This window comes from Macaca fascicularis, chromosome 16 (assembly GCF_037993035.2).
Source record: "Macaca fascicularis isolate 582-1 chromosome 16, T2T-MFA8v1.1".
Lineage (NCBI taxonomy): Eukaryota > Metazoa > Chordata > Mammalia > Primates > Cercopithecidae > Macaca > Macaca fascicularis.
The window spans coordinates 65,861,227-65,999,766 of record NC_088390.1 but is presented as its reverse complement, the minus strand read 5'-3'; the positions used below and the strand labels follow the sequence as shown (position 1 = coordinate 65,999,766).

Here is a 138,540-nt window from a genome sequence, read left to right as displayed (position 1 = left end):
TTCACGTTTGGGAGACAAGTTCCTGTGCCTCCTGTTCCTTTTGTAGGGTAGGGATGTAACAATTGTTATGAAAGTTAAACACCATTTGTAAAGCACTTAGCATAGTGTCTAATTCATAGTAAGCACTGAGTAAATGTTAGCTGTAATAATAATTATTTTTAGACTTTTGGATTCAGACTCTGCTCTTCTCTGGCCCTTATTTATTCATAGGACAAATTCAGCATCTGCTGCATGCTGGGCTGGGTGCCCAGGCACCTGGGGTACACAGACTATGTCAGAAGAAGGTCCTGCTCTTGGAGCTTAAGGACAAAAAAACAAGTGCATGAGGGTTGTGAAGGAGAGATGAAGGGGGCTACAGCATCACCTGTAAAACTAGGGCATCCAGGGGTTGGGCTTCTTCCCCTACCCCCTCACCCTTACTACCTTCTTCAGCTCCCAGTATCTGCAGGGAGATTCCCTCAAGTCCTCTGAAATTTTTCTCCAGGGACTTCTGAGGAGCATGGGCTCACTGGGCCTGTCTCTACTAGGGTGGGCAGAGCAGGCCATCCCCAAAACAACAGAATCTTGGTTTTCCAGCCCCAGCCTGGCAGAGCACTAGCCTCTGGGTTTTAATGAGCTGCCCTGGGTTAGAAACAGGACGTGACTGTGACTGGCTGAGAATCCTGAAGATCTTATTAAAGAATCATCTCCCTTGTACTTTGGGCTGAACTGCTCTTTCCAACCAAGGATCAAAGCAAACTTGACACACGTTCTCTCATTAATCTCCCCATCCCCTGGGGCGGGAGCAGCTCGGTAGCTGTTTTCTCTGGTTCTCAAAGGGGGAAGCTGACGCGACATTGACCTGGTGTGGTTTGTGGAAAGACCTCCACCTTGGTCAGATGCTGAACAGGGACCAGGACCCAGGCATCCTAGCAGCGGCTATGCCAAGTGTCATCCACACTTTGTGCCCATGCCCCCAGCACCATCTCAGCAAGAAGGAAAACATCTCATTAGGCAAACAGACTCAGCCACACTGGCCCTCAGGAGGCGGGAGGAGAGAACTGTAAAGGTTATGAGCACTCCTTTGCCAGTGCCCTTTTTAATTTCCTGCTTAGAATGTTAGGCTGCTCCGTGGCTCCTCCTCAGCTAAAGCCCTCCCCATGGGAAGCTGCGACTGCCAGGAAATGTGGACCCAGGCATCCTCTGCCTTCACTTCCCCGGGTGCCAAAGTGGGGTTTCCTGGGGGTAGGTCTGCAAGAGTAGGAGACAGCAACCCTCTCTGTTGAAAATTAGGTACAGCCGGGCGCAGTGGCTCACGACTGTAATCCCAACATTTTGGGAGGCCAAGGCAGGCGAATCACCTGAGGTCAGGAGTTCGAGACCAGCTGGCCAACATGGTGAAACCTCGTCTCTACTAAAAATCCAAAAATTACCTGGCTGTGCTGGTAGGCGCCTGTAATCCCAGCTACTCGGGAGGCTGAGGCAGGAGAATTGCTTGAACCCGGGAGGCAAAGGTTTTGCAGTGAGTTGAGATCACGCCATTGCACTCCAGTCTGGGCGACAGAGCGAGACTCTGTCTCAAAAATAATAAAATAAAAAGAAAGAAAAAGAAAATTAGGTACAGTCCATCTATTTGAAAGTGTTTATAGAATACAGAATGCTAATTCCATAAAAGGGATTATAATTATTATACAAACATAAGGGACTATTACAACAATGTGATCATTGTAGCATAATATGTAATATCACTGTAAGGCAGTATGGCCCGGTGTGTAGTCAGACTGCCTGGGTTGGAATCGGGCTCCATCACTCACTAGCATTGAGACCTTAGGCAAACTGCTTAACCCTCTTTGTCTCAATTTCTTCATTGAAAAATGAGTATAATAATAGTATCCATCTTGTGAGATTGCAATGGGGATAAAAGGAGATATGTGTAAGGTGCTTTGAACAGTTTCTGACACAGTGAGCACTTAGCTAATATGCTTACTATGGCAATCTGATTGCTGGGACAGGAATAGAATTACATACATGTAAAAGGATTATGGTTGGTTGATATCTTTCTCTTATTTTATATGGGGAAGAAGTTAAGAAGTTTAGGGGTGAGGGAACAGGAGTTTCAAATCAGCTCAGTTCTGTCTCATTCCCCAAGGAAAACCTTAGCTATTTGCTAAAGTGTCAGGTAGAAACCCCACTTTTCTTTGCTGAATGACCTTGGTATTTGCGACCCACCAGTGGAAGCTAGTCTTTACCTGGAAGGCATGCATCTATTCAGAATGCCCAGGAACAGCCCGTTCCTCACCTCTTGTCAATATATCCCTGGAGTTGGGCTGAACTTTTCCAGGATGCATTCCAAAATTCCATCCCTTCCCTTGGTACGCTGCATTCCAAGAATTCCATCCCTACCCTTGGTACACTGTTTCGAAAGAGAAATGAAAAACCAAGGAGAGAGTCTGGGGGAGATATAAGTAAGATATAAGATATAAGATATGAGTAAATATGTGTTTGGAATTATTACCCAGTCAACATTAGGAAATCTGTTGAGTCACACTCTACATTAATAGATTAAAGAAGAAATATGTGTGATCACTTCAGCAAGTGCCAAAAAGCATTTTATAAAATTCAACACCCATTCCTACCTTCCTAATGGGCAGTGGAGGTGGGGAACTAAATATAGAAGAGCTGGCTGGGCGCGGTGGCTCAAGCCTGTAATCCCAGCACTTTGGGAGGCCGAGACGGGCAGATCACGAGGTCAGGAGATCGAGACCATCCTGGCTAACCCGGTGAAACCCCGTCTCTACAAAAAAATACAAAAAACTAGCCGGGCGAGGTGGCGGGCGCCTGTAGTCCCAGCTACTCGGGAGGCTGAGGCAGGAGAATGGCGTAAACCCAGGAGGCAGAGCTTGCAGTGAGCTGAGATCCGGTCACTGCACTCCAGCCCAGGCGACAGAGCAAGACTCCGTCTCAAAAAAAAAAAAAAAAAAAAAGAAATAGAAGAGCTAAAAATAGAAAGTAACTGTCATTATTTGCAAACGATATAATCATTTAATTGAAAGACTTAAGAGAATCAATGACAATCTATTAGAACCAATAAGGGAGTTGAGCAATGTGGCCAGATACAAGATCTGCATGCAGAAATCAGTAGCTTTCCTATCTTCTGGAAGAAAGGAGTTTGAAAATGTAATTTTAAAAGGAGTGGGTGGGTGCAGTGGCTCACGCCTGTAATCCCAGCACTTTGGGAGGCCAAGGCGGATGGATCACTTGAGGTCAGGAGTTGGAGCCCCCACCTCTACTAAAAATACAAAAATTAGCTGGGCGTGGTGGTGCACACCCGTAGTCCCAGCTGCTCAGAAGGTTGAGGCAAGAGAACCTGGGAGGTGGAGGTTGCAGTGAGCCGAGATGGTGCCACTGCACTCCAGCCTGGGTGATAGCGAGACTCAGTCTCAAAAAAAATAAAAATAAAACAAGGATTCTATACATAATATAGCAAAGATCATGTAATAACTGGTAATAAGCCTATCAGGAAATATATAATACCCATGTGAGGAAAATTATAAAATTTTACTAAAGACTGTAAAGGTGTGAATAAATGGAAAGAGATATCGGTTCCTAGGTGGGAACACTTGATATTGTAAAGATGCCAATTTTCCTCATATTAATCTATAAGTTCAAAATAATCCAAATTAAAATCTTAGAAGGATTTTTCATAGAAGTTCATAAGCTGATTCTAAAACCATATGTAAGACAAGATGCCTAAAAATAGCCAAGAAAAAGAGCAATGAGGTGATATATGATAAAACCACAGTAATTACAAGAGTGAGGTACTGGAAAAGGAATGGACATAACGAAACAGAAGAGAAAGTCCAGAAACAAATTCATGTTTCTTTCTCTTTTTTTGAGATGGAGTCTGTCTCTGTCACCCAAGCTGGATTACAATGGCGTGGTCTCAGCTCACTGCAACCTCTGCCTCCCAAATTCAAGTGGTTCTCCTACCTCGGCCTCCTGAGTAGCTGGGATTACAGGCGCCTGCCACCATGCCCAACTAATTTTTGTATTTTTAGTAGAGACAGAGTTTCACCACATTGGCCAGGCTGGTCTCAAACTCCTGACCTCAAGTGATCTGCCAGCCTCAGCCTCCCAAAGTGCTAGGATTACAGGCATGAGCCACCGCACCTGGCACAAACTCATGTTCCTTTTTTTTTTTTTTTTTTTTGAAATGGAGTTTCACTCTTGTTGCCCAGGCTGGAGTGCAGTGGCATGATCTCAGCTTACCACAACCTCCACCTCCCAGGTTCAAGCGATTCTCCTGCCTCAGCCTCCTGAGTAGCTGGGACTACAGGTATGTGCCACCACACCCAGCTAATTTTGTATTTTTTGTAGAGAGGGGGTTCCTTCATGTTGGTCAAGCCAGTCTCGAACTTCCAACCTCAGGTGATCTGCCCACCTTAGCCTCCCAAAGTTCTAGGATTACAGGTGTGAGCTACCACACCCAGCTACAAATTCATGTTTCTATGAGACTTTAGTTATGTTAAATTTGGCATTTCAAATTGGTGGAGGAAGAATGCACTATTCAATAAATGACCTTGAGGATAATTGCTTACCAATTAGAAAGAAAATATATTTAGAAACCTCCTCACATAGTTCACACACACAAAAAATTCCATCTCCATGACGACCTCAATATGAGAAAGAAAAAGTATTAGACAGAAATATAAGAAGAGGGTTTATTACCTTGTAGAAGAAATGTCTTCTTAAGTATGGCATAAAAGCTATAAAATAAAAGATTGACATGTTTGACCATTTAAGTGTTAAAAACTTCACTATGGCCGGGGTAGGATTTTTTCCAGGAATGTATGGTTGGTTTGATACCAGGAATAATATCTAATAAATTAACATAACAACAAAATAAGGGGAAAAAAACACATAAACATATTGGGATGGCCGGGTGAGGTGGCTCACGCCTGTCATCCTAGCACTTTGGGAGGCCAAGGTGGGCAGATCACCTGAGGTCAGGAGTTCGAGACCAGCCTGGCCAACGTGGCAAAACACCATCTCTACTAAAAACACAAAAATTAGCCAGGCCTGCTGGCGGGCCCCTGTAATCCCAGCTATTGGGGAAGCTGAGGCAGGAGAATTGCTTGAACCTGGGAGGCGGAGGTTGCAGTGAGCTGAGATCATGCCACTGCACTCCAGCCTGGGCAACAAAGAGTGAAACTCTGTCTCAAAAAAAAAAAAAATACATATGTGTGTGTGTGTGTGTGTGTGTGTGTGTGTGTGTGTGTGTATATGGAAATACTAAAAGAGCATTGATAAAATTCTAGACTTTCCTAATAATAACCCCAAGTAAAACAAAAATAGAAGAAATTGCTAATGTGATAAAGACTACTTGTATAAAACTAATGTCTAAATAGGGAAACGCTAAAGCCATTTCCTTTAGAATCAGAAGCAAAACAGGAATGCACATTATCATAATTATTCAACATTGTTTTAGAAATTCTAGAGACTGCAATAGACAAGAAATGAAATATTGGGTATGAATATAGAGAAGAAAAGGTAAAAACTTTTTCCTCTTCTGATACATAATTGTATACTTGGAAAACTCAGTAAGTTCTAACAAAAATAAATGAAATTAATAAGAGAGTTTGGGGGTGGTAGATATAGCGTGAATATATAAAATTAGTTGTGTTCCTCCATACTAGTAATTATCAGCTGGAAATGTAAATGGGGAAAAGTGTTCCATCCACAGGAGCAATTAAGTACATAAAACACCTGAGAAATATATTAAAAGGACAATTACAGAACTAACTGAAGAGATAGAAAACTATAAAATCTTATTGAGGGACATAAAAAATATCTGAACAAAAAGAAAGGCAGTAGCCACAATCTTGCCTGAAAGCGTTTAATACACTTGGCTGCTAAAGGCTTATGTAAAGTAAAAAAATAAAAGGCTCAGTATAATAAATATGTAAATGTAATACAGTTCAAACTGTAGTCCCAATAGGGTTTTTGAGGGAGGAGAGGGCTCCAAGTTGGGGGTAGACTTGATAAAATTTTCTTAAAATCAAGTAGCATAATAAATGCCTGAAAATAGCCGAGAAAGCTATAGAAAAGAAAGAGTAATGAAGAGGTTCTCGCCTTACTAGCTGGAAAGCATACTGTAAAGTAATATCATGGAAACAGTGTGGCACTGGCCCAAGGATAGACAGAGCTACATGAGGGTTATGAAAAGTAAGGGGAAAAAAAAAGAATAGACAAATGGATTCATGGAACATAGTAGAAAGCCCAGTAAGAGGCCTCCAACAATATAGTCATTTGAGGCCTGGTGTGGTGGCTCACGCCTATAATCCCAACACTTTAGGAGGCCGGGGTGAGTGGATCACAAGGTCAGGATTTCGAGACCAGCCTGACCAACATGGTGAAACCCCATCTCTACTAAAAATACACACAAAAAATTAGCTGGGCATGGTGGCACGTGCCTGTAATCTCAGCTACTCAGGAGGCTGAGGCAGGGGAATCGCTTGAACCTGGGAGGCGGAGGTTGCAGTGAGCCGAGATCACGCCATTGCACTCCAGCCTGGGCGACAGAGCAAGAGTCCGTCTCAAAAAAATATATATATATAGTCATTTGAGTATGACAAAGATGGTATTTCAAGTGCGAAAGAGATATAATTGGTTTCGGCACCAATATTTTTACTCTCTTGAGGCATAAAACAGAGACCAGTCATTGGGAGTGGGTGGAGGGGGCCTTGGAGTGCTGAGGGGGCACCTGGTCAGGCCTGGGGTGGGATTGGTCCTCAGCTCCACCATGTCTCGGCCAGGTGTCACCACGGCGATGGCAGTGGAGGACAGCACGCTGCAAGTGGTGGTGCGGGTGCGGCCCCCCACCCCTCGGGAGCTGGACAGTCAGCGGCGGCCAGTGGTTCAGGTGGTGGACGAGCGGGTGCTGGTGTTTAACCCTGAGGAGCCCGATGGAGGGCTCCCTAGCCTGAAGTGGGGCGGCACCCATGATGGCCCCAAGAAGAAGGGCAAAGACCTGACGTTTGTCTTTGACCGGATCTTTGGCGAGGCAGCCACCCAACAGGACGTGTTCCAGCACACCACGCACAGCATCCTGGACAGCTTCCTTCAGGGCTACAACTGCTCAGGTGAGAACCTCAGCCCTGCCTGGCAGTGGCCTGGCCTCCCTCCCTCCTCCTAAGGGAAGGGTTTCATGTGTCTTCTGGCATGTGCCCGCCTCCCCCAGGCTGGGCACGATTTACTAAGGAGTTTTGTACAATGTCCCATCATGCTCTGTGGGACCCCCATTCATTCATTCAGTCTATGGGGGAGGCACTCTACTGGGCCCAGGGCTGCACCAGCAAATCAGACAGGACAGCTCCTGTCCACTCGGTGCTCACAGTCTAGAGGGGGGAAGACACCACTCACAGATCACACCCACAGTGTGTGGCGATAAACCAGGGTAAATGGTAAGACGGAGATAACTGTGGGCCTTCAACACCAAAAGCTGCCTCGCCTACAGAAGGAAGGCATAGCCGACACCCATAGTGGAGATCCGGTCATCCCAAATCCACTGGCCTATGGGGGAGCAGAACAAACACACAGAGAACTCCAAGCCTGCAGTGGGAACATGGAGGGTGCGATTAGTGGGAGCAGTGGACCAGGGAACACAGGAGGCAAAGGAAAGGTGCTTGAGGGACAAGGGAAGGTCTGAGCTGGGTGGCAAGGCACTGGGGTCCTCCTCCTTACTCTGTCCTCTGCAGTGTTTGCCTACGGGGCTACCGGGGCTGGGAAGACACACACCATGCTGGGAAGGGAGGGGGACCCCGGCATCATGTACCTGACCACCGTGGAACTGTACAGGCGCCTGGAGGCCCGCCAGCAGGAGAAGTGCTTCGAGGTGCTCATCAGCTACCAGGAGGTCGGCTGCCCCTGCCCTGGGCCTCGTTCTCACAACCACCTGGGGGGAAGTGAGCCCATGGGGTGGAGTGAGCTGGTGTGGGACAGGGTGGCAGGAAATGGAGAGCTGGGGCCCCTCAAGGAGATAGATACAGCTCAATGAGAGGCTGCACTGGAGACACCCACCTGTTCACCCTGCTGTGGTCATATAACACAGTCCTGGGAAGCACCACTCCTGTGGGTGTCTCAGATACACCCCGGCCTCAGCTCCCCTGTCCAGCCGCTAGGGAGAGGTTTCCTGATGGGCCGCTCTCCCTCAGGCCTCTTCCTTTCTTCCTTTCTCAGGTGTACAATGAGCAGATCCATGACCTCCTGGAACCCAAGGGGCCCCTTGCCATCCGCGAGGACCCCGACAAGGGGGTGGTGGTGCAAGGACTTTCTTTCCACCAGGTGTGGGATTGGGCTTGGGTAGGACGATCGGCCCCATGGGTCCTTGGGGTTCCCTCACAAAACTGTTTGGGGATGCCCTAGGTTCTGTGATGGTGGTGGCAGTGGTGGTGGTATCAAGGGGGTGATGTAGGTTCTGAAGAGCAGCCCTTCCTGTTAGGGGAAAAGTCCTGGTCGGGGAACCCACAGCCCCGTTCCTGGGCCTCTCCTCTGTAGCCAGCCTCAGCTGAGCAGCTGCTGGAGATGCTGACCAGGGGGAACCGTAACCGCACACAGCACCCCACTGATGCCAACGCGACTTCCTCCCGCTCCCATGCCATCTTCCAGGTGAGGTCATGGGTCAGAGCCTGAAACCAGGGCTCCTGATGCCTAGCTCCCCCTCACCCCTGCCATCTCCCTTCAGATCTTTGTGAAGCAGCAGGACAGGGTTCCAGGACTGACCCAGGCTGTCCAGATGGCCAAGATGAGCCTGATTGACCTAGCTGGCTCAGAGCGGGCATCCAGCACCCATGCGAAGGGGGAGCGGCTGCGGGAGGGGGCCAACATCAACCGATCTCTGCTGGCTCTCATCAACGTCCTCAACGCCTTGGCCGACGCAAAGGTAAAGCGGCGCAGGCCAGCGTTCCCCCTAGGATAGCAACTGAGCACCTGAACCCAGGGCCAAAGGCCACAGGGCCCCATCCTGGGTCAGTGCCATCAGCCTCCTCACCCCACACCTGCTCACTGCACCCCCCAGGGCCGCAAGACCCATGTGCCCTACCGGGACAGCAAACTGACCCGCCTGCTCAAAGACTCCCTCGGGGGCAACTGCCGCACAGTGATGATCGCTGCCATCAGCCCCTCCAGCCTGGCCTATGAGGACACATACAACACCCTCAAATATGCCGACCGGGCCAAGGAGATCAGGCTCTCGGTGCGTGCTTCCGCCGGGGAGCAGGGAAGGGTGGGACCCAAGCAGCTCCCACAGATCCCTGGGCCAAGTGTCCCCAAGGCAAAGGAAAGAAGTTCCTCTGGCCTGGGCATGGTGGCTCATTCCTGTAATCCCAGCACTTTGGGAGGCCGAGGGGGGGCAGATCACCAGAGGTCAGGAGTTCGAGACCAGCCTGGGCAGCACAGTGAAACCCCCGTCTCTACTAAAAATACAAAAATTTACGGGGCATGGTGGTGGGCGCCTGTAATCCCAGCTACTCCGGAGGCTGAGGCAGAAGAATCATTTGAACCTAAGAGGTGACGGTTGCAATGAGCTGGGATAATGCCACTGCACTCCAGCCTGGGCAACAGAGCTAGACTCTGTCTCAAAAAAAAAGAACTTCCTCTGTCTTCAGAGAGTCTTTGTGATAGAAGCGACACAGTCCTCATCCCTGGGTGGGAAGTCACCAGCTAAGAGGGACAAGATGGTCTCCAAAACCAAGGAAGACAGCAGGAGGGTGGCCTCTCATTGGCCAGTGGTCTAGTTCAGACTTGTTTTTAGCAGCAGGAGCATATTTTCAGCAAAGCATAAACACTGATACATGCTTTCTGCTACATCTGCTTGACCCCTATCTCCCTCCCTCCCTCCCCTAGGGAGCCCTGGCTCTCCTGGGACCACTGCAAGAACACCCTAACCCTGGCAAGAAGGTCTTATTCGTGGAGTCAGGGGTCTTCTGCCCCTCACTGTGGTCTTAGGCACGATACTGACCTTCTCTGCTGTGTCTCCCCACTTGCGAGGGTGGGTCATGGGGACATGGGTGAGACCTAGCGCAGTGCCTGGCTGTCGGAGGTAGCTGATAAAAGCTGCTTTGAATGAATAAATAAATCTCTCTCCTATTCCCCATCTCAGCTGAAGAGCAACGTGACCAGCCTGGACTGTCACATCAGCCAGTATGCTACCATCTGCCAACAGCTCCAGGCTGAGGTTAGGAGCCTGCCCTGGGGGCACAGAGCCAGAGGCAGGAGCTTGAGGGTGTGACCGGGGCTCTGTCTGCCCCTCCCCTCCTGTGCTTAGCCGGGGTTCTCTGGGGCTGGGCTGGGCTGCTTCTGTTCCAGGTAGCCGCTCTGAGGAAGAAGCTCCAAGTATATGAAGGGGGAGGCCAACCCCCAAAACAGTACCTCCCAAGATCCTCCAAGTCGGGACCACCACCACAACAGTGAGTTCCACTGCCCATTCCCGCCCCCACCCTGCAGCTCAGCCAGGATGGGGAGCCAGGCCCCCTTCTCCAGTTTCTGGAAGAATAGGACTCCTTGCTTCTGCTCCAATCCCTAGGGTTAAGGGTTCGCACCCAGTGCTGTGTCCAGTGAGTAAATGGCACCCCAGCCCATAAGAGCAGGGCCTACTATTTGAGAGAAGGTGAACTTAGGGGTGTTCGCAAACCAGAAAATCCCTGACCCCTCCTACCCTCAGCTACTGCCCATTTGTCACCTAAGCGTCTGTCCCTTATGGACTCTATATGACCTGGGTGCCACAGAAATCCCACCCGTTCCCTGCTCTCCCACCTGGCCCACATCCTGCCCCTCAAACCCTCCTTTCCCTCTTAGCCTTCCCAGCTCCCCCTTGCCACCCCACCCTCCCAGCCAGCCCTGCACCCCAGAGCTCCCTGCAGGGCCTAGAGCCCTTCAAGAGGAGAGTCTGGGGACAGAGGCCCAGGTGGAGAGGGCCATGGAAGGGAACTCTTCAGACCAGGAGCAGTCCCCAAAGGACCAGGGTGAAGGCCCAGCTGAGGAGGTAGGACTTGGGGGTGTGAGGCCTGGGTAACGGAAGGGCTTGGAGCTGGTGGGATATTGGAAAAAATGCCTCTCCCTGACTCAGAGTCCCTTCAGTCCCGTCTCTCTATGTGGATGTCTTGCACTTTCATCATTAGGAGGATTTCAGATTCTGGGCAGGAAAAAGAAATGATCCATCAGATCGTTGTGTGTTTGGAAGTGACCAAGACCTGGTCATTCTAGGAGCTGTCATTTCCACTCTTGTAGGAGGGAAGGATTTTAGAAACTGTTTATAAAGGTGGGGAGGCCATCCTGGCCCCTCTACTTGTGCCTTCTCCTTCCTCTTTAGGTTCCAACACAGATGCCAGAGCAGAACCCCACACATGCACTGCCAGAGTCCCCTGGCCTGACCCTGCAGCCCAACCCAGTTGTGGGCCACCTCTCAGCACAGGAACTGGAACGGGATCGTTCTAAACAGTAGGTATCTTCTTGCTGTATTCTGGAATCCAGGTGGGAGGTGACGGGTTCAGCCTCCCTGGGGGTGGGAATTGGTGTTAAGCACATCACAAAAGCTCTGTCTCTTCATCAGCACTGTCCTTTACTGGGTTTCACCTCTTTGGTGTTATCATCACCTACTCAATTAGCTTATCACCTCTACGTATTCCTCTACATAGCTGGCTGCCCAGCAGGAGAGGGAAGCAAAACGCCAGAGTCCATCCAGGCAGCCAGCAGGCCCTGGGTCAGAGCAGGGCAGCTGGGACTTGCGCTTTGCTTTCCAGTCTGAGGCCAGGCTGCCCATCTACAGCGAGGAGGGGGCAGCCAAGGGAAGCTGAACATCAGGCTGGGGAAAGGACAGCCTTCCTGAGCCAGTGTTTATCGCGTGTCTTCATCAACGGATTGACTGTGGCTATTTATTCTCAGAAGTAAATATCAACCACTACTCAAAGCCAAAGAAAAATGGATTTTGGACCATTCTTTCTATGCTTCATAGAAAGATGCTGCTAATATTTTTCTCCTTGGCCCCTAGTTCCTAAATCCCCTGCCACTTAGCTCTGTTACTGCCATCCCGCTCTTCCCTCCCCAGCACGCTTCACGCTAGGCAGTGTATTTAAAGCTTCTGGACAGAAGGGCCTGTTTAATTTTATTTCTTGTTGGGGAGTGTCTGTTCCCGACTCAGCAAAAATGCTGCAGTCTGAATAATCGGCAGCTCATTATCTGTCTCCTGCTATCAGGTCCTGCCCGGGGCCCTGGAGAGGAAATGATGCACTGCTGGGACGTCCCCCTCATCTCCCAGGGAACAACCATGAGCTCCTACCAATGACCCAGGGCCCATCTGCTAGGGATCCCCTGTTATGAGGAGAGAGGACACCAGGGTCCTTATTTCTGCCCTGGCTTTGTGGTCTCCAACAGATTGCTTCAACCTTGGCCTTGACTTGCGGATCATAGTCCCCAGTCTCCCTACTTCTCGGGGATGAAGTACTAATAAAATGTAACAAATCTCCATGCTGGAAACGTCCTAACACCAGATCATTGAAAATATTTCCCTTTGATTTTAGAATTTAGAATCTTGGATCACTAGAGCACTGAGTAGATCTTAGATTTTCCAATTCAGTGGTTTTTCAGATTTTTTTTTTTATTGTTTTTTGCTACAATGAAATCTAATGCATAGAACAGTCAAAACAGAGTTACTCTGTCTAATGGGTTTTTGAAACCTAATTTGAAAACCCCTGATTTAGACCAGCTCCCCATTTATCAGATGGGGCACTGGAGCCTTTGTTCAGGCTCACATAGCAAGAGGGACGGGGCCAGAGCCTGGATATTTCCCCCAAACGCCCACGCTTCACAATTGTCTAATCTTCCTTGTAATGTGTGGCTCGTGCAGATATAGAATGAGTTTCCACTGTGTCCATTTTAATTTATATCCTGCCTTTTTTCAAAAAGGCCTTGAGGCTGCATTATAAAATGAGTTTGTGTTCCCTGAGCACACCCTGACTGAGGGCAGTGGAGGGGGCTTCAGAGATGTCCAGGCTGGTAGAACTACCTGAGGATAAATCATTTTCCATGGATAATTCCCACTGAGATAATTGTGTTTATTCTTTTATCAAAGGTGTGCCTTACAGAAAGAAAATATGCTTTATTAGAATCTAAATTTACAACCTCAATAATCTCATTACCCTCGTCATTTCCTTTAAATAGCCCCCCAGTGCCTGTGAAATACACCTTGATTCACACATACTTTTTCAGGATCCCAATCATTAAATAGAAAGCATGGACTGAATGTATTTTTGAGGGTTTTCTTAGAATCACGATGAACATACCCTATCTTACATAATCTCCTCTTATCCTAACCAGCAAGATGGTATTATTTCCATTTTACAGGAAACAATAGTTAGCTAGACCTACAGTGCTTATTACATGCCAGGTATTCTTTAAACATTTTGTCTGTAAAGTAACTCATTCAGTCTTTCCAATAACCCTATGAGGTGGGTGCATTTGTTATCCCCATTCTCAGGTTGTGGAGACTGAGGTTAACCAGTGCATCCAAGATCACAAACCTGGGAGGTATTGGAGCCAGGATGTGAGCAGGAAACTGGCAGTCTAACTTGAGCTGGGCTCTTAACTGCTCCCTTGCACTGCCCTTAGGGTAGATGAACTCATGATTGCAGCACTAGTAAGTGGCAGAGCCAAGAGGAGACTCAGACCTTCTGAGTCCAGGGCCATCCAGTGCCCTTTCCTTATTTCTCAGATCACTGTCTTTGTCATGGGACGTGTTTAGTGGGCGACACCTCCCACCATTACCTGTGGCCATCCTGGCCAGCCTTGGCCTTCAGCAAAAGTATAGCAGAGCAGGAGCAGGAGCAGAGCAGGCTGGGAGGGTGGTGAGCCTGGCCAGCCCATCTGGAGCGAGGCAGGAGGGAACCAGGGGACCAGTTCAGGCTCCTCAGCCACAGCTGGAGTGATGAGGACAGGTGCATGGCATAGAGGCTCCTGGTCAGGCGGGGTCTGAGCAGGGCTGGGAATCCCCTTTCTTCTGTTCCAGGTTGGCCCTTAAGGTGCTGTGCCTGGCCCAGCGGCAGTACTCCCTGCTCCAAGCAGCCAACCTCCTGACCCCCGACATGATCACGGAGTTTGAGACCCTACAGCAGCTGGTGCAAGAGGAAAAAACTGAGCCTGGGGCAGAGGCCTCTAGCACTTCTGGCCTGGCCAGGGGGGCACCTCTGACTCAGGAGCTGTGTTCAGAGTCAAGTGAGTCTCATCCTGCTCTCCCTGCCTATGGGTGCTGTCTTCAAGGCCCCACTGGGGCTGAGGGGTGTCCAGGGGCCTCAGTTACTGGGTTTCGCTGCTGTAGGAGGCTGGGCCCCTGGGATCCTAGACTTCTGCACACAGAGTGGCCCCAGGAGACCTGAGGGGTTATGGGCTCCTTCATGTCTCCAGTGTCTGGCTCCCCAAGTTCTACAAATTCTCCTTCCTTCTGTGCAGTCCCTGTGCAGTCTCCTCTCCACCCAGAGCCTCTAGGATACACTGGCCCTGTGACCCGGACCATGGCGAGGCGACTGAGTGGCCCCCTGCACATGCTGGGGATCCCATCTGGACCTAACTACACACCAGCCCAGGAATCCCGATGGCCCATGGAGAAGAAGAAGAGGAGGAGACCAAGCCCCTTGGAGCCAGACAGTCCTATGGCCCCAAAGCGGGGCACCAAGCGCCAGCGCCAGTCCTTCCTGCCCTGCCTGAGGAGAGGGTCTCTGCCTGACGCCCAACCTTTACAGGGGCCCAGCACCCCCAAAGGAGAAAGGGCCTCCTCCCCCTGCCATTCCCCTCACTTTTGCCCAACCACAGTCATCAAAAGCCGGGTGCCCCTAGGCCCTTCCGCCATGCAGAACTGCTCCACCCCGCTGGCCCTGCCCACTCGAGACCTCAACGCCACCTTCGATCTCTCCGAGGAGCCTCCCTCAAAGCCCAGTTTCCATGAATGCATTGGCTGGGACAAAATCCCCCAGGAGCTGAGCAGGCTAGACCAGCCCTTCATCCCCAGGTGGGTCTCCCAGTCTCGCTCCACCCCTTCCGTCGGGGTCACTGGTCAGCAAGGGACTTCTTGGTGCTGCTGAGAAATATGGAGGACAGCCTGACTCGTGGAGCTGGGACGGTTCCTATCTGTTCCCCTTTGGTTGTGATCCGCTTTGCTCCCCAGGCCCAGGAGAGCCTATACAGCTATACAGCTGCCAAGGAGGCGTCACTTCCCTCGGGGCGCCTGCCTGGTCTGTCCATGCTGCAAAGCCACCCACTCTGTGCTGGTTTGTAGCATGCTCATGCGTAGCTAATGGAACCCCAACTTGGAAAGAGTCAGCAGGGAACAGGAATGTACTAGGGGAGCCCAACACTACTGTTCCTGTCTTTACTCGGGCTCTTTGACCTGGGCTGCATTCTATGTTCCACTAGGAAATACCTCTTTCTGCCACTTCTACTCCAGATTTTGGCCTCTGGCCCAGCATCTGGAACAGGAAAGGGGGTCCTTAGAAAACTCAGTTCAGTATTTTCCAGTGAGAAGATGAAGCTCTCACTCGCCCTTTCCACACACATGGCAGGGAAGGGGAACAGCAGCCCGCTCAGGACAGTCCAAGGCCAAGAACCAGTGGCAGACTGACCTGCACCTGTGGTGCAGAGGCTGGCAGGCTCTGCCTATCTGTGCCCTGCCCCCTTCCACAGCCCAAGAAGCAGCTCTTGGTAACAAGCGCAGAGCCAGGCAGGTGGAAGGGTGAAACTGTTTGAACTCCAGTTCCCTGGGTGCACCAGAAACTGACATCTGGATGTCCTCCCAGAGCAGGCCTGTCACTCAGCTGTCAGCCAGGCAGAGTGAGGCAGGGAGAGGAATCCACCTCTTTGTAGAAGAAACCTCAGAGGTCATCTTGTCCAACCACCCTCCCCCATGCCTGAGCTGGGGGCTGGAGGGAGGAAGCGGCTGGCCCTGCTTCTGGTTCCCTGCTGATCGGCCTCCTTCCCCTCTCTCCCTCCCTAGGGGATCCATGCCCCTATTCACCATGAAGGGTCCCAAGCCAACATCTTCCCTCCCTGGGACCTCTGCCTGCCAGAAGAAGCGCATTGCGAGGTGAGATTTTGGAGGGGTTGGTTGTCTGGGAGAAGGAGCTCGCTCTCAGCAGGACAGCAGACACCTGGGCCGACTCTGGGCCCCCAGTGTCTCTGTCTCTGGACCCCCCGAGCAAGCAGCTGAGGTCCTGTGAGCAGGGTGCGCATCTAGTTCTCCACCTGAGGTTTCCTTGGCCCTTGCTATCCCAGGATCACCCAGAGCTGATCCACGAGGGAGGCGCTCAGCACCCATTGGTCTGTGAGGGAGGTGCTGCACACTATTAATCCAGCAAAGGGACTCTCCATCCTCTCCGCTACTTCCCTCTCATATCCCCAACCCTAGACACTGCCTCTCCCGCCCTTAGATCCGGCTCTGGAAGCTCCTGCTGGCGCCCAGCATCCTTTGCTCTCAGAGCTTAGTGTTGAGTATTTACATGCCCCACTCAATGCACACCCATAGTCCAGAGACAGGGCCGTAACCGTCCACCTTCCCTCATTTCCTCCCTCAGTTCCTCAGTCTCCCGTGGCCGCAGCCGCATCGCCCGCCTCCCCAGCAGCACTTTGAAGAGGCCAGCTGGGCCCCTTGTACTCCCAGGTGACTGGCACTAGGGACAGGGATAGCCTGGGCCATGGAGGCCAATGAAGACAAGAAGCAGGAGGGCGCAGGGGGGTGCTGAGACCCAGAAGAAAGGAGGGCCTAGGGTACTGCCAAGCATCTCACGGACACTGCTGATGAGACAGGTGGGAAGTGGGCTGGAGGACGGGGACAGAGCCTCACTTTCCTTCCTCGCTGCACTCCCCGCCACCATCCAACTGGCCTGCAGAGCTGCCCTTGAGTCCCCTGTGCCCTAGCAACCAGAGGAGTGGAAAGGACCTCATCAGGGTGGGGAGAGCGCTGTCAGCGGGGAACGGCGTCACCAAGGTGTCCTGACTGCGAGAATGTCCTGATCACCAAGGTGTCCTAACCCACCGGCCCCTCTATGCTGGATAGACCTGGAGCCACCTGCACCAGGAGCTGGACCTGCCTTCCTTACCTGGGAGCAATTAGTGCCAACACACCTTCGCTGTATTAACATCCCTTCCCAGACACCATCCTGCTACTCACCCTCTGTTAATCTCCTGTTACACTCAGCTTCTTAGCATGTACATATTCATTTGTGAGTGTTAACGTGCTGCTATTTTTTGGTTTTGGTTTTGGTTTTGGTTTTGAGATGGAGTCTCACTCTGTCGCCCAGGCCGGAGTGCAGTGGTACGATCTCGGCTCACTGCAACCTCCGCCTCCTGGGTTCAAGTAATTCTCCTGCCTCAGCTTTCCAAGTAGCTGGGATTACAGGTGCCCGCCACCATGCCCAGCTAATTTTCATCTGTTTAATAGAGATGGGGTTTTGCCATGTTGGCCAGGCTAGTCTTGAACTCCTGACCTCAGGTGATCCGCTTGCCTCAGCTTCCCAAAGTGCTGAGATTATAGGCGTGAGCCACCGCGCCTGACCCATGTTGCTGTTTTAAAGGTGCTGCCATGTTCCCCCCTCATTTTTAATTTTTATTTTGCTTGAGACAGAATCTTGCTCTGTGACCCAGGCTGGAGTGCAGTTGCATGATCTCGGCTCACTGCAACCTCCGCCTCCCAGGTTACTCTCCTGCCTCAGCCTCCCTAGTAGCTGGGACTACAGGTCCCCCCGCCACCACACCCAGCTAATTTTTTTGTATTTTTAGTAGAGACAGGGTTTCACCGTGTTAGCCAGGCTAGTCTCAATCTCCTGACCTCGTGATCCACCTGCCTCAGCCTCCCAAAGTGCTGGGATTACAGGCATGAGCCACCGCGCCCGGCCTCCCCTCTCATTTATGATGCCCTCTGTGCAGGCAGACGGCTCTTGGGCTCTTTTCCCCACCTGTCTCTAACACAGGCCCCACAGTGTTGGCCATGGGCAGTGGAGGAGGAGTGAGGATGGGTTGGGGAGCGGGGAGTCGCAGCTTGGCTCTTCCTGGTTTCTGAGACGGACATCTTCATCCCTACTCCCCTCAGTCCCCAACCACAGTCCTGGTGAAGATGTGGATGATAATGGTGCCTTGATTTCCAAATGAAGACAGCTTTATTGTTTCACTCTATTGTAAATAGGATACACGTTCAGTGTAAAAGTGTAAAGAAAGGGGAATTCAGCCTTAATGCTGCACCCAGATACAAATGCTAATGATACTTGGGTTTATAGCCTTCTGATCCTTTATTTCTGCATATATATATATAGAGATATATACATATATTTTTGGTATAACAGTAAACCGTCTCCATCCTTGGTGTGTGTGTCTCTCTGTACACCTAGATAGGATAGCAACACCTTCCCTTTCTCACCTTCCTACTCTTAAGACCTCAGGAAACTTCTGAGTATATACAGAAAACAGTTCTCACTCTGCCTCCTCCTGGAGCCTGAGGTCTGAGCCCGGCTCTTCACTCCACAGCCCAATACACCTTGAAGGGCCTCCTCTTCTCCGTGGGTTTGGGGGTAATTGCACCTGGAGGTCTCTTCCACCCTTCTCCAGCCTTGGGGGTGGGTTGCTAGGAGTTCTGCCTTCTTAGTGGTCACTAGGTCTTAGGTGAGGCTCCAAGCTAAACCCCGCAGGCCTGAGTCCAGTGCAGTCTGCTATGCCGCCATGCCTCTACCTGGTTTGTGACTTCCATCTCCACTCCCTTGGATTGTGCGACAGTGCCACATAAGTTTCCCTCCATTCTCCCCATGAAGACATGGTTGGCTGAATGAATTAATAGTGTAAACAAAATTACAGGAGTCTGTGTTTAACCTGCTTCTGAAAACAAACATGTTAAAGGTATTTAGAGCATTGTAAGAAGCACGTAAATAAATGCGGCTAATTTCAACTGAGTCCTGGCTGTTCTGGGGGAGCAGCCTCTACCAGGTCAGCCCTGCAGCTCTGAGCCCTTTTTGTTTCTGTTTTGTTTTGTTTTAAGACAGAGTCTCACTGCAACTCCCAGGCTGTAGTGCAGTGGTGTGATCTCGCACCACTTATACTGCAAGCTCTGCTTCACTGGTTCAAACGATTCTCCTGCTTCAGTCTCCCGAAGTGCTGGGACTACAGGTGTGAGCTACCACACCTGGCTCACACCTCTATTTTTAGTAGAGACAGGGTTTCACCGTGTTGGCCAGGATGGTCTTGAACTCCTGACCTCAAGTGATCCACCCACCTCGGCTTCCCAAAGTGCTAGGACTACAGGCATGAGCCACCGTGCCCGGCCGCTGAGCCCTTTTTGGAGTAGAGAAAAGAATAGCCAGGAGCATCGAGCACCCACTGGCTGCCAGGCCCTTCACCGAGCTGCGTCATCTCATAAGGGAGATAATGATAGGCTCCGAAAGGGTCACAAAACTTGCCCAGAGTTAGACTCAAGCGTTCTGGATCTGAGGTCTGCTTCTCTGCCTCACACCGAGCTGCTCTCCTCCAGAAGTGAATAATGTCTGCTCACTTCTAGAGGGAAGTGAAAAGGACAGACATTTCATGTGCTTGGGGTTCCCTCCTTTCCAATTAGTCTTTTTTTTTTTTTTTTTTTTTTGAGACGGAGTCTCGCTCTGTCGCCCAGGCTGGAGTGCAGTGGCCGGATCTCGGCTCACTGCAAGCTCCGCCTCCCGGGTTCACGCCATTCTCCTGCCTCAGCCTCCCAAGTAGCTGGGACTACAGGCGCCCGCCACCTTGCCCGGCTAGTTTTTTGTATTTTTTAGTAGAGATGGGGTTTCACCGTGTTAGCCAGGATGGTCTCGATCTCCTGACCTCGTGATCCACCCGTCTCGGCCTCCCAAAGTGCTGGGATTACAGGCGTGAGCCACCACGCCCAGCCTCCAATTAGTCTTAATGAGGTTTCCCCCCACTCTGTACCATGATTTCCAGAGAAGCAGTCACAGACTCACATCATCATAGCCCCCAGCACCCTGGCATGGTGCCTTGACCTCAGGAGGCCTTGCTGAGTGTTGGTTGGATTCAAATTGAATAACATCCGCCATTTCCCGGGGCTTTCACATATATTATCTTATTTGATCATCACCATCACCCCTGCAAGTGCGGAGGCAGCAGGCACAGGGCAAGGCAGCTGGTAACGAGGGCCAGGAGGGCAACCTTCACCCAATAGGGTCCGTTGCACGGGGCAGAATTTTGCCTGGGCCGGGGGCAGCTCAAGTGGAAGAGGTCACTCTTGACAAGCGTGTTCTACAGCTGGTCATTCACTCGGCAAACATTTGTGGCTGTGTGGTGCAAACTGTGCTCCCAGGTGACCCATTAAATTCACAAAGACTCTGTGCTGATGGAGTCAAGCACGTGCGGCTCCTGCCCTCAATCACAGGAGGTCGGGCTGAGAGTGCTCGCTCGCAGTGTGGCGTCCCCCATGCCAGGAGGCAGCTTGGCTGGTCTGTGCTTTGAGCTTCGCAGGGAGCTGGCAGGGGCTCCAGGGTGCAGTAAGCTGACAGCCAGCTCCCAGCTGACCTCCGTGGGCGGCGATGAGACTCAGATTGGATTGTTCTTACGTAAAGAGTCATCCATGAGAAGCGGCAATCGATGGCTCCCCATCCGCTGAGGACCCAGCCTTGTCTAATGCCCCCCTCTCCCCGCCTCATCCTGCCTCTTCCACCCCGAAGGCCTGGCAGAGCCTCTCACTCCACCTCTATGAGTTTAGAAATCCTCATGCCCCAGGCCTTTTATGCCAACCTCCTTGCTTGACTCAGTTCCCACAGCTCACACTTGGGTCCCCACCCTGGGGTACAAATCCTGCCCAGTTCAGAGAACCAGGCTCAGTGCCACGGGCTGAAAACAGAACAAGACATGGTCCCTCCATGCACAAAATCAGGATGGCACCTGTTCCTATCACCTGAGTGTAAGCCAAAATCTCAATCAGTGTTGGTATCTGCCAAGGAGAAGGGGTTGGGTTTTCTCTCTGTGTCCCCCTTACACATGGCTCTCAGCTTGGCCCACAAAGGGGACTTCATCACCACCTGGGGAGCCTCTTTGAGGTACTAACTCAGGAGTGCTGCCTCCCAGACCCCCAGATTCCCCTAAGAATGTCCCCTTGGCTCTTGGTCATGTCTGGAGCATCCCAGCTCCCAGGCAGAATTTGGTTCATGGTCATCTTCCCTTCTTCCATGGTTCTTTGTGAAGAAGGATCCAGGAGGGCTTGAGATAAAGAATGTGGGGGCCGGCATGGTGGTTCACACCTGTAATCCCAGCACTTTGGGAGGCCGAGGTGGGAGGATCACTTGAGGTCAGGAGCTCAAGACCAGCCTGGCCAACATGGTGAAACCCCGTCTCCACTAAAAATACAAAAATTTAGCCGGGCATGGTGTAATCCCAGCTACTTGGGAGGCTGAGGCAGGAGAATCACTTGAACCTGAGAGGCAGAAGCTGCAGTGAGCCGAGAGATTGTGCCACTGCACTCCAACCTGGGCGACAGAGAAAGACTCCGCCTCAAAAAAAAAAAAAAATGTGGGGCAGGGGAATCACCACAGGGGCCCCACCAGAGATGGTGGCTGTGTTTTCCAGCTCACCCTGAGGGCTTCCCCCAGCTCGCATGCAGCCCTCCTGCCTCCGTTCTCCATTCTCCGGCTCATCCTGTCCATTTGGAGGACTGCTGGGTTGGCCACCCGCCAGCCGCTCCTCCCACCAGGGCCACATCTGGTCCCCGCCTTTCACCCTCCAGAGGGAGCCAATCAGGGAGGTTGAGGAGAGTGGGGAACAGAGCAGATCAGGGAAAGCAATTAAAAAGCTGCTCTCAGGGTTACAAGCTGGGAGGTTGGGGGCAGGCTGGAGCAGGCCCTGGCTGGGTGGGGAAAAGCAAGGAAGAATGGGCCTGAGCTTATCAACCCCAGCGCAGCAGCCTGGGGTCTGTGAAGGTGAGTGAGCCAATGCTGAGAAGGCCAGGGAAGAGCAAGGGGAAGGGACCCAGAGTTCAGCCAGGAACCATTCTGCAGCCACAGGAGTCGGTTCTAGACAGCAGAGCCTGGCTGGGCACAGGCTGAGGATGAGGGTAAGGAATGGGCCCTACCCTGAGGCAGCCCCCTCTCCAACAGAATGGAGCTCCTGCCCTCAAGGAGCTCCCATCTGACAATGAGCCATGGGTTCTAACCCGGGAGCCCCTATCCAAGGGAAGAGGATGACTCCTGTCCTGTGGGTGCTTTAGCCTGGGATTGGGAGAAACACTGTCCTTAGAGAGACCCCAGTTTGCTGGGAAGACATAGGTCCTAGCATCAGGAAGTCCCCATCTGTTGGGGGAAAGGCACGGGCCCTCTCCTTGTAAAGCTTCAGGCTGAGATGCAAATGAGACCCACACCCGAGAGAGAGTGACACACAGAGCTTTTCAAACTGGATGGAGTTGTGGGCTCAAGTCTAGGGATGGGGAGGGGTGAGGGTGGAGAAAACAGCACCCACTGGGGGAGTCAGAGAGCCAAGAGAGCAGGTGGGAAAGCAGTCTCTGCTCTGAGCCGGCAGAGAGAACTTGCTTGTGGAGACGAAGCCACCACCAGCTCGTGGTCTGGGGATAGACAGTGCTGGCTCTCCCCCGTGCCTCACCAGCTGCTGCCCTCTGTCCCGTCCACACTGCCAAGTAACTGCTCTTGGGGGAGGGATGTCCACTTACTCCCAAAGGAGTTAACAGGACACAGGAGCCCCTTCAGAGGCCCCAGCTCCCGCCCCTCCGCCAACCCCATCGAAGATCCCCTAACATGTCGATAGGTAAAGCCCCTGGGAGGTGTTATGAAATGGAAGCTCTAATTTGTCAAGCACCTGCTGTGTCCAGCTTTCACTGATTTTATTCTTACAACTGGGGAGCAGGCATGGCTGAATCCCCATTTTACAGACATAGAAATGAAGACTCTGGCAAGGTTCTTGAAGTCATCAAAGACTGCATAGCTATTGAGTGGCCAAGGCTTTGCTCCCTCTCCTTGAGGACAGTGCTATAGCAGTCAGAGTCAAGTCTAGAGAACAAAGGGGGTGATGCCTCTGGGTGAAACAAATCTGGGTTTTAGAAAACTCCACCTGCAGCTACCAGACAGGCTTTCTCCCTGTCTCTAAACTGAGGTGGCTGTGGCCGCTCACACCTGACCAGCTGAGCACCGCCATCTAGTGGCCACTAGGCTCAGTTCCCTTCCACAGGAACGGGTCATGGATGAACAGACTTGCTGGTCACCAAGGCTCAGCCAGAGACACTGTGTTCTCTTGACCCAACTTGCTGACCACCACGCCGTGCCAGGCACTGGGCCAGGGCCAAGGGCCCAAGCAGAACCAGTGGGCAGCAGTCACGTGGTAAAACTGCCGTTTGAATTAGAGGCTGGCCTATTTGCAAACACCAGGCACCTTGGGTGAGGGTTGATGCCACATACGGGGTTGGTCTGTCCCAGGAGGCATCTGGGCTTTACCCTGTAAGCAGAAGGTCATCTAGCAGATTCTGATGCAAGGGAAGGGCACGGGGAGGTCATCTTGTCCCCACCTCGGCTTGAAGCAGGAACAGCTTGGCTGTAGGCTCCTTGAAAGGGCATCCAGGCATCTCTCTCCATGGCTGGTACTATCCTGTTGTGCAGTCTAGGCGCCAGTCTAGGGTTTGGCCTGAGGCTTTAGAAGTTGGGGCCTTCCAGGCTGGGCGCGGTGGCTCATGCCTGTAATCCCAGCACTTTGGGAGGCCGAGGCGGGCAGATCACAAGGTCACGAGATTGAGACCATCCTGGCTAACATGGTGAAACCCCGTCTCTACTAAAAATACAGAAAAATTAGCTGGGCGTGGTGGCGGGGGGACCTGTAGTCCCAGCTATTCGGGAGGCTGAGGCAGGAGAATGGCATGAACCTGGGAGGCGGAGCTTGCAGTGAGCCGAGATCGTGCCACTGCACTCCAGCCCGGGCGACAGAGCGAGACTGTCTCAAAAAAAAAAAAAAAAAAAAAAAAAAAGAAGAAGTTGGGGCCTTCCATTTGGGGAAGCAGGAAAGGAGGCACCCCAGAGAATGGGGTCTGAGCCAGGCTAGGAGGATGGAGGGGGCTGGGTGGAGGCTGGAAGGGCTGAGGGCCTACCCTTCTCTGTCTGCTGTATCTGCCTGCAGCAGATGCAAATCAGAGTGTAGTTTAGAACAGAGAGAGGACAGGCACAGCGGCTCACACCTGTAATCCTAGCACTTTGGGAGGTTGAGGCCGGAGGATCACTTGAGGCCAGGAGTTCAACACCAGCCTGGGCAACATAACAAGACTTGGTCTCTTTAAAAAAAAATTATTTGGGCGCAGGGTCATGTGCCTGTAGTCCCAGCTACCCGGGAGGCTGCGGCAGGAGGATTGCTCGAGCTCAGAAGTCTGAGGCTGCCGTGGGCTATGATGGCACCACTGCAATCTGGTTCTGGGTGGCAGAGTGAGACCCTGTCTCTAAAAAAAAAAAAGAGAGAGAGAGAGGGAGAGAACATACTGTCATACTGTCCACCATTAGGGCTTGGTACATGAATGCATATAGTGGAAAATCATGCAGCTGTTAAATGATGATGCAGACAAATATTTATTGATATGGAAAGATGTTCACAACATATTGTTGAGTGAGAAAACCAAATTACAAAATAATTTGTACAGCATGAGCCCATTTTGAAAAACATGATTTTATATGTGTGGAAAAAATCTGGTAGTGTTTACCTCCAGGTGGCAAAATGATGGCTAATTACATTTTTTTGTATTGTTTATCTATAGTTTCTGACTTTTCTACAGTGAATATTTAATTAAAAAGATAATGAAAGTTTGGAAAACAACCATGACCAAATCTGTCTGTATCTTTGGTTCTCTGTGCAGACATCTTTAGATAGTTAAGGGTTGGCCAGGCATGATCTGTATGTACCGGTTGTACAAGTCACGCCTGTAATCCCAGGACTTTGGGAAGAAGAGGTTGGAGGGTCGCTTGAGCCCAACAGTTCGAGACCAGCCTGGGCAACATGGTGAAACCTTGTCTCTACAAAAACACAAAAATGAGCTGGGTGTGGTGGTGTACCTCTGTGGTCCCAGCTACTTGGGAGGCTGAGGTGGGTGGATTGCTTCAGCCAGGGAGGTTGAGGCTGCAGTGAGCTGTGATAGCACCACTGCACTCTAGCCTGGGCAACAGAGCAAGACCCTGTCTCAAAAAACAAAAACAAGATAGTTAAGGGTTGAGTGTGAGGAAAGGTCTGAGGGTTGAGAGGGGGTGGAGGATGCACCTGGGCCTGTGACAGGGGCCCACGGAGGTGGCTGATGGCAAAGGCTGGGGGACTCCAACTGCTGATGCTGAAACAACCTTGTGTTTCACGTACATAGGGACAGTTTACTGAGCTTCAATGACAAGCATCTCCTGCTTATCACATCTTTTCTCTCCAGGACAGCTTTGCCCTCATTTTAACTAGACTTCCCTTGAACCAAAGGGGAAGACCACACGCTGTGACTTGCTGGGCAGCCTGGAAAGGCGGGCCACTCCTAGCCACAGAGATGAGAGTTGAGACAAGAGCTCATCCCCAGGCTTCCTTTTCTATTTTGTTTATTTTATTTTTTTATTTATTGAGACAGAGTCTCACTCTGTCACCCAGGCCGGAGTGCAGTGATGCGACCTTGGCTCACTGCAGTCTCCACTTCCTGGGCTCAAGTGATCCTCCCACCTCAGCCTCCTGAATAGCTGGGACCACAGGAATGCACCACCATACCTGGCTAATTTTTTGGTTCACCACATTGCCCAGGCTGGTCTTGAACTCCTGGACTCAAGCAATCCGCCCACCTCGGCCTCCCAAAGTGCTAGGATCACACACATGAGCCACTACGCCCAGCCTTGCTCTTCCTTTAAAGCCTCCTGTCCTTCCCCAGGTCCCCAATTCATAGCAGGATCAAAGGTCATTGGGCCCTCGCCCCCTCTTCAAGATTCCCCTCCCTATGTCACTGCTCAGGCCCAGAGTCAGACATGACTAGAGCCTAAGGGGCTCTCACCTCCCTCTCTGTGCTGGGACTCACAGAGGGGAACCTCAGCAGGCAGTCTGTCCATCACATGCCCAAATGAGGAGCATACCCTAGGCTGGGCACAGTGGCGCACAACTGTAATCCCAGCACTTTAGGAGGCTGATGTGGGAGGATCGCTTAAGCCCAAAAGTTCTAAACCAGCCTGGGTGACATGGCAAGACCCTATCTCTGCAAAAAAAGTTAAAAAATTAGCCAGGTATGGTGATGCACATCTGTAGTCCCAGCTATTCAGGAGGCTGAGGTGGGAGGATCGCTTGAGGCTGGGAGGTTGAGGCTGCAGTGAGTCGTGGTTGTACCACTGTACTCCAGCCAGGGTGACAGTGAGACCCTGTCTCAAAAGACAAAAAAAAAAAGAACATATCCTGGTAATATCCTGGTATGGAGTAGGGGACATTGCTCTCACAGGCTTGGGAGCCTGAGCTGGCTCTGTGAGCTGGGGAGGAGGCAGACAGCCAGGCCTTGTCTGCAAGCAAACCTGGCAGTGCTGGGCTGGCGGCCCCCCAGGGCCTCCTCTTCATGCCCAGTGAATGACTCACCTTGGCACAGACACAATGGTCAGAGTGGGCACACTGCCTGCTTCCCGCCGCACCCCAGTCCCCCTCAAATGCCTTCCGAGAAGCCCATTGAGCAGGGGGCTTGCATTGCACCCCAGCCTGACAGCCTGGCATCTTGGGATAAAAGCAGCACAGCCCCCTAGGGGCTGCCCTTGCTGTGTGGCGCCACTGGCGGTGGAGAACAAGGCTCTATTCAGCAAGTGCCCGGGAAAGGGGATCAGGGGAGGCCCAGGCATGGACAGTGGGTGGCAGGCGGGAAGAGGAGGGCTGTCTGCTTCCCAGAAGTCCAAGTACACAAATGGGTGAGGGGACTGGGCAGGGTTCTGACCCTGTGGGACCAGAGTGGAGGGCGTAGATGGACCTGAAGTCTCCAGGGACAACAGGGCCCAGGTCTCAGGCTCCCAGTTGGGCCCAATGGCTCCTGCGTTTCCAAACCTATCCATCCCCAGAGGTCCTTCCCATCTCCCCAGGCTGATGTGTGGGAACTCGAGGAAATAAATCTCCAGTGGGAGACGGAGGGATAAAGACTCAAGCCAGCACAGCCAGCTCACGCGTAACTGCTTTGTGGAGCTGTCAAGGCCTGGGCTCTGGGAAAGAGGCACAGGGAGGCCAGGCAAGGAAGGAGTGACCCGGAGGGACAGACCCAGGGGCTAAAGTCCTGATAGGGCAAGAGAGTGCCAGCCCCCTCTTGCTCTATAAGGACCTCCACTGCCACATACAGGCCATGATTGATGCTTAGACAAAGGGCTGGTGTCCAATCCCAGCCCCCAGCCCCAGAACTCCAGGGAATGAATGGGCAGAGAGCAGGAATATGGGACATCTGTGTTCGAGGGGAGGACTCCAGGAGTCCTGGGAATGGGGCCTAGTAGGAAATGATGATATAGGCACCCCTTGAGGGTACTGAACAGGTTTGTTCTTCGCCAAATTCCCAGCACCTTGCAGGTACTTACAGCTGAGTGAGAGAAGGCCTGGGTTATGAAATCAAAAAGTTGGAAAGCAGGTCAGAGGTCATCTGGTACAGCCCTTCCTTCCTTTTTTTTCTTTCTTTCCTCTTGAGACAGGGTCTCTCTCTGTTGCCCAGGCTGGAGTGGCGCAAACACAGCTCACTGCAGCCTCAACCTACTGGGCTCAAGCAATCCTCCAGCCTCAGCCTCCCAAAGTGCTTGGATTACAAGCATGAGCCACCCCACCCAGCCCTTTTCTTCCTTTTTAATTGATGCATAACGATTGTAAGTATTCATCACGGTCCAACCAACCCCTTCTTGACCCACCTTCCTAGAGAGAGGGTCCTCTTGCTTCAATGGTCACGGCCCCAGACCCATGGTCTGGCTCCAGGCACCACCTGCCTCATGCAGGAGCTGGCGTGCCCAGGAAGCTCTGCCTCTGGGCACAGTTACCTCAATGGGGTGAGTGGAGCTCTCCCCATAGCTGGGCTGCGGCCCAACCCCACCCCCTCAGGCTATGCCAGGGGGCGTTGCCAGGGGCAGCCGGGCATCACCAGTCCAGCCCACTCCTTCATAAAGCCCTCGCATCCCAGGAGCGAGCAGAGCCAGGGTAGGATGGAGAGGAGACGCATCACCTCCGCTGCTCGCCGCTCCTACGTCTCTTCGGGGGAGATGATGGTGGGGGGCCTGGCTCCTGGCCGCCGTCTGGGTCCTGGCACCCGCCTCTCCCTGGCTCGAATGCCCCCTCCACTCCCGACCCGGGTGGACTTCTCCCTGGCCGGAGCACTCAATGCTGGCTTCAAGGAGACCCGGGCCAGTGAGCGGGCAGAGATGATGGAGCTCAATGACCGCTTTGCCAGCTACATCGAGAAGGTTCGCTTCCTGGAACAGCAAAACAAGGCGCTGGCTGCTGAGCTGAACCAGCTGCGGGCCAAGGAGCCCACCAAGCTGGCCGACGTCTACCAGGCTGAGCTGCGAGAGCTGCGACTGCGGCTCGATCAACTCACCGCCAACAGTGCCCGGCTGGAGGTCGAGAGGGACAATCTGGCACAGGACCTGGGCACCGTGAGGCAGAAGTGAGGAGGGGATGGGGAAAGGGGGCCTTGTGAGCAGAGGGGGCTGAACCCCCGAGAGAGAGTGCCCGAGAAGTCTCAGGCAAGGGCTGAGCCTCCCTGCTCCCTGGGTCTCCCTACCTCTTGATGGGGCACTATCCTTGCACCCCAACATGATGGCAGGGACCAGAAACAGGCCCAGGACCCCAGGGATCTGATTCCCACATGCCTTCTGCCAGGGAGCCAGGGTCCCCTCAGCACCTCCCCACTGGGGAAAGCAGTGCAGGAGCGGCTGGGCCCCCAGCAGCTGGGCCCTTGCGTTTCATTCATGGCTGGGCTTTGTGACTGTGGGCAGTGAGCTCACCTATTGTGAGCCTGGGTCCATATAAAGGAGGAGTTGGAAGCAGAGAAGGTTGGTGTCCATGAGGGAGATTGGATTCTGGGGTAAAGGAAGTGAGGGAAAGAGCAGGCAAGCCTGGGTGCAGCGCACAGGTGACTGCCTGCCACCAGCTTGTGACCTCCGTCAAGTCACTTTGACTTGCACAGCTGTGAAGCGGAGCTCATAATAAAATTCATTTCAAAAGGTGGTTACCTGGGATCAGAGGAATCCCCAGGGGATGGCGCTTCGCTGAGCTGACAGGACATGCGTGTGTGCCTTCAAGTGCAGGAGGACGTGTGTGTGTGTGTGCGCGCGCAGCAGTGTGTGTACGCTGGTGCATGCGCCTGTGTGAGGAGAAGCAGGTGCGCCAACCCTGATAAGGCACCTTAGTAATGAGTTAAGGCAAAAGCCCACATCTGCTCATCCTCCAGACAAGACCTCTGTCTAAGGCCCCCCAACCCTTACTCCTCCTGCTGCTCTACTGGTCCTGGGTGGGGGTGGTCTCTGTGACAGCTGCCTCCAGGGAGATTGAGGCAGGTAGCCAATGTCCTCAGAAGAGCCTGGACCCAGGAATGTGTCCCCCCACTCCAGGCTCCAGGATGAAACCAACCTGAGGCTGGAAGCCGAGAACAACCTGGCTGCCTATAGACAGGTCAGGGAGGTGGAGGGGAGGGGCAGGGGAGGGAGGCAAGGGTTCATGGCCACTCACCCAAACACAGCCCCCAAGCTCAGCCCTCCAGAGCAATGTGCTGCTCCCCACTGACCCAGAAGGAGGGGTAAGGGAAGGCTGAGCAATGGGGAGGAGGAGCCTGGGGCCCGAGTGGCCCTCTACTCCTTACCCCTCCTGCCACTCCAGGAAGCAGATGAAGCCACCCTGGCCCGTCTGGATCTGGAGAGGAAGATTGAGTCACTGGAGGAGGAGATCCGGTTCTTGAGGAAGATCCACGAGGAGGTGAGGCCAGGGCAGAGGAAGAAAAGCTCAACACAGAGACTGCAACTGAGAGAGGGAGGGACAGAGACAGAGGCTGTCCTGTGTCCAAGGCTTAACAGGCTTACTCCCCATCCTCCCAGTCAAGACTGGACTCCTCACCTTCCCCATCTCTTCTGCCTCCTTGGAACTTTTGTCACCACTTTGCCCTCCCTCTTCCATCTGCCTTCAGATAGGCATGCGCCCCTCCCAGATAACACTCAAGCCCCTTGCAGTCTCTGAGAGACACACTCAGAGAGAGGAGAGGAACAGAGATTGGCAGGTAGAGACAGGAAATGAAAGACACAGAGAAAGGCAGTAAGGGAGACAGAAAGAGATGAGAGAACATTCTAGCCCCTGGCCGAAGGGCAGGAAGAAGGGGACACGATGCTGTGAGGAACTGCAGCTGTGGCCTGTACCCTGAGGCCTGGTACCCCTTCTCTCACCCTGGCCAGGAGGTTCGGGAACTCCAGGAGCAGCTGGCCCGACAGCAGGTCCATGTGGAGCTGGACGTGGCCAAGCCAGACCTCACCGCAGCCCTGAAAGAGATCCGCACGCAGTATGAGGCAATGGCGTCCAGCAACATGCATGAAGCTGAGGAGTGGTACCGTTCCAAGGTAGCCCTGCCTGTGGGCCAGCCTGCCTCCTCTAGGCAGCCCTTCTTGCTCCATACAAGAGAATGGGGGAAGGAGGGTGGAAGAAGCTGGGAGAATATCCTCTCCAGGTGACTGACCTTCACCAGAGAAGTGAGATGACTTGCCCAGGGCCACACAGGCACTACTGCTTTCAAAAGTGCCCGTTATTATTACTGCTACTATTGCTATTATTAGTAGTAGCTGATACTGTTCTGTGCTAAGCTCTGTGCTTTTCATGCATTACCTCACTATGAAGTAGGTGCTGTTCTTTGACAGATGAGAGAGCTGAAGTCCAGAGAGGTTAACTAATTTGCTCAAAGTCACACAGCTCCTAAGTGGTAGAGTTGGATTTCCAACTCTAGCCCATCTCACTTGGGAGCCTGCATTCCATGCCTCTGCCAGTCTGTTTTGGGTTACTGAGCCTCTACCGTATGCCAGGCACCCCCTCAGGACACAGAGAGGTGTCTGAGCTGGAAGGTGTGATGTTGACGTGCACCCAAACATAGTGCCGGTAGAGAACACCACAGCTCGGAGCTTATATGTAGTGTGGGAGCCAGGTAAGACGCTGTAGGTGGGGCATTTGGGCTAGGCAGGACAGGCAGGCTGTGGACAGGAAGAGAAGAAGGGAGGGCCATTTCTGGTGGAGGACAGAGCCTGGAGTCAGAAAAGCACAGAGAGGCAGAGCCCGAAGATGCTGGCCTAGCCAGCGCACCTAGCTGAGGAGTGTAAGTAGTAGAAACCACTGGCGTCTGAGCAGGGTGAAGGCCCAATGGAGCTGGGAGGACCTCCCTGCAGTGGGGGGAGAAAGGGCTATTAGAACCCAGGGTGAGGCCAGGCATGGTGGCTCACACCTGTAATCCCAGCACTTTGGGAGGCCAAGGCAGGCGGATCACCTGAGGTCAGCAGTTCAAGACTAGCCTGGCTGATATGGTGAAACCCTGTCTCTACTAAAAATACAAAAATTAGCCGGGCGCGGTGGCGGGCGCCTGTAGTCCCAGCCACACGGGAGGCTGAGGCAGGAGAATGGCGTGAACTCGGGAGGCGGAGCTGTGAGTGGAGTGAGTGGAGTGGAGTGAGTGGAGTGGAGATCGCGCCACCGCACTCCAGCCTGGGAGACAGAGCGAGACTCGGTCTCAAAAAAAAAAAAAAAAGAAAAAAAGAAAAAACAAAACAAAACAAAATTAGCCGGGCGCGGAGGCACACACCTGTGTAATCCCAGCTACTTGGGAGGCTGGGGCAGAAGAATTGCTTGAACCTGGGAGACAGAGGTTGCAGTGACCCGAAATTGTGCCACTGCACTCCAACCTGGACTACAAGAGGAGACTCCGTCTCAAAAAAAAAAAAAAACACCCAGGGCTTCGCTCGCCGAAACCCACTGTCCACTGTGGCAGACGACAGCGTTCGGTCCCACAGATACAGCTGTCAGTGTGGAAGGTTCTGGATTCTGTGGCACTATTCATTCATTCGCTTGCTGACCAAGTGTTGTGCTAAGTGCTGAGGTCTGGCAGCCGCTACCTTGCCCGCATCCATGGGTCACAGTTGTTGGGAAAAGTCCCAGCCAGGGCCAACGTCCTGGGGTTGACTGGGGTGCTGGTCACCTCCCTGATTTTCCAGAGCCTGTGCCTGCCCATGGGCCCACACAGTCCCCTATATGTGTCCTCCACCCGCAGCCCCGCGGCCCCAGGCCGCCCTCAGTCTATGGCCCCTCTCCCCATCTAGTTTGCAGACCTGACAGACGCTGCTGCCCGCAACGCGGAGCTGCTCCGCCAGGCTAAGCACGAGGCCAACGACTACCGGCGCCAGTTGCAGTCCTTGACCTGCGACCTGGAGTCTCTGCGAGGCACGGTGAGCGCGGCCAGGGCAGGACGGGGACAGGCAGAGCGGGGACGGCCACCCCAGGAGATGCCAGGGGAGAAGGACCGGGGCGAGGACCTGGGTCGAGGGCGGGGCCCGAACGTTACACCCGGGCTAGAGGAGGGGCCTGGGGCCGGGGGCGGGGCCTGGAAGCCTCGCCAAGTCGGGTTGGGGCTCCGCGGGACTGGCCTGCTCCATTCCACAGAACGAGTCCCTGGAGAGGCAGATGCGCGAGCAGGAGGAGCGCCACGCGCGGGAGGCTGCCAGTTACCAAGAGGCGCTGGCGCGGCTGGAGGAAGAGGGGCAGAGCCTCAAGGACGAGATGGCCCGCCACTTGCAGGAGTACCAGGAGCTGCTCAACGTCAAGCTGGCCCTGGACATCGAGATCGCCACCTACAGGAAGCTGCTGGAGGGCGAGGAGAACCGGTGAGCCCTGATCACAGCCCTGGGGACGTCTCCCTGTGGCCTCTCCGTAGAGCTCCCCTTGCCCCCTTCAGGGACTGAGTCTTTTTCAGCCTTGTGTCCAGATCCCTTCCCACCTCAATGCCCAGCACAGTGCCTGCCTCACACACAGCAGGCAGTCACTAGATGTTTGATGAATGAATGGATGGATGGATTCAACCAATATTGAATAGGCCTCAAGGCCAAGGACTTGGGTCACCCTCCAAACTAAGAGGCTTACTCCCCATCCTCCCAGCCAAGATTGGACTCCGCACCTCACCCATTTCTTCTGCCTCCTTGGAACGTTTTTCACCACTTTCTCCTCCCTCTTCCATCTTCCTTCAGATAGACGTGCGCCCCTCCCAGATAACACTCAAGCCCCTTGCAGGCTTTTGGAATTCCAGATATCATGTTGGCTGCTGGGGAAATTTGAGATGGAGTTAGACTTTCCTGGCAACGAAAAGGGTGTTTAAGTTGTCATGATGGCCCTGGACCAAGACCCAGCCTAGGGGTGTCCCAGGCAGCCTGGGCAGCCCTTTCCCTCTGCTTTCTTTCAGGATCACCATTCCTGTGCAGACCTTCTCCAACCTGCAGATCCGAGGTCAGTAGAGCAAGGTCTCGTGGGAAGGGCACTGGAGTCCTGCCCCCTCCTCCAGGGCCTGTAGGTTGCTCCGGACTGGGACTGAGGGCCAGGGCAAAGGGATCCACGCTCTCCCTGGGGGCCTTCGTGACACCGCAGCGCTCCTAGCCAGAGCCTATCATCCCAGGGTACTTCTAGGCGAGGCTTGCCGCTGCCCCTGTCCTGCTAGGCCCTGGGTCCCTCTTCCCCTCCCTGCACCCCATTCCACAGCAGAACTGGGTGAGATCTCGACATCTGCCCTGTCTGCAGATCCCTGAGCAAGCACTGCCCTTCTGAGTGTTTTCTGTTTTTGTTTTTTTAACTGCTTGTCACTACAGGGGGCAAAAGCACCAAAGACGGGGAAAATCACAAGGTCACAAGACATCTCAAAAGCCTCACAATACGAGTTATACCAATACAGGCTCACCAGATTGTAAATGGAGCACCGCCAGCTCGCGGTTAGCTGCCTGACTCTCAGACACGGCGCTTTGCCCAGCTTGACAGGGAGTGAGCCTAACGCACCTCATCCTCCTAATCCTACTGAGCTCCCTCCTCCCAGGGTTCCCCTAAAGGGCCTGGACTGCAACATTTTCCCAGGAACCGCAGTGCCCAGGCCAGGACGCGGTACAGAGTAATTTACATTAAACCGGCAGAGCTGGTTAGTGGTAAAGGTGGTGAGTCCTTGGGTGCGCAGCTGAGCTGCTCCAGGGCCTCTGAGCAAGCAGCAGCCTCTGTCTCACCTCTTCCCATCACTGGGAGGGCCCCTTGGGTCTCGCTGTGCCTGAGGGCCAGGCTCTCTGCTTTATTCTTTCATCCCTGAGGCTCCATGGCTCAGCTCAGTGCTGACTCAGTCCAGAGGATTTTTCCCTCAGGACCGCTGCTCTTGCAGTGAATACAGTTTTATGTTCCCTGCTCTTAATGTTAAATATTAGTGAATGTGACATGTTATATTTTTCCCTCTGAGGCGGGGAAGAGCTAAATTACTTTTTACTTGCATGTGGCCCTCAAATGATTCTTAGCTAAAGAACAAAATTCCTTTTCTTCTGGGCTAGAATATTTAGGACCACTAGATATGCATGACCCAGGGCTTAATTCAGCATCGGAAAGGTTAACCAGGCTGACTAGTAGAGGTAACACTGCCAAATCCCAGATAGTCGCAGGTCACTAAGGTACAGATAAGTGGCAGAGAGAAGTAGGAAAGAGGAAAGGGGACAGGAAAGGGACCTATGTGTATTGAGCGCTAATATCTGCCATATGTTTAACAGCCTTTATTTTAGTTGTCTCCTCTCTCCCACCTACAGAAATAGGCCCCATCATCCTTATTTTACAGATGAGGAACCTGAGGCTGGGAGAGGTCAATTAACTTGCCCAGAGTCATGTGGCTGGTTGGTGGCTAAGTTGGGACTTCTTTTTTTTTTTTTGAGATGGAGTCTCACTCTGTCGCCCAGGCTAGAGTGCAGTGGCTGAATCTCAGTTCACTGCAAGCTCTGCTTCCCGGGTTTACGCCATTCTCCTGCCTCAGCCTCCCGAGTAGCTGGGACTATAGGCACCCGCCACCTCGCCTGGCTAGTTTTTTTTTGTATTTTTTAGTAGAGACGGGGTTTCACCGTGTTAGCCAGGATGGTCTCGATCTCCTGACCTCGTGATCCACCTGTCTCGGCCTCCCAAAGTGCTGGGATTACAGGCTTGAGCCACCGCGCCCGGCCAAGTTGGGACTTCTTGAGCTCTGGTCTCCTGATTCCTTCCCTCCCCTCCCCTCCCCTTCCTTCCTTCCACAGAACATCCCTCTGTCACCCAGGCTGGAGTACAGTGGTGCAATCTTGACTCACTGCAACCTCCACCTCCCAGGTTCAAGCAATTCTTGGGCCTCAATCTCCTGAGTAGTGGGGATTACAGGTGTGAGCCACCACACCTGGCTAATTTTTCTTTCTTTCTTTCTTTTTTCTTTTCTTCTTCTTTTTTTTTTTTTTGAAACAGAGTCTTACTCTGTTGCTCAGACTGGAGTGCAGTGGTGTGATCTCAGCTCACTGCAACCTCCGCCTCCCAGGTTCAAGTGATTCTCCTGTGTCAGCCTCCTGAGTAGCTGGAACTACAGGCACCCGTCACTATACCCGGCTAATTTTTGTATTTTTAGTAGAGACAGGGTTTCACCATATTGGTCAGGCTGGTCTCGAACTCCTGACCTCAGGCGATCCACCTGCCTAGGTTTCCCAAAGTGCTGGGATTACAGGTGTGAGCTACCATGCCTGGCCTATTTTTTGTATTTTTAGTAGAGGTTTCACCATGTTGGCCAGGGTAGTCTCAGACTCCTGGCCTCAGGTGATCCATCCGTCTTGGCCTCCCAAAGTGCTGGCATTACAGGCGTGAGCCACCACGCCCCGCCTGGTCTCCTGATTTCAAAGCCTGTATGTCCTTCCTCGATGCCGTGCTGGATTTTCAGAAACCCAGGTGCCAGGCCAGGGCTTGCAGAGGGGCTAAAATGAAGCCAGGCCAGAAGACAGAGCAGCCAGGACTCAAACTGGACAGAGCAGCCAGGACTTGGGCAGCAGCACTATTGGGATTTGGGGGCTCTCCAGCCCGTTTGGAAGAGCCTAGGCTCTCTCTGCCCAGTTGCATAGGTTCTCATACTCATGATGGGGGGGTGCGATGGGGAAGCTGGGCATGGGAGAGGATGACTCACGCCCTGAAAGTCCATGAGAGGCCTCTTCTCCTCACATCTGCAGAAACCAGCCTGGACACCAAGTCTGTGTCAGAAGGCCACCTCAAGAGGAACATCGTGGTGAAGACCGTGGAGATGCGGGATGGAGAGGTATGGAGGGATTCAGGCCCAGTCAGGCTCTGGCTGGCCCCAGGGATTTTCAAGGCCAGGCCGTGGAGGAAAGCCTGGGACTGGCACATAGAAGGTCCCCAGTAACTCCCAGGAGCCCCCCAAGGAATTCTGGAGGAGAGCAAGGAACCTGAATGTAATTCCGTTTCCTCAGTCCCTCCATAGGCTGTTCTAAGGGCAGCCTTGGTACCAAAGCCACTAGATTGGGTCCCAACACACGCTGTCTCTTTCTCACCCTCAAACCCGGGGGCCTGGCTTGCCAGGGATAAAAAGAGAATTAAGGTTAGCAGCTTTCACTTCCAACTCTAGCGGAGACAGTTGGAGATGGGGACGGCTTTCCATTTCCAGCTTAGTAAAAGGAAACTACCAGGGGAATGGGAAGAGGGGATTTGGCGTATCCCCCAGGCCACTTCAACCACAGTGGGAGCTCATCTTACTGCAGCAGCTTACTACGTGCCAGGCACGATGCTAAATGCTTTCCCAGTGTTATCTCACCACCCACTCTGACCACCACGCAAGGCAGCTGTGGTTACTGTCAAGAAAAGACAGACCTGGGAAGCGGGGGACTTGCCCAAGGTTACACAGTTTCATGGTGGTGGACCTGGGGTCTGCGTGAACTCCTAACTGTTGCACTGTGCATGTTCCCTGTCCCCTGCAGGTCATTAAGGAGTCCAAGCAGGAGCACAAGGATGTGATGTGAGGCAGGACCCACCTGGTGGCCTCTGCCCCATCTCATGAGGAGCCCGAGCAGAAGCAGGATAGTTGCTCCGCCTCTGCTGGTGCATTTCCCCACACCTGAGCTCCCTGCCACCCCAGCTGCTCCCCTCCCTCCTCTATCCCTAGGCCAGCTTGCTGCCCTAGGCTCCATCAGTATTAGGCCTGCCAGACGGCACCCACCCAGCACCCAGAAACTCCAACTAACAAGAAACTCACCCCCAAGGGGCAGTCTGGAGGGGCATAGCCAGCAGCTTGGGTTAGAATGAGGAGGAAGGAGAGAAGGGGAGGAGGGTGGGGGGGGACCTACTACATCGCCCTCCACATCCCTGATACCTGTTGTTATGGAAACTGTTGCCAGAGCTGGAGGTTCTCTCAGGGTATCTGGGAACTGTGCCTTTGAGTTTCCTCAGGCTGCTGGAGGAAAACTGAGACTCAGACAGGAAAGGGAAGGCCCCACAGACAAGGTATCTTTGGCCAGAGGCTTGTTTTGTTTTTTGGTTTTTATGAGGCGAGGTCTCCTATGCTGCCCAGGCTGACCTTGAACTCCTGGGCTCAAGCAGTCTTCCCACCTCAGCCTCCTGTGTAGCTGGGATTACAGGCTCGAGCCACCATGCCCAGCTCAGAGGGTTGCTCTTCTAGACTGACCCTGATCAGTCTAAGATGGGTGGGGATGTCCTGCCACATGGGGCAGTCACCTGCCCAGATCCCAGAGGGACCTCCTGAGTGATGACTCAAGTGTCTCAGTCCACCTGAGCTGCCATCCAGGGACCCTGTCTGTGGGCGTGCTGTGGGCAGGTGGGAGCTTGATTCTCAGCACTTGGGGGATCTGTCGTGTACGTGGAGAGGGATGGGGTGCTGGGAGGGATACAGGGGGGCTGCCTGGTCCCCAGTGGTGGGTACAGAGAGGTCAAGCCCAGGAGGACTGCCCCGTGCAGACTGGAAGGGATGCTGGTAGAGATGGTGGAGGAGGCAATTGGGATGGCGCTAGGCATCCAAGTAGGGGTTGTGGGTGACCAGTTGCACTTGGCCTCTGGGTTGTAGGAATTAAGGAAGTGACTTATCCTCTTGAAGATGCTGAAAAAGGAGAGAAAGGGGATGTATCCATGGGGGCAGGGCATGACTTTGTTCCAGTTCTAAAGGCCTCTTCCTTGCTGTGTCATCCCAGGCCACCCCAGCCTCTGAGCCCCTGGGACTGCTGCTTCTTGACCCCAGTAAGCCACTGCCACACGTCTGACCCTCTCCACCCCATAGTGAGCGGCTGCTTTCCCCTAAGCCAAGGGCCTCTTGCGGTCCCTTCTTACTCACACACAAAATGTACCCAGTATTTTAGGTAGTGCCATATTTTACAATTTGTAAAACAAGCACGAGCAAAATGAAGACACTGGCTCATATTCCTGCAGCCTGGAGGCCGGGTGCTCAGGGCTGACATGTCCACCCCAGTGCACCCACTCTGCTTTTTAACTGGGCAGACTGGTAAGCAGACTGGTGGGATCTGTGCCCAGAAATGGGACTGGGAGGGCCCACTTCAGGGTTCTCCTCTCCCCTCTAAGGCTGAAGAAGGGTCCTTCCCCCTCCCCAAGACTTGGTGTCCTTTCCCTCCACTCCTTCCTGCCACCTGCTGCTGCTGCTGCTGCTAATCTTCAGGGCACTGCTGCTGCCTTTAGTCGCTGAGGAAAAATAAAGACACATGCTGCGCCCTTCCCCAGAGTGGACTCGGATCTGTTTATGAGAGGGTGGGACTGGGGCCAAGATGTAACCTTTGACAAGACCAACTCACTTCCTATTACTGATCATCTCTGGAGCCCATGCCCTCACCAAATCCCACCCGCAGCCAAAGAGGACATACAGCAGCTCCCTCCACTCTCTTCCTCCTTCCTTTCCCTGCTACCTGCAACTCAACCAGTACAATCCTCAGAGGCAAGAAAGTAAAGCAGCTCAAACACGATTCAACACTGCTCAGTGTTTACCACTGGATAAATCTGAGTTCACGCCTTCCTTCTCTGACCTAAGTGTGAAGTCAGGAAACACGTGTACCCTAACTACTTCCATCCTGACCTCAGTCCCCAATCTCCCACCAGCCTCAAGCCTCTCCACTTCTCAGATCAGGCCCCAGACCTGCCCATGAAAATGGGGAGCAGGCTATAACTAACAGATTTGTCCACATGTTCCTACCACACGTCCCACCCCAAGGTACCCACCCAGAGACATCTGGTGTCATTTAACAAACACATTGAAGGACAACTGGTCTTCAGAGCTGGGGAAAGAGAGAACCTAAGGGGAGAAGTTGGGACAACACTGAAATAAGTAACAGCAGCAACGACAGAGGTGAATGGCGACGAAGACTGCCGTGATGAACAGGTAGCCTATCAGGGTGAGCTCCACAGCCGAGCGAGTCTCGGGATCCGACAATGAGGCTGGGTAGCGCCCACGAGATGTCACACCCAGCCGGAAGCCAGCAACTCGCACACCCTGCCTCCAGCAATAGTAGATGCCCCGGTCATCCAGCTGGGTGAAGCGGATGTGGAGCTGGTTGCCGTGGTCAATGAACACCCTCATGGACCTGTTGACACCCTTCAGGTACTGTGTGCGGTAGAGGTGCTGGCGGTCTTTGTCCCAGGCCACGGCATGCTCTGGCCGGGCCCCGGGACAGGAGATGATGAGTCCATGGCCCAGTCTCTGCTGGTGGAACTGAATGGGCACCTGGGGCACCCAGGGCCGGCTGCCCACTTTGGACACATAGTTAACGATGGCCAGCACACCCTCCCGGATGGTCTTCGTCTTCTCACAGGGTACTATGCAGCTCCGAACCAGCAGCTCAGGGGTGTGGTCCCTGGCCTTGGTCTGCAGCTTCCTTGGCACAGCCCTTGAGCCACAGGACACCACATCGGGCACCGCCTTGAGGTAGCGTGGGGAGAGGTCTGGGCTCTGCAGGTAGCAGAGGCCGATGCGCCACTGCTCCCCACGCACCCCGCAGCGGTCACAGGGGGTCCATTCCCAGAAGGTGGTGAAGACATGGAGGTGCCCATAGTATTCATCTGCAAAGGGCTCCTGGCCCTCGTCCTGGAAAGTGGCCACCATTCCCTCACTGTTCTGGATGTCCACATCGTAGGCGTAAAAGTAGTCCCCCTTGCGGGTGCCGCAGAAGTACAGGCCCGAGTCCTCAGGCTGAGCCCTGAAAACCAACAGGCTGAACATGCGGATGCTGAAGCGGGCCAGCATGTCGCTGCCCACACGTACCTGGGCTGCCTCCGTCAGCACCCGCCCATCGAAGTCCGTCAGCACTTTGGTGTGGCTGCTACCTAGGTGCTTTTGGTAGAACCAGACTACAGCTGGCACCTCTTCGGGTTTGCAGTGACAAGGAAGCTCAAAGCTCATGTCGGCCAGGTAGGCTGCATTTTCAAACATCAGGAAAGCAGGGCAGGGGGTCTTCTGAAAAATGTTTTCCTTCTCTACAATTTCAAAGGCCTGGAGACCCCCCCATGCCCACAGGAGCACAGTGGTGAGGGCCAGGTGCATGCCTGAAGGAGTGAGGGGTCAGAGGGGCAGGGCAAAACCAAGGCATTAAAGGCTCATAGGGCTCCCAGAAAGCACTGATGAGCTGAGGCCTCTGGATGAGGAAAGGATTATGTAGCCAGGAAAAGCAGCAACAACCTGCAGAGGAAGTTGCCAAATGCAAGGCGATTTATGCCCAGTGGATGTACAAGATGCCCTTCTAACATTCCAGACCCGATCTTGGGGGAAAGCCATTCTAGAACCTGGCCTTCACTCCCCTTTCTAGAACATTGGCACTCACCCAAGAATGGGTCAAAGGAAACCGGAATGAGAAGGGGCCAAGGTGCTCAGGCAGGGAAATCTCTGCCTCAGTGCTCCAGGCCCTGCCCTGCCAGCCTGGTGGAAAAGTCTTCCCTTTCACCAATCCGGGAAATGGAGGAAACCCCCTCTCCTGCATATCTGGCCATTCAGGAGGCTGGCTGGACCTGAGCTGATGGCTTGGGACTTTCCCAGGCCCAACCTGTACAAGAACTGAGTCTCTAGGGGAAAATTCAACACCTCAAATGAGGTAGCATTTGATCATTTGTTGATTACATGTCCATTCATTGGTTTGGGGCTATAAACATTCTTGTTAAGAGCTGTGGAGATCAGTGTTTGTTTACCATAAAGATTTTGCTTTTTTCTTTTTCTGAGTGGAGGCTGTAACTGGTATAGCCAGCATTTGGTTGGGCACACTCTCATCTCTCAAGGCCAGTGGGCTAGAGACTTGGCAGACTGTAAGGGTAGGGAAAAACTGCTTTCAACTTCCTGAGTTCTTGACTGTCCCGTGGATACACAAAGTTCAAAATAGCGAGACACTGAGGGACTGGAGAAGTGGGGAAGACTTGATTCCTATTTTTGCTCTGAAAATTCCAAGTTGAGAAGGGAACTAAGTGTGGATTTCTTATTATGGTCCTGCAGAACCCCCAAGACAACAACCAAAAAACTGCCTCCAGTGACCACCGGGACCTCTGAGAGTAGCTTGTCCCATCAGTCAACCTGGTACAGCTCCAGCAGCTCCTGCAGGAGCCTCTCCTCCTCCTGGAGCCCACCAGACTGTTCCTCCAGACCCTGCTCCTCCCAGCTGAGCCCCTCCTTCATGGATCTGGGGACGCCCATGGCTTGCAGCTTCTGAAACAAGCCCTTGCAGCTCTCTCTCTCTGCCTGGCTCAGCAGGCTCAGGTTCAGTGTGAAGCGCCCAGTGCTCGCCAGGCTGCGTAGGATCCCCAGCACCCCTGCCCGGTCAGCCGGCCCCACGTGATCAGCCAGTGCCACCAGGAGCTCCCCGAGAAGTCCAAACCCCACATCTGTCTGGAAGAGGCGGCCCAGCTTTGGACCCCCAAGCTGCAGTAGAGTCTGGTAGCGCTCTTGCCCACTTAGCAAGTGTCGTCGCCAATTACGGTAGAAGTCAGCAGAGGTCTCGGGCTGGAGGGGGGTTTTCTCCTGAATCACAAAGGAAGGAAAGGGAGTCAGGAGCTCTTCCAGCTGCTCTGCGACAGTGACAGTGAGGAGAACCTGTCGGTCTTCATCTTACTCTCTTCATCTTACTACTCTCTGAGCACTGGGAAGGCTGTGGTCCTTGGGGGCCTCATTTTCAGATGAGGAAGCTGGGGATGAGACAGGGAGGGCCCCCAAGGAATCCACGCCATGATTTGAGATTCTCATTTATACTGGACTTTTCCTATTCAAGAATGGAGACATAGCTCTGGCCTTCAAGAGTAAGTTGAGGTTAACTGTAAGTCGTGTGGATGGGTTGATTGGAAATCTCAGGAAGAGAGAAAGGAACTCAAGGATCTGAATGTCGGGGTCTCTCTCTCAACACTGCCATAGGATCATTACACTAGACACCATACAACCCAGAGGCAGAGCAACCCAAATCTGATCTGAGAATGAAAGTCAAAGGTCTAAGGGAAGTGGAGCTTCCTAGCCCAACTTTCTGACTCGTTCTGCCCAGTTCAACTCAGCTTCGCCATCTGCTGTTTGTTTTTCTTTCTGGGACTGGAGGCAGAAACCTATCTGTAGGTTTAACATGACAAATAAAGACAATGTATGTGTGGTTAAAACAAAACAAAACAAAACAAAACGAAAAAACAGGATTGAAGCTTTAGGGCAGAGAATCCTGCTGGACTAAAGAGGCAGGGCCTCACCTACCGGGGAGATTTCAGTGGCCACATCCTGGAAGGTCCTTCCCTGAATAGTGTGACAGTTCCAGGGCACAGTTCTCTTTCCTCCCATCTTATCCTTCCGCTCCAGTGGCTTCAGATGTGATGCAAGGACAATACCCCTGTGGGCAAAGGACAGAAACTAAGCAATGGACTTAATGCTGTGTCTGTGGGCGTGAGGCAGCTAGACTTTGCATGGTATAGGATGAACCTGTTACAGACCAATACGGCCATAATAATAACAATAACCACAGCGATAGGTGACTGCTTTCAAGCACTTCACATGTATCAGTCTTATGTGCAAGAACTCATTTAATTATAACAGTTACTGTTTTATAGATAAATAATTGAGACTCAGAGAAGTTAAGGAAATTGCATAAGATCAAATAGTAGAGGGTGGGGCCCAGAATGGTTTGCTTTCAGGGTTAACTACTATAGTCCACCATAACAGGAGGGCCTGAGAAAAATGGCAGTGAGCCAACCTGAACTCCTCATAGGAAGCCACCCTCTGTTCCACTGCCCGTAACTTGGCAGCATTCTCCCGTTTGTACTTCTCATCAGCAGTGAGTGCAGCCTGCAGCTCTTTCTCCAAAGCGTTGAAGTCGATAATGTCATTCCTTTCCATGGCCTGTGCCCGGGAAGGCAAAGGGAATACACGTCAGTGGACGGTCAATATCAGGGGAAAGAGGGTTATTGGATTATGCGCCAGAACACAAATGACCCCAAAGCACTCTGGACATTATGTCACTCACACTGGGAGGTGTTACAAAAATCTGGTTTTCTATTTTATACAGACAAGTTGAATTTCACAGTGAGGACTTACACAAGACTTGTCGCTGAAAATAGAATACAGAGTCCTGACTTTCAATTTGGAGTTCTGTCTTAATTTTGCTCTGTGCCTCTAAAAATACTTTTAATTTTGGTGCTTCAGTCGAGGAGGCATTTGGATCTCAGAATTCAGTTTCTTCACTCTTCCCCCATAGGATTGTTCTACAGCAAGTCGTTTCAACAGGGGACCTCACACAAAAGCAGAACTCTTGTTAGGTACCTTTGAGCTCAGGGATAAAGTTTCATTCTTCATTGAATGTCTTTAGTGAAGAAGGAGACTTTCACCCAAACCACACGCAATGACTGAGCAGGAAATCAAGCAGAAGGGGCAGAGGAAGGAGCTCAATGACCCGATCCCAAATCCCTCTGTCCAGCCCAGGGCTGGAACAGAGGTCCCTAGGTACCTGGGCAATGTCTTTAGTTCTACCACTGTACTTCTGTAGCTTCTGCGTATCTGAGGCTGACTGATTTCTACAGAGATATTCTTTTCTTTTTTTTAGACAGGGTCTTGCTCTGTTACCCAGGCTGGAGTGCAGTGGCATGATCTCGGCTCATTGCAACCTCTGCCTCCGGAGTTCAAGCAATTTTCGTGCCTCAGCCTCCCGAGGAGCTGGGACTATAGGCGTGCACCACCACGCCCGCCTAATTTTTGTATTTTTAGGAGAGACGGGGTTTCATCATGTTGGCCAGGCTGGTCTCGAACTCCCGACCTCAAGTGATCCGCGCGCCTCGGCCTCCCAAAGTGCTGGGATTACAGGCGTGAGCCATCTGCAGAGAGATTCTCTACGTGGGTTCTAGTCGTGGCTCTGGCATTTACTTGTTGTGGGACCTCTCTGAACTGCAAACTCCTAGTGAGTTGAGTTAGATTTTGTGGCGGGGTCATCACCAACAGCCCTAGCGCAAGGAAGCAGGAGGTCCCCAACCAATCCCACAGCCACCCTACCCCAACGTGGGGAATCTGAACGCCAAGAAGGGGCTGGGCTGGCCAGTAACCGAACTCAAGTGTCCAGTTCTCAGCCCTCCCCAGGCATTTACTAACCCTTCTGTCCCCTTACTCAGCCTCCTGGACCTTCACCCCAGCAGCCCCGTCCTTGGTCCCCTTGTTTTCTTTGGAGATCCCCTGATAAGTCAACATGAGAGCAGCCCCGCGCAGACCACTCCCGCAGCTGTGGTTGCCCAGCAACTGCGCTAACAGCCTGGCCACGTGATCTGCCGGAAGGCCCCCCCCATTTCAGGGTAGTCCCGAGGCGCCTGATCAGATTCGTTCATCCTCAGGTCTCACCCTCTTTGGAGCAGCCCACGTCTTGGGCTACTCGTCTTGGGGACCGGCTACTCCGCCTTGCCAGTTCCTGTCTCCGCGAGGGCATACCTCGGAACTGGTCCTCAGGCGGAGGGTTGTCCTCCCGGGCAGAAAGGCGACAGCGGTGTCTGCGGGGTCCTTCCTGGCGGCGGGCGCAGACGTTTCTTTGGCGTGGGGCGGAAGCGCGTTCTCCGGCGGCGGCCTCAGAACTCTTAGCTGAGCAGGCGGGAGGTAAGTTGAAGCGGGTTAGCGGCAAGGAATGCTTGCTCCAGGTGGGATAGGAAATTAAAGAGCGTCAGATCTGGAAGAGGCCTTATATGCTATCTGCCCCTTTTGCTTTACGGATGGGTAAATTGAGGCCTGGAGCGGAAAAAATAATGGAAGGTCCTCTCCTCCGCGTGCCTCCCCAAAGCTTTCGAAGCGCGCACGCACGCACACACCTCGATTTCGGGGCTGCCTCTATAGCCTCAGTCCGTAAAATCGTATCCCTAGAAAGGAGTGTTGCTCTAACTGTCCAGTCCCGTCGCTCATTCCCTTTTCCATCTGTGCCGCCTTCAGCCGTTCTCTGCCAAGTTCCCTCCGACGTTCCCTTTGAGCGCCTGCATTGTAGCGGGAAGCAGCAGTGAGGTTTGTAACCATGAGTCGCTAGTTTTGTGTAACTGTGGGCAAATCAGCTATATTCTCTGTACCATGTTAGAGTCACTCATTAGTTCGATAAATACGTATTGAGGGCTTAGTCTACGCTAGGCACTGTTCTAAGTAAACAAAACAAGCCCTTGCTTAAACTGTAGTTGGGGAAATGAACGGTAAACAACTAGATAGAAGTCAGCTAGTGATAAATGTATAACATTTGTGAATAACAATAAAACAGTGAAAGTGGGAAGTTGGAGAGTATGTATGGGGGACTTTTTAGAGTGACAGAGAAGGTGACATTTTAGTGGAGACTTGATTGAAATAAAGGGACAAGGTGAAAATATCAAAGGGAAGAGCGTTTTGGACAAAGAGAATGGCAAGTGCAGTGGCCCTGAGGCAGAACTGAACTTGGCTTGTTCCATGAACAGCTTTATATAAAATTTTTTTCAATCGGCCGGGCGCGGTGGCTCACGCCTGTAATCCTAGCACTTTGGGAGGCAGACTCGGGCGGATCACCCGAGGTCAGGAGTTCGAGACCAGCCTGGCCAAAATGGTGAAACCCCCCCCTCTACTAAAAATACAAAAAAATTAGCCGGGCGTAATGGTGCACGCCTGTAGTCCCAGCTACTCGGGAGTCTGAGGCAGGAGAATCTCTTGAACCCAGGAGGCGGAGGTTGCAGTGAACCAAGATCGTCCCGTTGTACTCCAGCCTGGGCAACAAGAGCAAAACTCTGTCTCAAAAAATATATATAAAATAAATAGATAAATAATTTCTTCAAGCACTTGACTGGGGTCTTGGGAGAATGAGATAAGCATAAATGCGATAATAGCTTTTTGGAAGTAAAAAGAATCTGTATGCATGTGAAAGTTTCCATAATAATTTACATTTAGTTATTGGTCCTTGGAGCTCCGATTCTCTCTCTACATTCAGCACCCAGCAGATGGCATTGAGGGAGGTGGAGGTATCAGTCTAATCCAAGAAATATCAGCATCTTAAAATTAAACATCCCATTCAGTTAACATTTATCCAGTTTCTACTTATGCAAGGTGCTGTCTTGGCTGTTGACTGTGTTAGCATTGGTACTTTTTTCTCAACTATTTAAAAATGTAAAATGCAGCTGGGTGCGGTGGCTCACAGCTGTAATCTCAGCACTTTGGGAGGCCGAGGCGGGCGAATCACCTGAGGTCAGGAATTCGAAACTAGCCTGGCCAATGTGGTGAAACCCCATCTCTACTAAAAATACAAAAATTAGCCAACTGAGGTGGTGGGTGCCTGTAATCCCAGCTACTTGGGAGGTTGAGGCAGGAGAACCGCTTGAACCTGTGAGGTGGAGGTTGCAGTGAGTCAAGATGGTGCCACTGCACTCCAGCCTGGGCAACAGAATGGGACTCTGTCTCAAAAAAATAAAAAAGTAAAATGCATTCTTAGCTGGAGGACCATGCAAAAACAGGTGGAGGGGCCAGATTTGGCCACAGGTCAGAGTTTGTGAATTCTTGCCCTAAAGTATTAGGAGCTGAAGAGGCATTGTGTCAGCAGCTTACTGTCAAATATTTGGGGAAAAGAAAGTTATTTGTACTGTTCTTGCCACTTTTTGGTATTATTTTAAAATTAAATTTAGTATCATAAAAGAAGTGAAGGGAAGAAGCAGATGCATGGAACACAGGGTTCTCATGATCAAGGATGGCAAAAAATAATGCTAGCTGTTTATTGAGCCTGGGACTCTGGTAAATTCTTTACACAGGGTGTTTTTTGTAATCCTCATAAACATTTATTCAGTGAGGATTATTCATTCCATTTTCCAGTTGAGGAATAAAAGTCAGGTTTGGAGAGATGAAGCAACTTACCTGAAGTTACATAGTTGTTAGTGGCAAAGTTAGAATTTGAATCTAAGTCTTCCAACTCCAGAGCCCTGATGCTCTAGTCTGTTATTTATTGCTTATAAACTATAGTTGGTGATGGTAATTAGTACAGTTAACTACTATTTGTTTGTTTGTTTATTTATTTATTTATTTATTTTGAGACAGAGTTTTGCTCCGTCGCCCAGGCTAAAGCGCAGTGGTGCAATCTCAGCTCACTGCAACCTCTGCCTCCTGGATTCAGGTGATTCTCCTGCCTCAGCCTCCTGAGTAGCTGGGACTACAGGTGCGTGCCACCACACCTGGCTAATTTTTTGTATTTTTAGTAGAGATGGGGTTTCACTGTGTTAGCCAGGATGGTGTCGATCTCCTGACCTCGTGATCTGCCCACCTTGCCCTCCCAAAGTGCTGGAATTACAGGTGTGAGCCACTGCACCCAGCCAGTTAACTACTATTTAAGACAAAATTAAACACTGATAAAGGTGCAAAAAGCTCTAGTAGGATAGGGGAATGAGAAATTGAGGAGCTAGGAAAGCTTGAAGGAGGTGGTGGCATTTGAACTGTTTCTTTGAATAGAATTTCAATAATTGAAGTGGAAAAAACCCACAAAACACTACTTACTTACAAAGGGAAAATGAGTAACTTTACAATAGAGAGGCCTGGCAAACATCACCTTAATGAAGTGATCAAAGTTAACGTTACCACCAATGAGGCAAATTGAAATCATGTATCACCTGATAGGAAATGCTTTGAGAACCACAGTTCTCACATGTTCTCACAGCATCACTTCTATGATATTCCTGCCTAAAACACATAACCTGAATATTATCATAAGGTAACATCAGACAACCTCAAATCAAGGGACATCCTTAAGGATGTCACGACAGTCCTTGGAAGGAAAGACTGAAGATTGTAAATCCAAAGAGACCAAAGACATGACAACCAAATGCAAACATGATCCTGGATTGGATCCTTGGGCGTGTAAGATATCATTGGAACAATCTGTGAAACGTATTGGAACAATCTGTGAAACCTGAATGGGATCTGTAAATTAGGTGGTAGTAATGTGTGAATATTAATTTTCTGATTTTGATGGTTGTGTTGTGGTTATGTAGAAGAATGTTCCTGTTTGTAGGAATCACACAAGGTGAGGGAGAGGTTGGCAAACTTTTTCTGTTAAGGACTGGATAGTATTTTAGGCTTTGTGAGCCATATGGTTTCAGTCCCAACTACTCAACTCTGCTATTACAGTGTAAAGGCAACTGTAGATGATGTAAATGAATATGCATGGCTGTTTTCCAGTGAACCTTTTTTTTTTTTTTTTTTTTTTTGAGATGGAGTCTCGTTTTGTCTCCCAGGCTGGAGTGCAGTGGTGCCACCTCAGCTCACTGCAACGTCCACCCCCTGGGTTCAAGGGATTCTCCTACATCAGCCTCCTGAGTAGCTGGGATTACAGGCATATGCCACCATACCTAGCTAATTTTTGTATTTTTAGTAGAGACAGGGTTTTGCCATGTTGACCAGGCTGGTCTCGAACTCCTGACCTCAGGTGATCTGCCCGCCTTGGCCTCCCAAAGTGCTGGGATTACAGGTGTGAGCCACTGCGCCAGGCCTCCCAATGAAATTTTTTAAGTAGACACAGACATTTGAATTCCTTATAATTAATTTTCATGTATTGTGAAATATTTTTCTTTTGACAATTTAAAAATGTTGAAAAGCATTCTTAGCTAGAGGGCCATGCAGAAACAGCTGGAGAGGCCAGATTTGGCCACAGGCCAGAGTTTGCACACCCTTACACTAAAGTATTAGGAGGTGATGAGCCACTGTGTCAACAGCTCACTTTCAAATAATTTAGGAAAAAGTAAGTTGTTTGTACTATTCTTGCCACTTTTTGACATTGAGTTATTTTAAAATTAAATTTGGTATTAAAGAAGTGGAGGAAGGGGACCTCCTCTTTTGGCTTTGGAGCACCCCGCCCCATCTCTGTAGTGGGGAGCTTCTTCCTTCTGTCTTCTTTCCTTCTTGCCTATTAAACTCTGCTTGAAACAAACAAAAAAAAAAAAGTGGAGGGAAGACTACATAAATAGAGACAAGTAGGGCAGAGACTTGGGTAAAGTACTGGTCTTTGGGAGGAGCCTTCAGTAGATTGATGTCACTGGGAGGAGGCATGTTCTGAAAGGGGTATGGCCAACTATAAGACTAGGTAGGTGGGGCCACCACATGGAGGCCATGATTACTTTGCCAGAATCTAACTCCTTTCCTTGAATTTTAGCATCATGGACACCGACTTATATGATGAGTTTGGGAATTATATTGGACCAGAGCTTGATTCTGATGAAGATGACGATGAATTGGGTAGAGAGACCAAAGATCTTGATGAGGTAAAGCAAATATATTGCTCTTTTCATCTCGCTCTTACTTATTTTTATTTAAGACAAGGTCTCACTCTGTTGCCAGGCTTGAGTGCAGTGGCGCAATCTCAGCTCACTGCAACCTCCACCTCCTGGGCTTAAGTGATTCTCCCATCTTGGCCTCCCAAATAACTGGGACTACAGGCATGCATCACCATGCCCAGCTAATTTTTTTTATTTTTCATAGAGACAAAATGTTGCCCAGGCTGGTCTCGAACTCCTGAGCTCAAGAATCCACCCGCCTTGGCCTCCCAAAGTGCTGGGATTACAGGCATGAGCCACCATGCCCAGCCCCCTCTTTTCTTTTCTCTCTCTCTTTTTTTTTTTTTGAGACAGCCTCACCCTGTTGCCCAGGCAGGAGCACAGTGGCACCATCTTGGCTCACTGCAGCCTCTGCCTCCCAGATCCAAGCGATTCTCATGCCTCCGCCTCCTAAGTAGCTGGGATTACAGGTGTGTGCCACCATGCCTGGCTAATGTTTTTTGTATTTTTAGTAGAGACGGGGTTTCACTATGTTGTCCAGGCTGGTCTTGAACTCCTGACTTCAAGCAATCCACATGCCTTGGCCTCCCAAAGTGTTGGGATTACAGGTGTGAGCCACCGCGCCTGGACAGATTTATTTTTTTTTAATTATATTGAGGTATATAACAGAGATGCATAGATTTTGGTAATGGAGACAGAAAAGAAAGATGTCCATTCTAAGACTGGGCTCATTGGCTCATGTCTGTAATCCCAGCACTTTGGGAGGCTGAGGTGGGCGGATGACCTGAGGTCAAGAGTTTGAGACCAGTCTGGCCAACATGATGAAACCCAATCTCTATTAAAAATACAAAAATTGGCCGGGTGCGGTGGCTCAAGCCTGTAATCCCAGCACTTTGGGAGGCCGAGACGGGTGGATCACGAGGTCAAGAGATCGAGACCATCCTGGCTAACACGGTGAAACCCCGTCTCTACTAAAAAATACAAAAAACCAGCCGAGCGAGGTGGCGGGCGCCTGTAGTCCCAGCTACTCGGGAGGCTGAGGCAGGAGAATGGCGTGAACCCAGGAGGCGGAGCTTGCAGTGAGCTGAGATCCGGCCACTGCAGTCCAGCCTGGGAGACAGAGCGAGACTCCGTCTCAAAAAAAAAAAAAAAAAAAAAAACACACAAAAATTAGCTGGGCATGGTGGCATACACCTGTAGCCCCAGCTACTCCGGAGCCTAAGGCAGGAGAATCTCTTGAACCCAGGAGGTAGAGATTGCAGTGAAACTCCATCTCAAAAAAATTAAAAAAATTAAAAATTTTAAAAAACAATGATAAAAGAATACTGGTTTATACTGGTTTAGTTTTATTTTAGACTTGTTGAGCTACTGTAGACTCGGTAGAGGTAATTACAGGCAGTCAGAAATGATTATATAAAATCCTGCAGTTAGATTCATAATATATTCAGCAGTATGGGGCAGTAGAAAACTGGCTTGATAGCTATTTTGGAGCCACCACCAGTAAGATATATGTGGCTGCCAAAAGAGCTAATGTAATCTTAGGCCACTTTAGTAGAAGTAGAGTGTAAGATGGTAGGAGGTAGCCAGTCTTACCACTGGAGGGTTTTGTGTTCTTAAGGAAGAGGTTGGCATGCTGTAATTTGTGTGAAGGAAAACAAGCACCCAGCAGTCCCTCTACCCACCTGCCTACACCTGTACTCATATACGATGCCTTCCCTTCCATTCTTATGAATTATTTGTTCATGCTTCTGTCTACTAGAAACTAATCCCATCCCTTCTCACCTCTCAAGACCTTTGGCAGTTCTGCCCTCTCTCTCCTGTGCCATCAGTTTTCCCTGTCTACCAGTTCATCCCCATCAGCATACACAGAAAAAATGTCATTTCATCCTAAAACTCTCTCTTGACCCCATATCCCTCTTCATTTACCTCCAGATTTTCCCTGCTTTGCAGTGCAGCACATCTCAAATGAGTTGTTCATAGTTGCTGTCTCCAGATCCTCTCCTCCCATTTTCCTTCAAACCCACTTCCATCCTTTTGCCTCTCCCATTCCACAGACTGCTCTTGTCAAGGTCACTAGTGATCTCTGCCTTGCTAAATCCCAAGGTCAGTTCCCAGCCCTCATCCTACGTGACCTGCCTGCATCATCTGACCCAGCTGATCATTCCCTCTTTAAAATACTCTCTTCCTCTGACTTTCAGAGAACTCCTGGTTTTCCTCCTCACTGACATCCCTTCTCAGCCTTTGCTGCTGCTTCCTCATCATCTCCCTGACCTCCAAATGTCAGCAGGCCCAGAGCTCCATTTCTCAGACCTCTTCTCTGTCTACACTCACTCCTCTGGGGATCTCATCCATTCTATCAAATAACTTGTATTCACGACGACTCAGATTTGTGTCTCCAATCTGGACTTTCCTCTTGAATGTCACGTTTGTATGTCCACCTTCCTACATGGCGTCTCTACTTAATATCTGACAGGGAATCTCAAACCTGGCGTTATCTCACACATTAAGTACTGAGCTTTCCCTGCCCTGCTCCCCTAACCTGCTCTTACAGTCTTTCTTCCTCATCTCAATAAAGGCAAGGCTGTTTTCCAGTGCTCAGATCAAAAACCTTGCTGCTTCTCTTTTTTCTCATACCTCCTTTCAGTTCAGTAGAAAACAGTTTTGACTCTACCTTTGTGATGTATCCAGAATTCAGCCTCTCCTCACCACCTTCCCAGTTCCTACTCTCTCTAGTCCAAGCCACCATCACTGTTCTTTCTTTCCTGAATTACTGCAGTAGCTCCCTACCTAATCTCCTTGTTTTTGGTGTATTCTCAGCATAGGGGCTGGAGTGGTTCTTTTAAAACAGAAATCTGATCATACCACTTCTCTGCTCCAAACTCCTGGTGCAGAGTTTCTTCATCTCAGCACTGTTGACATTGGGGCCAGATACTTCTTTCTGTGAGGATTCTGTGTGTTGTAGAATGTTTAGCAGCATCCATGGCCTCTACCCACTGGATACTAATGGCACCTGCCCTGCTACTTTTGCTCTAGAGTAAAAGTAAAGTCCAATTTCTTAGAGTGGTCTCGAAGATCATGTGTATTTGCCTCCCGTGCGATCACAGCTTCCTGTTCCCCAATCCTTCGCTCCGTTTTCGCCATATTGGCTTTCTTGCTAAACCTCAAAGTTGCCACATGCTCTTGGCTTTGGGCCTTTGCATTCTGTTTCATCAGCCGACTAGAATCCTCTTCCCCAGATACCTGTAGAAGTTATTCTCTCTCTGCAGATTTTTTGCTCCAGTAGTACCTCTTTTTCCTTCATTGCCTTAGTTCTAACACCTGGAACAGAGCTTAGCACATATTACATGCTCAGTAAGTGTTTTAGGACATGAAGGGTGATCTGGTAGCCACCTTAGATTATTTGGAAAACTTTTTAGCAGAAGCGAGAATGACTTCGTTAATGCTGCATATGACTATGGATTAATTTGTAAGGAGGTAGAATTGAAGTTATTTAATTGTAAAGTGTACAATTTAATGGCTTTTAGGGGTATTCATAGAGTCATGCAACTGTCATCACAATCAATTTTAGAACATTTTCATTATCTCAGAAAAAACTCTGTACCCCTTAACCATTGCCCTCCCACCCACACCTACCGTGCCAGCCCTGGGCAATCTGCTTTCTGTCTATATAGATTTGCTTATTCTGAATATTTTCATATAAATGGAATCATATAATATGCAGGTTTTTCAGTCTGGCCTCTTTACTCACATCATGTTTTCAAGGCTCATCTATGTTGTAGCATGTGTATACCTATAGCAAGTACAGGTATTTTGTTTGTTTTTGTTGCCGAATTTTTTGTATGGATGGACCACATTTCATTTATCCAGTCATCAGTTCATCGACATTTGGTTGTTCTCACTTTTTGGCTGTTATAAATAATGCCACTATGAACACTGATTTCTAAGTTTTTGTGTGGCCATAAGTTTTCATTTGTCTTGGGTATATACTTAGGAGTGGACTTGCTGGGTCATACGTAACTGTGTTGAACATTTTGAGGAACTGCCAAACTATTTTCCAAAGCAGCTGCACCTGTTTCCCATCAGCAGTGTGTGAGGTTTCAGTTTCTCCACATCCTTGCCGGCCCCTGTTATTATCTATCACAAAGTTATTTTCCAAAAACAATTCTGTGGATATAAGTGAAAATGTTAAAGGTATGGGCTTATCCCCAGTTTTTACCTCTGTCTTCTGGTTTCTGCCCTTGGAGAAAGTTGCTTTTTTCCCCCTAAAGGGCGGTGCTGTGATTTGTTTTCTCCAGTCTCAACTCAGTTGTGACCAGTGGCCCACATTCAGGAAGGGGCAAGTTTGAACCAGGAGCACTGTCCATGGCCTCGGCTTAGAGTCTTCTCTTTATGAACGGTCTCAAAGGAGTGGAACCTGCCCCGCTGGCATAGAACTCAGAATAAGAAGCTGGCCAGCATGTACAGTCAGTGCTGTCACTCATGGAGGTGGTCAGACATCAAACAGGAAAGGCGTGTGCCTCTTCAATTCTCCTTCTCCCTCTTGCTTTCAGATGGATGATGATGACGATGACGATGACATAGGAGATCATGACGATGACCACCCCGGGATGGAGGTGGTGCTGCATGAGGACAAGAAGTACTACCCGACAGCCGAGGAGGTGTACGGCCCTGAGGTGGAGACCATAGTTCAAGAGGAAGACACTCAGCCTCTCACAGGTACGTCAGGAGGGGCTGGGCTGTGAGGAGGTGGAATTGAAACCTGGAAACTTCATTTCATAGCTGTCAGCAAACCTTAAAAGTTCAGTAAATGAATTGATCAGTTTTTCTTTACTACCTTCAGGTACTGTTTCTGGTTTAAGATTCAGTTAATCCTCTTTTAATATTCAGTAAAGCTCTTAACTAGTTTCTAGGTAAATAAGAGTTATTTCTTATTTATATGCTATCAGTTTAGGTGCATGAAGACTCATTAAGTTTATTTACCCTGTGGCCTGATATGTTTTTCCATCCAAATAACTCCAGCCCTTTTAACCAGTTCTCATAATGTGCATTGTCCATTTATTTTCCTTTTTTTGAGACGAAGTCTTGCTCTGTCGCCCATGCTGGATTGCAGTGGCACAGTCTTGGCTCACTGCAACCTCCCCCTCCCTAGTTCAAGCAATTCTCCTGCCTCACCTTCCCTGGTAGCTGGGATTATAGGCGTCTGCCACCACGCCTGGCTAATTTTTGGGTTTTTTTGTTTGTTTGTTTGTTTTTGTTTTTTGAGACCGAGTCTCGCTCTGTCGCCCAGGCTGGAGTGCAGTGGCTGGATCTCAGCTCGCTGCAAGCTCCGACTCCCGGGTTTACGCCATTCTCCTGCCTCAGCCTCCTGAGTAGCTGGGACTACAGGCGCCTGCCCCCTCATCCGGCTAGTTTTTTGTATTTTTTAGTAGAGACGGGGTTTCACCGTATTAGCCAGGATGGTCTCGATCTCCTGACCTCGTGATCCACCCGTCTCGACCTCCCAAAGTGCTGGGATTACAGGCTTGAGCCACCGCGCCCGGCCTAATTTTTGTATTTTTAGTAGAAACGGGGTACCACCATGTTGGCCAGGCTTGTCTTGAACTCCTGACCTCAAGTGATCTGCCTGCCCTGTCCTCCCAAAGAGCTGGGATTACAGGCGTGAGCCACTGCATCTTAATAGTTTTCATAGGCTGGAAGTGGTGGCTCATGCCTGTAATCCCAGCACTTTTGGAGGCCAGAGCGGGAGGATCGCTTGAGCCCAGCAGTTTGAGACCAACCTGGGCAACATGGTGAAATCCCATCTCTACAAAAAAGTACAGAAATTAGCCGAGCACAATGGTGGATGCCTCCCAGCATCTCGGGAGACTGAGGCAGGAGGATCACTTGATTGTGCCATGTGTACGCTTCAGCCTGGGTAACAGGGTGAAACCCTGTCTCCCCCAAAAAAAAGTTTTAATTGATCTTTTGGAAAGTAATTGCATCTTATAAATGCGAGGAAAGATCTTGAACTGACATTGACCTCAACCTACATCCATTCCCTCTCCCTCCCTCCCACTCTTGCTCAAAATGCTGCCCCGACTCCTCTTTCCACAATTCAAGGTCCTTCACTGTCTCATGCCAAATAGCATTTCCAAAACTTTCTCAACATGAGTGAACCTTGAGAGTAAAATAAATTGATGTCATACATCATACATTCTGAAAGGTCAGTCTAATGGAATAGTGCTCCGTATTTTTATGTTTTATGCCCACCTACACATCACTACCTTTTTTTTTTCTTCTAGAACCCATTATTAAGCCAGTGAAAACCAAGAAATTCACTCTGATGGAGCAGACATTACCTGTTACAGTGTATGAGATGGAGTAAGTTACAAGGTTTCTCAGCTTCTCTGCAGGAATGCCCTGGGTTCATGTTTTTGTGGAGATAGGAGGTGGTTTGTGGCTGAAATAGCCCGTAAATTGTGGCCGTACATAGCTCTCAAATTCTCCTTCAGCTTGTGTGGCTGCTGGGATATTTGGGCTCAATCTTAACTTTTCTCTTGGTGTTCATCCAGATGTTAGCTGTTTGCTCTTCTTCCAGGTCTTTAGTTTGATGTTGAAAGCCAGCCTTTAAGACAGATCTGGGTATTACAGTTATCACTGTTGGGTCCACCAGAGCCTGTTTGGACTTAGTAAGACTGCTGAGTATTTTAGGAACATATTAGCTCTTTATTTTGTTTTTGTTGCTGTTGTTTTGAGATAAGGTCTCGTTTTGTTGCTCAGGCTGGAGTGCAGTGGCACAATCACAGCTCATTGCAGCCTTGACCTCCCAGGCTCAATAGATGTGTCTGCCTCAGTCTCCTGAGTAGCTGGGACTACAGGAACACACCACCACGCCTGGCTGATTTTTGTACGGTTTCACTATGTTGCCCAAGTTGGTCTCAAACTCCTGGGCTCAAATTATTCTCCTGCCTTAGTTTCCCAAAGTGCTGAGATTACAGGCGTGAGCCACCATACCTGGCCCTCAACTCTTTATTTTGAAAAGGAGAGCAAAAGCAGGTAGATATGTGTGTAGGATCATTTAGGTGCTCTCTCTCTCTCTCTTTTTTTTTTTTTTTCTTTTTCCGATGCGGAGTCTCACTTTGTTGCCCAGGCCAGGGTGCAGTGGCATGGTCTCAGCTCTCTACAACTTCCACCTTCCAGGTTCAAGTGATTCTCCTGCCTCAGCCTCCTGAGTAGATGGGATTACAGGCACATGCCACCATGTTCAGCTGATTTTTGTATTGTTAGTAGAGATGGGGTTTCACCATGTTGGAAGTCCTGGCTGAGTGCGGTGGCTCATGCTTGTAATCGCAGCACTTTGGGAGGTCGAGGTAGGTGGATCACCGGGGGTCAGGAGTTTGAGACCAGCCTGACCAACATGGTGAAACCTTGTCTCTGCTGAAAATGCAAAAATTAGCTGGTCGTGGTGGCCTCGGCCTCCCAAAGTGTTGGGATTACCGGCGTGAGCCACTGCTTCTGGCCTAAGTTTTTCGTATTTTTAGTGGAGATGGGGTTTCACCATGTTGGCCAGGCTGGTCTTGAACTCCTGACCTCAGGTGATCCACCCACCTCAGCCTCCCAAAGTGCTGGGATCACAGGCGTGAGCCACCATGGCTAGCCTCTTTTTTAGTCTTGCTATTTTACTATTAAATCCCTGTGATAGTCCATTCACAGATCGTGTTACCTCTTGGATAAGTTTCTTGCTACGTAAGTATAGACATTCGCATCTGCCTGAGGGCTCTCCAGTTGGTCTGAAAGTTGTTCCTGGCCCAAAATACCTGAACCTTAAACTCCACTCCTCATTTGGAAACTTTTCCCAATGTCTGTTTTCTCTTTTCCTTTGTCCTTTCAGTTTCTTGGCAGATCTGATGGATAACTCAGAGCTCATCAGAAATGTGACCCTTTGTGGACATCTCCACCATGGCAAGGTAAGAGAGAACTTTCAGCTACTTGGAACAGGATTTCTCTTTTGTGCCTGCTCATGTTTTAGCCCTTAGAGTCACAGCGGTTGAGGTTTGAGGTCACAAGGCTCAACCTACTGACTCGGGGTACTGCATGCCTGTTACGAAGCCATACTGTGAAATTCTGGCTTTTCCCAAGCAGCAGGTGGAGCCTGTTCCTGAGCCTTGTGTCTACATCTGGACAGAAGATGGGAAATTGAGCCTTACTCTGATTTTTATAAGTTTTCATTTCCTGAGGGATGCCTGTCTAAGAAAGATTTCATCTTTTATTTGAAAATAATCCTGTGGCTTCAGTGTTAATTCTTTGCTGTCCCATAACCCTCCTTGCTCTCCTTTTTCTCTCCTTATCCCTAAATTATGTGGTGTATTGGGAGCTGGGGGAAGGGCACAGTAAATTTTCCTCTGTGGTTGGCAGGTTTTAACTGTTTCTTCCCTTTCAGACATGTTTTGTAGATTGTTTAATTGAGCAGACTCACCCGGAAATCAGAAAGCGCTATGACCAAGATGTAAGTAGAACTTCTGTTGAGGGTTTAGGATGAACCATTCGGAACAGATAGAAATGTCTCTCTCCTCCTTCCTGCACCCTTCCTGTTCTCTATAAATAATGACGCCTCCAAAGTGCAGCTTTATAATTGTGATCTCTATTAATAGGCTGTAAGAAAATAATTTCAACTTTCTCAGGAGCATAGAGAATATTGAGCTGCAGTATTTTTGGATGATCCGTTTTGCACTTGGGATCCCTCCTCTGTTATGATATGTCCTGACTTTTATAGTCTCTTCTTTGCTATCATAGTATTAATAGCCCGCTCTATAAATATGATACAATTGTACCTGGTTTTCATGGTAAATTTAAATGCCTGTGAATGAGGCCAACTGTGGCTGCAAGTCTCAGTGCAATAAATGTTCAATCCCTGCCAGATTGATTGTTTTAACACTCTAGCATGAAGGCTGACATGTGTCTCCCTTTACCATGCTAAGAATTCTGTGCATTTGATATAAATTAGCTCTCAGCTATACCTGGTCTTTAGTGACCTCCCCCAACTCAAAAAGAGCGGTGGCTCATGCCTGTAATCCCAGCACTTTGGGAGGCCAGGACAGGAGGATCACTTGAGGTCAGGAGTTTGAGACGAGCCTGGCCAACATGGCGAAACCCCATCTCTACTAAAAATGCAAAATGTAGCTGGGTGGGCACAGTGATGTGCACCTGTAGTCCTGAGGCAGGAGAATCGCTTGAACCTGGGAGGCAGAGGTTGCAGTCACCCAAGATTACGCCACTACACTGTAGCCTGGGCGAGTGAGACTCTGTCTCAAAAAAAGACAAAACCACAACCAAAAAGAAAAACCCGGCCGGGCGTGGTGGCTCACTCCTGTAATCCCAGCACTTTGGGTGGCCGAGCTGGGTGGATCACATGAGGTCAGGAGTTCAAGACCAGCCTGACCAACACGGTGAAACCCTGTGTCTACTGAAAATACAAAATTAGCTGAGCGTGGTGGCGCACGTCTGCAATCCCAGCTACTTGGGAGGCTGAGGCAGGAGAATCTCTTGAACCCGGGAGGCAAAGGAGGTTTCAGTGAGCCAAGATTGCGCCATTGTACTCCAGCCTGGGCAACAAGAGTGAAACTCTGTCTCCAAAAAAATAAAAATAAAAAAATCCCTCCACGCACCCAGGAGCATTTCCAGCTGGGAGGGCACTGGTCTCATTGTCTGGAATTGCTGTGGGGACACCCTGCTCTCTGTCTCTCTTTAATCTCAAAGAAACCCTTGAGCTGGGAGGTGGTGAGGGAAAGTGATTGATGGTTCGTTTGTGGGAGAGGAGTCTGAACTCAGGTGGTAACAACAGTTAATTTTTTTCAGCTGTGCTATACTGACATCCTCTTCACAGAGCAAGAGGTAAGCATGCCTTGTGGAATCCGATTGTTGCCTACACCAGACCCCCCAGTAATAGTTTTGTAGGGAATGTAGAGGAGCCTTTATGATAGCATTTTAGTTCGTACTCTACTTCTTTCTCCTCACTTCTCACATCCCATCTCCTTCTTCCTCCAGTTACTCCAGGGTTATAACTTTAAAAAGAACTGGGTAGGCAAGCTGTAGGTTGGGAGGGGGACCCTCCTGTTCTTGACTAGATTAAATTTGGCCTAATATAGGGCAAATACTAAGAGGTGATGTCTGCATTTGTGCTTTAAGTTACGCAGAAGCTCAACGTGATTTTTTTTTTAATGACGTCATCCTTTAAAAATCCGCAGGATGACTCCATCCATATGGTGACCTCTTTCTAGGAGTAGCTTCTCTTTGAAAATGGGTTCCTATATCTTTGTGTTCCTCTTTTTGTCTTTCCATCCGGATCTTTCTCTCTACTCTCTGACCCCTTCTCTTTCCCCCCTCTTATTTCTGTCCCTTTTTCCTAATGGAAGTTTTAAGTATAAATAAGTATGGTTAACTAAAGGCACTTGGAATTAGTAAAGATAGATAGGCAGTTAGTGTTAGCTGTTACTGTTTTATAATGCATTTATATATTTGACTGGAATTTTAAACAAATGTTTATTCCTGTCATAGCTTTTATATTTCTTTAAAAAAAAAAAACTAAAATACCCCAGATTGTTTCTTTTTACTTTCAAGGTGCTCAGCTATTTTTGTTTCTCATGTATAAAGAGGATGAGATTCTAGGACCCTGGATTCTCTGATAGGGCTTAATACTGTTTTGTTTGCAGTAATTCATTTTCATCTTTTCATACTTGAAACAAGCCCCCCCAAAATGCTATCTAACACCCAGATATTTTATTTTCAAGGTCATGCTGGCTAGAAGCCTAGATAAAAATCACCCACCATAAGGAGAGCCATCAGTGTAATTTAGTAGCAATTGGGGAGCCCCAAAAGCAAAATGAACCCCTCTTGCATAGGAAGAGGTCTTGACCACTCTTTGTTTCTTTCAGAGAGGTGTAGGCATCAAAAGCACTCCTGTGACAGTGGTCTTGCCAGACACCAAAGGAAAATCTTATCTCTTCAATATCATGGACACTCCAGGTAGGACATCCTTTGGCTTTTGATTATTGGAACCTTGTCTTGGTTTTGCGTGTGTCCTCTCACTTTCCAGAGCAGAACAGAGCAGTGCATCTTTGTTTTTACATTCCCTCACCTTCATTGACACCATTTTCAGTTTTGACTCTCCCCTTTGTTTCTGGCTGTTAATTTAGCAAGCATCGTACTCCAGGCCTCCTATTCATGTCTTTATTCTTTTGAATATGTAAAAATGTTAGGGAATCGTATTCATTTATTCATTTCAGCCCGTCAGGCCCCATGCTATCTGCTGGGGAGCTAAAGGTGAGTCAGACCCAGTTCCTGGCCTCGAGTACTCTCAAAGGAGACTGGTGAACATACAGATGACCTTGGGAACAGGACCCCTTGGCTGACTCTTCCTCCTATTGGAAGGACCAACTGGGGCAGAGTTTTTAAAAACTGAAAGGTTTTAGGTTTTGGCTGATTTGCCTTCTTGGCACCATCTGATGCCCAGTGTCCTGATACCTCTCAGCCCCTGCCCCTATAGCACCTCGGCAGGAACTGCCTTCCTCGAACAGCACACTGTGCTCCAGGCCCTCCTTTGCCTTTTCTCCTGCCTCCAGATTGTCTTGAGTCCCACAGATCTCTGCTCACTGCTGATTAGGCTAAGCTGGTGTGTGATGTGGACTCATGCTCTCCTGGGCACTTCCCTCTTTTTAGGTAGGGAGCCTCCCGTAGAAAAGCATAATGCAAGGATATGATTCTAATGGGGGATATTTTTATCCTGCAGCGGGTTATGGCGAGGAGGGGAAGGGGGTATTTGGAGGTTCACAGGCTTTGAAGTGCCCCCTCAGTTCACCGTACCAGTTAATTGTGCTTTATCCTACACCAAGTGATGACTTACTTAGTATTTGCTTTTCAGGACATGTGAATTTCTCTGATGAGGTCACAGCTGGCTTGCGCATCTCAGATGGAGTGGTTCTTTTCATTGATGCTGCCGAGGGGGTGAGTCAGACTCAGCTCCCAGAATCTCATCCACCCTGTTATGTTTGCCCCCCGCAATACCCAGAGCACTAAGTGAGCTGGGAGCCAGAGAACCTTGAAACTCTCTGGGATTAAGGCTCAAATTTGCTCTAAAATTAAAGCAGCAAATGAAGTTCAAAATTAATTCTCACCGGGTGTGGTGGCTCGCACCTGTAATCCCAGCACTTTGGGAGGCTTAGGTGGGTGGATCACCTGAGGTCAGGAGTTCAGGACCAGCCTGGCCAACATGGCAAAATCCCGTCTCTACCAAAAAATACAAAAATTAGCCAGGTGTGGTGACCCTTGCCTGTTATCCCAGCTACTCATTAGGCTGAAGCAGGAGAATCATTTGAGCCTGGGAGTCGGAGGTTGCAGTGAGCCGAGATTGTGCCACTTCACTCCAGCCTGGGCAACAGAGTGAGACATTCTCTCAAAAAACGAAGAAAAAAATAATCATTGTGGGTGCCCTTGCTTCCTGCTCAGTGAAGCTCAAAATAAGACTCACTGCTATTCAGAAAACACAAAGATAAAATGACAAATGTAAATAAAAGGAAGGGAGGAGAGTATGTTCTTGTAAGTGGATTTTTAATATTAGTTACGTTTTTCCAAGAGATTGGAGTTAAAAGACCAGGGTGTCTTCTGTATTCCTGAATTGAGAGATGGAACACTTTGGCTATCCTCATACGTGTTGTCATTGGTGAGACAGCCAGCAGAGGGAGCCAGAATTGTCTTTTTGTGTTTTTTTTTTTAACTGACTTTTCATTTTGGAATAACAGCAAACTGAAAAGTTGCAAGAATTATTCAAAGGACCCACCCTCATTTACTTCGTAATTCTCTACACGTTCAGACACACACAGAGAGACAGGTGTGTATGTTTTCCCCTTGAACCGTTTGAAAGTAAAATATTTCAGAATGTATTTTCTAAGAATAAGGACATTCACCTACATAACCACAGTACAGTTGCCAAAATCAGAAAATTTAAAATTGATACAATCCTGTTGTACAGATCTTTTCTGCAGACCTTATTCAGTTTTGCTGATCATACCAACAATTTCCATTATAGAATATTTCCCCTAATCCATAGTGATGCATAGCATTTAGTTTTCATGATTTTCAAGTCTCTGAATTGAAGCTGTTCTTTAGTCTCTCTTGGTCTTTTATGACATTGGCACTTTTGAAAAGTACAGGGCATTTATTTTGTAGAATGTCTTTCAATTTGGGTTTGTTTAATACTTCCTCATGATTAGGCTTGGTTATTAGAATCTGGTTATTCCGCTCCTTATCAGACTTTACTAGTTTTGTCATCCATTGATGATTCTTGGCTTATTCCTACAATAGTTGCAAATAGTGAGTCTTCTAACTCTTATTCCTTCTGTTTTGTTTTGTTTTTGAGATGGAGTCTTGCTCTGTCACCCAGGCTGGAGTGAAGTGGTGTGATCTCGGTTCACTGCAACATCTGCCTTTTGGGTTCAAGCGATTCTCCTGTCTCAGCCTCCAAGTAGCTGGGATTACAGGTGCATGCCACCAAGCCCAGCTAATTATTGTATTTTTAGTACAGACAGGGTTTCACCATGTTGGCCAGACTGGTCTCGAACTCCTGACCTCAGGCGATCCGCCCACCTAGGCCTCCCAAAGTGTGGGGATTACAGGCGTGAGCCACTGCGCCCAGCCATTGCTTTTGTTATTGTTGTTGTTGTTGTTGTTTTGTTTTGTTTTTTTGAGATGGCGTCTCGCTCTTTCGCCCAGGCTGGAGTGCAGTGGCACAATCTTGGCTCACTGCAACCTTTGCCTCCCAGGTTCAGGCGATTCCCCTGCCTCAGCCTCCTGGGCAACTGGGACTACAGGTGCCTGCCATCACACTCGGCTAATTTTTGTATTTTGGGTAGAAATGGAGTTTCACCATGTCAGTCAGGCTGGTCTTGAACTCCTGACCTCAAGCAGTCCACCTGCCTTGGCCTCCCAAAGTGCTGGGATTACAGGCGTGAGCGACTGCGCCTGGCCTGTTGGTTGGAATTACGTTGTGAAGAAGTGCTTTTGCTTCTCCCCCGTTTGCTTATTATCACTATGGATGTTTGGGTTTGTATTTTATTCAGTGAATTATAATTATAATCTGTTACTGTCCTTATGCATTCCAGTGCTCTAGTGCTCTCATCCCAGATTTGGCTACTGAGAACTCCTTTAGGGTGATTCCATCATCCTTTTCACATCTCATTGTTTCTTGAGCACCTCCTTACCTTCAAGCACAAAAAGATGTTCTAGACATATCTTTCCTTGTCACAATCCTGGACTCAGCCATTTCTTCAAGGAGCTCTGGCTTTTTTTTTCCTTCAAAGAGATGGGATCTTGCTCTCTGGCCCAGACTGGAGTGCAATGGTACAATTATACCTCACAGCATTCTCAGGCTCCTGGGCTCTAGTGATTCTCCCACTTCAGCCTCCCAAATAGCTGGGACTACAGGTATGTGCCACCATGCTCAGCTTATTTTTAAAGATTTTTTTAAGAGACGGGATCTTGCTCTGTTGCCTGGGATGGTCTCGAACTTCTGGCTTCAAGCAGTCCTCCTGCCTTGGCCTCCCAAAATGCTGGGATTACAGATGTGAGTGACTGCACCTAGCCTAGCAGCTCTGGCTTATAGTGGGGACTAGTTTTTGTTTTTTTGTTTTGTTTTGTTTTTTGTTTTTTGGTTTTTTTTTGAGACGGAGTCTCACTCTGTCGCCCAGACTGGAGTGCAGTGGCGCCATCTCGGCTCACTGCAAGCTCTGCCTCATGGATGTACATCATTCTGCCTCAGCCTCCAGAGTAGCCGGGACTGCAGGCACTTGCCACCATGCCCGGCTAATTTTTTTGTATTTTTAGTTGAGACAGGGTTTCACCATGTTAGCCAGGATGGTCTCGCTCTCCTGACCTCGTGATCTGCCCACCTTGGCCTCCCAAAGTGCAGGGATTACAGGCGTGAGCCACCGTGCCTGGCCAGTGGGGACTAGTATTTAGAAACAAAGGTTTGAATGCTACTGGGGTACATTGCTTCTAGGCCCTCTCACTGAGCACAGCTGGGTTATATACACTCGTACATATCTATAACTATTTCTACACATGTATATTAAAAATCATGCATTAATCCTAGTATCCCCAGTTCCATTTCAGCACCACTGGCTCTTCCGAGCCTTCTTAGTTCCTTCTCTAGCACTGAGAAACCTGGCTCCAACATCATTGTTCGTGGGTTTATTCATTTCTCAATCCTGCAAGGTGCCCTCTTAAAGTTCCTGTGTCTATCTTCAGGCAGGAGGCTCTCTGCTTCCACCCAGTAATATTTCCCCACGTCTTTTTTTTCTCCCCAGGTTTCATGGCTCGAAATAGTGCCTTCTTGGGTTCTGCTTTGAACTTTCTCCCCTCCTTGTTCTTCTTACCACCTTCTGAGCCTTGTGTTTCTCAGGTGATGCTGAACACAGAGCGGCTGATCAAGCATGCGGTGCAGGAGAGGCTGGCGGTCACTGTGTGCATCAACAAGATTGACCGACTGATCCTGGAGCTGAAGCTGCCTCCAACTGATGCATATTACAAGCTGCGCCACATTGTGGATGAGGTCAATGGATTAATAAGGTAGAAGACCCCTGGGAGTGGATTTCCTGTCCTCAGAGACTCTGGGTTTTAACCCTGAATACCTCTGGGAACAACTCTGATTTATGTCTTGACATGTGTTGATGAGTTTGTTGGGCAAAACTAGAGGCACATTCTAGGACTCTGCAGGGGTCAACTCCATACTATTACCTCTGTGCCTTAACCACTTGTGATGCTTAACACATCTTCTGTTTAGTATTATGATCATTACTTGGACTGTATTTAATGTCTTCTTCTCTTTTTAGAGATAGGATCTCTGTTACCCAAGCTACAGTGCAGTGTCAAAATCACAGCTCACTGCAGCCTCGAACTTCTGGGCTCAAGCAATCCGCCCACCTCAGTCTTCTGAGTAGCTGGGACCACAGGCATGTGCCACCATACCTGGCTAATTTTTTTTATTTTTGTTTTTATTTTTATTTATTTATTTATTTTTTGTAGAGATGGAGTCTTGCTATGTTGCCCAAGCTGGTCTTAAACTGACTTCAAGCAATTCTTCTACCTTGGCCTTCCAAAGTGCTAGCATTACAGATGTGAGCCACTACACCCAGTTGTTACTTGCCTAATAGCAATAATGGCAAATATTATTAGGCATGTATAGTATAAGTTAACATAGTAACTTACAAGGGATGTTATAAGAAATTAAATAGATATTTGATGGAACACACTTAGCACAGTGCTTGCCATGTAGCAGCTGATGCGCTGAATAATGTTAGATGCTGTTATAGTTAACGCAGTCTAAATAAATTAAGAACTGTTTGCTGTGTTTCTGTGGATATAATCTTCTCAACAAGATGGATTTAGGGCTTGCATTAATACATATGAGTGATGGTTATGATACTTTATAATATCAAAGAGCCTTTGAAAGAGAGGTTAAATATATCTTAAAGACAGTCTTACTACAGGCTGAAGGATGTGCTAGATGACTTCCTGCAGCCCCTTAAATGGGCCTGTGAGGAGGCTGTCCTACTGAAAGAATGCCTTTCCATTTGAGGATTGGGGATGGTACCTGTGTGGCTAGAGACGCTTACCTTCAGGAGCCTTCCCAGTGTGTAGCACTACTTTTTAAACGGAATATCTTCACCCCATCTCTGCAAGGACTGACAATGACTAGAGCCCAACGTGACACCATGAGTCCAAAGGATGAAATGACAAATATCTTTTAATAAAACGACTGAACGTGATAGCTTATGCCTGTAATCCCAGCACTTTGAGAGGTCAAGGCGGGAGGATCGCTTGAGGCTAGGAGTTCAAGACCAGCCTGGGCAACATAGCTAGACTCTGTCTACAAAAAATGATTTTAAAATTAGCTTGGCATGGTGGCATGTGTTTGTAATCCTAGCTACCTGGGAGGCAGAGGCAAAAGGATCACTTGAGCCAAGGAGTTCAGGCTTATAGTGAGCTATGATTGTGCTGTTGCACTCCAGTGCGGGTGACAGAGTGAGACCCTGTCTCTTTAAAAACAAAACAAAAAAAAGGCAGGAGATGGGATAGGGCTAAATTTAACCAGATTTACTAAAATAGGAAGTCAAGAGGTCATGTTTCAAACCTCTAAACAAGAGCTCAGGCGCAGTGGCTTATACCTAGAATCCCAGCACTTTGGGAGGCCGAGGCAGGAGATTGCTTGAGCCCAGGAGTTCAAGGTTCAAACCTGGGCAACATGGCATTTGTATCTCATCTCTACAAAAATTAGCCAGGCTTGGTGCTTCATGCCTGCAGTCCCAGCTACTTGGGAGGCTGAGGAGGGAGGATTGCATGAGCCTGAGAGTCGAGGCTACAATGAATTGTGATTTGCCACTGTGCTCCAGCCTGGGCAACAAGGCAAGACCCTGTCTCAAAAACAAAAGAACCTCTAAGCAAGAGAAAGCAACATAAACATATTACTTAGAAATCTGAAGGTAAATACTCTAAAAGCAGCTTTAAAAGTGTTGAAAGCAGTTGCCTCTAGGGAGCATAACTTGGGGGTAGAGGGCTGTTCTTTATAAGCCATACTTTTATTTCTGTATTGGGAAATTCCATAAGATAATGTGCCAGTAAGGCTAAGGTTGTGGATTTGATCCCCTTGTACAACTGGTTTTCTTATAAATGTTAATGAACTCAGATGCTTGTGGTTTCTGCATGGCTTTTAAGATTGAAAGTTTTAACATGGTAAAAGCCAAACACAAAAGAATAAAGAGTATGGCAGTGAGAGTAAAGAGCGGAGTTGCTTTTCTTCTTTTCCTTTCTTTTCTCTTTTTTTTTTTTTTTTGAGACAGAGTCTCGCTCTGTCGCCCAGGCTGGAGTGCAGTGGCCGGATCTCAGCTCACTGCAAGCTCCGCCTCCCGGGTTTATGCCATTCTCCTGCCTCAGCCTCCCGAGTAGCTGGGACTACAGGCACCCGCCACCTCGCCTGGCTAGTTTTTTGTATTTTTTTAGTAGAGACGGGGTTTCACTGTGTTAGCCAGGATGGTCTCGATCTCCTGACCTCGTGATCCACCTGTCTCGGCCTCCCAAAGTGCTGGGATTACAGACTTGAGCCACCGCGCCCGGCCACGTTTCTCTTTTTTAAGTGATGTTTATGTCTGCTTGTATTTGTGAAATTGAGGTTTTTCCTCAAATGTATTTCTGTATTTCTGTCTTACCACATTAGATTCATTTCCTGTGTTCTAAGGTTTTTGTCTCTGTCCTCTAGGTTTCCCCTTGTCTGTCTGGTGCAGTTAACTTTTCCAAGATTGTGCAGAATGTCCCCAACTCTGGGAAATCAGCTTGTTATTGAGAATTAGGAAACAGCTCCATCATGTCACATTCTTGGACCAGGCTGTTGGCAAAACTAAGTGTCCTGCACAAGTCCCTTCCGAGGACTGGAGAGTGACTGTGATACTGAGTTCCTGCCCTTCCCCTTGGCAGTGCATCTGGGATGCTGCAGCCTGGCACTGTGCTTACCACTGTCTCTGTTTCAGCATGTATTCCACTGATGAGAACCTGATCCTTTCCCCACTCCTGGGTAACGTCTGCTTCTCCAGCTCCCAGTACAGCATCTGCTTCACGCTGGGCTCCTTTGCCAAGATCTACGCCGACACCTTTGGTAAGTGCTGGCTGGCAGTCTGTCTCACCAGCTTCCCCTGAGTCCTGTGTGGCTTTCCTGCTGAGTGGCTCAGAAATTGGCTTCGTATCAGAGCACCCTGTTGGGGGAACATTTTATCACCTGTTATTATCACATTTGGGGGTCTTTCTGGCCTTGAGACCCTTTCTTCAGGCTAAGTGGTTTCTAAATAATAGAAAAATAAAAGTGAATAGGAGGACATGGGAGAAGAAGGAGGTCATTTTAGGAATAAAAGGCTCTCCTAGGGTGAGACAGGTTTTGTAAACAGGAATCATCCATGCCCACAGGCACTTTCAGACCTCCTCACAGGTAACATCTCTCTCATCGTTGGTGCTTCTAGCTAGCCGTATGGAGGCAGACATCAATTTCATGGGTCTAATTGAGAACTCATGGTGACTTTGCAGCCAGCATCTACAGGCCTCTGCTGACATGCCCAGCCGCATAATATCATGGGTTCCTGGAGCCTCAACACCAGATCTTTAAGACCAGATTCCCACTGTGAGAGACTCCCTGGCTCTTCATCTTTGCACTTCCCCAGTGACCTCAGATTCCAGTAGGAATCGTGCACTGAGAGTCTTTCCTATGTTCAATGTTACAGTTCCTTAGAGGGAAGTCACTGTTATACCGTTTTTAGGGTCGAGCAGACAGGCTCCGTGAGAGGTCTCATGACCAGTAGGCAGTGGAGCCACCAGCGTTTCTATTCTCGCCAGTCAGTTGTCCTGCTGCACTCTCAGCATGGGCCCTTTGCTCTTATGAAAAAAAAGGGGGGGATTGAAGTTCAGTCTTTTTTGACTGGGTGCAGTGGCTCACACCTATAATCCCAGGACTTTGGGAATCTGAGGCAGGCGGATCACTTGAGCCCAGTAGTTTGAGACCAGCCTGGGCAACATGGCAAAACCCCATCTCTACAAAAGAATACAAAAAATTAGGCCGGGCGCGGTGACTCAAGCCTGTAATCCCAGCACTTTGGGAGGCCGAGACGGGCGGATCACGAGGTCAGGAGATCGAGACCATCCTGGCTAACACAGTGAAACCCCGTCTCTACTAAAAAATACAAAAAACTAGCCGGGCGAGGTGGCGGGCTCCTGTAGTCCCAGCTACTCGGGAGGCTGAGGCAGGAGAATGGCAGGAACCCAGGAGGCGGAGCTTGCAGTGAGCCGAAATCGCGCCACTGCACTCCAGCCTGGGCGATAGAGCGAGACTCCGTCTAAAAAAAAAAAAAAATTAGCTGGCCGTGATGGCGCACACCTGTAGTCCCAGCTGCTCGGGAGGCAGAGGTGCGAGGATTGCATGAGCTAGGGAGGTCAAGGCTGCAGGGAGCCGAGGTTATGCCACTGCACTCCAGTGTGGATGACAGAGTGAGACCCTGTCTCAAAGAAAAAAAGTTCAGTGATTATACTACATGGTAAGTGCATTAACAGAGGGCGTAAACATTCAGTGGTTCAGAGGAAGGAAAGTGTCGATAACTAACAATGTGGGAAAGAAAGGGAGAATTTGATCATTAACAGAGGGCATAAACATTCAGTGATTCAGAGGAAGGAAAGTTTCGGTAACTAACAATGTGCGAAAGAAAGGGAGAATTTGATCATTAACAGAGGGCATAAACATTCAGTGGTTCAGAGGAAGGAAAGCTTCAGTAACTAACAATGAGGGAAAGGGGGAGAATTTGGTAATTAACAGAGTAAGGAAGAAAAAGATTTTGAGTTTAGATGAAATTTTGGTGATAACGATACTGATGGAGACAGAGAAGTCTGAAGGGGAATGTGGCTTTAGGAAAAAGCTGATGCATTCCCTTTATCCCATACAAGGGGAGAGGGGACAGTCTGACATCTGAGTAGAAATATCCAGGAGGTAGTTGGTGGTATCACTTGTCTAACTGAATGTTACCCAATGTCTTGACTTTTTAAAGCCATAGTTGTTTGGTATAGTCTGACCAGGATTAGCAGTTATAGTCGAACTAAAAATGAACTAAAAACTAGTTGGTAAAAGATGAGCCAAAGGTTGGCTTTGGTGTTTTCTCTCGAGAGGGCTCAGTAATTGCTTACTTGAGGCCTGGGGCTAGCCAGAGCCTTATGGTGACACTGCAGTTGGAAGGTGGCCCACACTGGCAGCAGAGTTGAGCTTGTCTACATCAGGAAGGGGTGAAAGAACCATTAAATTCCCCTTCCAGAAGAGACAGGGTTTAGACGCAGATAGAGGATGCCACACAGTAGGTGACCCTGTTCCATCAAAGGAAAACATGTAACACATGCTGTTGTCCATAATTCAATCCTAGTGCTTGGTGGAGATGGAGAGGCTTGGGTTCTCATTTTGGCTCCAGCACAGCCTTGTCAACTTTGGACCAGTCTTGTCCTACTTTGTGCCTCAGTGTCCCCGTTTTCCTGTCTGGTTAGAAGGGAATTTGTGGACCCTGGAAAGGAAAGTGGTAGAAGTTCTCAGCTGCGAACCACCTGTGCCACCTGAAACAGAATTTTGAACACTTTGCTAGGTAGATTATAAATGTGTGACTTCTCCCATAGGTGACATTAATTACCAAGAATTTGCTAAAAGACTCTGGGGTGACATCTACTTCAACCCTAAGACGTAAGTAGAGTATGGGACGTGACTTTCCAGAGGGGTGATCATTTACCCAGTAAGTGAGAAGAGACAGAGAAATTCTCTGAGTTCAAAGATTAAAATACCTACTTTTTTTTTTTAACGTAAACTACTGTCCTTCCTCCCCTAAATGGGTTGGCTTCCTAAGCTCTGATCTGGTGAGAGACTTTTTCTCCTGAAGTCTTTACAGCCCAGCTCAGGCATCCAGGAGGGTCATAACCATGTATCCTTCCAGGAATCTGCCTCTGGAAACTTTACAGTCACACACACATTCCTCGCCTGGGCTGCTGTTCAGATTCAGCACTTAGACAATGCCTCTTGGGATCAGTGATAGTGCCTTTTCTCCCGGGTCACTCAGAACTCTTATTTTTCCTTTTAGGCGAAAGTTCACCAAAAAGGCCCCAACTAGCAGCTCCCAGAGAAGTTTCGTGGAGTTTATCTTGGAGCCGCTTTATAAGATCCTCGCCCAGGTGAGTGTGTCAGGCCACACTGGGCAGATCTGCTCTTATAAGCACAGTGTGAAAGAGCTGGTGAACTCACACTTCACTCTGTCCCTAAACCTGCTCAGTTTTCTGTTAAGTATAAGAGTGGTTGTTGGTCACCAATTGTTCAAAAAGTAATCTTCTAGATCCAGAACACTGCAGTACTCCAAATGCTATTAAAATCAAAGGAAAGGGGCCCGGGCATGGTGGCTCATGCCTGTAATCCTAGCACTCTGGGAAGTGGAGGTGGGCAGATTGCCTGAGCTCAGGAGCTTGAGACCAGCCTGGGCAACATGGTGAAACCCCGTCTCCACTAAAATACAAAAAATTAGCTGGGCATGGTGGCGGACGCCTGTAGTCCCAGCTACTCGGGAGGCTGAGGCGGGAGAATGGCTTGAACCTGGGAGGGAGAGGTTACAGTGAGCCAAGATCACACCACTGCGCTCCAGCCTGGGCGACAAAGCAAGACTCCGTCTCCAAAAAAAAAAAAAAAAAATCAAAGGAAAGGGAGGAGGTATGAAAGAAAAGTCTTCTCCTAGAGCAGGTTTATGAACATATCTTGACTGTTGAGAAGAATGTGACACTTAGAACTAATCATTTCAGTTATGGGAATTTAACTTAGAGATATAATTATGAAAGTCCTCCTGGCTACTTATATAAATCAAAGTGTTTATAGCATTTTTGGTTGTTGTTTGTTTTTGTTTTTTAGAGATAGGGTCCCACTCTGTCACCCAGGCTGGAGTACAATAGCACGATCATAGCTCACTGCAGCTTCAAACTCCTAGGTTTGAGCAGTCCTCCCACCTCAGCCTCCTAAGAAGCTGGGACTGCAGGCGCAAGCTACCATGCCTGGCTAACTTTTTAAAACTTTTTTGTAGAGATAAGGTCTCGCTGTTATCCCCAAGCCAGTCTCAGACTTCTAGCCTCAAGTGATCCTCCTGCCTTGGCCTCCCAAAGTGCTGGGATTACAGGCAGGAGGCTACCACCTCAGCTTATAACATTGTTTGTGACGGCAGGAAAAGGGAAAAAACAAGAAGTAAGTTAAATGTTTGTCAGTTATGCTCCTTAATCTGATTAAATGAATGATGGTACATCCCATAAAATGAACCACTTTACAACCACTAAAAGTATGTCTAGGCTGGGCATAGTGGCTCAGCCCTGTAATCCAGATGCTTTGGGAGGCCAAGGCAGGAGGATCACTTGAGCCCAGGAGTTTAAGACCAGCCTGGGCAACATGGCAAGACCCCATCTCTACTAAAAATACAAAAATTACCCAGACATAGTGGCTTATACCTGTAATCCCAGCTACTCTTGAGGCTGAGGCTGCAGTGAGCTGAGATCGTGCCACTGCATTCCAGCCTGGGTGACAGAGCAAGACTCCATCTCAAAAAAAAAAAAAAAAAAATCAACTGGGAGTGATGGTGTGTACCTGTGGTCCCAGCTACTCAGGAGGCTGAGGCCAGAGGATTGCTTGAACCCTGGTGGTCAAAACTGCAGTGATCTATGATCACACCACTGCATTCCAGCCTGAGTGGCGAAGTGAGACCCTGTCTCAGAAAAAAACAAATAAAGCGTGTTCGTATGAACTTTGCTTTCATAACTGTTTGTACAATATGTGATGCTTGGCCGGGCGGGGTGGCTCAAGCCTGTAATCCCAGCAGTTTGGGAGGCCGAGGTGGGTGGATCATGAGGTCAGGAGATCGAGACCATCCTGGCTAACACGGTGAAACCCTGTCTCTACTAAAAAATACAAAAAAACTAGCCGGGCGAGGTGGCAGGCGCCTGTAGTCCCAGCTACTCGGGAGGCTGAGGCAGGAGAATGGCGTAAACCCGGGAGGCGGAGCTTGCAGTGAGCTGAGATCCGGCCACCGCACTCCAGCCTGGGCGACAGAGCGAGACTCCGTCTCAAAAAAAAAAAAAAAAAAAAAAATATGTGATGCTTGTCAGATTGAAATAATTTGTCAGGAAATGGTAAGGATTTAATTAAGCATGTGGAATGCTGAGAAGCAAAGAATATAACTTGGCCAGATGTGGTGGCTCACGCCTATAATCCCAGCACTTTGGGAGGTCCCAGTGGGCAGATCGCTTGAGATCAAGAGTTCAAGACCAGCCTGGACAACATGGCTAAACCCTGTCTGCACACAAAATAGAATTAGCTGTTGTAGTGGTGCGTGCCTATAGCCCCAACTACTTGGGGGGCTGAGGCAGGAGGATCACTTGAGCCCGGGAGACGGAGGTTGCAGTGAGCCATGATCACACCATTGCACTCCAGCCTGCGTGACAGAGTGAGACCTTGTCTGTAAAAAAAAGAATATAACGTGACATTTATATGAATTTGTACTCCCTAAAAGATAGGACTAAAAGGGTAAAAATTACAGGAATTTTTGTACAGACCTTTCTCCCAAGATAGTAATAAAATACGCAGGTGTTTAATAAGCACCGTGGACACACACATATACAAAATATGTGTGGCCATTCCAGTGGACAAAACAGCAAAACCTAGCAACAAGATAAAATAGTGATTAAAATTTATTAGTCCTGAAAAATACTTAGTATCTTATGTCAGACTGGAATGGATTAATAAAAAAAATTTATAGAGCCTGCCTCCGTAGAGACCTTGAGTCTGCTGAGGATGATTTAGCTTGGCCCTGCCCTGACAGGATCCACAGCCAGGTGACCTTTTTTGGTTCCTTCCAGTGCACAATGATCCTCTAAATCTGAGAAGTCTGTAAATAGACTTCTATTTAATAGGTGAGGAAGTTCCTGAGTGGGATGAGATGCTGCTTTTCAGACACCAGGGGGCAGCACTAGGAGTAAGCAATCTGAGTGCCTGGTTTATTAGCTGCGGTGGGTATGTAACCAGGTTGGCTTTGCCTATGGTTTGAAGGGTAGGTAGCAGAGATGCCGCTGAAACAAAACTTTTGTCCTTGCCAAGAGCTTTGTCTCCATAGAAGAGAGCCTTGTGCAGGAGTTCTTCAGCTATTTCTTTGGCCTTTCCTTGTCTCCCTCTAGCACCATGCTCAGGCTCTCACTACAGCTGACATGGTATCTTATACCCTCACAGGTTGTGGGTGACGTGGACACCAGCCTCCCACGGACCCTAGATGAGCTTGGCATCCACCTGACAAAGGAGGAGCTGAAGCTGAACATCCGCCCCCTGCTCAGGCTGGTCTGCAAAAAGTTCTTTGGCGAGTTCACAGGTAGTAACGTGTTTATGGCCCCTTAACTCTGTCATCCTCGTGCCCTGCCACAGGTATCACAGCAACTTTTTCTCATGCTGCAATGGAGGTCAGAGGTCTGAGGATCTTTTCAACAAACTACAGATGGAGATGCAGAACACTGGTGTTTTTCCTAGCTGCTTTCCTTAGTGGATGATGGCACACATTCTATCTTGGGAACCAAAAGGAATTACATTTTCCTGCCAGGAGGAGTGTTCAAGTAAATGAGATGGGGAGGCAGGCCCTGTGGTTCTGGTGTATTTTCCAGGGGTCAGCCGGGAACGTGGATGCTTGGGTGGTATGAAATAGTGCAAAAAGTGCTAGGCTAGGATTTGGGAGACTTGGTTAGTTACACAGAAGGCAGGTGATCAGCAGAAAGACACTGGACTGGTTGAAAAAAACCACCTGAGCCTGTCTCGATCCTGCCCTGGCCATTCCATGAGATGACCCTGGGCAAGCCATCTAATTCATCGTGACTGTCATTTGTTATCTGTAAAATCAGGGAAGTGTAAGGGGTGATGGCTGAGGGTCTTCTCAGCAGTCTCTGATTCTAAGTCCAGTGGGAATGAGGTGTCTGGGCCCCCAAGGTGTGTAGTTTTTGGGGTTTTTTTGTTTTTTTGTTTTTTTTGTCTTTTTTGAGACGGAGTCTTTGCTCTGTCACCCAGGCTGGAGTGCAGTGGCGTGATCTAGGCTCACTACAAGCTCCGCCTCCTGGGTTCACGCCATTCTCCTGCCTCAGCCTCCCAAGTAGCTGGGACTACAGGTGCCCGCTACCACGCCCGGCTAATTTTTTTTTTTTTGTATTTTTAGTAGAGACGGGGTTTCACCGTGTTAGCCAGGATGGTCTTGATCTCCTGACCTTGTGATCCGCCCGTCTCGGCCTCCCAAAGTGCTGGGATTACAGGCTTGAGCCACCGCGCCCGGCCTGGTGTGTAGTTTTAATAGCTTATTTTGGTCTGCCCACCAGTCTGACACACTAGATACCATTGAAGGCAGACACACCTATCCCAGTGTGCTCACGGGGGTTCCCACTTGTGTGGTTTATTAATGTGTTTGGAAAACGGGTAACTTATTGAATAGAGATGCATGCGGTGTTTCTCAATGGGAGTCAGGTCAGGAATTGTTTTAAGTAGGTGTTAGATGGGGTGCTTATTTTGTTCCATGTAAATGCGTATAGCCAATAAAAGTTCATAGATCGATGTACTTTAAACTTGCTGTCAGCGGAGTTTCAAGGAACCATGTACCACTGATACCTACTTCTTGCTCTTTTCCGGCATCAGGGTGACTCCACATCTTTTAGCAGCACGTTCCCAGAAAGCAGGCTATCAACTTTGCCCCTAGAATCATAGTGCCAGAGCTTTTAGTCCCCGCACTTTGAGCTTTCTGACCATTGTGAATGGTTGAGTAACTCCTGCTCGTGCTCCCCGGGGGGCATGTAGTAATGGCTTTCTCTTTTCCATCCACAGGCTTTGTGGACATGTGTGTGCAGCATATCCCTTCTCCAAAGGTGGGCGCCAAGCCGAAGATTGAGCACACCTACACGGGCGGTGTGGACTCCGACCTTGGCGAGGCTATGAGTGACTGTGACCCTGATGTAAGGGCACGTGGCTCCCTGGTTCTCTGATTTTTTTTTTCCTTTCCTGTGTGGGGATACTGATTTCTGGTCACCGGAGTCATGCCCTCTTCGCCACCCTTGCCTTCCCATCCCCATGGGCACAGTCAGGCCTGAATGCAAAGCCTAATGTTGCCGCTGCTAGTGCCATGACCTTGCGAACATTACTCACATTTCCTGAGCCTCAAGGCCTTGGTCTATAACACGAGCATAATAAAATGTGAGCGGTTGTTATGAGATTTAAATAAGATTAAGGAAGTGTTACGATTGTGTTCAGCATGTTGCCTGGCAGATACTAAAGATTCAACAAATGGTAGCTAATCTTGTCAGTCCTGGCTTTTAAAAACATCTTTGCCAGCCATTTCTTAGGCTGTCTAGTTTCTCGTCATAAATACACAGCCAGTTGAGAATTGAGTTACATCTTAAGAGGAAATTTGGGACAGTAAGCAATCTTGTGAATAGTGCCAGTCTGCCATCTTAAATCTGCGTCTCTTCTTCAATGCTCTTATCTTCCCAAAAAGAAAAAAGGAAGAGAATATTTTTGCTCTGCCATGTCTCCTATTCAGCCTCCTTAGAGGGATGGGATACAACATAGTTTGGAGATGAGATTACCTCATCTTTCTCTAGCTCCTCATAGAGCTCATGTCCTTGCTGTCAAGGAAGATGGTGGGGAGTAGTACTTCCCCGGAGGGTAGATGTGGTTGAAGCTGCACCCTGTCCCCTCTTCCAGGGCCCCCTGATGTGCCACACTACCAAGATGTACAGCACAGATGATGGAGTCCAATTTCATGCCTTTGGCCGGGTGCTGAGTGGCACCATTCATGCTGGGCAGCCTGTGAAGGTACTGGGGGAGAACTACACCCTGGAGGATGAGGAAGACTCCCAGATATGCACTGTGGGCCGCCTTTGGATCTCTGTGGCCAGGTACTGCCAACCAGAGCCCCAGGGGTATGCCTCGGTGTCTGTCCAGGGACTGCCCCCAAGGAGCTGGAAGGGGTGATCCTCCTTGGAAGTAGTTGCAAGGCTCTGTGCAAGAGGGGGTAAAGCGGCTCTCTATCTGCAGGGCTATTGACTTCTAGTTCTTCCTATCCAAGGTTTGCTGGGGCCAAAGGCAGCTACTGTTGGAATAGTGGCAGAAACTTTGCCTTTGCACTTTGGGTGGCTTGTGTGAACTTTTTTTTTTAGCCCTATTTGTTTGTTTGTTTGTTTTGAGACAGGGTCTCACTCTGTTGCCTAGGCCAGAGTGCAGTGGCACAATCTCAGCTCACTACAGCCTCCGCCTCCTGGGCTCAAGCAGTCCTTCCACCTCAGCCTCCCAAGTAGCTGGAACTACAAGCACACACTACCACGTCTGGCTAATTTTTTAATTTTTTTGTAGAGACAACGTTTCACTATATTGCCCAGACTGGTCTCCAACTCCTGGGCTCAAGTGATCCTCCCACCACAGCCTCTCAAAATGTTGGGATTACAGGTGTGAGCCACCACAGGCCATCTTAAAGCCCTTTTGAAAGCATGAAGCTTGTATGAACTTTTGTAGCAAGATTTCCATTGTTACTCATTTTAACTCTCTTTCCATTTCCTTTCCTCTGTTCCTTAAGTCATAATCTTTGTGTTTCTTCCCAAAAGAAATTGTTTCCCAACCTCCACTGTCTATGCTTTGACCAAGAGAGAAGGATTCACTGGATACCTTGTAGCATCCCAATCTGCAGAGTCAAACTTAGCTTGGGCCTCTGGGCTACTTGTCAGTTTATGAGTTTGGCTTCCCAGTTGACAAGTTAAACCAAGACATTTGTGTTCCCTAAGGTGGCTACTCTACCTCAATGATGGCCCCTTTTGTCAAATCCACCCTAAATGCCAAAAGGCAGAATATTGAAGAGCTGGGAAAGTGGAAGTTTTCTGTGATGCTTTTTTTTTTTTTTTTTTTTTTTTTTTTTTTTTTGAGACAGTCTCACTCTGTCGCCCAAGCTGGAGTGTAGTGGCTACGATCTCAGCTTACTGCAAGCTCCGCCTCCTGGGTTCACGCCATTCTCCTGGCTCAGCTTCCCATGTGACTGGGACTACAGGCACCCACCACCATACCTGGCTAATTTTTTTGTATTTTTAGTAGAGACCGGTTTCACCATATTCGCCAGGATGGTCTCGATCTCCTGGCCTTGTGATGCCTGCCTCAGCTTCCCAAAGTGCTGGGATTAAAGGCGTGAGCCACCGTGCCCGGCCTTTTTTTATTTTTTATTTTTCTCGCTCTGTCACCCAGGCTGGAGTGCAATGGCGTGATCTTGGCTCCCTGCAACCTCTGCCTGCCGGGTTCAAGCAATTCTCCTGCCTCAGCTTCCCAAGTAGCCAGGGTTATAGGTTTGCACCACCACGTCCACCTAGTTTTTTGTATTTTTGGTTGAGATAGGTTTCACCATGTTGGCCAGGCTGGTCTCAAACTCCTGACCTCAGGTGATCCACCTGCCCGCCTCAGCCTCCCAAAGCACTGGGATTATAGGCATGAGCCACCACGCCTGGCCTTCTGTGATGCTTTTGCTAGCCCCTTACAGTGGACACCTTGGGCAGCAGCTTTTTACCATGAGCTTGCAGTTGGAGTAAGATTTTCCTGTTATGTCCTCACAGAAATACCTTGTACTTTTCTTTCGTAATACTCATCAGTTTGTAACCACATACATGTGTGGATAATGATTGTTTACTGTATCTCTCCCCTGCTAGAATGTATCCGTTTTGCTCACCTCTGCTCTTGGCACGCAGCAAGTACTCAGTAAATTTTTGTGGAATAGGCCGGGTGTGGTGGCTTACACTTGTAATCCTAGCACTTTGGAAGGCTGAGGCAGGAGGATCGCTTGAGCTCAGGAGTTCAAGACCAGCCTAGACAACATGACAAAACCCCATCTCTACAAAAAATACAAAAATTAGTTGGGCATGGTAGCGCGTGCCTGTAGTCCCAGCTACTTGGGGGGTGACGCAGAAGGATCACTGGAACCTTGGAAGTTTGAGGCTGCAGTGAGCCAAGATGGTGCCACTGCACTCCAGCCTGGTAACAAAGTGAGATCCTGTCTCAAAAAAAAAAAAAAAATTAGGGAATGAATGCTCTGCTTAAGTTTCACTGCTGCTTATTGGATATTGCTTCAGGTACCACATCGAGGTGAACCGCGTTCCTGCTGGCAACTGGGTTTTGATTGAAGGTGTTGATCAACCAATTGTGAAGACAGCAACCATAACCGAACCCCGAGGCAATGAGGAGGTAGAGTTTCTGAAAAGACCAACTGGGTTGGCTTAAGCTAGATGGTCCCAGGGACACACATAGGCACAAACGGGACTAATCCAGAGTCATTGCCATGTCCTGGTTCCAGGCTTAGCCTTCTAGATATGAGCCTGCTGGATTCTCCCTGTACTCAGCTCAGATGCGAGGAATTAGGACGGGTGCCTTTTATTCTTTTCCTCCTCTCTTTGTTCTGCCAGAATACCTGTGAAGAAATGGCCCTTCGGGTTACCCCCACTCAGCACGAGGCTCCTGGTTGGGGAATACATAGTCTGATCCTAAGCAAGTCCTCTTCTCCTCTCATACCTCTGCACTTTCTGTGCCTGCTCATGTCAGTTGCCCTCAATCCTTTGTGCTTTGGATCTCAGGCTCAGATTTTCCGGCCCTTGAAGTTCAATACCACATCTGTTATCAAGATTGCTGTGGAGCCAGTTAACCCCTCAGAGCTGCCCAAGATGCTTGATGGCCTGCGCAAGGTCAACAAGAGCTATCCATCCCTCACCACCAAGGTATGCCCATGACCTGCAGCAGCCCTCAAGCCCCACTGTCCCCAGCTGAATGGGCGGAGCTCCACGCCACTTCACATCCATCAGGTGTTCGTGATCTGCTGCTTCCAGCAACCCATGTCAGGAGCAATCCCAGCCTGTGGCTGTCATGTGAAGGCAGGAAAAGACGTGTGTGTGTGTGTGTGTGTGTGTGTGTGTGTGTGTGTGTGTGTGTGTGTCATAAAACAAGACCTGTGCAGGAGGGGGCAATTGGAGGGGTGTAGGACAAAGCGGGGTGTGTGTGTGTGTATGTGTGTGTGTGTGTGTATGTATTTGTGTTCCCCAGATGTCTTTAGCTGGAAAAAATATATTTCTTAGTGAGTATGCTTTGAATTGATTTTCTCGAGAAGAGAAGGAAAAGTGAGTTATTACTCTGATCCTTGTACACTGAGCCTGCCAGTGTACCTTTCCAGGTAGCAGGCCAGGAGGGCTAAAGGGCTAGTTTACGTCCATGGATGTACGGTAGAGTTTGACCTAAATCATTAAGATGGGAATTAAATCTTTGACTTCACACCTAGTAGCACCGTGCCGAGTGGTCCTGGTGTCTTGGGGACCCACTCATAGGCAGATGCTCCTCACTGAACCTTCTTGAAGAGACTGGAACAGATGCTAAATAGTAGCTGTTTCTGATAGGCACCTTCTTGTGGGCTCTGACCTTGATTTTGTTTGTATGTGTTTTTGCTGGCATAAGAGAATCCAGGCTGTGACTGCCAGGACTGTTGTGTTTCAGGTGGAGGAGTCTGGCGAGCATGTGATCCTGGGCACTGGGGAGCTCTACCTGGACTGTGTGATGCATGATTTGCGGAAGATGTACTCGGAGATAGACATCAAGGTACAGCAATATCTGGCCAGGAGCTGGGTTCACAGTCCAGACTTTGACAAGTGACCAAATCCTTGAATTCCTGGGAAGCTCCAAGGGAAGAGAGAGTACATGTGTTTGTGAAAACCATGATCTGTTGCTCCTTATATGGGAAGGTTTTTGAGAACTGATTTGCCCCCTTCTGCTGTGTCATACATTTAAAATCAAGGCACAGCCATGCTTGGTGGCTCACTCTCAGCACTTTGGGAGGCCGAGGTGGGAGGATTGCTTGAAGCCAGGAATTCAAGACCAACCTGAGCAACAAAGTGAGACCCTGTCTCTACAAAAATTAAAATAAAAGAATTAGCCAGGCCGGGCATGGTGGTCCATGCCTGTAATCGCAACACTTTGGGAGACTGAGGTGGGAGGATTGCTTGAGCCCAATTTGAGACCAATCTGGGCAACATAATGAAACCTCGTCTCTGCAGACTGGCCGAGTGCAGTGGCATATACCTGTAGTCCAGCTACTCGGGGGCTTAGGTGGGAGGATCACCTGAGCCTAGAAGGTCGAGTCTGCAATGAACCATGATTATGCCATTGCTCTCCATCCTGAACCCAGGAGGTCATGGCTGCAATAAGCAATGATTGCTCTCCTTTTTGAGGTGGAGTCATACCCTGTCTCAAAAAACTAAAAAATAAAAATTATGTGTGGTGGCTTGTACCTATAATCCCAGCTACTCCGGAGGCTGAAGCAGGAGGATTGCTTGAGCCCAGCAGTTTGAGGCTGCGGTAAGCTATGATCATGCCACTGCACTCTGGCATGGGTGACAGAGCAAGACCTTGTCTCAAAAAATAAATACATTGAAAAATAATAAAACAGGCCACGCATGGTGGCTCACGCCTGTAACCCCAACACTTTGAAAGGCCAACGTGGTTGGATTGCTTGAGGTCAGGAGTTCAAGACCAGCCTGACCAACATGGTGAAACCCCATCTCTACTAAAAATACAAAAATAAGCCCAACGTGGTGGTGGGCACCTGTAACCCCAGCTACTTGGGAGGCTGAGACAGGAGAATTGTTTGAAACCGGGTGGCAGAGGTTGCAGTGAGCCAAGATCGCACCATTACACTCCAGTCTGGGTGATAGGGCGAGACTCTGTCTCAACAATAAAAGTTCCCAAGCCAAAGTTATTCTTGGTGCTTTGTTAGGGAAGTAATTGCACAATTAACCCATGGGTGGTGATTAGGTCTCAGAGTGGGTGGTTTCAAGGAGAGAGTGGGGACTGTCTCTCCCGGATTCTTTGTCAAGCCTTGATGTAGCCCCTCAAACCGTGTATTACTTGGCCTCTTTGTCCTAGTTGAGACGTATTTTCTCCAAGGCCCTGTGGAGACCCTCAGTACTCCTCTTAGACTCCTCTACTGATGTATCTAGGAAGCACTGGTGTCGCAGAAAACACTAGGTTTCCTGGGCAGCAGACCATGTTGGGGCTTCAGGGCAGAGCTTCACTCAGACGCTGTGGGTTGAGAATGGCACGGGTGCACACCAGTGGGTCTCTAGCACCAGCTCTGTCAGACCCATGGGGGTTGTTCAGTGAATGGTGGTGGACGGCCAAACGGATGCTGAGAGCTATCTTGGAAGACTAGAATTAAGGCCCTAGTTTGATATCCCACTTATTCTTGGCTCAGGAATCTAATTTCTTTACTACAGTAAATTTTCTCGGGCTTTTTGGTGATGGTTTGGACAGCTCTTTTAACCTGCTGTTGTACTTGTCACTTGTGCTGATTAAGGCAGTTGGGATTTTCACAGAGGTAGTGTCAAGGGAGCTTCTGAATTCCCTTAGGTAAATGGTTGCCCTTCCAACAAAATTAGACCTCGCTTCAGTAATTTATTTTCTATTTCCCAGGTGGCTGACCCAGTTGTCACGTTTTGTGAGACGGTGGTGGAAACATCCTCCCTCAAGTGCTTTGCTGAAACTCCTAATAAGAAGTAAGCTGGGAGCACAGTGTCCCCGGGACTGCAGCCTCCAGGACACTCTCTCTCCTTTATCTTCCACCTCCACCCCCACCATGAGCACTGTGCACAGAGACCCCTACATCTCAGAATGGGGGGTGCTTACAATACTTGAGTTTCACTCCAGCCCTCTCAGCCCTTCTGCCTTTGAACGCAATGCCATGGGATTATTCACCTTGGATATTCCCAAGAGGAGTTTCATAACTGCCACTTCACCTCTATAAAATAACTATCTTAAAAGTTTACTCCAGGCCGGGCGCGGTGGCTCAAGCCTGTAATCCCAGCACTTTGGGAGGCCGAGACGGGCGGATCACGAGGTCAGGAGATCGAGACCATCCTGGCTAACACGGTGAAACCCCGTCTCTACTAAAAATACAAAAAAATTAGCCGGGCGAGGTGGCGGGCGCCTGTAGTCCCAGCTACTCGGGAGGCTGAGGCGGGAGAATGGCGTAAACCCGGGAGGCGGAGCTTGCAGTGAGCCGAGATAGCGCCACTGCACTCCAGCCTGGGCGACAGAGCGAGACTCCGTCTCAAAAAAAAAAAAGTTTACTCCAAACCTTACTCGCTTTTTGTTTTTTGGGTTTTTTTTTTTTTTTGACACAGGCTGGAGTGCAGCCTCGACTTGCTGGGCTGAAGCAGTCCAGCAGCTAGGACTGTGGGTACACACCATGCCATCTGTTAATTTTTTTATTTTTTGTTGTCCAGTCTGGTCTTAGACTCTTGGGCCCAAGTGTTCCCCCCACCTTGGCCTCCCAAAATGCCGGGATTACAGGCGTGAGCCACTACGCCCAGCTGTTTGTTTTTAAGAGGCAGTGTGTTGCTGTATCACCCAGATTGGAGTGCTGTGGTGTGAGCCATAGCTCACTGCAGCCTCAAATTCCTGGGTTTAAGTGATCCTCCTGCCTTGGCCTCCCAAAGTGCTGGGATTATAGGTCTGAGCCACCACACTTGGCCCCCGTGGCTTTCACTGATATTACTTCCTCAACTGTCCATCTTGTTACCCTTTTCTTAGGAATGCCTCTTCTGCTGTTCTGTTAGCCGTCCTTACCACCCATTTCCATTCTGACCAGGAACAAGATCACCATGATTGCTGAGCCTCTTGAGAAGGGCCTGGCAGAGGACATAGAGAATGAGGTGGTCCAGATTACATGGAACAGGTGAGAGGAGGGCTCTGACACCAGGATCGAAAGGAGGCGGGGATGCCGCAGCTTACCTGCCGGGTCTCTAAGAACACACATCTTTCTGGGAAGCATTTATGTCTTTGCCGTTGCTCTTGTTCTGGGCACAGTGGGTAGGATGAGGTGACTGTCTTCCAGGAAGGGAGGGTCTATGGCTCCAGGACCAGCAATCACAGAGCTGGCCGACAGCTCCATTGTCCCCCTCCTTTCCCCAGGAAGAAGCTGGGAGAGTTCTTCCAGACCAAGTACGATTGGGATCTACTAGCTGCCCGTTCCATCTGGGCTTTTGGCCCTGATGCGACTGGCCCCAACATTCTGGTGGATGATACTCTGCCCTCTGAGGTACAGCAGAACTGATGGGAACCGGGTGGCAGTCTCTTACCTCTGGAGTGGAAGAAACTACAAAATGTTCTTTTCCCAAAAGTATCTTGTGTCCTCTGATGAAGGACAGTATCCCCTTACAGGCACATCTATCTTCTCCCTCTAAACGCTTCAGCTGTTGTCAGGGTGACTGCTAAGGAGGCCTCATGTTTCTCTGTAGGTGGACAAGGCTCTTCTTGGCTCAGTGAAGGACAGCATCGTTCAAGGTTTCCAGTGGGGAACAAGGGAGGGCCCCCTCTGTGATGAATGTAAGTCCACCAGCACTCCCCCACCCCAGTCCTCGAGGGTCCTTGCAGCCAGGCATATGAGTGGGATGGGCTCACCATCTTTAGGACCCGGCAGGAGAAGCAGCTTGGGGTACACAGGACCATCCCGTGTCCTGGGCCAGCTTCTTCCCTTCTTCCTTATCCTGGTGGTGTAGCCTGGAAATTTAAGTCATTTCTAAACTGTCATTTGCTCCTCATTTCTGAGAAGGGTTTGGCCTTGGACATATTTGAGAAGAGATACCAAGAGGATGATGAAATTGGAGTGGTTAATAGACCTTGATTGGGCTTCGTGCACCAAATGTACAATTCTGGAATTCTACATCCACAAAAATGTAAATATGTGCAGAAGAAAGAAATAAACTTCTAGGAAAGCTCTATGTCTGAGCATGGCCTGAAGCAAACACTAAGAACCTATGCTTAACTTCTGACCTCTGCCATGGGCCTTGCTTATTCAGTTAGAACGCCCACCTCCCATGTGATTTTTGTATCATGTCTTTCATGACTGCAAGACAGCTGCAGTGTTGCAGGAGACTGCTGCTCCACCATGGCCCCATGACAGGCCCAGAACCTCTCCCCAGTCACTGCCTCCACCTCCTTTACAGTGATTCGGAACGTCAAGTTTAAGATCCTGGATGCAGTGGTTGCCCAGGAGCCCCTACACCGGGGCGGGGGCCAGATCATCCCCACAGCCAGGCGAGTCGTCTACTCTGCCTTCCTCATGGTAAGAGAATGGGGCTGTAGGAGACCATCTGCTTCGCTGGACTGTGGACTAAGTGAAGGAGCAAGTGGGACTATAGGCCCTCAGCCTTCCCTAAGCTGAGGGACCTTTCTTCTTGCTCTGCTGCAGGCTACTCCTCGTCTGATGGAGCCTTACTACTTTGTAGAGGTCCAGGCCCCTGCAGATTGCGTCTCTGCAGTTTATACTGTCCTGGCCAGGCGCAGGTGAGCAGCCCCAGCCCCAGGCATATTAGGAAGAGTGCTGAGAGCAAGAGCAGAACAAGAGTCACCTCGGCTCCTGCAGGGAGGAGAGGTTGGCCTCCCCTACCCTCCTCACTCTGGAAACCCTGTGAGCTGATTTTCCAGAAAGAAGTAGGAACAGAGGGAGGCAAGCCCCAGCTTTTCTGCAGATTAAAATTTGACATTTCTCCATCCTGGCTAACAAGGTGAAACCCCGTCTCTACTAAAAATACAAAAAATTAGCCGGGTGTGGTAGCAGGCACCTGTAGTCCCAGCTACTCAGGAGGCTGAGGCAGGAGAATGGCGTGAACCCAGGAGGCGGAGCTTGCAGTGAGCCAAGATGGCACCACTGCACTCTAGCCTGGGTGAAGTATGAGACTCCATATCAAAAAAAAAAAAAATAGACATTTCTTTGGGATCCCCTCCTCACAGAGCTGTTGGAGGAAGTGCTGAGGCAAGTCGATGGAAATGTCTTTGGGCTCTTGTCCCATCGCCGTCCCACTCCTGTCCTCTGCTCAGAGATTGCTGCCACTTTGACTTCCACAGGGAATTATACTGAGAGCCCTGAGCCTTTTCTGCTTTCTGTAGAACATTCTTGGTTACTCTTTTTTTGATGGTAACTCTGGGGTGGAATGCATTTGGGAACAGCAAATGCTGGATTGCTTCTTGGCTTTTGGCCTGTGTGTGGCTAGAGACTCAGCCTTTGTTTTTCCTCTCTCAGGGGTCACGTGACTCAGGATGCACCCATCCCAGGCTCCCCTCTGTACACCATCAAAGCTTTTATCCCAGCCATCGACTCTTTTGGCTTTGAGACTGATCTTCGGACTCACACCCAGGGACAAGCCTTTTCTCTGTCTGTCTTCCACCATTGGCAGGTGAGAAAACAATGCAAGCTGGCGGATTTGGCTTCCCACCTCTGCAAGCCTCATCCCCTCTGTCCTGATCCCTCTCCAAGCCTTAAGTGAGGTGTACAGCATCCTAGAGAAGAGTCCTCTTCTGGGTTGCATGTATTCAGGGCAACTTGAATCTGTGTCTCTCAGTTTAAAATAAAAAAGAATAGAAATAATAGGGCCGGCTGTGGTGGCTCACACCTATAATCCCAGCACTTTGGGAAGCCGAGGCGGGCAGGTCACCTGAGGTCAGGAGTTCAAGACCAGCTTGACCAACATGGAGAAACTCCATCTCTACTAAAAATACAAAATTAGCCGGGTGTGGTGGCGCATGCCTGTAATCCCAGCTGCTTGGAAGGCTGAGGCAGGAGAATCACTTGAACCCGGGAGGTGGAGGTTGCAGTGAGCCGAGATCATGCCATTGTACTCCAGTCTGGGAGACAAGCGAAACTCTGTCTCAAAAAAATAATAATAATAAGTAATAAATTTTAAAATAAATAAGAAGAGTCCTGCTTCTGGGCCTGAATCTTCTGGGAATTCTGCCTGGGCCATCTGAAATTCCTTTGCCTTTTAGATTGTGCCTGGTGATCCTCTGGACAAGAGCATTGTCATCCGCCCCTTGGAGCCACAGCCGGCTCCTCATCTGGCCCGGGAATTCATGATCAAAACCCGCCGTAGGAAGGTATGTCTCCCTTGGGCCTGTTGCCATCCCTTAACCTCCTAGGACTCTCAGAAGCAGGATCTCCCTCTCTTTCTTTTGGCCCCTTTTCCTAAGGGACACTTTTCCAGTGTAGAGATATGATCTGTATACTCCTTAGACAACCAAACCTGGACCCCAGTCTCATTGGGAAAGGAGAGCCTTATCCTCCCATGTGATAGTACCCTAAAGGCAGGACTCCTGAAACACCACCACCTACATTCCAGCCACCACTAGCCTCCCCACTGAGCACAGGTCTTGGTTGGTCTCCTCGCTCAGTCTGCGACCACCTCAGGCTTTCTTGTATTTGCCCCATTCCCTGCAGGGCCTCAGTGAAGATGTGAGCATCAGCAAATTCTTCGATGATCCTATGTTGCTGGAGCTTGCCAAACAGGATGTTGTGCTCAATTACCCCATGTGAGTGCACGGACTCCTGGGAGCTCCTGCTCCCTACAGTGGGCTGCAACTCCTGTACTTGAAGCTGAGACCTCGTATGATGTTGACGTGGCCTTGGTGTTGTCAGAGTGTCTGGAAGCTGCTGCTGCCATCTTGAACAACTCACCAACCTCCAACCCAGAGCCCCAGTGAGAGAGGAGCATTTGGCCTCCTGCTTCCTTCTGTGGCCTCTGCCAGGCTCCTTTTCCAAGGGAAAGAGAGGAGCTTGGGCTCACAGAAAGAGAAAGGGATGAAACCCCAAGGGGCCCTATCTTTGGGATTTACATGGAATTTTATTTTCTACAAGTTTGACCTTAGCCGTGGTTTGCAAGTGAACAGAACATTCTGACCTCTGTCTTGCTCTGCTTCTTTCATCCCCGTCTCCCCTGCCCCTTCTGGTGCTGGTGCTTACATTCTGAATATATGTCATCTCCCAAGAGGCTTCACTGCCTCTGCTTCCAGCTGCATCCTCCTTCCTGCCTGGGTCCCCAGGGAAGCTGCCTGCCTTTTAATTCAGTGTTCCCATGAGCACCAAGGCCCCATTATTGCCCCCCTTGCTCCCACTCCGTGCTGCTTCTGGGTGGGACCTAAGATGGCTTGGGAGTTGTTGGGTTCTTGGGATCAGAGGTCTACCCCACCACCTCCTCAGGAAACTACTGCCTCCCCTAAGAATCTCCCTTGCCCTGGAGTAGGGGGCCAGAGCCCTTTGATTTCCAGACACTCCAGGTCCTCTCCCCAGCCACTGCCAATCCTTTACTCTATTCTCCCCCAGTGAAAAAGAGTCAGTTGATTTTCCTCAAAGCTACTTTATTAGGAATGTACTAGGGATTGATTTAGGGGAGTCGGACGGCCCCGGCTCCTATAGGAGTCCTACTTCTCTCCAGTATCCTGTGCCATCCTCTTGATGTAATCACTGTACATTGTGTACACAGCACCTGTGTGAGGGAAAAGAAATAGTGCCCCTTGGCATCAAACCCTTTACCCGTCCTCTGGCTCTCTCAGGTGTCCCAGGGGTTCACCTCTAGCTACTCCCTTGAGAGTCCAGCTTCCTGCTCATCTTTCTGCCCCAGGTCCCAACAGCTGCTCCAAGCATCTGACCACACAGCCTGGGGAAACCACCCATCTGACAGTTCACAAAACACTTTCACATGTATTGTGTATCTGAGAAACCTTACAGCAGTCTGCGAGGTAGGCAAGCCAGGGGTGGTTATTGTCGTATTACACATCAGGAAACAGGCTCAGTGGGAAAGATTTGTCCACTGTCACACAGGTAGCAAGTGGCTGGCTGCTTTTTAATGTCAAGAGGAAGAGAAATTCAGCATATGTCCTGTTGCATGGTTTTTCTCACCCCTAGGGCAAACTGTCATGAGACACTGTGCACTGTCCTCACAGGCCTGGGACAGGAGCCTAAACAGGGAAAATGGCTCAGTATAGGGGCTTCACCAAGGACGTGATGTGGATCCCAGAACAGGAACCTAAGTCACAGTCCTTTTTTTTAATTTATTTTTTTAATTTTTTTTTTTTTTTTTTTTTTTTTTTTGAGGCGGAGTTTCGCTCTGTCTCCCAGGCTGGAGTGCAGTGGCCGGATCTCAGCTCACTGCAAGCTCTGCCTCCCAGGTTTACGCCATTCTCCTGCCTCAGCCTCCCGAGTAGCTGGGACTACAGGCGCCCGCCACCTCGCCCGGCTAGTTTTTTTTGTATTTTTTAGTAGAGACGGGGTTTCACCATGTTAGCCAGGATGGTCTCGATCTCCTGACCTCGTGATCCGCCCGTCTCGGCCTCCCAAAGTGCTGGGATTACAGGCTTGAGCCACCGCGCCCGGCCTATTTTTTAAATTTTTGAGACAGACTCTCACTCTTGTCACCCAGGCTGGAGTGCAGTGGTGGATCTCTGCCCACTGCAGCCTCCACCTCCCAGGTTCAAGCAATTCTCCTGTCTCAGCCTCCCGAGTAGCTGGGACTACAGGCGTCTGCCACTAACACGCCCAGCTGATTGTATTTTTAGTAGAGACCGGGTTTCACCATGTTGGCCAGGATGGTCTCGATCTCCAGACCTCATGATCTGCCCACCTCAGCCTCCCAAAGTGTTGGGATTACAGGCATGAACCTCCACACGCAGCCAAGTCACAGTCCCTTTAACTGTTGGGACTTAAAGACCTACAGACTCTGCGTAATTGGTTTTGCCCTCATTCTCCTGCGACCCCACAAAGCCACTCACCTAGCATGATTGCACCCACTGCACAGGCCTGCGCTGCCACTCGGGTGTGAATCAGGTGTATGGACATCTTGGTGGAACCACGAGACCTCAGCCGGTAAATCCGGTATGCTGCTACCACCAAGCAGCCTCCTAAGCCTGTGGGCAGAGAACACAGCCCCTGGGCCATGGCCACAATGCACAGCACTCCCCTGATGAGACATGCCAGGCAGGCTGGGCACCTGGATAAACAGCTGCTTTTATGCAGCATCTGGTGGTTGGGGTTGCGGGGGACCTAGGGGGATCATTAGAATATTGAGTCATTGCCAGGGTGTGGTGGCTCATGCCTATAATCCCAGCACTTTTTTGAGACCAAGGCAGACAGATCACCTGAGGTTGGGAGTTAGAGACCAACCTGACCAACATGGAGAAACCCGGTCTCTACCAAAAATACAAAATTAGCCGGGCGTAGTGGTGCATGCCTGTAAATCCCAGCTACTCAGGAGGCTGATGCAGGAGAATCACTTGAACCCAGGAGGCGGAGGTTGTGGCGAGCTGAGATTGTGCCATTGCACTCCAGCTGGGGCAACAAGAGTGAAACTCCGTCTCAAAAAAAATAATAATATTGAGTTGTTGCCCTTCAATGGCGTTCTCAAAGTGGCTGCCTCCCTCCAGTGACACCCCTCCCCCAAATACAAATAGCTGATCACCACCAGTGACGCCCCTCCCCCGAATACAAATAGCTGATCACCACGACATAGCCCCTGCCCACCAATTTGCTCCGCCCTGGGCCCTTCTCCAGCCACACTGCTGGCTCCCACCTCCTGGTACAGCTGTTTTCCTACTCTACCAGGTCCGTCAGGAAGGAAGCCCTGGGGGACCCCAAGGTGTTTCTCTGACCCTTCTCACTTTGTTGTTGGTGCTCCAGGTTCCTTGTATCCCATGTGCTCGGTTGGCCGCCACCTCCACCCGTCCAGACGTCCTCATTTTATTGTAAGGGTTTGCCCCTTGGCACCTTTGCTGTTGGTTCCCTTGTTCCGTGAGTAGGACCATTTGAGTTTTCTGACCTCTGCTTCATTCTCTTTGGAGGGTACCAGGAGACATGACTGCTCAGAGAAGGCCTCCTACTTGCACCCCATTCCTTTCTTCACTTACCTATAGGCACCAGGGGAGATTCCCGAGTCTTCCTCAGGAGCTTCTCAGACACACTGTCTTTGTCGTCAGGTGGTACCCACCAGCGTCTGTTAGCAGACATAATCCTGGACCTGGATGTAAGCAGCTGGGACTCCTAGGCTGCAGCCCAGTCCTAGAGAGAGGCACTCCACAATCAGAACTCTGATTCCTCAGTCTAGAGAGGAAAGGAAGGTTACCTGCTAAGACCCTCTCTCACCATGCCCTAACACAGCCTCTGCTTGAAAACATGTCCCTCCCAGGTATCCCATCTCAGATGGTCGGGCCACTAGTGCCATTTCTCCATCTCCATTTCCTACCATCTGTCTCTTCCCCAGCTCGTTCTGACTTCACTGTTTCCTCAGCTTCCCCTTCCCCCATCTGCATCCCTATGGGTGTGATCCTTGGGCCAAGGAAAACAGCTGGAAAAATCCACAGATGGCGGTGGGAGAAACAGTCCTTGAGTGTTGCGGCCCCCGCTGGCCTTTGGTCTGTGATGGTTGCTCCTGTGGGAGCTACAGAGCAGGATCTGGCCCCAGGGAGCCAGAACCATCCTAGACCAGATAGTATCACAGCATTGGTTACTAAATTGCCAGAGATTATAATGATCGGACATTGATTTGCATGTAATTTAGAATATATTTTGCACATGGTACTAAAGGAACACATTCTGGTTCCTGAGCTCCTCCCGTTTTTCCAGGTCCATCTCTTTCCAAACAGGTTCTTCACAATTACCAACTGGCTACCTTCATCCCTGGGCTGGAAACAGGGGTTCTGCCAATGGGATGCCTTCTGTTTTTTTTTTTTTTTTTTTTTTTGAGACGGAGTCTCGCTCTGTAGCCCCAGCTGGAGTAGCCATCTCGGCTCACTGCAACCTCCACCTCCCTGTTCAAGCAATTCCACCTCAGCCTCCTAAGTAGCTGGGATTACAGGTGTGCACCATGCCCAGGTAATTTTGTGTATTTTTTTAGTAGAGACGGGGTCTCACGCTGTTAGCCAGGCTGGTCTTGAACTCCAGACCTCTTGATCCACCCACCTTGGCCTCCCAAAGTGCTGGGATTACAGGTATGAGCCACCATGCCCTGTCCAATGGGATGCCTTCTAAGCCTAACCATAGGACAAACTTTCTTTTCTTTTTTTCTTTTTTTTTTTTTTTTTTTTTTTTTGAGACAGAGTCTTGCTCTGTCGCCCAGGCTGGAGTGCAGTGGCCGGATCTCAGCTCACTGCAAGGTCCGCCTCCCGGGTTCACGCCATTCTCCTGCCTCAGCCTCCCAAGTAGCTGGGACTACAGGCGCCCGCCACCTCGCCCGGCTAGTGTTTTGTATTTTTTTTTTAGTAGAGACGGGGTTTCACCAGGTTAGCCAGGATGGTCTCAATCTCCTGACCTTGCGATCCGCCCATCTCGGCCTCCCAAACTGCTGGGATTACAGGCTTGAGCCACCGCGCCCGGCCTTTTTCTTTTTTTTCTTTTTTTTGAGGCAGGATCTCACTTTGTCACTCAGGCTAGTGTGCAGTGGCAATCACTGCAAACTTGACCCTCCAGACTCAAGCAGTGCTTCCACCTCAGTGTCTCAAGTAGCTGGAACTACAGGTGCATGCTACCATGCCCAACTAATTTTTGTATTTTTTATAGAGACAGTTTTGCCATGTCGCCCAGCCAGTCTTGAACTCCTGAGCTCAGATGATCTGCCCACCACGGCCTCCCAAAGTGCTGGGATTACAGGCATGAACCACTGTACCTGCCCTTGAGTCAGCTTCTATCCTAGTTATCCCTCCTTTCCTGGAGGAGCAAGGACTGGTGGCCCCCCAGGTCATTGGCATGCTGGTGCTTACCCTAGGAGATGGCTAGAACGAGGAGCGCGAGCGGCCAGGCCACGGCTCAGCATCTGCTGTTTTGAACCGGCCAAAAGCTGAGATGGAGCTGCCACTATGGGGTCAGGGAAGCAGTGACTTGGGCTTTATGAAGACTTTGAAGTCAGGGATGGAGAGGGGAGGGGAAAGGACAGGGGATTGGTCTTAACCCCCAGTTCGCTGAGTCCCAAGTCAGAGCTCCAGGCACTGCAAAGTAAGGAAAGACCAAATGGAGGGGGGCCCCTAACTAATTCCCATGGAATTAAGTGTCTGGATCAGAGAGAGGCTTGATGTGGAGAATGGAGATACAGGAACAAGGATGAGCAGAAAGCCTGGGTCCCCCAAGTTACACTCCTTCGGATACTCTTATGAACAATGTTGGATGTGAATAAAATACCCTAGTTGTGAGAGACAGGCTCTCTGGGCTGTCTTTTAGTTTGGGAATTTTTTTTTTTTTTTCCAAGACGGAGTCTTGCTCTGTCACCCAGGCTGGAGTGCAGTGGCAAAATCTCAGCTCACTGCAACCTCCACCTCCTGGGTTCAAGCGATTCTCCTGCCTCAGCCTCCTGAGTAGCTGGGATTACAGGTGCACACCACCATACCCAGCTAATTTTTTTATTTTTAGTAGAGGTGGCGTTTCACCATGTTGACCGGGCTGGTCTCGAAATCCTGACCTCATGATCCACCCGCCTCACCTTCCAAAGTGCTGGGATTACAAGCATGAGCCACCACACCCAGCCAGTTTTTGGTGTTTTTTGTTTTGTTTTGTTTTTGAGATGGGGTCTCCCTCTGTCACCTAGGTTGTGTGATCTTGGCTCACTGCAGCCTCAAACTCCTAGGCTCAAGCAACCCTCCCAACTCAGCCTCCTAATTAGCTGGGACCACAGGCACATACCACCGCACTTGGCTCATTTTTATATTTTTGGTAGAGACAGAGTTTCACCATGTTACCCTGGCTGGTCTCAGAACTGACCTCCCAAAGTGCTGGGATTACAGATGGAAGCTACGAGGCCCAGCTTCCAGAACTCTTTATACTACCTATGAGGTGATGCTCACTCAGGTTGCAGGGATAACAGTGACCAGGATTGGGGCTCTTCTGTACTCAGTATATTTCTTTTCTTTTTTTTTTTTTTTTTTTTTTGAGACAGAGTTTCACTCTTGTTGCCTAGGCTGGAGTGCAAATAGCACGATCTCAGCTTACTGCAATCTCCACCTCCCGGGTTCAAGTGATTCTCCTGCTTCAGCCTCCCAAGTAGCTGGGATTACAGGCGCCTGCCACCACGCCCAGCTAATTTTTGTGTTTTTAATAGAGATGGGGTTTGGCCAGGCTGGTCTCGAACTCCTGACCTCAGCTGATCCACCCACCTCGGCCTCCCAAAGTGCTGGGATTACAGGCATGACCCCCACCGTGCCTAGCCCTGTACTCAGCATATTTCAAAACTCTCAGCTATTCTATATGGTAAATAGCAGTTTGTTCACAAAGGAATGGAGCTTCAGAGAGGCTTAATAACTTACCTGAAGATACACAGCTAGTACATGGCAGTTTTGTCATCTGAACCCAGGTCAGGCTGGCTCCAGTGTTTACACTCCTGACTGCAATGCTAACCTCCAGGGGGCTGGTTAAACGGAAACCCTTTCCAGATGAATACTGAAACTTAGGAATGCTAGTATATCCTGGCACTCTTGTTTAGGAAAAGAAAAAGTACGTGCTAAGCAAATGGAAGAAGATAGGGTGTGCTAGGGAGATCCCACTCCATCCCAGGCCTTTGTTCCTTCCCTAGATTACTCAGCCCTGTGTGTTTATCCTAAAGGGGCTTTGCAGCACTGGAAATTTGTTCAGCAGCTGATGTCCTTTTTTCTCCCCAGCATTCACTGCTCTAGGCAGAGACCCAGGGTCACAGCAACTCCCCAGGGCCTTCACATGTCCCCAGTGTCCATGGGAACTCTCCTCCCAGCCTTTCACACACACCCTCCTGTGCTGCCTCTCCAGGTTCCAGAAGTGGCTTGAATTCTCAGGAGATGGACGGTATATTCCCTTACTGGTCTAGGTCAGAAGAAGGGGGATGAAAATGTCCGGATAAGACAGGGCAGGAAACAGGATCAACTCCAAGTCCTTTGAAGAACAGGAACCAAACCATGGATAGTGAAGTTCAGCTTCTCCCTACTGAAATCATGGTGATGTTCCTACAGCATCTCAGCCCAGAGCTGAGAAATAATAATAATTGCTATGATTTACTGAGCACCTTCTCTGGGCCAAGCAGTGTGCTAATTGCTTTGTTTTTGTTTTGTTTTGCTTTGAGACAGTCTCACTTTGTCACCCAGGCTGGAGTGCGGTGGTAATCATAGCACACTGCAGCCTCAAACTCCTGGGCTCAAGGGATCCTCCAGCCTCAGCTTCCTGAGTAGCTGGGATTACAGGTGCATGCCACCATGCCTGGCTAATTTTTGTATTTTTAGTAAAGATGGGGTTTCACCCTGTTGGCTAGGCTGGTGTCGAACTCCTGGCCTCAAAGTGATCCACCTACCTCGGCCTCCCAAAGTGCTGGGATTATAGGCGTGAGCCACCATGCCTGGCCTCCTTTGTGTAGATTAATCCTCACAATAGGAATGAGGTAGGTACTATTATTATCCCCATTTCACAGACAAAAAACTGGGGCTCCATTAAGCGTTTTGCCCAACAGTAAGTGATAGAAAAAAGGCCAGATTTCTAACTCACTTCTCAGGACTAACTTGAGAGAATGTAAAGTGGAGGGGAAGTCTTGAAATAGAAGAAGTAAAATTGCTTTGTATTTCAAAAACTTCTGAGAACATACAGTAACTAAAAAAAACTTCAAGGAACAGATTTTTGTAGAGTCCTGCTTTAGTAAACAGATAAGATAAAATTATGATAGCATCATTTTTGTGAACATGCCGAGACTTTAATGTTTTCCATTTATGCATTGCTACATTAGTAATTTGTTTAGTAGACCTCTTTTTCTTCCAAATCAGGTCACATCGATAGAAATTCTGATTTAGAGGGGCCTAAATCAATGATGCAGACAGACTTAGTGTAGGCCAAAGTCAGACATGGGATCAATTAGCCCACAGACCAAGCACTCTAAATATTGGGTTATGCCATTTAATCTATTAGAGTCTATGGCTTCGTTGGTAAAATCAAGGTAGCACCTGCCCATAGGATGATCGCAAGGGTTAAAAGAGAATTGTTAGAATTCTGCTAACTCGTGCTGCTCCTCTTCCTCCAGGAGCAAGTGTCAGGGAATGGGTAGCAGACTGGGGGAAAAGCAGAGAGTCCCTGACAACAGATGGCAAAGTTACCATATTCTGTGTGGTTCCGAATTCAGCACAGCCTTTCTCATTCCCTTCCCCCAGACCCCCTCCTTCTTGGGCTTGCCCACCCTAACTGGAAGCTTCAGGCTTGTTCTCCCTGTTGTGTTAAAGAGGAAAGGATGGGGGGAAGGGGGACTAAGTCTTGAAGCTCTCAACACGATCTAAGGCACAGCTATGCTATTTATAGCCCAAGGGAGCAAGTGACAGGGAGGGGAGGGATATGCAGCTTTTGCCTTGAGCTAATGGGAGCTGTGAGTGAGGGCATGATGGAGAATGAACTAGACTAGGGACAGAGGATGCTCCCAGTTGGAGTTGGAATGGGAAGACATGGGGTTGAAAGGCTGGGAGAATCAGAGGGGAGAAAACATTAGGGGATAGAGTTGTGTCTGGGGCACTGAAAGGGTAAGGAGTGGAGTAACAGGAACAGGCAGTGAAAGTTTCCAGATAATATGGCTAGGCTGAGGCCACTTTCTGGTGGAGGCAGTCTGTAACACCCCCACCCCCACCCCCACCCCCCACCCTTTTATACAGGCATTGAGTTCCAAGGACCGCTTAGCATTTGTCCAAGGACAGCTCCAAGGGCCACAGGCCTGAAGCCAGAAAGTACCTTTGGTATCCACTAATCTTTCTGAGAAGACTTCACATATTTTTTTCCGAGACAGAGTCTCACTCTGTCACCCAGGCTGGAGTGCAGTAGCGCTCATTGCAACCTCCACCTCTCGGCTTCAAGCAATTCTCCTGCCTCAACCTCCCAAGTAGCTGGGACTACCTAGCCAATTTTTGTCTTTTTGCGTAGAGATGGTCACCATGTTGGCCAGGGTGGTCTTGAACTCCTGATCTCAGGTGATCCACCCGGCTTGGCCTCACAAAGTGCTGGGATTACAGGTGCGTACCACCACACCTGGCTAATTTTTTTCTATTTTTAGTAGAGAAGGGGTTTCACTATATTGGACAGACTGGTCTTGAACTCCTGACCTCATTATCCGCCCACCTCGGCCTCCCAGAGTGCTGGGATTACAGGCGTGAGGCACTGCACCCGGCAAGAGTAATCAATAACTTCTTTAGCAATTCTTATTATCCAGCCAGTCTGGGGCAGGCAGAACTCCCTGTTCCCAACAAGCAGCACTCTCAAAACTTTTTCTGGGCCGGGCTCAGTGGCTCACGCCTGTTATCCTAGCACTTTGGGAGGCTGAGGTGGGTGGATTGCCTGAGCTCAGGAGTTCAAGACCAGCCTGGGGAACACGGTGAAACCCCATCTCTACTAAAAATACAAAAAAATTAGCCAAATATGGCAGCATGCGCCTGTAATCCCAGCTACTCAGGAGTCTGAGGCTGGAGAATCGCTTGAACCCGGGAGGCGGAGGTTGCAGTGAGCCGAGATCCGCCACTGCACTCCAGACTGGGTGACAGAGCGAGACTCCATCTCAAAAAAATTTTTTTTTTTACCTCTCTGGGCCTGTTTCCATCTTCCAAGACAGAAGAATCTGCTCTGAGTTTACCAGCCAAGTGGGGACCCTGGAAAGTGTGTAATGGAAATAGTGACACATTGCAGCCTTCAGATTGACCCTACTGTTCCCAAACCACAGAGCCTCAGGGCAACTCTCAAGTTCTCAAATTGGGTTTTGATCCTTTCCTGCCTGAGCCCCATGTGGATTAAAAGTGATGTGGTTCTCACAGCACCCAGCTGTACCACTCCCTGCCAAAGGCTGGAAATGAGACCCATTTCCCTGTTTGAAACTTACAGCTTCTTTCCCCTTCCCTCCAGCAGCGCTCTGTCTTGTTCTAGGAATGGTGAGCCTTCATTCACTTATTCACTCAGCATATACTTCCTAAGTACCTACAATTTGCTGGCCTCTGTTCTAGGAGCTGGGACACAGTGCCTCTGCCTTTGGGGAGCTCACATTGTAGCAGACACCCGGGTTTGCTCCATATCCTGGCGAATGCCTGGACCCAAGAGCCTCTAGCCTGGAATTCTGACCTCAGTTTCTCCATCAGTAATGGGATTAAAGGAAATCACTAGCTGCCAAGGTGGTAGAGGAGAGAAAGAAGTCTTGACTAGAAGACAAGAGCCTTAGGTTATATTTTCAGTTTGGGGGTTTTGGGGTTTTTTATGTTTTTTGTTTGTTTGTTTTTGAGACAGGGCCTTGCTCTGCTCTGTTGCCTAGGCTAGAGTGCAGCCCCAGGCTAGAATGCAGGTTAACTTCCTGGGCTCAAGTGATCCTCCCAAGTAGCTGGGACTACAGGTGCAGGCCACCACGCCTGTTCATTTTTACATTTTTTGTAGAGACAGGGTTTCACTACATTGCCCAGGGTGGTCTCAAACTCCTGGGCTTAAGCAATCCTCCCACTTTGGCCTCCCAAAGTGCTGAGATTATAAGCATGAGCCACCATGGCCAGCCTACTTGTTTTTTAAAGTATCTACAGGTGGCCAGGTATGGTGGCTCATGCCTATAATCCCAACACTGGGAGGCCGAGGTGGGTGGATCACCTGAGGTCAGGAGTTCGAAACCAGCCTGGCCAACGTGGCAAAATGCCATCTCTACTAAAAATACAAAATTAGTTGGCATGGTGGCGCATGCCTGTAGTATCAGCTATTCGGGAGGCTGAGGCAGGAGAATTGCTTGACCCCAGAAGGTGGAGGTTGCAGTGAGCTGAGATCACACTATTCCACTCCAGCCTGGGCAACAAGAGCAAAACTCGTCTCAAACAAACAAACAAAAAGGTGCTCTACCAGAAGAGAGAGAGCTGCAGGCTTGGTAATAAGGTAACAAATTAGAAAGTAAATGTATCACCAGGCCCAGCGGCTCAAGCCTGCCTGTAATCAATCCTAGCACTTTGGGAGGCCAAGGTGGGCGGATCACAAGGTCAGGAGATTGAGACCATTTTGGCTAACACGGTGAAACCCCGTTTCTACTAAAAATACAAAAAAATTAGCTGGGCGTGGTGGCAGGTGCCTGTAGTCCCAGCTACTCAGGAGGCTGAGGCAGGAGAATGGTGTGAACCCAGGAGGCGGAGCTTGCAGTGAGCCAAGATCATGCCACTGCACTCTAGCCTGGGCAACGGAGCCAGATTCCATCTCAAAAAAAAAAAAAAAAAGAAAGAAAGAAAGAAAAAAGAAAGTAAATGTATTGTTCCCAATCTCTAGGAAGAAAGAGTAGGCAATGCATTTTGGGAGGGGGAGACAGGAGGATTGACTGAGCTCAGAAGTTCGAGACCAGCCTGGACAACATAGGGAGACCTTGTCTCTATTAAAAATTTAAAAATTAGCCAGGCATGGTGGCGCATGCCTGTAGTTCCAGCTACTCGGAAGGCTGAAGTGGGAGGATCACTTGAGCTTGGGCGGTTGAGGCTGCGGTGAGCTGTGATCATGCTGCTGCATGTCCCTGTCTCAAAGAAAACAAAAAGAAAAAAATGTTTTAATACCATTTTGGCTCACTGCAACCTCCAACTCCCTGGTTCAAGTGATTCTTCTGCCTCAGCCTCCCGAGTAGCTGGGATTACAGGCGTGTGCCACCACGCCCGTCTAATTTTTGTATTTTTAGTAGATACAGAGTTTCACCATGTTGGCCAGGATGGTCTCGAACTTCTGACCTTGTGATTCACCTGCCTTGGCCTCCCAAAGTGCTGGGATTACAGGCGTGAGCCACTGTGCCCGGCCAAGTTTTTTTTTTTTGAGACAGAGTCTCCCTCTGTTGCCCAAGCTGGAGTATAATGATGTGATCTTGGCTCACTGCAACCAACCTCTGCCTCCCGGGTTCAAGCCATTGTCCTGCCTCAGCCTCCCGAGTAGCTGAGGCGTGCATCACCATGCCTGGCTAACTTTTTTGTATTTTTAGTAGACGGGGTTTTACTGTGTTGGCCAGGCTGGTCTTGAACTCCTGAGCTCACTTGATATACCCGCCTTGGCCTCCCAAAGTGCTGGGATTATAGGCATGAGGCACTGTGCCTGGCCTTAAAGGTTTTCTTTTTTTTTTTGAGATGGAGTCTCACGCCTGGACTAAAGGTTTTCATTTGTCTTAATATGCCACAGAAAAGCACACTATCAAAAGTGTGCAGCTCAGCCGGGTGTGGTGGCTCATGCATGTAATCCCAGCACTTTGGGAGGGGGGCAGCAGTGGGGCAGGGGGAAGATCACCTCTGGCCAACATGGTGAAACCCTGTATTTACTAAAATTACAAAAATTAGCTGGGCGTGGTGGCACACACCTGTAATCAAGCTACTCAGGAGGCTAAGACAGGAGAATCAGTTGAACTCAGGAGGTGGAGGTTGCAGTGATCCCAGGTGGAGCCACTGCACTCCAGCCTGGGTGATAGCATGAGACCCTGTCTCAAGAAAACAAACAGGCCAGGCTCAGTGGCTCACACGTGTAATCCTATCACTTTGGGAGGCCGAGGCAGGTGGATCACCTGAGGTCAGGAGTTTGAGACCATCCTGGCCAACATGGCGAAACCCCATCTCTACTAAAAATACAAAAATTAAGCCGGGCGCGGTGGCTCAAGCCTGTAATCCCAGCACTTTGGGAGGCTGAGACGGGCGGATCACAAGGTCAGGAGATCGAGACCATCCTGGCTAACACGGTGAAACCCCGTCTCTACTAAAAAATACAAAAAGCTAGCCGGGCAAGGTGGCGGGTGCCTGTAGTCCCAGCTACTCGGGAGGCTGAGGCAGGAGAATGGCGTGAACCCGGGAGGCGGAGCTTGCAGTGAGCTGAGATCCGGCCACTGCACTCCAGCCCGGGTGACAGAGCGAGACTCCGTCTCAAAAAAAAAAAAAAAAAAAAAAATTAGCTGGGTGTGGTGGTGCGCACCTGTAGTCCCCAGCTACTCAGGAGCCTGAGGCAGGAGAATCGCTTGAACCTGGGAGGCAGAGGTTGCAGTGAGCTGAGATTGCGCCATTGCACTCAAGCCTGGGCGATAGAATGAGAGTCCATCTCAAAAAAAAGAAGAAAAATAAAACAAATCAACCAAGTGTGCAGTTCAGTGTACTAATTGAACACACCTGTGTATTCAGCTCCCAGATCAAGAACAGTGAACCACCCGAAGAGTTCATCTTGCCCGCTACCCAGAAAAGCTGATGCACTGCAAACAGCAGGTTTTCCCAATAGAGAAAGAATTGAATGAATGTAGAGGTGGCTACACGAGAGACTGGAGTTTATTACTGAAATCAGTCTCTCCCAAAATTCAGAGACTAGGGTTTTTTAAGGATAATTTGACGGGCAGGGGGCTAGGGAGTGGGGAATGCTGATGGTTGGGTTGGGGATGAAATCATAGGGGGTTGAAGCTGTCTTCCATTCCTGGGTGGGATCCAGAACTAGTTGAGCCAGTTTACTGATCTGGGTGGTACCAGCTGGTGCCTCAGAATGCAGGATCTGAAAAAAATATCTCATACCAATCTCAGGATTTTTCTTTTTCCTTTCTTTTTTTTTTTTTTTGAGACAGGCTGTCACTCTGTCGCCCAGGCTGGGGTACAGTGGTGTGATCATGGCCCACTGCAGCCTCGACCTCCCTGGGCTTAGGAGATCCTCCCTGCTCTGCCTCCCAAGTATCTGGGACTACAGATGCATACCACCAAGCCCAGCTATTTTTGTATTTCTTTTGTAAAAACAGGGTTTCACCATATTGCCCAAGCTGGTATCGAACTCCTGGGCCCATGTGTTCCACTCACCCTGGCCTCTCAAAGCGTTGGGATTACATGCGTGAGTCACCATGCTGGGCAATATTGTGTTTTATAATAGTAATGTCATCCATAGGAGCAAAGGAGCAATTGGAGATGTTAGGAATCTTATGGCCTCTGGCTGCATGACTGCTGACCCCTAATTTCTAATCTTGTGGCTGATTTGCTAGTTTTACAAAGGCAGTCTGTTCCCCAGGCAAAGAGGGGATTTATTTTGGGAAGAGACTGTTATTATCTTTGTTTCCAAATTAAACTATAAAGTAAATTCCTCCCATGAACTCAGCCTATTCCCAGGAATGAACAAAGGCAGTTTGGAGTTTAAAAGTAAGATGGAGTCGGTTAGATCAGATCTCTTTCACTGTTGTAATTTTCCTGTGTCAGATTTTTCTTTCTGTTGTTTTTTGAGACAGTCTCTCTTTTTTGCCCAGGCTAGAGTACAGTGGCGAGATCTTTGCTCACTGCAACCTCTGCCTCCCGGGTTCAAGTGATTCTCATGCTAAGTAGCTGGGATTACAGGCATGTGCAACCACTCCCGGCTACTTTTATTTTATTTATATATTTATTTTAGACAGAGTCTTGCTCTGTCACTCAGGCTGGAGTGCAATGGCGCAATCTTGGCTCATGCAACCTCCACCTCCTGGGTTCAAGCAATTCTCCTGCCTCAGCTTCCTGAGTAGCTGAGATTATAGATGCCCGCCACCACGCCTGGCTAATTTTTTGTATTTTTAGTAGAGACAGGGTCTCGCCATGTTGTCCAGGCTGGTCTCGAACTCCTGACCTCAGGTGATCCACCCGCCTCAGCCTCCCAAAGTGCTGGGATTACAGGCGTGAGCCACCGCACCCAGTCTTTTTTTGTATTTTTAGTAGAGACGGGGTTTCACCATGTTGGCCAGGCTGGTCTTGAATTCCTGATCTTAGGTGATCCACCCAACTTGGCCTCCCAAAATGCTTGGGATTACAGGCGTGAGCTACTGTCCCCAGCCTGTGTCAGATTTTTCTCACTGTCATGATTTTTGCAAAGGCAATTTCAACAGAACAGGGCCAGCCCCCTTAAAACCCTGTCATGCTCCCTTCCAGTAACTATTCTGCCTGCCAGGTAACCACTATCCTTACTTCTTCTTTTTTGAGATAGAGTCTTGCTCTGTCACTCAGGCTGGAGTGCAGTGGCGGGATCTTGCCTCACTGCAACCCCTGCCTCCTGGGTTCAAGCAGTTCTCACAGGCACATGCACCACGCCTGGCTAATTTTTGTATTTTTAGTAGAGACAGAGTTTCACCATATTGGTCAGGCTGGTCTCAAACTCCTGACCTCAGGTGATCCACCTGCCTCATCCTCTCAGAGTGCTGGGATTACAGGTGTGAGCCACTGTGCCCAGCCCACTGTCCTTACTTCTTCTTCTTCTTTTTTTTTTTCTGAGACGGAGCCTTGCTCTATACCCAGCTGGAGTGCAGTGGCACAATCTCTGCTCACTGCAACCTCTGACTCCCTGGTTCAATCAATTATCCTGGCTCAGCCTCCCGAGTAGCTGGAATTACAGGCATGTGCCACCACACCCAGCTAATTTTTGTATTTTTAGTAGAGATGGGGTTTAGTGCTGGGATTACAGGTGTGAGCCACTGCATCCGGCCTATCCTTGCTGCTGCTGCTGCTTTTTTTTTTTTTTTTTAGTTTCACTCTTGTTGCCCCAAGCTGGAGTGCAATGGCACGATCTCAGCTCACTGCAACCTCTACCTACTGGGTTCAAGCAATTCTCCTGCCTCAGCCTCCTGAGTAGCTGGGATTATAGGCGTGCGCCACCACACCCAGCTGATTTTTTTTTTTTTTTTTTTTTTTTTTTTTTTTTTTGAGACGGAGTCTCGCTGTGTCGCCCAGGCTGGAGTACAGTGGCCGGATCTCAGCTCACCGCAAGCCCCACCTCCTGGGTTTACGCCATTCTCCTGCCTCAGCCTCCCGAGTAGCTGGGACTACAGGCGCCCGCCACCTCGCCCGGCTAGTTTTTTGTATTTTTTAGTAGAGACGGGGTTTCACCGGGTTAGCCAGGATGGTCTCGATCTCCTGACCTCGTGATCCGCCCGTCTTGGCCTCCCAAAGTGCTGCGATTACAGGCTTGAGCCACCGCGCCCGGCCGATTTTTTTGTATTTTAAGTAGAAATGGGTTTTCACCATGTTAGCCAGGCTGGTCTCGAACTCCTGACCTCAGGTGATCTGCTCACCTCGGCCTCCCAGAGTGCTGGGATTACAGGCATGAGCCACCGCGTCCGGCCAACTGTCCTGACTTCTTTTTTTGTTTGTTTGTTTGTTTTGTTTTGTTTTGAGACGGAGTCTCACTCTGTCGCCCAGGCTGGAGTGCAGTGGCACAATCTCAACTCACTGCAACCTCTGCCTCCCAGGTTCAAGTGATTCTCCTGCCTCAGTCTTTCGAGTAGCTTGGACTATGAGGCACCCGCTCACCATGCCCGGCTAATTTTTTTTATTTTTGATAGAGACGGGGTTTCGCCATATTAGCCAGGATGGTCTCGATCTCCTGACCTCGTGATCCGCCCACCTCAGCCTCCCAAAGTGCTGGGATTACAGGCGTGAGCCACCGTGTCCGGCTTTTTAAAATTATTTTGTTTGTTTGTTTGTTTGTTTATTTTGAGACAGAGTCTCACTCTGTTGCCCAGGCTGGAGTGCACAATCTCGGCTCACTGCAAGCTCCGCCTCCCGAGTTCATGCCATTCTCCTGCCTCAGCCTCCGGAGTAGCTGGGACTACAGGCGCCCGCCACCATGCCTGGCTAAATTTTTTTGTATTTTTAGTACAGATGGGGTTTCATTGTGTTAGCCAGGATGGTCTCTATCTCCTGACCTCATGATCCACCTGTCTTGGCCTCCCAAAGTGCTGGGATTATAGGTGTGAGCCACCGCACCCGGCCAACTGTCCTTACATCTAACTGCATGGATTAGTTTTGCCTGTTTTTTTGTTTTTGTTTTTGTTTTTAAACATGGTCTTGCTCAGTCACTCAGGCTGGAATGCAGTGGTGCAGTGGCGTGATCACAGCTCACTGCAGCCTCAACTTCCCCAGGCTCAAGTGATCCTCCCAACTCAGCCTCTGGAGTAGCTGAGACTCCAGACATGTGCCACCATGCCTGGCTAATTTTTGTATTTTTTGTAGAGGTAAGGTTTTGCCACATTGCCAAGGCTGGTCTTGAACTACTGAGCTCAAGTGATCCGCCCACCTTGGCCTGCCTAAGTGCTGGGATAACAGGCATGAGTCACTGCACCTGGCCTGTTTTGCCTGTTTTTGAACTTTTTGTAAATGGAAACTTTTGTGAGATCCATCTTGTGTGTAAATGTAGATTGTTCATATTCATTGCAGCATAATGTACTATTATGTGAACCTAACACAATTTATCTAGCTATTCTACGGTTGACAGGCATTTTGGGTAGTTTCTAGTTTTTTGGCTTATTATAAATAGTGCTGCTATGAATACTCTAGGACAAGTATTTTGGTGAACATTTGTACACATTTTTGTGGAATTGCCATAGAATTCCAAAGTCATAGTATATTCATAGGTACAGCTTTAGTAGTGTAGTGGCGGAAAGGTGTGATACCTTTCCTCATCCATCATAAGGGTCATAGCTGACACTCCTATAACAAAAGCCAGATTAATAAGAGAAGGGCATAACCAAGTTATTTAACCAAAGTTTTATGTAACACAAGAGCCTTCAGAAATGAAGACCTCAAAGGGCCAGGTGCGGTGGCTCATGCCTGTAATCCCAGCACTTTGGGAGGCCGAGGCGGATGGATCAGGAGGTCAGAAGTTCAAGACCAGCCTGGCCAACATAGTGAAAACCAGTCTCTACTAAAAATACAAAAAAAATTAGCTGGACATGGTGGCGGACACCTGTAGTCCCAGCTACTTGGGAGGCTGAGGCAGGAGAATCGCGTGAACCTGGGAGGCGGAGGTTGCAGTGAGCTGAGATTGCACTACTGCACTCCAGCCTGGGCGACAGAGTGAGACTCTGTCTCAGAAAAGAATAAAAATAGAAGACCTCAAAGGGCCGGGTGCGGTGGCTCACACCTGTAATCCCAGCACTTTGGGAGGCTGAGGCAGGCGGCTCACCTGAGGCAGGCGGATCAGGAGTTCGAGACCAGCCTGGCCAACACGGTGAAACCCCATCCCTACAAAAAATACAAAAAGTTATCCAGGCGTGGTGATGTGCTCCTGTAGTCCCAGCTGCTTGGGAGGGTGAGGCATGAGAATCAGTTAAATATGGGAGGCGGAAGTTGCAGTGAGCTGAGATCATGCCACTGCACTTCAGCCTGGGCGATGGAGAGAGACCCTGTTTCACCAAAAAAAACAAAACAAGGCCGGGCGCGGTGGCTCACGCCTGTAATCCCAGCACTTTGGGAGGCCGAGACGGGTGGATCCTGAGGTCAGGAGATCAAGACCATCCTGGCTAACACGGCGAAACCCCGTCTCTACTAAAAATACAAAAATTAGCTGGGCGCGGTGGCAGGCGCCTGTAGTCCCAGCTACATGGGAGGCTGAGGTGGGAGAATGGCGTGAACCTGGGAGGCAGAGCTTGCAGTGAGTGAGTGGAGATTGCGCCACTGCACTCCAGCGTGGGCGACAGAGCGAGATTCCATCTCAAACAAAACAAAACAAAACAAAAAAATCTCAAGACCCAAGGATAATTGTCGGCTTTTATGCTTAGGTTCAATGCAGAATGGACACGCCGTGTAGAATGTGATCAGACAAAAGGGGTATGATGTAATGTAACAGACTGAGCGGGGAACCCAACAAGGCTTGTCGGTTCAAATTCTTCTTGGCCTCCCAGTGTAACATTCCTTCCTCCAGGGTATTCCTTCCTGGTTCCTCTGGAATGAGGGTCTTCAAGGGGGAAGAGAGAGGGGGAAAGTGACATTTCTGGTTTCATGGCTTGCTTTGGGGGAGAGGGGTTCTAGTTTCTGTGACCTGCCTTGGGGAAGAGGAAATTTTATTTCTATGACTCGCTTCAGGGAGAAAGGGGCGGGAGACACGAGGGCAGGAGAAGGTCAGAGAGAGACTTTGCTTCTGCGGCCTTCCAATCTCCTTTAGTTCAAAGCACTCAGCACACCAAAGCTCCATACTTTGGGACATTGTTTTCTTTCCTTCTTTTTTAAAGAGATGGGGTCTCGCTCTGTCTTCTAGGCTGGAGTGTAGTGGCATAATCATAGCTCACTGCAGTCTCCTGAGTAGCTGGGACTACAGCCACCACACCCTGGGATATCATTTTCTGAGCCTCAACAGTAGATATTGCCAGTTTTGCATAGTCCGCTGGGTGCGGTGGCTCATGTCTGTAATCCCAGCTCTTTGGGAGGCCAAGGCGGGGAGATCACTTGAGGTCAGGATTTGAGACCAGCCTGGCCAACATGGTGAAACTCCATTTCTACTAAAAATACAAAAATTAGCCAGGCCTGTATTCCCAGCTACTCCGGAGGCTGAGGTAGAATCTCTTGAACCTGGGAAGTGGACATTACAGTGAGCCGAGATCACCCCACTGCACTCCAGCCTGGGCGACGGAGTGAGACTCTGTCACAAAAACAACAAAAACAACAAAGTGATTTATGCTAGTTTACAGTTGCAGGTTGTGAGAATTTTAATATTTTATTCAACAGGTACAATGATGTTGTTTACTGTGTTATTTTAGTTACATGTTATTTATTATTATTTCCAGGTATTTTCAGGGTTTCCACCCTGGTCATTTTATTTTTTTCACTTAGTTTTTTGAGACAGGGTCTCACTCTGTCGCTCAGGCTAGAGTGCAGTGGCGCGATCTCAGCTTACTGCAGCCTTGCCGGGCTTGAGCGATCCTCCCACCTCATGCTTGGAGTAGCTAGGATCACAGGTGCGTGTCACCACACCCGGCTAATTTTTATATTTTTTGTAGAGATGGGGGTTTTGCCATATTGCCCAGGCTGGTCTGGAACCCCTGGGCTCAAGCAATCCATCTGCCTAGGCCTCCCAAAGTGCTGGAATTACAGGCGTGAGCCACCGCATCCATCCCACACTTGTCATTTTAAATACATCTGTAGAGAGGCAATGTGATAAGACATGGGGACAGACTACAGCAATCACAGGGAGAAGTACTTAAATGCTGCTAGGCCAAGCAGGTCATGAAATGATTTAAGTAGCTGAGTGGGGACATTGCCTACCCGGACAAGGTGACTCAAGAGGAGCTGCCATGTGAAAAGAGCAGCTCAAAGTAAGCACGTTTTGACTTTTTAGGGAGGCCAGAAATCTGGATTTCAATATTTTGGTAATTAATTCATATTTTTGGAAAACACCATACTGGCCACAAAAAACTGGTCAGTGCATTAGATGCCTAGCCTTCAAGTTTTCCACTCTGCGGCTAGCCCTTAGGGCTTGGCTTTGGGTTGGGGAGTTTGACTTGCAGCAAGTAACCTCACTTGTTAGCGCTTAATTTCCTCTGGTCAAAAGGGCAAAATAATAAAAGCCTATCCATCGGCATTCTGATGCTCAGATGAGATAATTCCAGAGGTCGCCCATCTCTTTACTAAGCCTTCCTTTATTAGCCAAAGTCTCACTCTACTTAAAGCATTTGGAGAATTTTCGGTTTCCTACTGGGCATTTTAAAACTGGGGATTCCTATGCATGAAAAATTTTCCCAAGTCCTCTGAATGGGACCCTGCTGGGATGCAAAGAGTTAAGAGGAAATAGCCTATTAGGGTCTTGTTAATCCGAGAAGTTCAGGACCTGAAAAGTATCTAGAGCACTTCTAAGAGCCCCGACTCAAAGACGCTAGGGTAGCTAGATCCACCCAGGGCCCGCCAGATCCTCGAGGAATTGTAGAGCAGAACCTAGAAGGAGACATTAGCATCCCGTGCTACAATGGACCAAGGCCTCGGCGGAGCGCGCAGAAGACAACTCTGGGCCCGCTGAACCAACCCAGGATACCCAGGTAAGGCGAGAACCCACGGCGCCGTTAGCGGCCAGCTCAAACTGAGGCGCGGCTAGCAGGGGACTCTCGCCCGAAAATCAGCTTGGAGGAGAACTGCCCGGAGCGAAGTCTGCGCCCACCCGGGGTCCAAACTCCACGCGGGTGACTCACACGCGCGCCGCGCCTCCCCCGCGTCCCGGACTATCCGAGAGCCCGGCGAGGACTCGACCGCGGAAAGTTGGCGCTCCCGTCGCTTCCCGCGCGTTCCGGGGCGCCCCCTCCCACTCGAGCGCCACGTGCCGCGCGCCCCCCGCTCCCGGGCCGCGGCGGGATGCCCCCGCCCCCACCGCAGCGCGCAGTGCGCAGGCGCCTTCCCGCGGGTCCCGGCGGCGGGAGCGGGAGCGGGAGGCGGCGGCGGCGGCGGCGGGAGCGGCTTCTGCCTCGGCTGGAGACTGAGGCGAAGGCGGCAGCGGCGGAGGAGGTGGAGGAGAGGCGAGGGTGAAGGCGAAGGCGATGGCGACGCTGGGCACATGAGGCCGCGGCCGGCGGGACGGGCCGAGGCCCGGCGGAGGAGGCGGCTCCGGGGGAACCCGCCGCCGGGTGAGGGGCGGCCGCAGGGCCGGCTGAGGAGAAGCGGGCCAGGGGCGGGGTCCCAGGGGGAGGCGGGAGAACTCGTGGGGAGCCCGAAGATGGGCCGAGGAGCACCTCCGGAGGTCCAGGGAAGAGCGCGGCCGGAGCGGAGGGAGGAGGGGGGCGCCGCCGAGGGGTTCCCGCCGAGTCCGGAGGGGCGTCGCCGGCCCGCGTCCTGCCACTGCCCCCGGCGCACCCTCCCTCTTTGTCCCCAAGCGCGCGGCTCCCAAATCCGGAGGGAAACGGCTCGGGGGTGTCTTGGGCCGCGGAGTTGTCGGGGGACTGTCGGGGAGCCCGGGCAGAGGCGGCGCGCACTCGGCGGCACCCCGGCGGTGCCGACAACTACCCGGGCGGTTAGGGGCGCAGGGCGGAGCCGGGCCGCCCCTCGCCACCCGGGCGCTTCGCGGGCTGCTCTTTGTCTCCCCGACTTCGGTCCCTGAGTCTCCGGCCGCTTTCCGCATCTTCCCGCTAGAACTCCTGCCTCTCGGGGGTTAGAGGAGGGTTAGTTCGAGGGCTGGAAGCGGGAAAGCGGGGCGGAAGGACTGGGCTCATCGCCTCCTGATTAACTCGTTTTCTTTACTTAAAATGACTTTTCCCCCACTTTGTCAAACTTTAGAGAACGTGTGTGTATGTGTGTGTGTGTGTGTGTGTGTGTGTGTGTGTGTGTGTGTGTGTGTGTATCCTTAAGTCTCTAGCTTCAAAATTAAGAGTAGGCGCTACCGCTGTGATTGTGGGCAGTTGTGTGGTTGTCGACTGCGTTTGGAGCTCTGAGTTGAAAAGATTTACGTGAATGTATGGTTGAGATTTTTTTTCTTTTTTTGCGATTGTCTGATTGGGAGTACTTTTCCCTTGCGAAATGGGCGAATTTGGTTTTTCTTTTTGTTCATTGAGAACTGGTAGTAATACGGATTTCATTGTGCTCATGCTTAATTTTGTTAACATCAAGACGATGTGAAATCGAGTAAGTTTGAATAAGTTCTGGCTGAGGGTATGCCTGATAAGTCTAAATTTGTTGTATGTTTGTGTCGTGTACACGTTCAAGTGAGTATATGAAAGCGCTATAAAAAATCAAACTATATAAATGAAAGGGATTTTAATTTCCTAATAAGCAGGAAACAGCATATCTCCAGTACATTAATATCTGTAGAAAAATGCGTTAATAATGTCATTTAGGAGTAAAATATTTCTCTCCCTAGGGAGGGTTTAGGTATTATTCAGAGTAAAAGAGTAAAAAAATTTCAACCTCAGAGGGTATGGAAAAAAAACAGAAAAATACCCTTACTTCCAGAACTCCTGATTAAAATACTGTGAGTTGTGGGTTAAGTTTACTGATCTTTTTAAAAACTTAGCATAGAGTTGTATCACTGCAGTTGCTTTGGATGTCTTAAGTACTGTGTAATGGCAGAATTAAAGAAACACGAACTCTTCTGGGTAGAAGGTAAAAAGCTCCGATAAACAGATCTTAGTTTTAAGTTTTCCCCAGATTTTTGTGCCCTGAGTGCTGTAGGCAAAGGGCGTATTGAAGAGATACATAGAAGTTATATGCAAGGTCTGTTAATATTTGTCCTGATTTGTAATGGCTTAATATTATTTACTGCTTCAACTGTTGTGCAATTTTCCAAAGCATTTCAAACATCCTTTTCAAAAGTTAGCACTTTTAACTTTTGAGGTTGTGTGACTTAAGAATTGTTTTCTACCAGGTAGCCACCACAGTTCTCTTAAAAAAGAGCAAAGGACCTGGTAATTTTCTCTCTAATCAATTCATGAAGGTGAAACTGAGTTTTAGCTTTTAATTCAAAGGACTTAAGTTAACACATCTCCAACATAACAATCTTACTTATAAGCTATTATCCTTTGTCAATTAAATGTTATTCTTTTATTTGTATAAGTCAGCCAAAGGGAAGGAATGCAGGGTTCTGTTTCTGATTAGTCCACTTCCCCCCAGGTCCAGGCTTGCCTATCAATCAGTTCAGTAACGAGGATCTTAGAATACAGGATATATAATTTAAATCCAGAGCATCATTATCTTAACAAATGAGTAGTGGTTGTTCCATGCCTAATTCAATGCAAAGTGATGAGTTCCAAAAAACTATTGCTTTATTTGCATTTCGTTCACATTTCAAAATTGGTGAGGTGTGTCCTTTTTTCTTTTTCTTTTTTTTTTTTTTTTTTAAGACAAGACGTTGTTATGTTGCCCAGGCTGTCATAGTACACTGCAGCCTCAAATTCCTGGGCTCAAATCATCCTCCTGCCTCAGCCTCCTGAGTATACCCAGCTAAGTTCTTTTTTCCCCTCCTTTCCTGTCCTGTCCTTCTTTCCTATAGTTAAGCCTAACTAGGGGGTATGATTACTTATTTCTGAACTTACGCTTTTATTGTAGTGTAGAAATACATGTGGCTTCTGTTCAAAATATTTGATAAAAAATTAGGCAAAGAAAAAGTAGGATTTTTTTTTTTTTTTTTTTTTTTTTTTTTGAGACGGAGTCTGGCTCTGTCACCCAGGCTGGAGTGCAGTGGCGCGATCTCGGCTCACTGCAAGCTCCGCCTCCCGGGTTTACGCCATTCTCCTGTCTCAGCCTCCCGAGTAGCTGGGACTACAGGCGCCCGCCACCTCGCCCGGCTAGTTTTTTGTATTTTTTAGTAGAGACGGGGTTTCACCGTGTTAGCCAGGATGGTCTCGATCTCCTGACCTCGTGATCCGCCCGTCTCGGCCTCCCAAAGTGCTGGGATTACAGGCTTGAGCCACCGCGCCCGGCCAAAAGTAGGATTTTTTTTTTTTTTTTTTTTTGAGATGGAGTTTAGCTCTTGTTGCCCAGGCTGGAGTGCAGTGGCACTATCTTGGCTCACTGCAGCCTCCACCTCCCAGGTTCAAGCAATTCTCGTGCCTCAGCCTCCCAAGTAGCTGGGTTTACAGGGATGCCCCACCACGCCCAGCTAATTTTGTATTTTTTAGTAGAAACAGGGTTTCACCATGTTGGTCAGGCTGGTCTCCAACTCTTGACCTTGGGTGATCCACCTGCCTCTGCCTCCCAAAGTGCTGGGATTACAGGCATGAGCCACCACACTCGACCAGATTATTATTTTTGTAAGACCATTCCTTTGAGAATAGGTATGAGAAGATAGATTTTGGCTGGTATCATTAACCTGAAATTTAGACAGAGAAAACAGTTCTGAGCTGTTAATATCAGCTGAGTGGCAACAGTTGTTTTTCAAACATACTACTATAGCTGATGAGTTCAGCTTGTGTTGAAATAAGGACCTATTAAAATGTATTTTTAAAAATATTTTTTAAGATTTAATGCAAAAAAATTTTAAGTACAAAAAACTAGCTGGGCATTTGAGCATTGCTATTTTCTACAACTCCAAAGAATGAATGACCTGTTAGTACTGGCTGGCATACAGTTATACATTCTTGAATTTTACAAGTACTGTAGTTGGCTGAGAGCACTTCTTGGCAGTAAAGGTTTATCTTTCAGACCTGTGGAATATGTTGCCCAAAGAGTTTTCCTAAAACAAGGATATGATTATCTCTTTGCAGGTAGCATTTTACTTCTAAAGAAATGAAATGGGGCCAGGAGTGGTGGCTCATGCTTGTAATCCCAGCACTTTGGGAGGCCGAGGCGGGTGGATCACCTGAGGTCAGGAGTTCAAGACCAGCCTGGCCAACATGGTGTAAACCCCATCTCTACTAAAAATACAAAAAATTAGCTGGGTGTGGTGGCAGGCGTCTGTAATCCCAGCTACTCAGGAGGCTGAGGCGGGAAGATGGCTTGAACCTGGGAGGTGGAGGTTGCAGTTAGCCAAGATCGCATCACTGCATTCCAGCCTGGGTGACAGAGTGAGACTCTATCTCAAAAAAAAAAAAAAAAAGAGAGAGAGAGAAAGAAATGAAGTATTCTGGGAAATGGATTCTTCTCCAGCTCTCAGTTGAAGCTTTGTTCTTTGAGGCTATATTGCTTGTAACACCAGCACAATTTGGACAAAAGCATTCTGGTGCCCATTAAGTCATTCAACTTCTTTTTTTTTTTTTGAGACTGAGCCTCACTCTGTCACCCAGACTGGAGTGCAGTGGCAGGATCTTGGCTCACTGCAACCTCTGCCTCCTAGGTTCAAGCAATTCTCCTGCTTCAGCCTCGTGAGAAGCTGGGATTATAGGTGTGTGCCACCATGCCCGGCTAATTTTTGTATTTTTAGTAGATAAAGGGTTTCACCATGTTGGCTAGGCTGGTCTTGAGCTCCTGACCTCAGGTCACCGCAGCCTCTCAAAATGCTGGGTTTACAGGCGTGAACCACTGTGCCTGGCCCTTTTATTTTTTTGAGACGGAGTTTTGCTCTTGTTGCCTAGGCTGAAGTGCAGTGGCGCAATCTCGGCTCACCACAACCTCTGGCCCCTGAGTTCAAGATTCTCTTGCCTCAGCCTCCCAAGTAGCTGGGATTACAGGCATGCCCCACCATGCCCGGCTAATTTTGTATTGGTAGAGGCGAGGTTTCTCCATGTTGGTCAGGCTGGTCTCCTGACCTCGGGTGATCCACCCGCCTCCGTCTCCCGAAGTGCTGGGGGTATAGACGTGAACCACTGCGCCCAGCCCTTTTTTTTTTTTTTTAAATAATTGAGACAGAGTCTTGTCCTGTTGCCCAAGCTAAAATGTAGTGGTGCTCTCAAGAGATCCTTTCACCACAGCATCACGAGTAGCTGGGACCACAGGCCCACACTGCCATCATGCCCAGTTAATTAAAAAAATTTTTTTTGTAGAGACAGGGTCTTCTTGTGTTGCCCAGGCTGGTCTTGAACTTCTGGGCTCAAGCAGTCCTCTTGGCTTCTCAAATATGGGGATTACAGACCAAGGCACCTGGGGATTACAGACCAAGGCACCTGGCTCCTTTTTTTCCCCCCCAAAAACGTGTAAGCACTTGATTAAAACAAAACAAAAAAAATAGTTAGACTCTTTCTTTTCCCCTTTCTCACTATTGCACTTGACTAATTTTTTTTTTTCTTTTAAGACAGAGTCTTGTTCTGTCATCCAGACTGGAGTTGCAGTGGTGCAATCTCAGCTCACTGCAACCTCCGCCTCCCGGGTTCAAGCAGTTCTCCTGCCTCAGCCTCCCAAGTAGTTGGGACTACAGGCACATGCTGCCACGCCTGGCTAATTTGACTGTTTTTTTTTTTTTTTTGAGACAGAGCCTCACTCTGTCACCCAGTCTGGAGTTCAGTGGCACACATGTAATCCCAGCACTTTCAGAGGCTGAGGCTAGAGGATACCTTGAGCCCAGGAGTTTGAGACCACCCTGGGCAACATAGTGAGGGCCCTGTCTCTGCAAAAAGTAATTTGAAAATTAGCTGGATGTGGTGGCATACACCTGTGGTTTCAGCTGCTCGGGAGGATGAGGCAGGAGGGTTTTTTGAGCCCAGAAGTTGAAGGCTACAGTGAGTTGCGATCATACCATGCACTCCACCCTGGTTGACAGAGTGGGACAGTCTCTATTTGCAAAAAGAAAAGAGGCCAGGTTGTCAACCCGGGAGGCGGAGCTTGCAGTGAGCCGAGATTGCGCCACTGCACTCCAGCCTGGGCAACAGAGCGAGACTCCGTCTCAAAAAAAAAAAAAAAAAAAGAGGCCAGGCATGGCGGCTCATACCTGTAAACCCAGCACTTTGGGAGGCCAAGGCAGGCGGATCACGAGATCAGGAGTTCAAGACCATCTTGGACAACATAGTGAAACCCTGTCTCTACTAAAATACAAAAAATTAGCTGGGAGTAGTGGCGCGCGCCTGTAATCCCAACTACTCTGGAGGCTGAGGCAGGGGAATTGCTTGAACCCAGGAGGTGGAGGTTGCAGTGAGCCGAGATCGCGCCACTGCACTCCACCCTGGCGACAGAGCAAGACTCTGTCTCGAAAAAAGAAGAAAGAGCCCGGCACAGTGGCTCACACCTTGTAATCCCATCACTTTGGGAGGCCAAGGTAGGCAGGTCATGAGATGAGGAGATGGAGACCATCCTGGCTAACACTGTGAAACCCCGTCTCTACTAAAAATACGAAAAATTAGCCAGGTGTGGTGGTGCACGCTTATAGTCCCAGCTACTTGGGAGGCTGAAGCAGAAGAATCGCTTGAACCTGTGAGGCGGAGGTTGCAGTGAGCCGAGATCGTGCCACTGCACTCCAGGCTAGGCGACAGTACAAGACTCCATCTCAAAAAAAAAAAAAAAGGAAAAAGGTGCCAGGCATGGTGCCTCACACCAGTAATCACAGCACTTCAGGAGGTCAAGGCAGGAGGATTGATTGAGCCCAGGAGTTCAAGACCAACCTGGGCAATATGATGAGACCCTGTCTCTACAGAAATAAGAAATTAAAAAAAAGAAAAAAAAGAGGAAAGAGGCCAGGCACGGTGGTTCATGCCTGTAATCCCAGAACTTTGGGAAGCCGAGGCGGGGGGAATCATGAGGTCAAGAGATAGAGACCATCCTGGCCAACATGGTGAAACCCCGTGTCTACTAAAAATACAAAAATTAGCCAGGCATGGTGGCACACACCTGTAGTCACAGCTACTCGGGAGACTGAGGCAGGAGAATCACTTGAACCCGGAGGTTGCAGTGAGCCAAGATCACACCACTGCACTCAAGCCTAGTGACAGAGCAAGGCTCCATCTTAAAAAAAAAAAAAAAAAAAAGGAAAGAAATGCATAGGGTTTCAGAATAAGTTTTGATGTTTTTCCTCTGTATAAATGGGATCAACTTCACACACCCCTATTCTTATCCTCTAATCTCTAAACTATATTCAACTTCCAAATAGTTACAGAGATTATTTTCATCCACATCTGTGTAGTATTTATCAGTTTTGGCTTGATTGTTATTACTTAACTAATGAGTGATAACATTCCTTTTGGGAATGTTCAGAGTAAATTAGAGCTGAACCCTATTTTTAGGAATTCCCCTTGAGTCATTCGTGGACTTGGAATTCTTTTTTTCTTTTTTGAGACGGAGTCTCGCTCTGTCACCCAGGCTGGAGTGCAGTGGCCGGATCTCAGCTCACTGCAAGCTCCACCTTCCGGGTTTACGCCATTCTCCTGACTCAGCCTCCTGAGTAGCTGGTGGCGCCCGCCACCTCGCCCGGCTAGTTTTTTTGTATTTTTTAGTAGAGACGGGGTTTCACCGTGTTAGCCAGGATGATCTTGATCTCCTGACCTCGTGATCCGCCCGTCTCGGCCTCCCAAAGTGCTGGGATTATAGGCTTGAGCCACTGCGCCCGGCCGGACTTGGAATTCTTAATTGCCCATCCAGAGTAGGTGTTTATTTGGATTCAAAATTTTCCTTCCTGAAATTATCCATTCTGTGGCTTTGGTTACCATATATATTTTGAATACTGCCACATTTTTATCTGTAACCAGACCTCTTTTTTGATCCTGGCTGCCTGTTCCACATCTCCACGGAGATACTCAGAGGAGGTAATTTGAATTGCGTTGTCCAAAGTGAGCCCTTGATCTTGGCCCCACACCTAGACTTTCTTCAGTGTACTCTATTTTTATTAAGTGGCTCTATCATACAATTTACTGAAGCCGGGCTCTTTTTTTTTTTTTTGAGATGGAATTTCGCTCTTGTTGCCCAGGCTGGAGTGCAATGGCATGATCTTGGTTCCGTGCAACCTCTGCCTCCTAGTTTCAGGTGATTCTCCTGCCTTAGCCTCCCGAGTAGCTGAGATTACAGGTGCCTGCCACGATGTCCAGCTAATTTTTTATATTTTTAGTAGAGATGGAGTTTCACCATGTTGGTCAGGTTGGTCTCGAACTCCTGACCTCAGGTGATTCACCCGCCTTAGCCTCCCAAAGTGCTGGGATTATTTATAGGCGTGAGCCACCACAGCCTAATTTTAGAATATTTTTATTCTGTCAATAAGAAACCTGATACCCATTAGCAGTTACTCCCTATTCCCCCCATAATGGTTGTACAATATTCCATTACGGAGGTTATACCATGAATTATATATGTTTCTTATAATAAATGCCCTGCATTTGTTTAGGGTAAATTACTAAATGTGGAATTATTGATTAAAGGATATAAGCACTTTAAAGTTCTTGATAACTATTGCAAAGATGCCTTCCAGAAAAGTTGTACCAGATGACGCCATTGGTATATGATGGTATGGGTGTTTTTTTTTTTTTTTTTGAAACAGTTTCTCTCTTGTTGCCCAGGCTGGAGTGCGATCTTGGCTCACTGCAACCTCCACCTCCCGGGTGCAAATGGTTCTCCTGCCTCAGCTTCCCGAGTGGCTGGGATTACAGGCACGCACCACCACGCCCACTAATTTTGTATTTTTAGTAGAGACAGGATTTCGCCAATGTTGGTCGGGCTGGTCCCAAACTCCTGACCTCGGGTGATCCGCCTGCCTCAGCCTCCCAAAGTGCTGGGATTACAGGCATGAGCCACCGCGCCCAGCCGATGGTATGGGTTTTTAAAAAGAAATTGTATATCTTAAACGTAGTCATATTGGAAAATCATACATTTATTTTTGTCTTAGACATGTTCGTTTTTCTAGACTGAGGGTTGTTCAGAACAGTTGGTTTGACCTAATCTTAGGCTGTTTTGGACATATGTTCCAATATTGTCCTCTTTGCATGAAGACAGTTCCACTTAGGATATGTTGTGAATGAATATATTATCCCTATCCCAGGTTCCTCATACTTCTCCAGCTGGTTCCTGAAGGTTCTTACATTCAAATAGAATGGCTTTTTGCCAGCGAAAATTGGCACTTCAACCCACAATGGTGCCTTTTGTTTCCTCATTGGTTGATACAGCCAAGATCTCAAACTACTCTCTCCATGAGGTTTTATGATTTGATTCAACACAAATTATATTTTAGGTTTTTCAAATATTGTTCATAGCCAAGAGCTCTTTTGAAAACAAGTTGTTTTCATGTTTGTAGCACATAGATTACTATTTGCTGTTTAGCTGCCATAATGCTTTTGCTTAGAAATTGTCACTAGCTAGTTATTAAACATCTATTATCACTCATGTGGAATTAACTTCCACTTAAAACGTTCCAGTTAAACAACACTTCATTGTAAACCCTTTAATTGATTCCTTGTCTTTGCACATAAAGCAGTCCCGTTCAGGGGTATGAGTCACTAGGGCGATTCTTAGTGGATTGCTCAGCTCATGAGCTGGGATGCCTAGATTATTAATACCTACTTTGGAATTACAGTGAGTCAATATTGAAATTTTTTAGTTTAGTTCAACCACAAATTTTCTGAAATGATTGGGAAGTGCCTTTTTAAAATTTTAACATCTTGTTATATTGTTTAATTTTACTGCCAATACTTTGCTTTTTTCCTATCCCTAGAGTTTTAAGTTCCACATAATTTATCAGTTTGGTGAATTTTACTCTGAGATAGTTTTCATCAGATGTAAATGGAAGAGATTTTAGAAATCATCTAACTTGGCCGGGCGCGGTGGCTCACGCCTGTAATCCCAGCACTTTGGGAGGCCGAGGCGGGCGGATCACAAGGTCAGGAGATCGAGACCACGGTGAAACCCCGTCTCTACTAAAAATACAAAAAAAATTAGCCGGGCGCGGTTGTGGGCACCTGTAGTCCCAGCTACTCGGGAGGCTGAGGCAGGAGAATGGCGTGAACCTGGGAGGCGGGAGCTTGCAGTGAGCTGAGATCCGGCCACTGCACTCCAGCCTGGGCGACAGAGCGAGACTCCGTCTCAAAAAAAAAAAAAAAAAAAAAAAAGAAATCATCTAACTTGATATTTTTCATTTATTACAGAAATTAGGATATGGAAAGAACTTATTTCTGAAGTGCATGGATTACATTCTGGGATTAGAATCTCTTGCCTTCTAGTCCATTGCTTGCTTAGTTTCACAAAATTCAAGGTTAAGAATCACTTTTCACGGCCGGGTGCGGTGGCTCAAGCCTGTAATCCCAGCACTTTGGGAGGCCGAGACGGGTGGATCACGAGGTCAGGAGATCGAGACCATCCTGGCTAACCCAGTGAAACCCCGTCTCTACTAAAAAATACAAAAAACTAGCCGGGCGAGGTGGCAGGCGCCTGCAGTCCCAGCTACTCGGGAGGCTGAGGCAGGAGAATGGCGTAAACCCGGGAGGCGGAGCTTGCAGTGAGCTGAGATCTGGCCACTGCACTCCAGCCTGGGCGACAGAGCTAGACTCCATCTCAAAAAAAAAAAAAAAAAGAATCACTTTTCACCCAGGCACCGTGGCTCACGCCTGTAATCCCAGCACTTTGGGAGGCTGAGGCAGACGAATCACCTGAGGTCAGGAGTTCGAGACCAGCCTGGCCAATGTGGTGAAACCCTGTTTCTTTTTTTTTTTTTTTTTTTTTTTTGAGACGGAGTCTTGCTCTGTGCCCCAGGCTGGAGTGCAGTGGTGCGATCTCGGCTCACTGCAAGCTCCGCCCCGCCGGTTTCACACCATTCTCCTGCCTCAGCCTCCCAAGTAGCTGGGACTACAGGCGCCCGCCACCTCGCCCGGCTAATTTTCTTGTATTTTTAGTAGAGACGGGGTTTCACCGTGTTAGCCAGGATGGTCTCGATCTCCTGACCTCGTGATCCGCCCGTCTCGGCCTCCCAAAGTGCTGGGATTACAGGCTTGAGCCACCGCGCCCAGCCATGAAACCCTGTTTCTACTAAAAATACAAAAAAAAATTGGCCACTGTGGAAAACAGTGTAATGTTCCTCCACCAATTAAAAATTACCATATGATGGAGCAATTCCACTTCTGGATGTTAAAACAAAAGAACTGAATGATCAGTCAGGTGTGGTGGTGCATGCCTATAATCCTGGCTACTTGGGAGGCTGAGGCAGGAGAATCACTTGAACCTGGGAGGCAGAGGTTACACTGAGCCGAGATCATGCCACTGCACTACAGCCTAGGTGACGAGGAGAGATTCTGCCTCAAAAAAAAAAAAAAAAAATTGAATTGAATGATTTGTTCACCCATGTTCATAACAGCATTATTCACAGTGGCCAGAGTTGTAGACAACCCAGGTGTCTGTCAACAGATGAATGGATTTTAAAAATGTGGTATGTACATACTATGGAATATTTATTCAGCCTTAAAAAGGAAGGAAATTCTTTTTATTTTATTTTTTTTATTTTTTTGAGACGGAGTCTCTCTCTGTCACCCAGGCTGGAGTGCAGTGGCGCGATCTCGGCTCACTGCAAGCTCTGCCTCCTGAGTAGCTGGGACTACAGGCGCCCGCCACCGCACCCAGCTAATTTTTTGTATTTTTAGTAGAGAGGGGGTTTCACTGTGTTAGCCAGGATGGTCTCCATCTCCTGACCTTGTGATCTGCCTGCCTCAGCCTCCCAGAGTGCTAGGATTACAGGCATGAGCCACCGCGCCCGGCCGAAGGAAGGAAATTCTGACACATGCTATAACGTAGATAAACCTTGAACATATTATGCTGAGTGAAATAAGCCAGACACAAAAAGAGAAATACATAATTCCATTTATATGAGATAATTAGGTAGTCAAAACCATAGAGAAAGTAGAATGGTGATTGCCAGGGGCTGGGAGAAGGGGAAATGGGGAGTTACTGTTTCTGGGTCTAGAGTTTCAGTTTTACAAGATGAAAAAAATTCTGGGGCCGGGCGCGGTGGCTCAAGCCTGTAACCCCAGCCCTTTGGGAGGCCGAGACGGGTGGATCACGAGGTCAGGAGATCGAGACCATCCTGGCAAACACGGTGAAACCCCGTCTCTACTAAAAAATACGAAAAAACTAGCCGGGCGAGGTGGCGGGCGCCTGTAGTCCCAGCTACTCCAGAGGCTGAGGCAGGAGAATGGCGTGAACCCGAGAGGCGGAGCTTGCAGTGAGCTGAGATCCGGCCACTGCACTCCAGCCTGGGCGACAGAGCGAGACTCCGTCTCAAAAAAAAAAGAGAAAAAAATTCTGGAGGTAGTGGTGATGGTTGATAATGCTATGAATGTATTTAATACTTCAACTGTACACTTAATAAGATAGTACATTTTATGTGTATTCCACCACAGTAAAATAGTAAAAACAGGACGCAAGTTAATGGGGGGTTTTTAGTGCTTGATTTGAAAAACTTGAGAGGTTTTATTTTTTGTTTTCTTTTTTTAAATAGAGATGGGGTCTCGCCATCTTGTCCAGGCTGGTCTTGAACTCCTGAGCTGAAGTGTTCCGCCCATCTCAGCCTCCCAAAGTGCTGGTATTACAGGCGTAAGCCATCACTCCCAGCCAGCTTCTTCCCGCCCCACACCCCCAGATGGAGTTTTGCTCTTTTGCTGTATTGCCCAGGCTGGAGTGCAGTGGTATGATCTTGGCTCACTGCAACCTCCGCCTTCCGGGTTGAAGCAATTCTCCTGCCTCAGCCTCCCGAGTAGCTGGGATTACAGGCGCCTGCCACCAGGCCTGGCTAATTTTTGTATTTTTAGTAGAGACTGGATTTCACCATGTTGGCCAGGCTGGTCTTGAACTCCTGACCTCGTGATCCGCCTGCCTCAGCCTCCCAAAGTGCTGGGATTACAGATGTGAGCCACCGTGCCTGGCCTTTTTTTTTTTTTAAAAACATGAGACTATTAGAGACTTTTCCAAAGATACACTTAAAAGTGAATTTTTTAATTAATAGTGGTTTTGTGATCTTCCTATTCTCAATGCCCAAATAAATTATCCTTCTTAATTAAATCATTTTTGTCAAAGATACCATTTATTCCTTCCTCCCCAGCTATGAAGAAAGCTTGTTTTATTTCGCTTTTAAACCTTCATTCCATTTTACATTTTAAGATCTTAAACTCTGAAATTTATTTATTTTCTTTCTGGTGTTTGTGCGTTCCTTTTTTTTTTTTTTTTTTTTTGGAGACAGAGTTTCACTCTTGTTGCGCAGGCTGGAGTGCAATGGCGTGATCTTGGCTCAATACAACCACCACCTCCCAGGTTCAAGCGATTCTCCAGTCTTAGCCTCAGCCTCCTGAGTAGCTGGGATTATAGGTGCCTGCCACCACGCCCAGCTAATTTTTGTATTTTTAGTAGAGAGTGGGTTTTACTATGGTGGCCAGGCTGGTCTCAAACTCCTGATTTCAGGTGATCCACCCACCTCGGCCTCCCAAAGTACTGGGATTACAGGCATGAGCCACTGTGCCCAGCCTTGTGCTTTTCTTTCACAGCTCTGATCCTAAAGATTGGGATTAGGGTCATATTGAACCTGTACATAATTCCATCTGTAATGTAATTCTTTTTTTTTTTTTTTGAGATGGAGTCTCGCTCTGTCGCCCGGGCTGGAGTGCAGTGGCTGGATCTCAGCTCACTGCAAGCTCCGCCTCCTGGGTTTATGCCATTCTCCTGCCTCAGCCTCCCGGGTAGCTGGGACTACAGGCACCCGCCACCTCGCCCAGCTAGTTTTTTGTATTTTTTAGTAGAGACAGGGTTTCACCGTGTTAGCCAGGATGGTCTCGATCTCATGACCTTGTGATCCGCCCGTCTCGGCCTCCCAAAGTGCTGGGATTACAGGCTTGAGCCACCACGCCCGGCCTGTAATGTAATTCTTTACTAGTGAGTGGTCAAGAAAGAGCCCAAACTCTAGTGCAAGACTGCCTGACTTCTAATTCTGGCTTCATTACTTAATAAGTAGATGATTTTAGGCAAATAATAAAGTTTTCTGGTTTTTGGTTTTTTTTTTTTTTTTTTTTGAGATGGAGTCTTGCTCTGTCTCCCAGGCTGGAGTGCAGTGGCCGGATCTCAGCTCACTGCAAGCTCCGCCTCCCGGGTTTACGCCATTCTCCTGCCTCAGCCTCCCGAGTAGCTGGGACTACAGGCGCCCGCCACCTCGCCCGGCTAGTTTTTTGTATTTTTTAGTAGAGACAGGGTTTCACCGTGTTAGCCAGGATGGTCTCGATCTCCTGACCTCGTGATCCGCCCGTCTCGGCCTCCCAAAGTGCTGGGATTACAGGCGTGAGCCACCGCGCCCGGCCGGTTTTTGGTTTTTTTTTGAGATGGAGTTTCGCTCTTGTTGCCCAGGCTGGGGTGCAATGGCACGATCTCGGCTCACTGCAACCTCTGCCTCCTGAGTTCAAGTGATTCTCCTGCCTCAGCCTCCCAAGTAGCTAGGATTACAGGCCTGCAGCATCACACCTAGCTAATTTTGCATTTTTAGTAGATAGGATTTTTCCATCTTGGTCAGGCTGGTCTTGAACTCCTGACTTCAGGTGATCCGCCCGCCTCAGCTTCCCAAAGTGCTAGGATTGCAGGAATGAACCACTGCGCCTGGTCGGCAAATTATAAAGTTTTTTTTTTCCTTTCTTTCTGAGATGGAGTCTTGCTCTGTCATCAGGCTGGAGTGCTGTGGTGAGATCTCAGCTCACTGCAACCTCCGACTTCCTGGTTCAAGTGATTCTCCTGCCTCAGCCTCTCAAGTAGCTGGGATTACAGGCATACACCACCATGCCTGGCTAATTTTGTATTTTTAGTAGAGGCGGGTTTCTCCGTCTTGGTCAGGCTGGTCTCAAACTCCTGACTTCAGGTGATCCACACGCCTCGGCCTCCCAAAGTGCTGGGATTACAGGCGTGAGCCACTGTGCCTGGCCGGCAAATTATAAAATTTTAAACCTAATTTCCTCATCTTTAAAATGAGTTTAATATTAGAATCTACCTGCTGAAATAATTCAAATAGTGTTCATTACATTCGATCTTCAAAAATCCTATGAATTCGGCTGGGCGTGGTGGCTCACGTCTGTAATCCTAGCACTTTGGGAGGCTGAGGCAGAGGGATGAGTTGAGGTCAGGAGTTGGAGACCGGCCTGGATAACATGGTAAAACCCTATGTCTACTAAAAATAGAAAAATTACTCAGGCGTGGTGGCAAGAGGCTGTAATCCCAGCTACTTGGGAAGCTGAGGCAGGAGAATGGCTTGAACCCAGGAGGCAGAGGTTGCAGTGAGCTGAGACTTCGCCATTGCACTCCAGCCTGGGTGACAGAGCGACACTCTGTCTCAGAAAACAAAAAACAAAACTATGAATTCTGTTTTACAGAAAAATGCGGTTTTTTTTGTTTTTGTTTTTTTTTTTTGAGACGGAGCCTCACTCTGTCGCCCAGGCTGGAGTGCAGTGGCCAGATCTCAGCTCACTGCAAGCTCCGCCTCCCGGGTTTACGCCATTCTCCTGCCTCAGCCTCCCAAGTAGCTGGGACTACAGGCGCCCGCCACCTCGCCCGGCTAGTTTTTTGTATTTTTTAATAGAAACGGGGTTTCACCGTGTTAGCCAGGATGGTCTCGATCTCCTGACCTCGTGATCCGCCCGTCTCGGCCTCCCAAAGTGCTGAGATTACAGGCTTGAGCCACCGCACCCGGCTGGAAAAAAACACGGTGTTAATTTGATTCTGTTTGGATATAACCTATAGAAAGCTCTTGAGATAAGAATTTGAGAGAGAATTACGTAATTTATTACCATGTTGATGCCAGCCCATTTTAAAAATTCTGTTTTCTAGTGTAAGACAAGGTAGATTTGTGTCAAAGTTATTAGGAAATAGACTAAAAATAGCACATTTGATTTCTAATAAATGTTATATAAGCAAACATGATTTTCTTCAGTATTTAGGTTTTCTTTGTGTGAGTGAATCCTTTTGAATTATGGGCTACCATGAATTGCAGTATTCTTTTTAAAAATAGAAGCCACTTTAGAAAAAAACTTTTTAAACCTTCTAATTTTTTAAATAATTGATACGATTCTATAAAAATAATAAAATTTGAAGGAAGTCAGTAAAATAAACTGAGATGTTTATATTAAATGTCAAATAATCAATGCCTATACTATATCAAGAGTACCTTCTGTAGACAAATAGGTAAAAGGATGGAAATAACCCACAAAGAGGTTGGATATATGAGGGGGAACGTATCCTACTGTCTTAGAAACATACAATTGACATGATTTTGAAATGCCATTTTGCATTTAGTAAAGGAGCATAATGCCAGTGCTGAAGAGGTGGAGGTGAAATTGTTTTAAGTATACATTCATTGCCAGGCACTGTAAATTACTAGTGCCTTTTTTGAAAATCAAATGACAGTACAAAGCAAAAACCATGCAGATTTACATTGCCTGTGACCTAACAATACCACCTCCTAGAATTTATAGATACAAACTCAACTTGAGTTGACAAGGCATTTCGGATGTATTCATGAAGATATTAAGTATAAAAGTACATATAAATCAGTTGGATCCCAGCTACTTAGGAGGCTGAGGCAGGAGAATCATTTGAATCCAAGAGGTGGAGGTTGCAGTGAGCTGAGATCACGCCACTGCACTCCAACCTGGGTGATGGCGAGACCCAGTCTCAAAAAAATAATAATGAAAAATTGGGGCTTTACTAATTAGCAAAAGACATTGAGATATTTGGCCTCTACCCATCTCCACCTCTTGACTTGTGCTTCCATGTCATTTTCTATTTGTAGATGGAGTATGGAGAAATGATTTTTTATTCATAAGAGCAATTCACAGCTGACTCTCAGACTCTCAGCCCTTACACTATAACCGAGTTTGTTTTCAGAAGCAGGGAAGCCAGAGAAGACAGGTCCTGAAAAAAAAATTTTTTTTTTTTTTCTGAGACTCAGTCTTGCTCTTTCACCCACGCTTGAGTGAAGTGGCGCCATCTCGGCTCACTGCAACCTCTTCTCCCCGGGTTCAAGTGATTATCCTGCCTCAGCCTCCAAGTAGCTGGGATTACAGGCACATGCCACCACACCTGGCTAATTTTTGTATTTTTAGTAGAGATAGGGTTTCGCCATGTTGGCCAGGTTGGTCTCAAACTCCTGACCTTAGGTGATCCACCCGCCTTGGCCTCCCAAAGTGCTAGGATTACAGGCATGAGCCATCGCTCCCGGCCCTATGTCCTGAATTTTAGGCACCTGTTCAGGTCCCTTGTGTAGACCATTTCCTCACTTGTGCACTGATCAGTTCTGAAGACTGAGGGGCCCCTCTGTAGATCTCCAGGGTTTTTTGTGTGTGAGTGAGTGAATCCTTTTGAATTATGGGCTTCCATGAATTGCAGCATTCTTTAAAAAAATAATTTAAGAAGCCATTCAAGAAAAAAGTAGATAAAATAATGGTTCAGGGCTGGGTGTGGTGGCTCATGCCTGTAATTCCAGCACTTTGGGAGGCTGAGGTGGGTGGATCACAAGGTCAGGAGATTGAGACCATCCTGGCTAACATGGTGAGGCCACGTCTCCACTAAAAATAAAAAAATTAGCCGGGCGTGGTGGCGGGCGCCTATAGTCTCGGGAGGCTGAGGCAGGAGAATGGCGTGAACCCGGGTGGCAGAGCTTGCAGTGAGCTGAGATCATGCCACTGCACTCCAGCCTGGGAGACAGAGCAAGACTCTGTCTCAAATAATAATAATAATAATAATTATGGTTCAGGAGAAAGGAAACTTCAGCGGAGCAAGAACCGGCTTTTTTTCACAGTGAGACCACAATTGGTAGTGACATATTCTATTTAGAAATGTTAATTCCAGAACCTGCCTTCTGCTTCTTGAAATGATCTTAATTTCTCTGGTGGAGTATTGTACTCTGTAACATTGTAAGCCAATCCTTAATGCTTTGTTAATACATAGCTGCTGGGGAGAGGGCTTGCCTAGAGAATGAGTGACCCATTACAGAAATGAGGACTAATGTTTTCAAAATGTTTCCCAGACCACAGTCATCCCCCAGGAATTATTTGACATTTCACTGAGAGTAAGAATGGATAACTTGTGGCCAGGCATGGTGGCTCACGCTTGTAATCCCAGCACTTTGGGAGGCCGAGATGGGTGAATCACCTGAGGTCAGGAGTTGGAGACCAGGCTGGCCAACATGGCGAAACCTCATCTCTCCTAAAAATAACACAAATTGGTTGGGCATGGTAGTGTGCACCTTTAGTCCCAGCTACTCGGGAGGCTAAGGCAGGAGAATTGCTTGAATCCGGGAGATGAAGGCTGCAGCGATCGCAGTACTGTGCTGCAGCCTGGGCGACAGAGACTCTTGTCTCAAAAAAAAAAAAAAAAAAAAGTAACTTGGAAGGAGAGGAAAGGGAAGAGTATCAAAGAAAAACTTACTGACTCGACGGGTAAAAACAGTGGTGATACTGCCATTCATTTTAGGAAGCCCATGGTTCTTTATTTTAGAAAGACAGTTGTGGCTGGGTGCAGTGACACACCTGTAATCCCAGCACTTTGGGAGGCAGAGGCGGGCGGATCTCCTGAGGGTCAGGAGTTGAAGACCAGACTGGCCAACGGGGTGAAACCCCGTCTCTGCTAAAAATACAAAAATTAGCTGGGCATGGTGGTGTGCGCCTGTAGTCCCAGCTACTCGGGAGGCTAAGACAGGAGAATTGCTTGAACCTGGGAGACAGAGCTGCAGTCAGCTGAGATCGTGGTACTGCGCTCCAGCCTAGGCAACAGAGAGAGACTCTTGTCTCAAAAAAAAAAAAAAAAAAAAGAGAAGGAGGAAAGGAGAAGGAAGGAAGGAAGGAAGGTTAGTTGCTCATCACCCATTTTGTGAGATGTTGGAGTTAAGTTGGTAAACATATTTACACAAAAAGAAATACAAATAGTAAACAAGTGTAAGAGAAGTTTGGCTGGGCATGGTGGCTCACGCCTGTAATCCCAGCACTTTGGGAGGCTGAGGTGGGCAGAACACGAGGTCAGGAGATGGAGACCATCCTGGCTAACATGGTGAAACTCTGTCTCTACTAAAAATACCAAAAATTAGCCGGCGTGGTTGCGCATGCCTATAGTCCCAGCTCTTCGGGAGGCTGAGGCAGGAGAATGGTGTGAACCTGGGAGGTGGAGGGTGCAGTGAGCTGAAATTGTGCCACAGAACTCCAGCCTGGGCGACAGTGAGACTCTGTCTCAATTTAAAAAAAAAAAAAAAGAGAAAGCCAGGCATGGTGACTCACGCCTGTAATCCCAGCACTTTGGAAGGCCAAGGCGGGCAGATCACGAGGTCAGGAGATCGAGACCAACCTGGCTAACACGGTGAAACCCCGTCTCTACTAAAAATACAAAAAATTAGCCGGGCGTGGTGGTGGGCGCCTGTAGTCCCAGCTACTCGGGAGGCTGAGGCAAGAGAATGGCATGAACCTGCGAGGTGGAGCTTGCAGTGAGCTGAGATTGTGCCACTGCACTCCAGCCTGGGCTACAGAGCCAGACTCTGTCTCAAAAAAAAATAAAGTTCATTTTTACTACTAGATCCCTTTGTAAATTAATGTTTTTTGGAAAGAGTATTCATTTATATAAAGACTAGAAGGACATAAGGAAAACCAAAACATTTGTAAGTAGCTGTGATTATGGGGTTTTTTGTGTGTTTGTTTCTTTTAACCCATTTATGTCTGAGATTGCAATTTTTTGAATTTGAAAAAATCAGACCTTGGCAATGATCTTGAGAAGTAGGATATAAATAACTCCCACATGCTTAGCGTTCCAATAATGGAACAATAGGCATACATGGGTTTTAATGTTATGGGCGTTTTGTTTTGTTTTGTTTTTTGAGACAGAGTCTTGCTCTGTTGTCAGGCTGGAGTGCAGTGGCGCAGTCTCGACTCACTGCAACCTCTGCCTCCCTACTTCAAGCCGTTCTCCTGCCTCAGCCTCCTGAGTAGCTGGGACTACAGGTGTGTGCCACCACACCCGGCTAATTTTTTTGTGTTTTTAGTAGAGACACGGTTTCACCATGTTGGCCAGACTGGTCTCGGTATCCTGACCTGGTGATCCATCCGCCTCAGCCTCCCAAAGTGCTGGGATTACAGGCGTGAGCCACCGCACCCAGCCGGGTTTTTTTTTTTCTTTTTTTTTTGAGATGGAGTTTTGCTCTTTCCTAGGTGGAGTGCAATGGCACGATCTTGGCTCACTGCAACATCCGCCTCCCGGGTACAAGCCATTCTCCTGCCTCATTCTCCCGAGTAGCTGGGATTATGGGCACGCACCACCATGCCCGACTAATTTTGTGTTTTTAGTAGAGACAGGGTTTCACCATGTTAGCCAGGCCAGTCTCAAACTCCCGACCTCAGGTGATCCACCCGCCTCAGCCTCCCAAGGTGCTGGGATTACAGGCGTGAGCCAGCGCGCCCGGCCTATTTTTTTCCCCACAGAGTTATATTAAGAGAAAGACCGGGCACAGTGGCTCATGCTCATAATCTTAGTACTTTGGAAGGCCGAGGCAGGCAGATCACTTGAGCCCAGGAGTTGAGAACCAGCCTGGGTAACATGGCAAAACCTCTTCTCTACAAAAAATACAAAAATTAGCCAGGCATGGTGGCATGCAACTGTGGTCTCAGGTATTTGGGAAGCTCAGGTGAGAGGATCACCTGAATCTGGGGAGGTTGAGGCTGCAGTGAGCTGAGATCGTGTCGCTGCACTCCAGCCTGGATAACAAAGAGACCTTGTCTCCAAAAAAAAAAAAAAAAAAAAAAAAAAGGCCAGGTTCAGTGACTCATGCCTGTAATCCCAGCACTTTGGGAGGCCGAGGCAGGCAGATTACCTGAGGTCAGGAGTTCAAAACCAGCCTGGCCAACATGGTGAAAACCCCGTCTCTGCTAAAAATACAAAAATCAGCCGGGCGTAGTGGCTCATGCCTGCGATCCCAGCACTTTGGGAGGTGGAGGTTGCAGTGAGCTCCAAGGCAGGCGGATCATGAAGTCAGGAGATCGAGACCATCCTGGCTAACACGGTGAAACCCAGTTTCTACTAAAATATGCAAAAAATTTAGCCGGGTGTGGTGGTAGGCGCCTGTAGTCCCAGCTGCTCGGGATGCTGAGGCGGGAGAATGGCATGAACCTGGGAGGCGGAGCTTGCAGTGAGCCAAGATCGTGCCACTGCACTCTAGCCTGGCTGACAAAGCGAGACTCTGTCTCAAAAAAAAAGATACACATTTATCTTTGTGGATGGAGATATAACAGATAAGTTCTAACTAATTGTATTTTCATAATTTTGGCTTATTGGAACAAATAGAAATTTCAGGCTTTAGGGAAAATCTGAGCCTGCAGAGAATTTGTGGATGGAATCATGGAGTTCTGTGTTGGAAACCTGGCTTAAATCACCGTTTAAAGATTTTATATTATTTACTTCTTGTTTTGAGGTTCTATAACTTGTATATTCAATGAGAAAAGAGGTGGTAAGCTCAGTTGGGAAGCAGGACTAGACATGGGAGCTATACTGGAAATTCTATTGTGTTAGAGTCTCCCTCTTTCGCCCAGGCAGGAGTGCAGTGGTATGATCATAGCTCATTGCAGTCTTGAGCTCCCAGTTTCAAGTGATCCTCCTTCCTCAGCCTTTCAAAGTGCTGAGATTACAGGTGTGAGCCATCATGCTCAGCTGGATTCTTTTGTTTGTTTTGTTTTGTTTTGAGATGGAGTTTTGCTCTTGTTGCCCAGGCTGGAGGGCAATGGTGCGATCTCAGCTCACTGCCACCTCCACCTCCCAGGTTCAAGCGATTCTCCTCCCTCAGCCTCCCAAATAGCTGGGATTACAGGCATACACCACCACACCTGGCTGATTTTGTATTTTTAGTTAGTAGAGACAAGGTTTCTTCATGTTGGTCAGGCTGGTCTTGAACTCCCGACTTGAGGTGATCCACCCACCTCGGCTTCCCAAAGTGCTGGGATTACAGGCATGAGCCACCACGCCTGGCCTGGATTCTTCATATGTAAATCTTTTTGCTTCTTTGTTTATTTATTTTTTGAGGTTTCGCTGTCACCTAGGCTGAAGTGCAGTGACACGATCACAACTCACTGCAACCTCTACCTCTTGGGCTCAAGTGATTCTTTCACTTGAGCCTCCCGAGTAGCTGGGACCACAGGTGTTCATCACCATGCTAATTTTGGGGGATGTTGTTGTTGTTGTTGTTTGGTGAAGACTGGGTTTCACATGTTGCCCAGGCTGATCTCAAACTCCTGAACTCAAGTGATCCCCCCTCCTTGGCCTCCCCAAGTCCTGGGATTACAGGCCTGAGCCACTGTGCTGGGCCATGTGTGTCTGTGTGTGCTTGTGTGTGTGTGTAAGAGGGTGTTGTTCTGTCTACCAGGTTAGACTGCATTGGCCACCACTGCCACCACACCCAGCTAATTTTTTTAAAATTTGGAAAGATAGGGTCTCACTATATTGCCCAGGCTTATATGCAAATCTTTATGCAGCTTCATGCCTGCACTTTTTTTTCCCCATTGGTCCTTTGGAAATTGTTCCAGTTTTTTTTCCCTGTATCTTTAAACAACAAAACAAAGCACTCTTTTAATTTACTATAAACACATAACATTCAGGAATTGTTTTAAATTTATTTTCTCGCCTTACAGATGACATTTGGCCAGAGGTATGCAGAGTTGCCAGAGCTTGATAATGAGCATAATTCATCTTGGAAACTTTTCTGTTTTGCTGTTTAATCCAGTACAGATACAGGTGTTTTCTTTCTGTGACTTTTTGTGAGCAGTTGTATCTGTAAATCACCTCCTATGGAGACTGGTGTTCCTGTGACTGAGAGCCAGCTGTTGGGTGTTTTAGCTAAACAGCTTGCTCCTGGTTAGCTGCTTAAATCCCCCTGAGAGGCGTATTGGCTGCTTCAGGGAATACAGCAGACGGGGTGAAGGTTTTTGCAAGACCTTTAGTGACCCACTTTCAATTTGCTGCAATTCTTCTGCTTTGGCTTTTTCCTATAGGTGCCAGAGTTCATCTGCTTCATGCTTTTACTACTGACTCATCTTCCTGTTGTATATTCTTGGACTGGTGACTTAAGAATCTTTAGGTCACCTGTTACATAGTTTCTCCTGCCACCTGTATGGGAGGAGAAAACTGGTATTCAAACTGAAGCCTGTTTCCATCTTATTCTCATTGATTTTTATGGTACATAGAAAACTTTGTTTCTTTCTGAAAATAGCATTTTAGTGATTCATTGTTTTCTGTGGCAGGAAGCTTATGACCTGCTCTTTTCTTTTTCCTTTCCAGAGGCAATCTGGAAAAATTGCAATCAAAACATCATTTCTCTAAGAAAATTTTGGGTAACAGAAGCTCTGGACAACAGGTAAAGTGTATTTAAACTTAGGTGGTGCTGACAAATCATCTGTAATCTGCAGAAGTAAACTGGGAGAGGGAGGAAGACAAGTTAAAAGTTAAGTCTACTTTGTGTTGGGGTTCTATTAGGGATTTCCCATATATTACCTCATTTAGGTGTTTTTTTACCTGGATCCTGGATGTAGATCTGGGAATCTCAGAAAGAAACTATCCTTTAAAATGCTATTTTAAGTGGATTTGCTGTTGATTGAATTTAATGTCCTCACAATTCAGTTTGGCAATCATTTTTTAATGTCTGCCATAAATAAGGTACAGAAGTATAATTTGTAGATTCTGTTATATAGTAAAGGGGTATAATATTTATTGCAAAACCATTCACTGTGGGTTTCTAAGTGAAACCAAAATCTGGTATGCTATACAGTCTAGCTAGGGAAGATCTTCCTAGTTCCCTTCGTCTTTTTAGTTCTTAATGATTGCCAGCAGTTTGTAGCTGTACCATCTTCTTAATCCCTTTTAGCACTTGTCTAAAATTTAAGTTTCCTAATAAGTCACCCCTTCACAGTGGAGTCTAGCCAAGGTGTCCCCTTCATGTTCTCCGTGGTGGTTTTTCTGTGATTGGACCGAATAACTATACCTGTGTGTTTTTTTAATCTCTATCTCACAAAATTCTGAAGGTCTCATGAAATAATAGTATGTGTAAAGAACCTGGGTATGGCCAGGCATGGTGGCTCACACCTGTAATCCCAGCACTTTGAGAGGCCAAGGCAGGAGGATCACCTGTGGTCAGGAGTTCGAGACCAGCCTGGCCAACATGGTGAAACCTCATCTCTACTAAAAATACAAAAATGGTGGTGCATGCCTGTAATCCCAGCTACTCGGAGGCTGAGGCACAAGAATCACTTGAGCACAGGAGGCAGAGGTTGCAGTGAGCCAAGATCACGCCACTGCACTGCAGCCTGGGTGAAAGAGGGAAACTGTCTCAAAAAAAAAAAAAAAAAAAAAAAAAGAACCGAGGTCTGAGAAATACATCTTGATAAATAGTAGCTACAAGTTTACCTTTCAAACCAGAGGAGATGTGAAAGTAATCCATACTCTCTAGGACCTTGTAGGGCCAACAGGTGTTGACTGAGGTGAATTGACCTGCCTGAAGATAGTGGAGAGTGAGATGCTATTTATTCTTTTTTTTTTGAGATGGAGTCTTGCTCTGTTCAAGTGATTCTCCTGCCTCAGCCTCCTGAGCAGCTGGGATTACAGGCACACACCACCGTGCCCGGGTAATTTTTGTATTTTTTTTTTTTTTTTTTTTTTTGAGGCGGAGTCTTCACTCTGTCGCCCAGGCTGGAGTGCAGTGGCACCATCTCGGCTCACTGCAAGCTCCGCCTCCCAGGTTCGCGCCATTCTCCTGCCTCAGCCTCCCGAGTAGCTGGGACTACAGGCGCCCGCCACCGCGCCCGGCTAATTTTTTGTATTTTAGTAGAGACGGGGTTTCACCGTGTTAGCCAGGATGGTCTCGATCTCCTGACCTCGTGATTCGCCCGCCTCGGCCTCCCAAAGTGCAGGGATTACAGGCGTGAGCCACCGCGCCCGGCCAATTTTTGTATTTTTATAGAGACGGAGTTTCACCATGTTGACCAGGCTGGTCTTTAACTCCTGACCTCAAGTAATCTGCCTGCCTTGGCCTCCCAAAGAGCTGGGATTACAGGCGTGAGCCATCGCACCCAACCGAGATGCTGTTTATTCTAACATTTGTTCCACTGTGAACCTTGAAGTTAGATTTCAAGTATTCAAAGTAGTAGTTCCTAGAGATATCATAAATTAATAATTAAATTAAGATTTAATATATTTGTTGATTTTCTTTTGGTATTTTTCCACTTTTATCAGGGCATACCAATTCAATCACCATGAGTTGGAGCTTCCTGACTCGCCTGCTAGAGGAGATTCACAACCATTCCACATTTGTGGGGAAGATCTGGCTCACTGTTCTGATTGTCTTCCGGATTGTCCTTACAGCTGTAGGAGGAGAATCCATCTATTATGATGAGCAAAGCAAATTTGTGTGCAACACAGAACAGCCGGGCTGCGAGAATGTCTGCTATGATGCGTTTGCACCCCTCTCCCATGTACGCTTCTGGGTGTTCCAGATCATCCTGGTGGCAACTCCCTCTGTGATGTACCTGGGTTATGCTATCCACAAGATTGCCAAAATGGAGCACGGTGAAGCAGACAAGAAGGCGGCTCGGAGCAAGCCCTATGCAATGCGCTGGAAACAACACCGGGCTCTGGAAGAAACAGAGGAGGATAACGAAGAGGATCCTATGATGTATCCAGAGATGGAGTTAGAAAGTGATAAAGAAAATAAAGAGCAGAGCCAACCCAAACCTAAGCATGATGGCCGACGACGGATTCGGGAAGATGGGCTCATGAAAATCTATGTGCTGCAGTTGCTGGCAAGGACCGTGTTTGAGGTGGGTTTTCTGATAGGGCAGTATTTTCTATATGGCTTCCAAGTCCACCCGTTTTATGTGTGCAGCAGACTTCCTTGCCCTCATAAGATAGACTGCTTTATTTCTAGACCCACTGAAAAGACCATCTTCCTTCTGATAATGTATGGTGTTACAGGCCTTTGCCTCTTGCTTAACATTTGGGAGATGCTTCATTTAGGGTTTGGGACCATTCGAGACTCACTAAACAGTAAAAGGAGGGAACTTGAGGATCCGGGTGCTTATAATTATCCTTTCACTTGGAATACACCATCTGCTCCCCCTGGCTATAACATTGCTGTCAAACCAGATCAAATCCAGTACACCGAACTATCCAATGCTAAGATCGCCTACAAGCAAAACAAGGCCAACACAGCCCAGGAACAGCAGTATGGCAGCCATGAAGAGAACCTCCCAGCTGACCTGGAGGCTCTGCAGCGGGAGATCAGGATGGCTCAGGAACGCTTGGATCTGGCAATTCAGGCCTACAGTCACCAAAACAACCCTCATGGCCCCCGGGAGAAGAAGGCCAAAGTGGGGTCCAAAGCTGGGTCCAACAAAAGCACTGCCAGTAGCAAATCAGGGGATGGGAAGACCTCCGTCTGGATTTAATCCTGGCGGGCTTAAAACCTGTGCTTTTCATAGTTTATGGTAAGCAGCAGCTCACTGAATAATGACTTCCATTGAGTAAACATTTGGCTCTGGTTATCTTCAGGGATGCTGTTGGCTCATGATCCAAGCTCAGGGGACTCTGGAGGCGGGGCTGGGCTGAGGGGGAGAAACGGAAACACAGTGTTCCTGGGCACATGTTCTTAGCAATAATACAGTTGCAGAACTTTACATTTGTGTCTTCCAGATCTGGAGAAGAACAGGCATATTTAAATCATTCTTGTTGAACAGTTTTTGTATGTACAGTATTATGGTACTTTTTTTTTAGTATGAGAACTTTTTTTGTATTTGTACATTGAACTGCTGTAGTTATACTTTTATATTAAAGGGGGAAAAGTCCTTATAAGTAATGCCTATTAGGCTAGTGCTATTACTTTGTTCAGCAAATTCTACCCTGGCTTTAGAGTTTTTAATAGATGCTACACCTAATAAAAGTGCCTCTCATATTGCAGGAATGATTTCAGATGTGTAAGGAGACTGAAGAGGAGATACCAGTTTTTAGTCTTGGAAAGCGAGTTCACAGTATAAGGAGGTTGAGATCTTTCTTTTACATGAGAAATCTTTGAATCTCATTCATGCAATCAGAGTTGTAGCCAGTTTTTGAAAACCTTATTTTCAAAGGAAATAAATGATTCACTGTAGGATTCATTTAAATATCAAGCATCACCAGTATATGCTTTGACGGTGTGTGTATATAACTTAAAGTTCTTTCAAAAGCCTGATACAGAAATGTGTCCCCAGTTTGGTAGCAATGTGGAAAACCTGGCTTGAGATGATGTGGAGCTGTCCCTCAGAAAACAAAGCCATGCCTGGAATCCCTAATAGGATGCTTAGTTGTGAACCTGTTTGATTTGCCTTAAACCTCTATCCAGAAACCTGCCCGCTTCTCTCCCTCTGGTTAAGAAGCCAGTGGTGGATATTTTCTTTGTTAACATTAGAAATGCAAACATTCCTTTGTCAACCAAGAATACTCAAAGCTACTTGTATTGGAAATGGCAGAAGGCTTAAATCCAAATTTCTTATTTTTTATAATTTACCACAGAACTTTTGTGATTAAACATATTCTGCCAGTGGAGGTTTATACCTGAAAGGTCATGGAGTCCTCTGTAAATAGACCTAAAGAGAAATGCAGTATTTATTCCTTGTAGGCATAATGTGTTTGTCACTGACAAGCATTCATGTTCATCCCACTAGTCTTTTATCGCAGTCTTTTATCGTCATTTTCAACCTTATGTTGCAGAGCTTTGCTTTCTCATCATGTTCTCATTGTCTTAAATTTTGTGAGCTTCTGAGAAAGAGCTTGGTAAAGGTTTAAAGGGGCCTTCGTTCCACCAGGGAGCATTTTATTTGTGCGTCTCACCCTTTTCTAACGAAAGCTATTGTAAGCCACCTCTGACTTGGAAATTCTGAAAGTATGAACATTTTTTATATCTTAATTGTAAAATGCCAGTTCTCCATTATTTAGATGAACACTAGAACACTGCACCCTTTGTGCAGTGTTTTTCTTTGTTTCTCCATTGCATTCCTACCCCCACCAAGAAAATAAACTTAAGGAAATTTTTTTTGAGACAGGGTCTCCCTCTTTCACCCAGGCTGGAGTGCAGCAGCATGATCTCAGCTCACTGCAGCCTCTGCCTCCCAGGCCCAAGCGATCATTCTACCTCAGCCCCCTGATTAGCTGGGACTACAGGCACGTGCCACCATACTCGGCTAATTCTTTTTAAAAAAATTTTTTTTGTAGAGATGAGGTCTCACTATGTTGCCCAGGCTGGTCCTGAACTTTTGGGTTCAAGTGATCCTCCCGCCTCAGCCTCTCAAAGTGTTAGTATTATAGGCATGAGCCACCATACCCAGCCTAGAAAATTTAGCCTTATCTTTTAGCCATTCATTTACTTTTATTTGCTTTTAAAAAAAAAACAAAAAACTTTAAATTTTAGCCCAGAGAAGCACCTCAGGAACTCTAAACATCTTAAGCAAAAATTAAACTCAAAGGAGACTGAAGGAGAAGTTTCAGAAAGTAATACACATGTATATCATGGGTAATTAATAGACATGCACAGCTTCCTTCAAATCAAATGCTTAATAAGGAAATTCATATAATTCCAAGAAAACAGGCAAAATTTTGAATACATAAGCCTAGGTAAGATAAAGAACTACCAGTTAATTCTTACGTCAATGGAGCTTCAAGCAGGTTTTTTAATTGAAGGACAAAACATGTCCATACATTTGTGTTATCTATTCAGAGCCTGAGGGAGAAGACAGTGGTTTTGCCAGTGGAAAGGTTGGGGATTTGAGAATGATACAGAGGGAAGGAGTCAAGCAGAAATGCCAGGAAGAACCAGGCAAAGACATTTGGCGCCAGAAGCATCCACTTAGTTTCTATGAAGAGTGCCCCTGGTGTTTCATCTTGGCCTGTTCTGATGAGAATGTTACCTTTTGTGTCTGGATAACTCGTCAGCTTCTTAAAGTACATATAAAGATACTCTGTCACCTCCCCACATGCACACACTTTTAAAATCTATTTTTATTCTCTTGCTAAAGTTGTAATTATGTCAAGAATTTTCTAGCTCTAACTGCCTTCTTAGTACATATCTTTCTGCCTTTAAAGCATATGAGTTTGCCAAAGTCATTTTCCCCTAATGACATATTGTGAACTTACATTAAGAAAATGGGCCAGGCGTGGTGGCTCATGCCTGTAATCCCAGCATTTTAGGAGGCCCAGGCTGGCGGATCACCTGAGGTCAGGAGTTCAAGACCAGACTGGCCAACATGGTGAAACTCCGTCTCTACTAAAAATACAAAAATTAGCCAGGCGTGCTGGGTGGACTCCTGTAATCCCACCTACTTGGGAGGTTGAGGCAG

At 48.7% G+C, this 138,540-nt stretch overlaps 7 protein-coding genes across 28 annotated transcripts in view; 4 read left to right on the top strand and 3 right to left on the bottom strand.

The window, feature by feature from the left end:
* The window catches only part of KIF18B (kinesin family member 18B), a 21,743-nt gene extending 4,581 nt beyond the window's left edge, over nt 1-17,162 (top strand). Inside the window, exons 2-17 of one of the 7 annotated variants that reach the window (XM_005584465.5) lie at nt 6,795-7,121; nt 7,737-7,894; nt 8,218-8,322; nt 8,536-8,646; nt 8,723-8,920; nt 9,056-9,232; nt 10,139-10,213; nt 10,345-10,445; nt 10,834-11,020; nt 11,348-11,475; nt 11,673-11,921; nt 14,039-14,244; nt 14,506-15,034; nt 16,016-16,105; nt 16,593-16,678; nt 16,908-17,162. In XM_005584465.5, the coding sequence (XP_005584522.3) occupies nt 6,809-7,121; nt 7,737-7,894; nt 8,218-8,322; nt 8,536-8,646; nt 8,723-8,920; nt 9,056-9,232; nt 10,139-10,213; nt 10,345-10,445; nt 10,834-11,020; nt 11,348-11,475; nt 11,673-11,921; nt 14,039-14,244; nt 14,506-15,034; nt 16,016-16,105; nt 16,593-16,678; nt 16,908-17,014 (2,820 nt within the window). In that variant the 5' untranslated portion in view covers nt 6,795-6,808 and the 3' untranslated portion in view covers nt 17,015-17,162. Of the gene's footprint in view, nt 1-6,781; nt 7,122-7,736; nt 7,895-8,217; nt 8,323-8,535; nt 8,647-8,722; nt 8,921-9,055; nt 9,233-10,138; nt 10,214-10,344; nt 10,446-10,833; nt 11,021-11,347; nt 11,476-11,672; nt 11,922-14,038; nt 14,245-14,478; nt 15,035-16,015; nt 16,106-16,592; nt 16,679-16,907 lie in introns of those variants that run through there. The other 6 variants (XM_015438620.4, XM_015438621.4, XM_005584467.5 and 3 more) reach the window with 6 other exon arrangements.
* Nucleotides 17,163-28,158: 10,996 nt separating this feature from the next.
* Nucleotides 28,159-38,748, top strand: GFAP (glial fibrillary acidic protein). Of its 2 annotated transcripts, XM_045374660.2 has the most exons (10): nt 28,159-28,633; nt 29,580-29,640; nt 29,845-29,940; nt 30,411-30,572; nt 32,310-32,435; nt 32,650-32,870; nt 33,443-33,486; nt 33,843-33,962; nt 36,228-36,313; nt 36,990-38,748. In XM_045374660.2, exons 1-10 carry the CDS (start codon nt 28,173-28,175, stop codon nt 37,029-37,031), a joined length of 1,419 nt encoding a protein of 472 aa, XP_045230595.1. In that variant the 5' UTR covers nt 28,159-28,172; the 3' UTR covers nt 37,032-38,748. The 2 variants fall into 2 exon arrangements, with proteins under 2 accessions (XP_045230595.1, XP_005584519.2); XM_005584462.4 differs by lacking the exon at nt 33,843-33,962.
* FAM187A (family with sequence similarity 187 member A) lies at nt 37,618-42,020 on the bottom strand. The gene has a single exon (XM_005584464.5). It carries the CDS (start codon nt 40,562-40,564, stop codon nt 39,320-39,322), a length of 1,245 nt encoding a protein of 414 aa, XP_005584521.1. The 5' UTR covers nt 40,565-42,020; the 3' UTR covers nt 37,618-39,319.
* On the bottom strand, nt 37,618-45,001 carry DNAAF19 (dynein axonemal assembly factor 19). Of its 3 annotated transcripts, none has more exons than XM_045374661.3 (4): nt 44,939-45,001; nt 43,224-43,369; nt 42,731-42,863; nt 37,618-42,022 (listed from the first exon to the last, which is right to left on the bottom strand). In XM_045374661.3, exons 2-4 carry the CDS (start codon nt 43,364-43,366, stop codon nt 41,570-41,572), a joined length of 729 nt encoding a protein of 242 aa, XP_045230596.1. In that variant the 5' UTR covers nt 43,367-43,369; nt 44,939-45,001; the 3' UTR covers nt 37,618-41,569. The 3 variants fall into 3 exon arrangements, with proteins under 3 accessions (XP_045230596.1, XP_005584512.1, XP_005584514.1); XM_005584455.5 differs by lacking the exon at nt 44,939-45,001 and adding an exon at nt 44,609-44,762; XM_005584457.5 differs by lacking the exon at nt 44,939-45,001 and adding an exon at nt 44,625-44,762.
* Nucleotides 45,002-45,023: 22 nt separating this feature from the next.
* On the top strand, nt 45,024-88,122 carry EFTUD2 (elongation factor Tu GTP binding domain containing 2). 8 transcript variants are annotated; one of them, XM_065531686.2, is made up of 30 exons: nt 45,024-45,100; nt 45,428-45,496; nt 47,528-47,645; nt 49,632-49,740; nt 54,303-54,468; nt 56,034-56,112; nt 57,623-57,698; nt 58,172-58,237; nt 59,587-59,622; nt 60,663-60,753; nt 61,649-61,731; nt 65,183-65,349; nt 68,304-68,428; nt 70,966-71,029; nt 71,421-71,511; nt 74,588-74,723; nt 76,208-76,335; nt 77,084-77,277; nt 79,483-79,594; nt 79,981-80,121; nt 80,888-80,989; nt 82,859-82,941; nt 84,036-84,122; nt 84,359-84,485; nt 84,685-84,772; nt 85,393-85,511; nt 85,638-85,732; nt 86,469-86,622; nt 87,212-87,319; nt 87,660-88,122. In XM_065531686.2, the coding sequence occupies exons 4-30, from the start codon at nt 49,636-49,638 to the stop codon at nt 87,753-87,755; spliced, it is 2,919 nt and encodes a 972-aa protein (XP_065387758.1). In that variant the 5' UTR covers nt 45,024-45,100; nt 45,428-45,496; nt 47,528-47,645; nt 49,632-49,635; the 3' UTR covers nt 87,756-88,122. The 8 variants fall into 8 exon arrangements, with proteins under 8 accessions (XP_065387758.1, XP_073875995.1, XP_065387756.1 ...); XM_074019894.1 differs by having other exon boundaries at nt 74,588-74,961; XM_065531684.2 differs by lacking the exon at nt 45,428-45,496.
* Nucleotides 88,123-88,559: 437 nt separating this feature from the next.
* HIGD1B (HIG1 hypoxia inducible domain family member 1B) lies at nt 88,560-94,609 on the bottom strand. 5 transcript variants are annotated; one of them, XM_045374664.3, is made up of 4 exons: nt 94,499-94,609; nt 91,118-91,268; nt 89,987-90,121; nt 88,560-88,704 (listed from the first exon to the last, which is right to left on the bottom strand). In XM_045374664.3, the coding sequence occupies exons 2-4, from the start codon at nt 91,215-91,217 to the stop codon at nt 88,640-88,642; spliced, it is 300 nt and encodes a 99-aa protein (XP_045230599.2). In that variant the 5' UTR covers nt 91,218-91,268; nt 94,499-94,609; the 3' UTR covers nt 88,560-88,639. The 5 variants fall into 5 exon arrangements, with proteins under 5 accessions (XP_045230599.2, XP_005584509.3, XP_005584508.3 ...); XM_005584452.4 differs by lacking the exon at nt 94,499-94,609 and adding an exon at nt 92,966-93,063 and having other exon boundaries at nt 91,118-91,310; XM_005584451.4 differs by lacking the exon at nt 94,499-94,609 and adding an exon at nt 92,966-93,063.
* A 14,129-nt stretch (nt 94,610-108,738) lies between these two features.
* Nucleotides 108,739-137,225, top strand: GJC1 (gap junction protein gamma 1). 2 transcript variants are annotated; one of them, XM_005584445.5, is made up of 3 exons: nt 108,739-108,930; nt 132,464-132,539; nt 134,411-137,225. In XM_005584445.5, the coding sequence occupies exon 3, from the start codon at nt 134,431-134,433 to the stop codon at nt 135,619-135,621; it is 1,191 nt and encodes a 396-aa protein (XP_005584502.1). In that variant the 5' UTR covers nt 108,739-108,930; nt 132,464-132,539; nt 134,411-134,430; the 3' UTR covers nt 135,622-137,225. The 2 variants fall into 2 exon arrangements, with proteins under 2 accessions (XP_005584502.1, XP_045230600.1); XM_045374665.3 differs by lacking the exon at nt 108,739-108,930 and adding an exon at nt 109,298-109,509.
* Nucleotides 137,226-138,540: the final 1,315 nt, after the last annotated feature.

Coding starts and splice junctions, on each gene's coding strand:
- GFAP (XM_045374660.2), top strand. CDS start 28,173: ATGGAGAGGAGACGCATCACCTCCGCTGCTCGCCGCTCCTACGTCTCT. Junction 28,634..29,579: donor CTGGGCACCGTGAGGCAGAA/GTGAGGAGGGGA, acceptor CCCCCACTCCAG/GCTCCAGGATGAAACCAACC. Junction 29,941..30,410: donor TGAGGAAGATCCACGAGGAG/GTGAGGCCAGGG, acceptor CACCCTGGCCAG/GAGGTTCGGGAACTCCAGGA.
- FAM187A (XM_005584464.5), bottom strand. CDS start 40,564: ATGCACCTGGCCCTCACCACTGTGCTCCTGTGGGCATGGGGGGGTCTC.
- DNAAF19 (XM_045374661.3), bottom strand. CDS start 43,366: ATGGAAAGGAATGACATTATCGACTTCAACGCTTTGGAGAAAGAGCTG. Junction 42,864..43,223: donor GCTTCCTATGAGGAGTTCAG/GTTGGCTCACTG, acceptor CTTTGCCCACAG/GGGTATTGTCCTTGCATCAC. Junction 42,023..42,730: donor TGGCCACTGAAATCTCCCCG/GTAGGTGAGGCC, acceptor TTTGTGATTCAG/GAGAAAACCCCCCTCCAGCC.
- EFTUD2 (XM_005584446.4), top strand. CDS start 49,636: ATGGACACCGACTTATATGATGAGTTTGGGAATTATATTGGACCAGAG. Junction 79,595..79,980: donor AACCCCGAGGCAATGAGGAG/GTAGAGTTTCTG, acceptor TTTGGATCTCAG/GCTCAGATTTTCCGGCCCTT. Junction 85,733..86,468: donor ACTGTCCTGGCCAGGCGCAG/GTGAGCAGCCCC, acceptor TTCCTCTCTCAG/GGGTCACGTGACTCAGGATG.
- HIGD1B (XM_045374664.3), bottom strand. CDS start 91,217: ATGTCTGCTAACAGACGCTGGTGGGTACCACCTGACGACAAAGACAGT. Junction 90,122..91,117: donor ATCTCCCCTGGTGCCTATAG/GTAAGTGAAGAA, acceptor CTCTGCCCACAG/GCTTAGGAGGCTGCTTGGTG. Junction 88,705..89,986: donor AGTGGGTGCAATCATGCTAG/GTGAGTGGCTTT, acceptor TCCCTCACACAG/GTGCTGTGTACACAATGTAC.
- GJC1 (XM_005584445.5), top strand. CDS start 134,431: ATGAGTTGGAGCTTCCTGACTCGCCTGCTAGAGGAGATTCACAACCAT.